Here is a 144,179-nt window from a genome sequence, read left to right on the forward strand (position 1 = left end):
TCCCTTGACACCCCTCTTCCTTTGATTGGGTGGATCCGATGTCGATTATATCTTCTTCGGATCCATTGATTGTGACCCTTGTGTCACCCTTACCCACTTTTTTCATTCTTCTCCTGTGGTGGCCAGTTTTGGAAATAGTCGCATCCGCTCGATCCCTTCCCTTGTCTCCTAATTGAGTTTGAGCTCTTGTTAGGACAGTGAGTGGTGTGATATTCCTAGATGTACAACACTAATGGTCCGGATGGTGGCTTGATTGTCAGTAGAAGTTGAGCCACTTGCATGGTATGGACGATCCTTGATCAAATGATCAATTCCACATTTAGTACAGGTGAGTATTGGCATGTCATTGGGCGAAGCCGCCACTTCTTGTGGCTGATGTGTTGGACCATATTCTTGTTTGGGCACTCGACGACTTGATGCAACCCTCCGCAGCCAAAGCATTGTAGTGGTCCTCTTCTCAGATTCGAGTTCATGTCCTTGCCCTTCCATTGTACCATGGTTTGAAACATAGGTGCTAGCGTGTTATTCTATAGGACATAATATTTCGGCGTAACCTCAGCCGTAACCTCAGTCGTTTCCTCATAGTACTCCCCCCCGCTAAGTTCTACTTCCCGCACCATGTCAACATCTTCTGATGGCTCTTCGATCAATACTTGATTGGTCTTAGCCTATGGTGCCAGAACGCCTGCATCCTAAATAGACATAGCAGAAGGCTGCATATGCAGAATGCTTGCAAACTAGGACAAGCTCAACCCCTGCAAGTAGAAGCACAAGATAAGCTCCCTGCACCCCATCTTATAAATTTTCCAGACACAAACTAGATGCAAGGATGCCTCAATTATTCGCAAAAGTGCATTACAGATGGACTTAAGGAGATCACTAAGTTGCAGGCTGTGGTCACGAAACAGGATGGGAGCATCCAGACCGTGAAGAGCCAGCAAGAGCCTCTCTAACAAAAGTTAATAAACAAAAGGAGGAGAGAAGTAAGCAAGATGGAAGAAACACACAATCAGATGCTGAAGCTCCAGAAAGAGGAAGAAGAAACGAAAGGGGAAATGGCAATACTAAAAGGAGCGCTAGCCAAGAACGAGGAGGCCAATAGGCAGCTAAAGGAGGAGATGGGCAAGATGTTAATCCCAATTTGGATTAACAAATATGCTCCTCCATTTGAGTACATTAATAAGTGTCATGCAAAGGCACTATAAAAGTTGTACATTATGAGATATTGGCCACCCAAGGCCCTAGTTAAGTAAGTTTTGGGTGCCCAAGTGTGAATAAGGGCCAATTGTATATAAAGTATTTTCTCATAATGAATGGACACAATCCCACATTGTGCTATGAGAGTTATTGCTTTTGTCTTGAGAGAGAGATTGAAAGAGAGCATTCTAACACTTGTGTCTTCTCTATACTTGTATGTTGTATGCTGGTATGGAGGAGAGAGAGAGTGATTGCCTTGTGTGGTGGTGTGAGTGACTCTATTTGGTGATAGCATAGAGGTGGAGCTTGGAGAATTGGAGCTTCTCAAATGAGCTTGGAGACCTCAAGGGACACAAGCTCAAAGCATTGGTAAGTGCCCTATGTGACAATTGTGTTCTATTGCTCTTTCCAAAGGTGAATGCATTGAGTTCTTTCTTGGAGGTGAGGTAGCCCATAGCATTTTTTGTGCCACTACTACCGGGGAAACACTTTTGTTTCTTCTATCCTCTTTGAGTTTCAGCTCCCATTACATAAGTTTCATCATTGCCTTTGTATTCTAGTAGTGTATTGTGTATGGAATTAATGGATAAGATTTGAGTGGAAGTGAAAAGTTGTGAGAAATTGGTTGTTTTTATGGTGTGGTTGTGTAGTGAAGTGGATTTGGAAGAAATCTCTACTGTTTTTTCTAGTCAATTATGATGTTTGTATCACCAGAATCGTTAACATGAACAAGCAGGGTGATATTTTGTTTTTCTTTTCTTGCAAAAATTTATAAAAATCATAAAAATAAGGAGCCATTGATTGTGTCTTGAACTCGTATTACATTCTTTATGCGTGGCACAATCATTTTGGAAGCATCTGGAGGATAGGTATTTTGAACCCAAACTCATCTTAGTTGACACAGGAATTTTCCACGTGAAACTGACCAGTTCACGACGTGAACTACTCTCTATAATCTCACACAGCGTGAAACGTTCCCAACATCATCGTGCAATTCATGGGATTACCTTGCTAAAAATAGGTAGCTTTATCTTGACACCTCTAACACCACGGGTTTGACAAAATTAAGAACCGTAAACTAGAAGAAAACGTTTCACAACGTGAACTGATTCAGAGCATTTCACAACGTGAAATGATTTCCTTTCACAGTGTGAACCATTTCCACTTCACGACGTGAACTATTTTTGCAATTTCACATCTTAACCAAATCTAGCTCACGAACTTGGTATTGTCAAATTAAGGTTAAGAAAGTTCTTGAGACCAGTAAAAATTATAACAAGGTAACATGGATTTCTGAGTCTGAAGCAAAAATTTTGAACATATAAAATTGTAAAAAATTGTTCACGATGTGAATGGTTTTCTGACTTTTCATGCCGTGAACTATTCTCTGCAATCTCACGGCCTCAGAGAACAAATCGACAATGTCTTACCAAAATTTAATTGGGGTGGCAAAATAGCTTATCAAATCATATTCACATGCACTTGAGGTCTGGAAAGCTCATCGGAGATGACCTCACTCCTGATGATGACGATAATGCATCAAATCACCTAGGATCTTCCTATCAAAAGAGTGTTGATTCAGGCCATCAATAAAGCACTCAATCGAGTGTCTTGAGGAATCTAACCACCGTCGAGACTAGTAGTGAAGAATCCAAGAAGAAGGGTTGCAATACTCTGGGTATGGGAAAGAGGAGAAACAACCCTCCCCTACCAGATTTAGTGGTACCATTGATATATCCCAGGGATTTTTTGGTTCTCCAAACCACCAACGATGAAGAGGTGCAATTCGTAGGCACGGGTCCATCAACCAGCATTAGACTTGGTCCAAGGTAAGAATTACCTATCTAATCTTCAAATTCTAGGCTGTCAAAACACTGGTACCCCCTAAATGAGAAGAGACATGCAAAGTGTAGCCAGGATAGGTCAAGTATTCTTCCCAACCTCAGAGGAAGTAGAATTAGATCTGAAAAGGATTGAAGTAGAACGATAGCTTACGAGAATTGAGCTTAAGGAAACAAGAGCTCGATACTCCAAGGACTAGGGCTGAACAAAAGGACATGAAAAGTGTGAACTTACTCTAATCACATGGCAAAGAGCCGAAAATAGTCATGGGTAGGAGTGAGGAAGAAATTCCAAACTTAGAGACAATTAATGAAGAGCCAAGAGAAGAGGAAGGGTTTGTAATCCTAGATGAAGGGGATAATCTACCAAGAGAAATGGGTGAAGTGGAAGACCGCCTATACACCAAGAAAGACATCAAGCAGATGATCAATAAACCCACGTTCTTACAAGACATGGAACTCTTAATTCTACAAAGGCGTACGGAGGCGACTAATGATGAGCCATTCCCGAATGAAGTGGACGGATCGCCCTATAGACTAGAAATGCCTAGAAGAGCCAATGTTGGAAGAGGACAAGGTCTAGGTAGGGGGCGAGTAGCTCCTCAAAGACCAAGGGAGGATCCAACCATAGGTCTTAATGCGGCCACAAGGACGGCTTTGTTGAATATGGCTGCGAAAATGGGCCGAGGAATGGTTAAGGAACTAGGCACTGCTCTATAATCCAAACCCTCCCAAATGAAGGCACACATCATTTCAAAGCTCATACAAAAATTCTCTGAGGATGGTGATTCGATTCAACATGTCGAGATCTTTGAGTCCACATGCAAAACCTGCGGGCCAGTAAGTGATGTAATCATGATTCATGCTTTCTCACTGATCCTAGAAGGAAAAGGGCATCAATGGTTCCAAACCCTCAAACCCGAAGATAAGATTAATTTCACGCAGCTCAGGAATGTGTTTGTGCCAAGCTTTGTTGAAGTGCCGACAGATGGAGTCCTGTGGCATAGATGCACAACATCAAACAAAAAGCAATGGAGTCAATGCGAGACTGTGTGTCTCGGCTCAAGCACTTGAATTCAAGGTGCAAACTGCAAGAGAGGCTAATTGATGAGTTATTTCCTTGCTTTCGAAGAGGATTCTAAGACCACAAGATGCATGATTATCGAGTATTAGCCCGATCGGCTACTTTGGATGCATGTTGTAAACTAGCAATTGAATATGAAGACAATATGCTGGAATTGCCACAACCAAAAGATGTCAAAATATCTTCAGCAGTAACAACTTCGCGAGTTTCGAGTCACCAAGAGATTGGAACTCAGAGCAAGCAAGTCGAAAACATGATTGTGGATGAACTCAGTAATGCAATACTGGAAAAATTGAAGACAAAGGATGGAAGAGAAGCATCTGGGCAAGGGCATGCCCATCTTTACCCTTGTAGAGAATTGGTGTGGTGCTCTATGTGCATATTGAATCACACTATCACCGAATGTCCACACTTAAGAGCAAGGCCATTAATCTATTGTGCGCATTGTGTAAAATTAGGGAATCATGACACCTCTATGTGTAGATATCCAAGGTTCCAAACCATGGCACAGTTGCCGGCACCTAGAGCTCCAATGGCCTTACCAGCACCACCTGTGCAAATCACTGCAGCTTTAGGATAGCCAAACTCTTCCTATTTACCTAGGCGGATGTTTTGGGTACATGACACTTCACCTCTGCCGCCACCTATTCTACCACCATAGCCACCACAGGCTAAAATCAACCAAGTACTGATTGAAGAGCCATCAGAAGATATGGATATGGTGCGTGAAGTAGAAATTAGTTGGTGAGTCCTATGAGGAAGCTGTGGAGATTGCACCAGAATTTTATGTCTTATAGAATAACACGCCAGTATGTGTGTTTCAAACCACGGTATAGTGGAAGGGTAAGGACATAAACACAAATATGAGGAGAGAACCACTACAATGTTTTGGTTATGGTGGACTGCATCGAATCGCTAAATGTTCGAACAAGAATGTGTTTCATACGCATCAACCTCAACAATTGGCTGCACCATCCAATGACATGCCAGTACTTACTTGTACTAAATGTGTGATTGATCATTTGATCAAAGATTGTCCATACCGCGCAAGTGGTTTTACTTCCACTCCTAACCAAGCCACCATCCGGACCATAAGCGTGCACCCTGGAAACATCACACCACACAATGTCTTGACATGAGCCCAAGCCCAATTGGGGGACAAAGGGAAGAACCCAGCAGACGCAACCACTCCCAGAACTAGCTAGAGAAGGAGGGTGAAAAAAGTGGGTAAGGGTGACACCAGAGTCACGATTCAAGATGGATCTGAAGAAGATACGATCGACACCGGATCCACTCAATCAAGAGAAGAGAGGGATCAAGCACTCAAACCAAATGAGCCTGACCAATGCAAGGGGAAAGACCATCAACTCTTAAGGGAGTCGGTGAATACCCAAATGCTGAAGAGGAGATAAGGAAGCTTGAAGAATCCAGGGCCCTAGTAGAAGAGTGTCACGACTTCATGAAGCCAACTAACCGGGTCAGGGATACAATGTATCCAAGAAATGAACCAACAAGGAAAAGGGAACTTCAAATCCAGAAGAGACGGAAGAGGGATCTCAAGGAAACACGTTGTCAAGAATGTTTGAGGAAGATGCGTAGGATGAGTCCATCCATTCATTCTCCCTAGGGATGGATACGAGACACAGACATGGAAGGAACTCTCAATTGCCAGAGAACCCATAGACATAGGCAGTCTCGCATGGTTGTATTGTCCACTTCTGTGCAAATGCCATTGGGACAACTGCTCGCAGCTCACCAACATTATGGGTAGATATAAAGGAATGGGTAAAGGGTGGACTAAGGCCGGTCGACACTACATAGGATGTTCAAACACCTGTAGCAGAAAAAACTTTAAAACACACAAGGGAAAGAACAACCAGAGTCATCAAAATATCGGTTAATCAATTGGGGTGTTATTACAAAAGCGATGACACTAATGTTACAATCCCAATTCATCATAACGAATACTAGACACTGGCTATCCCCTAGATAGTGGGGCGGGGGTTAGCATCATCACAAAACGATGTTGGGAAAATTGGGGAAAACCCAATCTGAAAAGATCAAATCTTATCGTTAAAATGGCAGACGGAACATCTTCAAGGCTCATTGGGCTTTTAGAGAATATGAGACTCAAACTCTTTACGTTTTGCTACCATCATAAATTTGTGGTAATGGAGACCCTTCATGAGGAAATCCAAATTGGTGCACGATTGGGCATTAAACCATGTGTATGTTTGTAGGGATTCACAAATTCTAACGATAGATCTGAGAACATGGAGAGCACACCCCATGGAAGGGCAACTGTTTGGTAATGATTTGGTCACAACTGAGCAAACCACATCCGTACAAATATGCTAGCCCACGGTGGAAATTTCCAAAGAGGAAGAGTAAACGGAAATGTATGCATCACTTCCTCCTCTGTATTTCAATGAAAATTGGATGCATGTGCTAGCCACCCCACCATAGATGTGATGAAACCCTGAGGAACCCAATATGTGGAATCTGGGACTGTTCCCACTACCTCTGTCTGTATGGTTAATTGGAAAACCATTAATGAGAAGAGGAAGTTTCTAGCATAGGAGGGACTGGCTCACAAGGCCATGCCAGTGCCCAACACCTTAGAAGACAGCGAAAGCAGAAGTGATATATATCACTCGACGAAATGCCTTGCTAATGAAGAAAACCCACGGATGCCCAGTGTCTGAGATACCTCAAAGCTACTAAGGTACACGACGAAATGCCTTGCTAATGAAGAAAACCCACGGATGCCCAGTGTCTGAGATACCTCAAAGCTACTAAGGTACACAACGAGTTTTCTAAGGATTGGGGTGAGGAATTGAGTAAGATATCCCTGGAAGGGAAACATAGGGAAGGAAGTCATTCTTCGAGAACCGAAAACGCCTAAGCTTACGAAAGTTGGGCACCGAAAACGAAACAAAGTTTTGGCAAAAGCTGAGCGAGAGGCCAGGAAAGTTATGGCTAAAACAAAAAGTGAGAATGAGGATAAACCAGACCTGCTTTTAGTAATAACAGACCATTTCAAAACCTACACAATTGAGACGAATGAAAGGTGGTCCCGACTGACGGGAAAAAGAGTAAAGGAAGATGGGTTGTCCACATCATATGATGGCCCCCAGCTGAAGTCGAGGCAATTGATATTGCAAAACCAGGGGAGGAAACCAAACTTGCTTATATCGCTAAGGACTTGACTCCAGTTTTGAAGAAAATGATCTTACTGCTCTCCTTAAAGAGTTTAAGGATTGTTTCGCCTGGAACTACAAAGAGATGAAGGGTGTACCACCTGAAGTGGTGCAACATACGATCCCAATCGTGGATGGATCAAGACCAACCAAGCAAAAATCATACCAGATGAATCCTAAATATGCGATAATTGTAAAGGAGAAAATCAATAAACTCATTGTTGTGGATTTCATCTACGAGATAGAACATGCGGATTGGTTGTCACCAATCATAATAGTGCCATTGAAGAAGAATGGAAAACTTAGGGTGATATATGTAGATCTCAAAAAGGTTAACGCATCTACTAGGAAGAACCATTACCCATTGCCTTATGTGTAGATCGCAAAAAGGTCAACGTAGCTACTAGAAAGAACCATTACCCATTGCCTTATACAGAACACATTTTGGAGAGAGAAGCTGGTGAAGAAGCTTATAGCTTCTTAGACGGATTTTCAGGTTACAATCAGGTGTCTATAACGGCTGAAGACCAGCATAAGATAACCTTCAATACAATGTGGGGGATGTTTGCTTACAAATTCATGCCTTTGAGTTGAAATGCAAGCAAATTGATGAGCTATGGTGGATCAAATGCAAGAATCAACATCATTAGCAAGTGATTAGATGATAATTAAGATGAGATTAGTGATCAATTAATTGATAGCTTAATGTAGGCATGGATACTCAAAAGCCAACAAATACTCATTAGGCCAATGCCTCAATTTAAAGTGTTTACATCCACAAGATGCCAAGCATCTAATCCCACTGATCTCTCCTTGATTTGTGCCACCTCCCCTGGTGGGGGGACACCTTTTGCTTGATTCTCTCCACATCTTCACTTTTCCCAGAATATCTTCACACATCCTAGATCTTCTCATGCTACCCTTTATTCTCTCCCAGTAGATTTCACTCACCTTTTCACTGCTACCCACTCATTTACAGACTCTCTTTTATAGCCTCTTGCTAAGGGCTTGTTCCCACACACACCCATTCACTTGTATATTTCAACACCTTCCCTTAAGTGAATAATCCTAGCACACCTAGACCCTATACTAAGTTTCCCTCTTACTTGGTAGCCCGCAAAACTAGTGCCTCAAGTCCCTAACTCATAGTCCTTGACACTCTCTCTCTATGTGTCCAAGGCTACTATAAGTGCCCGTGACCTTGACTAAAGTGCTCACACATACATCTACCACATGGCCTACATCATCAGTGGCTTAGAGGTGGTTTTACTTTGTTGGGGCAAGTTACATTGGGTTGTGGGGTTTCTCTCTCTTTCTCTCTCAGAAAAGATGATCTGACTCCACTTCCTTAGGAGTCTCCATGAAGTTTGCCGATGTCGATCCTTCTTCATTGGGTTTGTTATAGCAGTCTCTTGCCATGTGTCCTAGCTTCCCCACAGTTGTGGCAAGTGAAGGTCCTTCCTCCTCCCCTGCCTCTTCCTCGTCCTCGTCCTCGTCGTGAATCCTCCTCGGGTGTAGAATGCTTTTTCCTCTCCAGTTGTTGGGTCAACCCCTTTCTTCTCCTTGACCTTGGTCTCTAAGGTTGCCACAATGTTTTCATATTCTCCTTTGTCCACACTCTTCAGAAGCACTGCTAGTGCCTGATCATTCTCTACCTTCTTACCAATGGGGCTGCCAATTGTTGCTTAATGCTTTTGCATTTGTTCAAGTGTGTGATTAGAGGTTCATTTTCCTTCATATCAAGTTTGTAGAATTGCATTAGCAGATTTATCTTTGAATTTTTTGCTTGAGTGCCAAATAATTTATTGAGTTCATCCCATGCATCTTTAGCCCGTTGTATCCCTGTGATGTGGTGAATGATTTCATCAATTTTTAAACTGAGTCCAATGAGTCCTAATGCTTTCTCATTCTTGCTCTTCCACTCATTTTCCCCAATCACCTCTAGGCATTCATCTCTTCCCTCAACTAGCTCCCATAGATGTTTCCTCATGAGCAAATACACAGTCTTTGTTTGCCATGTATGAAACTGTTCCCCATTAAATTTAGCTATTTCTTGTGCCGTGCTCATGATGATGTGATCCAATTCAAGATTCAAGGGTAGAGACTAGCCTTTTACAACTCAAATCTAGTGTTAAATGATGATTACAACAGATTTATCAGCATAAATTTACTAAAAATTTACATAAAGCCAAGTGTAGCTGATCTGTACTGAATGGTTGGAGTATCAAACCATCTCTGAATCGCAATCTGAAGTGATAGGGATCTATATTAGATACCCAATGGTAAATTTGAACCCTCAATTGCATTATAATACATGTTGATTAGTGAAATAATCCCCTATTTTATGTACAAAAAATAATCCCCTGTTTTATGTACAAAAAATAGAGTTTGAATCTAATATAAACAAAAATCAAAAACTAGGTAAGAAGAAGACGAGACATAAGCGACAACGCTATCGAGCTAATGTACGAGCTAGAATAAACAAAGAGAGATCCACTACAGAATGGCTTAGTTATGTAGGAGCATATAATGCTCATCATGTGGGGTAGTCCGCAACCTCATGACATCAGCCAATTAGAAATCGAGGACCACTAGTGGAAGACGGCCAGTAGGCTAATCTGGTTGGGAAATTAGGTTTGTGTTAAATAGTTATTAAAATCTAGATAATATGCATTGTAATATTTGAACAATTTATTTTTTAGGTTTCAAAGGTTAGTCATCACTGCAGCCCAACAAGGGTCTTCAAAGGAGAGTTTTGGCTTGGATGCACTTCTGAAGCTGAAGTGAGAGTGCACTTACAACTTCTTCCATGGAAGCAGGTTCCCAGGTCAAGGGTCCTCAGATGAGAAGTGCTATGTTTTCAAGATGTCCACCATTGGACCTGCTTCAGGGTTGGATTTGGTGAATCGAATGTGACGGACTGGCTCTGGCTATCTACGACATGCATGGATACAGTACAACATCTCTTTCAACTTCTGTACTACTTTCCATTTTGACTTGTTGAAACCATATACAACTTTTTCATCAATAGTGTACACTCCTCGTATCACAAAAATTAAATAAATGTAAGCTAAACAACAACATGAAAAATGATCAACATATAAATTTTGACGTTATGATGCATGACTTGTTGAAACCATATATAACTTTTTCATCAATAGTGTACACTCCTTGCATCACAAAAATTAAGCATCTGTAAGCCGAACAAGAACACGAAAAACGATCAACATATAAACTCTAATGATATGATGAATGACTTGTTGAAACCATTACAACAAAAATTAAATAGATGTAACCCAAACAACAACATGAAAAACGATTAAAATACAAACTCTGAAGATATGATGCATTTGAAGAGAGTTAATATACAAAGGAACAAGAGAGAATTCCATAGCCAAATGATATGTTAACACGTAGATACATAGCACTGGATGCAACAATGGTTCTCAAGCATTTCCATTCCTGATTTATAGATGAGAACACTAGTTGTAAACTTTATTATAAGGTGTTATTAAGGCTTATAAGCCTCGGTGGCCAAGCCGCGAGCTGGTACATAGGCACAAAGCAAGGTACGTAGATTCGTCGCCCGCCAACTTTTTTTTCTCTTTTTGTTTTTGTTTTTCGAGCTAGGGTCAGAGACGAGCATGCTCGTCTCTGAGACTCGAAGCATGCTCATCTCACAAGATTTGGCCAATCGAATGACTTCGCATGGCTCAACGTATGTGGATGCTTCTTTTGTACGCTACCGAAGTAAACAGTAAATGGTATAATCCATATAAATATATTTTAAAAAACAAAAGCTGCAAAAATACATACAATTGTTTCCTTGATGATATACACTTTGACTCAGGCAAATAAAAAACGGGGGCTCTAAGGTTCATCTTATGGATGAGATTCTAGTTAAAACTAAGTTTTCATCATCATTTAACCGTATTGAACTAGTGGGTTGACCTGTCTTCTCAAACCTCCAAATTCAAATTCTATCTTCACTTGTTTGACAGGTCTTCTCAAACTTCCAAATTCAAATTATACTTCAGCCTCCTCCAACCTCCTCCTCCTCTTCTTTATTAGTTAGTCTTCTTAAACCTCCAAATTCAAATTCTACTTCAACCCTAAACCTCCTCCAACCTCCGCCTCCTCTTCTTGATTGAACTAATAGGTTGACCCCTTCTCAAACCTCCTCCAAATTCAAATTCTACTTCAACCTCCTCCAACCTCTGCATTCTCTTCTCGATTGAACTAATCGGTTGACACGTAGTTAGCACGGCTCCTAATTCAAATTCTACCCCACCCTCCTCTAACCTCCCCTCTTCCCAACCTCCTCTAACCTCCCCTCTTCCAAAACCTCCAAATTTATACCAATAACAATTTTTGTAATAATACATAATATATCTATTATATATAATATATATAGATATAGAGAAGCCGCAGCAACGCCTAAAGGCCACAGCCATGGATGAAAAGCAGGAAAATTGCCCCCGCCCCACCATAGCAACCTTGGACTTCACGGGGGTTTTGTTCTACGTTCTCTTGCTGCCATGGGTTCTTTCTCTGGCATCCAGTCTCAGCCATGGACGAGGCGATCTGTGGCCCATTCTCGCAGGCTTTGTTGTCTTCCAAGCCTGCAACTCTCTCATATATTTTCACTCACCTTCCCTTCTGCCTCGCCTCTCACTTTCTTCCCTCAACCTCTTCACCAACACTTCAGTTTCCCTCATCCATTCCTCCATCGTAGGCCTCTCAGGTAAGCTAACTCCATGCTTATGTGCGATCAATTAAAAAGTATTCCTGTCTAAAGTTATGGGATTAATCCAATGCTTAACTGGTTTAGCCTCTTTACATTATTGAGAGAGAGAGAGAGAGAGAGATAGAGAGAGAGATCTACAGAAGACCAAAGGGTCTATGAGACCAAAATTGTTACAATGTAACCGTGAAGTTACAGAATCATAGAAATAACATGATAAAAAACCCAATTAGAGCTGAGAGAAAAAACAACAGCCTTGAAAGGCCAGTGGTACAATGCTATAATGATACAATGTGAGGGGATCAAAGTGGCTACTTGACATCTATGACTGTATAGAGGCTTTGTTGTCTTCCAAGCCTGCAACTCTCATCTTCCCTTCTGCCTCGCCTCCCACTTTATCCCCTCAACCTCTTCACCAACACTTCAGTTTCCCTCATCCATTCCTCCATCGTTGGCCTCTCAGGTAAGCTAACTCCATGCTTATGTGCAATCCATTAAAAAGTATTCCTGTCTAAAATTATGGGATTAATATAATGCTTAACTGGTTTAGCCTCTTTACATTATTGAGAGAGAGAGAGAGAGAGAGAGAGAGAGAGAGAGAGAGAGAGAGACGTCCACAGAAGACCAAAGACCAAAATTATTACAATGTGTCCGTGAAGTGACAGAATCATAGAAATAACATGTAAAAAACACTATTAGAGCTGAGAGAAAAAACAACAGCCTTGTAAGTGCCAGTGGTACAATGCTATAATGATACAATGTGAGGGGATCAAAGTGGGTCCTTGACATCTATGACTGTATAGAGGCTTTTCCACTGCTGTCTACGCAAGACCCAATGGGTTTATAAGACCAAAACTGTTTCATATGTTCCATTTGTACACTGATCATAAACAAAACATGAAAACATAAAAAAAGAATAGGCCTGCATAGTGAGTACAATGAGCCAAGAGCGAGAGGAGAAAGTAAGAAAGTTGTATCAATGTCCTCAAAAGACCCAAAGGGTCAATGATACTAAATAATAGTATAGTAGCTCCATGAAAATACTGGTCCATGGAGAAAAAAAACTGAAAACTGAAAAGAAAACTACCTACCTATGGTGTGAAAACTAATACAGAATGCCATGTGGCTTATACATGGTGCCAGTATGTGAGAGGAGTACATGCCTCATCCAATAATAGTACCATTCTCCTCCATGACACAGCATAGAGCTGTGATGATGTCCACCGCATGTGGTGGGGATTCTATGTGTAGCCAAAGTCCAATTGGTAGGAGGAACGTTGGGGGGCCTAGCTCTCAGTTTGGAGACGCGTGGCTCTCAGAATGGATCATGCTCTTTCTTTAGTGACTCGGTGGCTGCATGGGGCTAAAGAGTCCCGCGATGTAGTATTTGGTCAATGGCTTGTGGGATCCTTGTAAATCTGTGGAGCTTGACTAGCATCCTCGTTATAGTAGGCTAGTGCAATCCAAAAGAAGTCAGTAATGGAAGTTTGAGAGGCATCGTGTGGACTCTAATTCCTAGGATGTTGTTTGAGCAAGGCCTCCTGTTGACGATGAAGCTCAAGCAAGTATAGACCTAGGTATCTCTAATCTACATATTGCATAACGTGTGAGAGAGGGTAGAATTGATCTTGGAAAAGCCAATCAAATCTCCAACGAATTTCATAGTAGGAAGGACATCTTTACATGTATGCTCCTCTTTCTCCACCTCTTTGGGGGAAAACACACCATCCACACTTTCCTTGCACAAAGGGGAAAGAGCATTGCTCTATCCACCTTTATTACCAAGGTCTGGTGTTGAGAGACACTTGTTATCTACACTCTTGGGAAGTCTCTGGTGTGAATAGGATCTATCTGCAGGCACTTTTTACCCTGATTGGGAGGCTTAGGTTTCATATATTGTACTTTGTACTTTCATTTCATTATCATCAAGTACAACTTTCTAGCACACTCTCTCTCACTCATTCACGTTTTCTGTTCGAGCCGTGTGTGCATGTGTCCAGAGCTTCCGCCATACCCAACATTGGTATCAGAGCCAGCTTAGTTGGTCGCCCTACTGCTCGTACACGGATCTACGCCGCCTGTTGCTGTCCGTACAGCAGCCCGTACAACTCTTGCAGCTTCTGCCAAGCACCGTTGAGCCGCCTTGCTGCCTGGTGTTGTCTTGCAGCTGCTGCCTAACAAAGAGTTGCGCCGCCTGCTCCACCCGCTGCTCCGCGGCTCGGCCTACACCAACAGACTTGTCTAGGTGCCAATTAACGAAGCCCCAAATCAATTTTTTGATTTGGGCATCTCTGCCTCCTCCGCCCTAGCAGTGCCCATCCGTCGATTGAGCTACTTGTTCTACCTACCGACGGCGGCGTCACCGTTGTAGAGCACATTTTTCAAAGTGATTTTTTTTTTCATTGTTTTTGCACAGGTGTATCATTTCTCGGGTCTCCCGAGCCGAAGAACGCTAGAATTGGAGCCCGTTTGGGCCACCAAAACCCTTCTGCAAATTTTTAGCTTTTCCAAAAACAGATTTGAAATGAGCCCTTGGTTGAATCCGGCATTCCTCATGCTCTTTTTTTGTGCACTCAACAACGACATACGACATTCCGACGCCCATCACTGGGGTTTTTTTGCTCATCACTGGGTTTTTTTTGGTCATCAAGTCTCTATTCAGATAACTTTTCTATCCCTACAAGGTCATTTCAATACACTTTTAGGTCCTTGTCATCAGTGAATCATTGGGCATCTCAGAAGGCTGCCTTTCACTATGGACATTGAGGGTTTGTAGTGCATTTTTTTTTGGGGTTTTTCGAGCCAGGGTCAGAGACGAGCAAGCTTGTTTTGAGACTCGAGCAGAGAAACACTTTTGTCATTAGCTTCGTCGTCTCTAGTCTCAGAGACGAATTCGCTACCCCGGAAGACCCATGAGTTGGGCACGACAGCGACCAAGTACTCCCAGAGGAGTCCAAGTACTGTGGGACTTGCCATTCAGCGCACCCACTAAAAACTCTGTATACCTGGCGGATTTTCGGATAGGAATTTCCCTACCCAAGTTGGGCGTCGGCTCGAATTTTCCTTGGGGAAGATTAGTTTGCTTTGAGTCATGGCTAATAATGATGTATTCGGGATGCTATCTGTTGAGGACAAGCTTGATGGGACTAACTATCCCATGTGGGCATATATGATAAAGCATGCACTGGTTGCAAAGAATTTATGGGTATATATATGTGGTGCTGAGTTAAGACTTGTTGGTCCTGCACCTAGCTTGTTAGGGGGGTCCACTCTTTTGGGACTAGTGAATCTGGTTCGAGTGGGAGTACACCGTGTAACGCCTTCTTTATCCTGAGTTTTGCGAGTCCTTAGCAATCCACTTTATCACTTCAAACTTTAAGAGAGGAGAGAGAGAGAGAGATTTGTACACCTTATTGGGTCCCAAATTACCCATTGAAGGGCCCCCTCCTATTGCTAGGAGTATTTACTTTATTTTTTTTTTTCGAGAAAAGATCCTTTCATTAGTTAAAAAAAAGGCTCGTTGGGCTACAAAAAACTCTCCTGCTCATAAGAAGGCAGAGCAGAGATCCTATGAAGGCAGCTAGGGAGACTCTCCCTAGGTGCAAAAAGGTACAAAGATCAGTATAAATAACTGAGAGCTATATCATACAATAGGAGGGGGGAAAAGCCAAACAGGTGGCCTGTAATGCTAGCGGGGGGTACGTGCGTGTAGTGTATAGAAGGGGCCGCTGTGCCAAGTGGTGTGGAAGGCCTGGCGCCGCAAGATCGCTGCATCTGAGTCGCCCCGGATGCGGTCATACTGTCCTCGCAGGGTGTGGATCAGCTCCTGCCAAATCCCCCGAACAGTCTCTCCTGGTGGCTCCAGTCTCCCCTCAAAGGCCTTGAAACACCGGGCTCTCCAGGTGAACCAGATGGTGAGGCTGCTGAGGAGCTCCTATCGTAAATCCCTCTCTTGTGTCTAGATGGCAGACGAGAAATCCGGTGAAGGAACAAGGTGAGGCTAGCCCCTAATGAATCTGATGGCCTGGCTGTTCTGCTCCGTCTCGTATCCCAGAGCAGGCCCTGACGATGTCGACCAAGCAGCGGCACCCCACGTATACATGCCCTCTGGAGAGAGGGAGGCCAAAATGCACAGCATCCTCAGCCAAATCTGCTGCGCCTATGGACAGTCCCATGGGCAGTGTCTCTGTGTCTCCAATGGGTGGCCGCATCGGACATAGGCCGCCGGAAGACCACTGTAGACAAGCCAGGTGCCAACTGCAGAGCCCCTGTGGGCATCCGGCCACTGAAAAGTCGAGATCCTGCGTGCCTGTCGACTAGCCCAGAGCCTGGCCCAAAAATCCTCCAGGAACTCCTGTGAGAGTCCCTGTAGCCGCCAATGCTCCGATGCGGCTGGAGAGACCATTCTCCTCGCAGTCAAAATATGCCTCCCCAACCGAACAGTGTACTGGAAAAAGGTAATCTCTGTGGCCTCGGGGGACGCATAAGGATCATGCCACTCGTACTCGCCAGGGTCCCACTGGAGCCGGGCCAAGGGACGCGCAGCATATGCCCAAATGCGCCAATAAGAGTCCACATCTGCAGGGTCTGGATCAATATGCCACTTTCGGCAAGCGGCAGCCACTACCCGTATCCTCTGAAAGATGCACTCTGCAACCAAAGGCGACTCTGCCTCCACTCTTTGAAGTCTGTCCTCATCTTGGATCTCATAGTAGAGGCATCTACCATCCTCAGTGCAAGCTCTGGCAGCAATCAGGATCTCCATCTGTGTAAAGGCTCCCATCCACCGTGGGGCCGCTGGCTCGAAAGGCGTGAACCACTCCTCAGTGAGTGCCTTCTGAATGTCATCTCTCATAATCAGCCCCCCTCTGAAGTGACTCAGCCTCTCCACCTGGACCTCCTCTGGGAGACTGCAGAAGGCCTGCCAGTCTCCAAAACTGCGTGCTAGGCCTGCCGCCAATGGTCCCCAGGCTAGACGAGGCCGAGAACCTAGCATATGACCTTGCTCAGTGCGTACCGCGGGGCTCCAGATGAGCGGCTGTCTGGCCTGCTCCTCATCACAAGTAGGTCTCTGAGAAAGCCCCGGTCTCACCAGCTCCCAAGCTCGCAGGATGCTCAAGGCAAATCTGTCCTCCCATCCTCTACTGAGGCCTGTCCTCCTCATCTCTATGAAGATTTATCGTATCTCTGGTGCCCAAGTGCCCCCTGTTGGAGGAGCCCTAGCCTGCAGTCGCTGAAAAAGAAACTCCTTCCAAGGCTCAGCGCCGCCTGGAAGCAGTCCCCGAACAATAAGCTTCCCCAATAAGGCTCTACTCTGATCAACTGGATCTATAATGCTCAAGCCCCCCTGGGCCAGTGGAAGAGTAATAACTGCCTAAGCAACCTTAGCTCGAGCTGGTTGACCGTCCCGCCCAGACCAAAGAAAGTTCTTGATCAGCCTCTGTACCTGGCTGATGCAAGAGCTCGAGAAGATCCAGCAAGACGTGATGTACCACATGGTCGCTAAAAGCATCTGGTTTGTCACCACCACCCTCCTAGCCAAGGATAGCCGAGCTGTACTCCAATACAAAAGCTTCTTCCGAATGCTCAAAAGAAGCGGGGCGATCTGCTGCTCAGGTGACAAATCAAGTCCAATCTGGCATCCCAAATACCGCACTGCTGTGCCAGGAGGAATCCATCTAAAACCCGGGTCTGGGCTCCATGCCGGAGTGGGAGCGCTATTGATCCAAAAGGCCACTGTCTTGCGCCAATTGATCAATGCTCCCGAAGTTGCACCAAAAACCTGTAGCGACTGCTCTGCCCTCTGAAGATTGGCCTCCTGGCCATGCAAAAATAATCCCGTGTCATCAGCAAACTCAAAATCGAGCAGGTCCTCACCCCGGACTGGGAGCTAGAGTCCTCTCAAACCAACCTCCTCTACTGTCAGATACATGCTCATAGCCTCAGCAAAGAAGAGAAAAAGAAACGGGGCAAGAGGGCACCCTTGACGGACTGATCTGGTCAACTCAAAACTCGGCCCCCGTCCTCCTGCCACCATCAGCACCTGGCTACGAGCTGTGGAATATAGAGCCGCCACCCCTCGAATCCAGACTGGCTCAAAACCCAGGCGAAGCATAGTGCCCTCTAGGAAACCCCAATCGACTCTATCGTATGCCTTCTCAAAATCGAGAAGCATAACGACCAGGTCCTCGCAGAGAAATCTAGCTCGGGCCGTCGCCTCCCAGAAGGTGAAAATGTTGTCAAGGATACTGCGCTCCTTGACGAATCCTGTCTGGGTAGCATGAATCAACGCCCCAAGGAAGGGCTGGATCCTCAAACTCAAGGCCTTGGCCAGGATCTTGTAGACAGTATTGAGGATCGTAATAGGTCTCCACTGCCGAATATCATCAGACACTCCCTCCCCCTTGGGGATAAGAAAGATCAAGCCCTCTGAAAAGCTCTGTGGCATCACCCCAGTGTCCAAAACATACTGAAAGCCCCTGCGGAGGCCTGGCCCCAAAATGTCCCAATAACGCATAAAAAAGGCAGGCGTCAATCCGTCCTCCCCAGGGCAACTATGGCGCGGAAGGACCCTCAAAGCCTCAACAAGCTCATCCTCTGAAAGAGGCTCACCCAAAACTGTGCGCATACGATCTGTGACCCTCCTCTCATCAGACTCCTCTGGATCTCCAAGAAGTGGCGGCTCCTCGACAGTGGATGCTGGAACATGCTCGTCAAAGACCACATCCCGGCTGACAACAATCTCATTCCTTTCTAGATCATACAACCTGTATTGTCACGTGCACACCATTCAGGTGTACAGTGACATGGCATCATTTTAGCATCATAGACATCATCAGGCATTTTATGGTCATTTAAAATGAATGTTTTCAGCATGTACCACATGGTATCAGTTGGATTCAGCATGGTAGCATCACATTAGCCATATAGACCAGCATTTAGGGCTTGTGGAGGCAGCCGACAGCCTGTTTACATCAGCCGACAATATGCTTACTTCAGCCGACCAGCATTTATACTATTTTATGGCATTAGATATTCAGTCGTGGGCATGTGCATCTGACCGACTGCAGCAACACTGACCGACCTGCATCAGTACCCGCCTATAAATGGAAACGCATCATCATATCTCAGATCATCAAGCGTTTTCAGCCTCTCATCTCAGCACATAGATCATCGCATCTCAGTCCAGCAGCATTCAGCAAGGTGGTCTCCAGTGTTTCTCCTCCAGGAAGCCTTGGGAGCAGCATATTCAGCAAACGCATCTATCTCCTCAGCGTTTCCTTCCCAGGTAACAGGAGAGCATCTGCGTTTCATCATCAGATCAGCATCGCATCTGTTCCAAAGCATCCCTTAAGCGTTTCCTTCCCAGGAGACAAGGGAAAGATAGTGGGACAACAGTATTTTCAGCATATCAGCATATTCAGCAGCATAGATCCATTTGGATCTCATTGTAACCGCATTCATCATCTAATATAGCTGCATTGCATTGACACATATTTGTCTATCTCTTAAACATCATTAAGTGCAGTTTAGTTGGACTAAGGTTGTGATTACTACGGTCGAAGACCTCACATGTGACATGTATCCCTTGGAAAGAGAGTTATACCCCACAAATACCAGCTTGCGGGACTTGGAGTCAAGCTTCCCCCTCTGCTGCTTCGGAACATGTACATACGCATCACTCCCAAAGACACGGAAGTGCGAGACATCGGGTTTCTTGCCAAAATATGCCTCAAATGGAGTCATATGGGGTACTGAAGTCGTCGGAGATCGGTTAATGATATGGACAGCCGTTGCCACAGCCTCACCCCAAAGTGGACGAGGAAGATCACGATGCTCCAGCATGGTCGTCGCCATCTCCACCATAGTCCTATTCTTTCGTTCAACAACTCCATTCTCCGAAGGCGATCCGGTATTGGCCAATTCCCTTTTGATGCCATGATCTGCACAAAACCTAAAAAATACAGTCGAGGAGAATTCACCTCCTTAATCAGCCCTGAGAGTCTCAACTTGATATCCAAACTCTTTCTCCACCATCACGTGCCAATCCTTGAACCGAGCAAAAGCCTGGTCCTTCTGGGAAAGAAAGTAGACCCACGTGAATCTGGTACAATCATCAACAAGCAGCATGAAATAGAGAGATCCTCCCAAAGATGGTATCTGCTGAGGTCCACACAAGTCAGTGTGAATCAACTCCAATGGTTTCGAAGCCCGCCTAGAAGCCTGCTTCGGAAAGGATTCCCTGTGCTGCTTACCACGTATGCAAGAACTGCAACGTCCTTGCCTACTACCAACATCTGGCAAGCCAACCACCATCTGGTCCCGGAAGGCGCGGCTCAAAGCATCCACATTTAAGTGGCCAAAACGAAAGTGCCACAAATCTCCGACCTGAGAGCCTGTCAATGAGGAGAGTGCAGAGAGCTTGTAGATGCCATTCTCCACACCGCCTTCCCAAACAATTTTGCCTGTCTCACGGTCCCTTAGAGCAACTGAATGCTCCTCAAATTCCACCCGAAAGCCAGTCTTGCATACCTCATGCACTGACAAAAGATGAAAACCCAGAGCAGGGACATAAAGAACACGGGAAGCATGCTTGCCCCCCTTGCCGTCGGGAATAATCTCCATCCGGTCCTCACTATGTATCGGAATAGTGGAGTTATCGCTTATAAAGATACGACCTGATTGCCGTTTCAGATCCAGGAAGAAGTCACGAGATGGAGTCATGTGCCTGGCCACTGTCGAGAATCCATTCCCGGGTATCCTTCGCGGTGAAGCCAAGTGCCTCCTCGCTCGAAGATGATGAAGCATCGGAGTCCACCATCTCTAAGTGCACAAATGCCGGAGTCTTTGCAGCTGAGGCTGAGGAATCAGCACTCTTCCCTGTCCGCTTAGGGCACTTCCTCGAGTAGTGGCCTTTCTCGCCACAATCATTACAAGCTCTTTCGGCCTTCAGCTTCTCTCGTTCTGGATCAGGCTTCTTCTCAGAAGACTTCTCCGGTGAAGCCTTCCCTTTGCTCTTGTTGTTGTTCCGGCCTTCCGACCGTTGGCCAGTTAAGGCCTCCGAACCTCCGCCGTGAGGAGGGTTCGTGAAACGTTCCTTCTGGTCCAAGACCATTGGCACAAGCTCCTCCCAAGTAATGGTGCTGAGCCTGCCACTCATGATCAACGAGGAGTAGAAAGCAGAATACTGACCAGGCAAGTGGGACAGCTAAGTGATGCCCATATCTTTAGATGATATCTCTTTCCCAGCTTGTAGGACTTCCTGCTGAAGGGCCTGCAGCTTGTTAATGTGTTCCCGCATCATCGAAGACTTTGCAGGATTCATAACCCGCATCTGCACTTCCAAGGAGATCCGCTTCATGGGTAATACCCTGTTATTAAAATCTGAAAACCTGCAAGTGGCTGTCCAGCACCTTAGCCCACCTTCCTCTTGCACCTTCTCTTCCCGTTCAGCCAAAAACAGTCCACCAATCAGCAGCCTATCGCTCCCCCTCTTGCTCAGAAAAACTCCCAAGATCTATCTCGAGCCTATGGCTTTGATACCATGTCAGAATATGCAGCGGAAATGATAACCAAACTTGGGTAGACAAGAGCAAGTAGACTGCAGAAAATAAACAGCACAAGAAACACAGAGAGATAGATGTGTAAACTCTTCTCTATACACAAGATCCCGAGAAAACTGAATGAATGAGTGGTGGGGGCAAGGGGCCTATATATACATCCCTGGGAGAGCAGTCGGCCAGCATAAAAGGTGCCCACGACTGCTGAAAATGGTCCCACGACTGCATAAATGCAGTCGGCCAGCAGATAAGTGCCCACGACTGAGAAAGTGCAGTCGGCCAGCAGTCCAGTAGCCCACGACTGAGAAACATGCAGTCGGCCAGCACTGGAGTGCTCCTGGCACCCTCTGGCAACCCTCCCCACCACTAGGAAAAATGGAAAAAAATAGGGAAAAATACGGGGAGTGTGGAAAAATGATAAAACACCTTATACTGGGCGGGCACACCCACAACAGAGGCCCTGGTGTGTAAATATAGACAGGAGATGACTTCTAACATAAACATCATGCCTCATTTTTGGCTAATAAAAAGACCGTTCCAATTTCTCGAGGGTACTGTTGATACCTCTCTGTCCTCCAACTAAGGAGTCATGGGCATCATGAAGAAGAGCTGCTCGCTTTTCCCGAATGAGACAGGCAATTCTTGTAGAACAACCAACCGTTCTACACTGAGTAATGGCCAGGCTGAGAATCGAGGGCCAAACTGGATTGAGTACCAAACTCAGGGGAATCTTCATACCAATCTTTTATGCTATCTAAGTCTTTCCCAGTGATTTCGAGAATGATAGACTCTTGCATGGTTTGGATGCTGGTCTTTCGACTAAGAGCATCTGCGATTGGGTCATGCTTACTAGGGATATACTCGATCATTCCTCCAAATTGTTGGAAGATCTGACTCCATCTAGCTTATCGATCACTCCACTGGGCACTTGGCATAGTCTGAAGCCACTTTAGTACTTGGTGGTCTGTTTTGACTGTGAAAACCTATCCATAAAGAAAAGGCTTCCAATGTTTGAGTGTTGTTATCACCCCCAAAAGCTCTTTGTCATAAACCGAATAATTCTTTTCGGCGACATCCAACTTTCGACTGTAGTAGGCCACGGGTCTATTGTCTTGTTAAAGAACTACACCTATGGCTACATTGCTGGCATCAATAATGATCTCAAAAGGTTCATCCCAAGATGCTAACTTCATAATAGGCGCTTTTGAGGTTGCTTTCTGGAGTGCACGGAATGTATCAAGTGCCTTGCCTGTGACTGTGACTTTTTGTCTACGAGTTTTTACCCCCTTGGGCAAGTCGGTGAGAGGTGTTGTAAGGTTGGAAAACTGGTGAACATGCATATTGTAGGCTTGGCAAAGACCTCTGAGAGGTCCAATTGAATCCTAGCGGAACCGATGATATAGCCCAAGTATTGAACCTTTGTACGCCGAAGATAGACTTTTTGGCGTTTATGTAGAGTCCATTATCTCGCAAAAGTTACAAGACTTTCTCCACATCTTTCTCATGCTGCTCTGCAGTGGCTGAGAATATAAGTATGTCATCAAGAAATATGAAAACACACCTACCAATTAGGATTGTAAAAATCTTGGAGATCATTTTATTGAAGGTTGTGGGTGCATTGGTAAGCCCAAAGGGCATGACTATGAACTCGTAGTGACCACGCTCGTTCGGAAAGCTATTTTTTGAATGTTAGCTTAAAAAATGTGGACCTGATGGTAACCACTCGAGGTCGATCTCAGTGAAAAATTTTGCACCGTCTAATGCTCCAAAATGTACTCAATTCTTGGCATAGGAAACTTATTCTTAATGGTGAGTTTGTTTAATGCCCTGTGGTTTACACAAAGGCATGCAGACTTGTCCTTCTTTTGGACAAATAGGATGGGTGAAGCAAATGGTGAGGAAGATGGCTGAATGAATCCGGCTCGGAGGAGCTCAGATAAGTGCTTTTCTAGCTCGCTCTCTAAAGTCTTGGAAAGTGTTAAATCTAACGTACTACCTTGCACACAAGAGGGAGAGAGAAGAGAAGAGAGACATGCAAGTGTCGAGTCCGGAGAGTTGCACTTAGCCAACCCTAATGAGGGTTAACTCCTCGATGTGAAGCTGCTAGGGACTCACTCCACCTCTACTTGTGTCACCCAAGTAGAGATTCAATGGCTAGGTAGAGAGCAAGGAGGGAGCTTGGAAAGCTCAACCTTCACTTCATGCCACATGTATGCAAGAGGGACTTGGTAGAGAGCAAAGAGAGTGGAGAGAAGGAGAGAGGTAAGAGCATCACCATCCCTACAAGCACACACCCATAATCAAGCACGCAAGCAAGCAAACACAAGCAAGCATACATCCACAAGCTCAAATGAGAGAGAAGAAAAGAAAAGAAAACTATATTAACGTCCTTTAGAGGCCACATCTGACCTATAGGACTAGTCAGATACATCCATGTGATTACATTCCACTTCGGGGGCAACAAAATGAAAATAGAGATAAAACTAAAAATAGTTCAAATTCCCTACATGACCGTAGGAGAATCCTAGATAACATGAAGGATTTCTCTAGCAGCTACTCTTCATTACTACCATGTTTGGTTGTCCTGAAATCTGCAATAACAGCTCTACCTCTACGGTAGACTGCCCATTTTCCTTGTTTCCTTGCTTCGTATACTTTATTGAGTTCTTGTTTCCTGTTTTTTAGTTGTGTGGGCTGTGAGTTCATCCGCCATCCACACCTTCGTTCCCTCAAGTGACCTTGTTTGCTTCATGACTTTAATTTTGTCTTTCATATCTGCGTACCTTAAAACCACATGTTTTCCTCTGATTGCCATTGAGGGATCTCCAATGTCGATGAAAGGGATAGCTCTGCATAGCTTTCTTTGTAGAATCTCGCATTCCGGGACATAAGTATCATTCGCAATCTCCTCGTCCTCCAATACCTCCACCTGTTCGCAATCCATTGCTGCTCGTTCTCTTCATTAATCTGTGATATTACTTCTTTAATGAGAATTTCTTTAGGCTGTGGATCAAGTAAATTTACCTGTGTGATTTCCTCCCTGTTTTCTTTTTCGTGTTGTTGTTCCTTAATCTGTTTCTCCAGGGTTGAAAGATGTTGTTTTGTCTGATGTAGTTCATTTGGCAAGGCTGAATTTGTTTGCTGAAGATGTTGAATCATGCTCAGGAGGTACCGCTCCCATGGTGATGGTTTTTCATTGGGTTTGGTAGGAGGGGAGGTAAGGGTTTCGGAGAAGGTTTTCTTGCTGGCCATGTCAAGCTGTTGGACTGTTTGAGAGGTTGCTCTTCACGAACCCCCACCCCCATGAGGTGCAAGCCCTTACCTGCTTGGAGGTGGGTTACAACCCTACCCTACAACTAAGGTGCGCAGGTGGGCAATAGGTGCACAGGTGCGTATGTGAGTAGTAGGAGAGATGGGCAACGGGAAAGAGTGAGAGAGAGAGGGAGAGTTATGTTGCTGCCTTGGAGGCCTGAGCAAGGGCGGGTGGGAGACAACGGCGGGTGGGGGAGAGAGAGAGAGAGAGAGAGAGAGAGAGAGGGTGGGGATACGGGGGCGCAGAGAGAAGCGAAGCGAAGAGATAGAAGGCGCACAGAGAGAGAGAGAGAGAGAGAGAGAGAGAGAGAGAGAGAGAGAGAGAGAGAGAAGAGGCAAAGCTCAAATGAGAGAAGGGTGGGTGGGAAAGGTGGAGGGGGAGAGAGAGAGAGAGGGCGGGTGGGGATACGGGGGCGCAGAGAGAGGCGAAGCAAAGAGATAGAAGGCGCAGAGAGAGAGAGAGAGAGAGAGAGGGAGGGTGGGGATACGGGGACGCAGAAATGAAATGAAATGATATATTAACGTCTTCAAAAGGCCAAAATGACCTATGAGACCAAAAAGGTTACAACAATTGGTGGATCTGATACAATGTCTGTGTAAGAAAAGCTAAAAACAACTAACTGAAACTGAAATAACCGTGAGGAAAACTATGGTACTAGGAGCTCCTAATGGATAACATCTGGGAGGAAAACTCTAGCAACAAAGGTAAGCATCATACACATCACTATCCAAAGATGTCTCTCATCGGTTGATGGCGGATATCCTCAATGTCCTCCATGGTGAGTACTCTGACTGGACGTCTCCCATGCCGTGCTAGTATGGTCCTGATCCTCTGTTGTAGTCTCCGCCGGTGTTGAGATGGGCCTCTCATCTTGGGGCGCCTGGACCGCCCCAGCTCTATAGCCCGATCAATCAGTGTACCTCTGTAGGTGTGCGCAGAGAGAAGCGAAGCGAAAAGATAGAAGGCGCAGAGAGAGAGAGAGAGAGAGAGAGAGAGAGAGAGAGAGAGAGAGAAGAGAAAAGCTCAAATGAGACTAATGGGATTGTCTCTTTTCATATTTCATAGATGTCATATATACAAGAGCTCATAGTTACAATGGCCGGCTACCCATTTACAACTGGGAGCCCAAAACTAGTGTTCCTAGCTCTATGTACAACTATTCCTCATGACCAGACCAGCATTACACAAGCCGTAAGCTCGGTTACAAAAGATGAGTACAATAAGCGTAGCCACACTTGCAAAAGTAATGTTAATCGGAGTGGTTAACATACCCCCCTCCCTAATGCAAGTCCGTCCTCGGAGCTGGCCGGATCTATCTGTAGTAGATCGCATATGTTCGGATGAAGTCGTGGTGTGAGGTTGGAGTAGGGGGGGCTCGATGGAAGACTCTGTAGTTGGTCGAGAATGTTGTCTCCATCATGTCTTCAAAAATTTGCAGTCTCTAGGTAAGCATCCACATCATGCGCTCATAATATCCAAAAATCTGCTTGAGCGTTGGCCCTTTGTTGATGTCGAAGGCCAAGCCCTATGCGTCTTCGTGGTAATGGTCCCAATGTGGAGAGGACTCCACGGCTGGGTCTGGGGCTTGATCATAGTGGTGGATGAACTCGTTGAAGCGCTTGATCATTGTATCTTCAGTATAGGGCTGCTGCACCGTCGGAGGAGCGAACCACGGAAAATTGAATTGCAGCTTCGAGTTCTTCTTCTGCTCCTCATGGAATAGATTCCACGTCCAGCGCCTTCTTATGGGTAGGTAGTTGGGGTTGATGCGGAGTGCTCGGGACGCCTTACAGTAGGTTTCCTAGATGAAGGGTTTGAGCAGAAAAGGGTGCCTCCAGGTCGGTTGCTCGCCCATGAGTTTGAACGTGATGGGGCGAGCAATGGCGGGTGGCCTATGGTATCCTCTGTGCGCTGTGGGTGGATGTTGTCGCCTCCATTGTCAATGTTTAGCCTCAAGGTATGGACGCAGGACGTTGATGTCCATGTGGTCTGTTTGTTAGAAGTCATCTCCTGTCTTTATCAGACACCAGGGCCTCTGTTGTGGGTGTGCCCACCCTTTGTAGGTGTTTTATCATTTTTCCTCACTCCTCGTATTTTTTCCCCATTTTCCCCTATTTTTCTAGGGTGTGGGAGGCAGTGTAGGACCTGTTGGCTGTACCAGATGCTGGCCGACTGGTCACAGGCAGTCCCAGTTGCTCTCTACTGTTGGCCGACTCCCCACGTGTGAGGGCTGACTCTGATATGCCGGCCGACTGATGTTTTTTCTAGTCGTGGGCATTTCATGTCCTGTCGGCTGTTCATCTACTGGCTGACTGCACTCATGGGGCCATATAAAATGGCCCCATGGCTCCCCACCTATTGTATCTTGTTTTCATTGCGGGATCTTGTGTATAGAGAACAGTTACATGTCTATCTCTCTCCTTCTCTTGTGCTGTCTATTTTCTGCACTCTACTTGCTCTTGTGATCTCAGATTTTGTTATCATCTCCGTTGTGTATTTTGACAGTTATGCGGGTGATGGATGTTGCTTGGAGCTGTCGACCGAGCAAGATAGCAATCGCCTGCTCGAACTCCATACGGTGGAGGGGGTCCTGCCAGTTGAGAGGGTTAAGTGGAGGGTTGACCTCCTTGCGCTCCGGTGGTGGTGGCGGCGGAATCTCGCCTTCTTGGAGGGTTGGGTGGGAGGGGGGTTGTGTCGGTGACGAGGGTGGAGGGGTTGTTGATGTGGAGGCTCTTGTGGCGAGGTGGGTTTGGTGAGGGGGACGGGATGTCATGGAATGGAGTGTGCATTCCCAACTGCAATGACAAGGAGGGTGGGGTTGGTGAGGGGGTGGTGTAGGAAACTGAATTGGGGGAGGAGAGGTTTGGGGAGGGAAGAGGGGTAGGGTGGATGCACTAGATGGGGGTGGGGGTGGTGGTGGTGGTGGTTGAGTGCTGGTGCTTGGGTGAGAGGAGCTAGGGGGTGGAGGGGGATGTGGGGAATATGAGGATGGTGGGGGTGGAGGTGGGAGGTCCCCGTGGCTGTGGTCGCCACCATCATGGCTGTCGGGGGCATGAGTATCTTCTGTTGAGTCAGCTGGTCCATGGGATCGGAAGAATGCTTCAACTGTTGCCGCTTCCTCGAAGGTGAATTCCAGTGGGAATGCGACATGGGAGTCGTCGAACTGGCAGATTCCTGCGGCTACCATGACCTCCATTTTCTCATGACATCTGTGGTAAAAAATCAGGAGGCCAGCCGTTGAATAAGGGGGAAGGGCGTCAGTGCGGAGGGAGATGTAGGCTTCATGGACGATGTGCCATCCCCTACCATGTAGATATTCCAAGGCATCGATCGTCCTATGGGAGGGGTAATGTAAAGCTTTTATAGCTTTATTAACATGATTAAGACTTAATTAATGAACATAAGACAAATATTGCAGGAAAAGACTGAGTTGTTTGCATTGAGACAGGGGCCTTTCTTAAATAGAGGCCGAAAGGGTACAAGTGAAGAGACACATCCCTGGGAAGGGGTGTGGCTCTTGAATCAATGGTTATGTCCTTTGGACTTAGGGTTGTGTCTTTTAATGAATAGACATGTCCTTTGGACTTAGGGGTATCTTTTAATGAATAGACATGTTCTTTGATAGTGACTCATGTGTAAGGGTGTGACCCTTCACAGGTGTCCTTTCAGTTAATAAGAGATTAAGGAGTAATTAAGGAGAGATTAAGAGAGTTAGTCACAATCGTGACATTCCCTCCCACTTAAAATAAGACTGCGGGCGAAGAAGAGATGGTTGTCTTTGAAAGAATTCCCGAAGAAGTTCTGGATATTCCTGTAAATCTTCATCACTTTGCCAAGTAGAGTCAGAATCATCAAGATCTCTCCATTCAACCAAAAATTCTGTAGTGAGCTTATGTTGTGTTTCTTTCTGTCTGACATCAAGAATTGTCTCTGGAATTAAGAGTATGTGTTCATCTTCAATTTCTGGAACATAATCCAAAATATCTAAAATTGGAAAATCAGCATCCACAAACTTCTTGAGCCAAGAAATATGGAAAGTTGGATGAATTCTACCCCAAGAAGGCGGTAACTCCAACTTATAACTGAGAGATGAGTTCTTCTTAATAATACGAAAGGGTCCATAATATCTTGGGCGAGTCTTTGGGAAGACTGATTTCACTGTCTTGTATCGATGAGAGGGGCAATATATAATAATACCAAGTCTTCTTCTTGAAATTCAATGTGACGACAACGCTTATTAGCTGTGCGCTGATATTGCTCTTGGACGTTGACCATCTTATCCTTAATCTATAATAGAATATCTTGCATTTCTTGAATGAGTTGGTCTGCTAAAGCCACTTTATGTTGAAGAACAAAGTTGGCAAGAACAAGGGGAGTATGGCCATAAGCTGCTTCAAAACGTGTCATTCCAATAGCTGAATGATAAGAATTATTATAAGTGAATTCCACCAAAGGTAAATATTCTTCCCATGAAGTTAATCGAGACTGAACATAATGACGCAACATTTCTTTCAGAATCTGATTATAAGTGAATTCCACCAAAGATAAATATTCTTCCCATGAAGCTAATCGAGACTGAACATAATGACGCAACATTTCTTTCAGAATCTGAGTAACTTGTTCTGTTTGTCCATCTGTCTGTGGATGATAAGCAGAGCTAAAGAGTAAATTTGTACCAAGAGACTTGAATATCGAAGTCTAAAAATATCTTGTAAACTTTGGATCTCGATCAGAAACTATAGATTTTGGCAATTCATGAAGTTTGAAGATATACTGTATGAATAATACTGCTATATCTGAAGCCTGGGCTGCTTTCTTGCACGGAATGAAATGTGCCATTTTAGAAAATCTGTCAACCACCACAAGAATCTGTGTATTGCCTTTAGAAGAACGTGACAATGAAGTGATAAAATCCAAACTAATACTTTCCCAGCGTTCATTGGGAACTGGAAGTGGTTGAAGAAGACTGGCTGAAACTTGTCTGCTAGCTTTCATACGTTGGCACGAGAGACATGCTGTAACAAACTTAATAACATCTTGCTTCATTTGAGGCCAATAGTATGTAGCTGTCAAAAGACGATATGTCTTGTTGATGCCTGGGTGTGCAGCATAAGTGACCTCGTGATGTTCTTTCACCAATACTCTTTGAACATGAGTATCATGAGGTACACAAATACGGTCTTGATAATATAATAAACCATCCACTATTGTATATGCTCCATAAATCTTCAAGTCGGAAGGAGTTGCATTCTGAGAATTGAGAATTCGAAATGCATTTCCAAAATCACTATCTTTTGAATAACGGTCCTTGAAACTTTGAGGTATATCCATTTCAACTGTAGAAATAGCCAAGACCGAAGCTGGCGGCATACGACTGAGGGCATCCGCAACCACATTGGTATAACCAAGAACATACTCAATTGTCATATGAAAATTGGCTAAGAATTCGACCTAATGCGCTTGCCTAGCATTCATAACTGGCTGCGTGAAAATGTATTTCAAAGAATGATGATCTGTTTTCGACACTGAATCCGCACCAAGGAGATAATGTTTCCATGCACGATAGGCATGAACAATAGCCAAAAATTCCTTCTCATATACCAGGTATCTTACTTGAATTGCAGAGTGTTTATGACTGTCAAACGCAATAGCACGTCCTTGTTGCATCAAGACGGCACCAGTGGCAATATCAGAAGCATCCGTGTAAACATCAAAGGGGAGAGTAGGGTCAGGAATAGCCATGACGGGAGTTGTTGTCAAAGCTGTCTTTAAATTTTTAAAAGCTTGTGTTGCGGCTTGAGTCCACTTGAATGCAAGAGTGGACTTAAGAAGTTCTGTGACACAGGAGCAGCTATTTCGGAAAATCGATGAACCTTTGTGTGATAGAAGTTGGCAAGTCCCAAGAAAGAACGAACATCATGGATGTTTGTGGGAGTTGGCCAATTGACAATAACCTGTATTTTCTTTGGATCCACGGAAATACCGTCTGCTGAAAAAACATGTCCAAGGTACTCCAAGGATGTCTTGAAGAATTCACTTTTGCCTGGATTAATATAAAGAGCATTGTCACGAAGCACCTGGAAAACGATCTTAAGATGTGGCTTGTGTTCTTCCATATTACGACCGAACACTAGGATGTCGTCAAGATAGATAATGACGAACTTGTCCAGAAAATGACGAAAAAGATAATTCATTAGACTCATAAATGTTGCAGGGCCATTAGTTAACCCGAATGGCATGACCAGGTACTCGTAATGACCATATTTTGTGCGAAAAGCTGTCTTATATTCATCACCTTCGCGAATGCGAATTTGATGATATCCAGACTTAAGATCAATTTTGGAGAAGACCTTTGCATGGAGCAATTGATCAAACAATTCATCAATGTGCGGAAGAGGATACTTATTCTTGATAGTCAACTTATTAAGGGCACGATAGTCGATGCAAAGGCGCATAGACTTATCCTTCTTTTTCACCAAAAGTACTGGAGCTCCAAAAGGGCTTTTGCTTGGTCGAATGTGTTTTTTCTCCAAAAGTTCAGTAAGTTGCTGCTGTATCTCTTGAGATTCCGTAAAAGAAACTCGATATGGAGCACGAGTAGGTGGAGCACTGCCAGGAAGGATATCAATAGCATGGTCGACTGGTCGCCGAGGTGGGAGAACCGTAGGAAGCTCCTGAGGAAAAAGATCCAAGTATGGAGCAAAGAAAGGTTGCCTAAGGTACATCACCTTTGTATCTATGTCCTCTGGAGGATCGTTGGTTGAATAGACCATTAAAAGTGCCGAGGAACAACCACTCTTGCGGACCTACCGTTTCACTTGAAGAGCTGAAAGGATTGGTGTAGAAGGTTGGTCTCTGATTTCTTCGAGTGCCACAAGCATATCATGTTGAGCAAATTGTATGGAATGGTTCCGGAAACTGATCAGGGGATCATATTGATACAACCATTCTTGACCAAGGATTATATCATAATGTGTCAAATTCATGACCTGGAAATCCAATTTGTCACGATAGTGCTGAATTCGAAAGGAGAGGTGTTTGGCAACGGTGCTACACAAGGATGTGCAACCATTGGTAAGCTCTACTTCATAAATAACAGCACTTTGAAAAGTCCGAATCTTCAATCTTTGAGTCAAGGTGATTCCCACAAAGTTATGAGAACACCCACTGTCAATGTGCACTTGAATAGGGTGACTGGAAATAGAACCGTGAAGAACCAAAACCTGAGTAGACCGTTGGGGCAACGGTGAAGAGGCAGCTTGTGCTGTGGCAGTAGCGGTAATCACTGAAGCATGTGCAATAGCATGGTGATTAACTGCACGCTTTCCTTTGTCAGCAACTAGGGGTTTCTCCTCGGAAGTGGAGGGTTCAGCATTAGAATTCGGTCGATGGGTTGGTCTTTTGGGGCACTCAAACCAATGATGAGGTCCATTACAAATTGTGCACAAGCCTGTCTTTTGTTGATCCTGTCCAGAAGGGACAGTGGAAGGACGAGGATTGCGAGATTGGTCACGTCCTTGGTCCTGTCCACGATCTGAACTACGTGGTTGTCGGAAGGATTGAGAACGTCGGGACGGAAAAGAGGACGATCCTTCTGATCGGTGAGGGTGTTGAGAATTATTCCATTGGGGATTAGGCCGGGAGGTAGAAGTGCCAGAAGATTCTCTGCGACTATCTCGGTTCATACGAGATCCATTGGCTTTCTGAAAAGCATCAGCTCGATCGGAAGAGGCCGAATTTCGAGAATTAATGTTTGCAACATGCTTGGCATATCGTATGGCATCAGCAAGATCAATAGGGTTATATTTCTGAACATCGGCACGCAGTGTGGGGTTAAGACCTTCAACGAAGACATGAAGTTCTTCTGCTGGGGACAAAGAATCAATCTCCAGAACCAGTTTGGTCCAAATGGCGTAAGCGAGTACTGGCTTGGAAATCCGCATTGGCAGGTATGAACTGCTTACGGAGGACCCGCTCGAATTTATCCCACGCTGTAGCCGATTTTCCGGCATGCTGTTGTCGTTGCCACCACAATAAAGCAATGCCTTTGAGGAGGGATACCGCAAAAATCACCTTTTTGGAATCAGAAAGGGTCATGGTTTCAAAGTATAACCGCAGTTTGTAGAGCCACTGGTCTAAGATGCGCTTATTGCGTTGACCACCATAAGAGTCAGGGGGTTTAATTTCCAATTTCTTTGTTTTAGTGGCTTGTAAAAGACGATAAAAGTCAGAAGAGGCTAACTCTATAGTGCTAGATCTTCTCAAGTGTTATGTGTCAGAGCACAAGCAACAATGGGAAAAGTATCTTCCTTTGGTGGAGTTTGCATATATAAGTACACTGTTCATACCTCGACAGGCAAGGCGTCTTTTGAGATTGTGGAAGGAGGGAAGAAGGTACTGTTAGAAGTCATCTCCTGTCTATATTTATACACCAGGGCCTCTGTTGTGGGTGTGCCAGCCCTGTATAAGGTGTTTTATCATTTTTCCTCACTCCTCGTATTTTTTCCTATTTTTTCCCATTTTTTCTAGTGGTGGGGAGGGATGCTAGAGGATGGCAGGAGCACTCTAGGGCTGGCCGACTGTCCCAACAGCAGTCCTGTGGCTGGCCGATTGCACACAGATGATGCGTAGGCTTCTGGACGGCTGGCCGACTGCATTCACACAGTCATGGGCATCTTTTCTGCTGGCGGACTGCATTCACACAGTCGTGGGCATCTTTTGTGCTGGCCGACTGCTCTCCCAGGGGCATATAAATAGGCCCCTTGCCCCCACCACTTCCTCATTCAGTTTTCTCGGGATCTTGTGTATAGAGAAGAGTTTACACACCTATCTCTCTGTGTTTCTTGTGCTGTTTATTTTTCTGCAGTCTACTTGCTCTTGTCTACCCAAGTTTGGTTATCATTTCCGCTGCATATTCTGACATGGTATCAGAGCCCTAGGCTTGAGATAGATCTTGGGAGTTTTTCTGAGCAAGAAGGGGAGTGTTAGGCTGCTGATTGGTGGACTGTTTTGGACTGTTTGGGAAGAGAAGGTGCAAGAGGAAGGCGGGCTAAGGTGATGGACAGCCACTTGCAGGTTTTCAGATTTTTTTTTTCCCACCCACCCACCCTTTCAGGTTACTCCCCGCGATGGCAGATTTACTAGAGATGGCTGAGAAGCACGTGAAGATTCCGACTCTCCCCACGTTCCCAGTGGATCGTCAGTTGGACGGGTCCAATTACGGCATCTGGAAGGTCATGATGGAGTCGGTGCTGGAGTCATATGACCTTGCTGATTTTATCATCATTGGAGTTCCACGGCCAGAAGCAGAGCAAGGGGAGTTACTATCGACGAGGAAGGACCGCGAGGCACAGGCACACGTGGGATCGTGTCAACGCCAGGGTCGGGTCATTTATTTTCCTCAACTGCACACCACAAGTGATCAATCATGTGAAGCACATGACGCTGGCGAGAGGCATATGGGAGCACTTGGCTTCTTTGTATAACAGGGTATCACCCATGAAACGGATCTCCTTGGAAGTGCAGATGCGGGTTATGAACCTTGCAAAGTCTTCGACGATGCGGGAACACATCAACAAGCTGCAGGCCCTTAGCAGGAAGTCCTACAAGCCGGGAAAGAGATATCATCTGAAGACATGGCCATCACTTTGCTGTCCCACTTGCCTGCTCAGTATTCTGCTTTCTATTCCTCGTTGATTACGAGTGGTAGGCTCAGCACCATAACCTGGGAGGAGCTTGTGCCAATGGTCTTGGACCAGGAGGAACGTTTCACGAACCCTCCTCACAGCGGAGGTTTGGAGGCCTTAACTGGCCAACGGTCGAAAGGCCGGAATAACAACAAGGGCAAAGGGAAGGCTTCACCGGAGAAGTCTTCTGAGAAGAAGCCTGATTCAGAACAAGAGAAGCTGAAGGTCGAAAGATCTTGTAATGATTGTGGCGAGAAAGGCCACTACTGGAGGAAGTGCCCTAAGCGGACATGGAAGAGTGCCGATTCCTTAGCCTCAGCTGCAAAGACTCCGGCATTTGTGCACTTAGAGATGGTGGACTCTAATGCTTCATCATCTTCGAGTGAGGAGGCAGTTGGCTTCACCGCGACGGATACCCGGGAATGGATTCTCGACAGTGGTGCTTCCAGGCACATGACTCCATTCCGTGACTTCTTTCTGGATCTGAAACGGCAGTCAGGTCGCATCTTTTTTGGCGATAACTCCACTATTCCGATACATAGTGAGGGCCGGATGGAGATTATTCCCGACGGCAAGGGGGGCATGAAGGCAAAAGGGATGTTAGGGTTAGGGTTTGGAGATGTTGCAAACAGGCGTGGAGAGCAACAGAGAGAGAACACGACTTTTTGTGTATTCAGCTCTGATAAAAAATGTGAAGTACAATAGCCACATAATAGTGACCTAAAGAGATGTGTTCACATGTCCGGCCACAGTATGTGCCGGGTGGACCAAAACACCTAGAAACTGAATATAAGTGAAACTAAGCTAAACTGGGGGAAAAAACCTCCACTAACGGAAGTAAAAAGTGCCCCGGTAATCTACTGATGATCACTAGCACTCCTCTGGGTGCATACACAGCATAAAACCCAACAAACACCCCTGGAGTGATATGTGATCACTGTACATCATCCACCAAAAGGAAACAAATTCAAAGCACTGCGAAATGCTTCGAATTTCGGACGTGGTAATGCCTTGGTGAAGATGTCTGCCACATTCTGATCTGTAGGACAGTAGATCAGACTGATATCTCCTGCCTGGAGTCTCTCCCGAACAAAATGATAGTGAATCTCAATGTGTTTCGTGCGGGCAGGATTCCTGGCCACAGCAATGGCACTCTGACTATCAGTATAGATAGGTGTAGGCTCCTCCACTGAAATATCCATATCAGTCATGAGACGACGCAGCCAAACACACTCAACAGTAGTAGTGTAGGCTGCTCTGTACTCTGCCTCACAAGACAAAGTGGCCACTGTGGTCTGTTTCTTGCTTAGCCAAGAAATGCATGAAGAGCCAAGAAAGAAACAATTTCCACTAGTGGAATGTCTTGTATCAAAATCACCAGCCCAATCTAAATCACTGTAAGCGTATAACTGCATGTCACCCCCCTCAGGATAAAGCAATCCAAGAGACAAGGTACCCTGCAAATAACGGAATACACGCTTCACAGCTTGCCAATGTGACAACCGCGGGCTGTGCATGAATCTGCTCAACTGAGAGACTGCATACTGAATATCTGGCCTTGTATTACACAAGTAAATAAGGCACCCAACAGCCTGAGCATATGTAGTGGCATCAAAGGAAATACTGTCATCTTGTAGTGACAGTTTCATCCCAGGCTCCATAGGAGTACTAATAGGCTTGCAATCCTGAAATTTAAACTTCTCCAGAAGTTTAACAACATACCGTGATTGCAACAACCCAATGCCTCTGTTATCCTGCACAAACTGTATGCCCAAATAGTAGCGTACAAGCCCCAAGTCAGACATGTCAAATGTCTGTTGCAGTATCTCTTTAAAAGCTGCAATTTTGTCATCATTTGATCCCATGAGCAAGAGATCATCCACATAAAGACTGATGACCAGCAGATCTGTCTCTTCTTTCTTTACATACAGAGTGGCTTCTGATGGACTGTTCACAAATCCCTGAGTGAGCAGGAAAGCATCTATTTTTGCATACCAAGCTCGTGGAGCTTGTTTCAAACCATACAAGGCCTTTTTCAGCCTGCATACTTTCCCCTCATGACCATGTTCTGCAAAACCCATGGGCTGAAATACATAAACTTCCTCCTCGAGGTCCCCATGTAGGAATGCAGTCTTTATGTCCAACTGGTGAACAACCCAACCACGATGTGCAGCCAATGCAATGACACACCTAAGTGTCGACATACGGGATGTAGGAGCAAATGTCTCCTCATAATCAATGCCCTTCTTCTGTGCATAGCCCTTTGCAACTAGACGGGCTTTGTACCTGTCTCAATGGATCCATCTGCATGTCTTTTCAACTTATAGACCCACTTAGTACCAATTGCTTTCTTGCCTTTGGGCAGATCAACCAAATCCCATGTTTGATTCCTTTTAATAGAATCAAGCTCATCCTGCATGGCTTTGTTCCAATGCACATTATCTCGTGCATCCACAAATGAATCAGGCTCTTCATCATCCTGTAAACTGGCTGCCATAACCAGATTCAAATCCATGATGTGTGCATGCTCATTGGTCCGTGTCTCCCTACGAGTATGACCAGCAAGAGGACCCTCTAAATGGCTGTCCTGTAATGTCCTCAAATACCATCTAGGTATGTGTCTGACCTATGGTGCCTCCTGCCCCATATTTGGTTCAGCTTCTGGCTCAATTTGCTGCTGAATTTCTGCACCACCTACATCATTTGCTGGCTGTCCTGTACCCTCATGAGTTGGATCACCAACTGTGGAATGAAACTCCATAGGTAGTAGACCTTCAAACACATCATTTTCAGCCTGATTTGCCTCATAACCAGCCATGGATATTTCTGATTTTTCATCAAAAATCACATCCCGACTAGTGAATATCTTCCTGGATAGTGGGTCATATAACCGGTAGCCCTTGCTCTCACGGCTATACCCAACAAAAATGCATTTTGTGGCTTTATCATCCAGCTTCCTCCTCAACTCTTTGGGTATGTGTGCATATGCAAGACACCCAAAGATACGAAAATGCGATACAGAAGGCTTGCGGCGATGCCAAGCCTCAAAAGGAGTAATGGAAACCAATGCCTTTGTGGGACATCGATTCAAAATATGACAAGCACACATGACAGCTTCCACCCAAAAGATATGTGGTAGCCTTTTTGCCTTTAGCATACATCTGGCCATCTCCATGAGTGACCGATTCTTCCTTTCTGCAACCCCATTCTGCTGTGGAGTGTAAGGAGTAGGATACTGATGTTTTATACCTCTACTCCCAAGAAAGGAATTCAGCATATGTGACATATATTCCCCCCCTCGGTCAGAACAGAGAGTCTTGACCTTGCATCTTGACTCTGTCTCAGCAAGTGCTACAAAGGCCAAAAATGCATCATATACCTGTGATTTCTGTGTCAAAGGATAGACCCAGCATATACGAGAGAAGTCATCAATAAATGTTGCAAAATAGAAGCAACCACCTAATGACTTCGTCTGCATGGGACCACAAAGATCACTGTGTATAAGCTGCAACTTTGCAGTTGCTCTTAGAGCTTGATCACGTGGGAAGGAAAACCTATGCATTTTTCCCAAAATACATCCTCCACAAATGTGATATGGAGGCTTCTCCATGAGAGGTAGATCTGTAAACATGTTATGTCGCTGCATAAGCATAAGACTACCAAAATTTACATGCCCCATGCGAGCATGCCACAACTCCGCATCAACCATAGCTAGAGTAAGAGTGAATGCATTATAAGCAGACTGATCCACTGGCTGAAATGCATCCAATTGATAAAGTCCATGACATAATGTACCAGTAAGCGTCAAGGTCAAGGCATTAGCTTTGTCTCTGACCATGCATTTATCATCATCAAAGTGGACTCGCATACCACAATGTGCTAAAGAAGAAATGGACAACAAATTCTTCTTTGTCCCTGGTACATATAAGGCATCTGCAAGGCGGAGAATGGAGCCATGAATGGCTGTGAGCTGAATCTCCCCAATGCCACGAACTGGATATGAAGCATTGTTGGCACACTGAACAGTTTTGCCAACAGGGGCAGGGCCAACATGACTAAACAAATCCCTGCGAGATGTGATATGCTTTGAGGCACCACTATAAAAACAGTAATCCCTGTCCTCAACAAAAGAAGCACTCTCTGGAGGAGCTTTAGAAGCATCATTAACATACATCCCAGCTTCCTTTGCCTTCTCTTTGGCAATCCTCTTCCTACATTCAGTGATGTAGTGACCTGGCTTCTTACAGTAATGACATTTGCCCTTCTTCTTGGGCTGTCCATCACCTTTCTTGGTATCCTGTGAAGAACCACCATCACCTGAATTCTGATTTGAACTCTTTGGCTGAGTTTTTCCTTTCCCCTTTTGACCTGTAGTAAATGCTTGTTCAGCATTTGTGTTCATATTCATATTCTTCCTCAATTGCTCTTCTTGTAGCAAGAGAGCAACAAGTTCCTGATACTTGAGGGGTTCAACAGCATTCCTCATGCTGAGGTTCAAAGATGTATGAAAAGCCAAGTAAGATCTTGGCAAAGAGTGCAAGATGGTGGACACAAGCTGTGTCTCAGGAATAATCTCATCCACATTGATGAGTTGCTCTCTCAAATCCTGCAGCTTGTTTAAGTGGCTAGACATATCATCTCCTTCATTCATTTTTTGATTTTCCAGCTCTCTTTTCAAAAATGAGATCCTAGCCTCATTACGAGCAGCATACATCTGCTCCAAAGTCACCCATGCATTCTGTGAAGAGCCAGTTGAACGAATATGAGGTATAATAGACCTCTGTACTGACAATGCAATGAGTGACAAAGCTTGTGCATCCCTGGCATCCCATGTCTTTTGAGCATTTGTTCTTTGAACAGGCAATGGCTGCCCTGGAGCCTGTACCTGTTGTCCTCATCCACGAGCACCCCCTTGGGGAGGAGTCTCTGGAGCCAATGGACCTGGACGTGGTTCATCACCACTAACAAAATCCCAAAGACCTTTTGCCACAAGCACATTTTTCAGCATAAAACTCCACAAGGAGTAGTTCGTGCCGTCCAATTTGTCTTCTTTAGACGAATACGTGAATACATCACTCTGCTGTTGATTTGTCATTATGCCTACGCACAATGTTGTACCTATGTATCAAAAAGCCCAATAGCAAGAACCCTGAAAACAACTGTACTCCACTAAATACAGTTCACCCAAATATGCCTGCACTCTCAATCCTCTGAATGTGCAGCTCAATGCACCAATGATTTAGTAGAGCAGCAAATGGCGTACACAATGCCAAAATGCCCCAAAAATGCCCAAATTTACTGCACCCAAAACTGTGCAAAAAACCTGTAGAGTTCTTTGCTAGAAAGTCTGCCTGTAGTGCCTGTAGATTTTCACAGAGAAAATAGTATTGCCCAAAAACAGAATTTTTAATGCTTACCACAGATTGATTGAGCAGATTGTGGTACTTATGCAGGTACAGTCCACCAGAAGAGCAAGTACAGTTGACTGTACTGTGTAGGTACAATCGACTTGTACTGTGCAGAGCTGAAGGCGACTGCAGGCAGATTCTGTGCCGGTACTGTGCAGGTACTGAAGGCGGCTCTGACAGGTACGGAAGCTGCACAGTATAGAGCAAGGCGACCAGGTACAGTATACGGGCAGGCAGGTATAGTATACGGTGCTGTAGCAGTCGACTGAATACAGTCGACAGTCGAGCAGTGCAGTACGAGGCCCTACGTTCGCTGACAGGTACAGTCGGCGCTGACTATACGGAGCAGGTACAGGTGTATGGAGCAGCTTCGGGCGCTGACTTGTGCAGTCGGCGTTGACAAGATGCAGTCGGCGCTGACTGTACGGGCTGTACAGAATGCACGACTCCTGCTGACGGCGGCGAACAGGTACGGCAGCTGCAGGCGAATAGGTACAGTCGGCAGCTGTACGGTTTCTGCAAACGGCGCACAGTGTACGGGTAGAGCAATAATGTACGGGTTGTACGGAGACAGAATGTGGCAGTGTACGTGCAGGGCAAGGGCAAGCCTTCAATGCTCTGATACCAAATGAAGGCAAAAGGGGTGTTAGGGTTAGGGTTTGGAGATGCTGCAAACAGGCGTGGAGAGCAACAGAGAGAGAACACGACTTTTTGTGTATTCAGCTGATAAAAAATGTGAAGTACAATAGCCACATAATAGTGACCTAAAGAGATGTGTTCACATGTCCGGCCATAAAATATGCCGGGTGGACCAAAACACCTATAAATTGAATATAAGTGAAACTAAGCTAAACTGGGGGAAAAAACCTCCACTAACTGAAGTAAAAAGTGTCCCAGTAATCTACTGATGATCACTAGCACTCCTCTGGGTGCATACACAGCATAAAACCCAACAGGGCAAGCATGCTTCCTGTGTTCTTTATGTCCCTGCTCTGGGTTTTCATCTTCTGTCAGTGCATGAGGTATGCAAGACTGGCTTTCGGGTGGAATTTGAGGAGCATTCAGTTGCTCTAAGGGACCGTGAGACTGGCCAGGTTGTTTGGGAAGGCGGTGTGGAGAATGGTATCTACAAGCTCTCTACACTCTCCTCATTGACAGGTTCTCAGGTCGGAGATTTGTGGCACTTTCGTTTTGGCCACTTAAATGTGGATGCTTTGAGGCGAGCTTTCCGGGACCAGATGGTGGTTGGCTTGCCAGATGTTGGTAGTAGGCAAGGGCGCCGCAGTTCTTGCATACGTGGTAAGCAGCACAGGGAATCCTTTCCGAAGCATGCTTCCAGGCGGGCTTCGAAACCATTGGAGTTGATTCACACTGACTTGTGTGGACCTCAGCAGATACCATCTTTGGGAGGATCTCTCTATTTCATGCTGCTTGTTGATGATTGAACCAGATTCACGTGGGTCTACTTTCTTTCCTAGAAGGACCAAGCTTTTGCTCGGTTCAAAGATTGGCACGTGATGGTGGAGAAAGAGTCTGGATTTCAGGTTAAGACTCTCAGGGCTGATAATGTCAGAATATGCAGCGGAAATGATAACCAAACTTGGGTAGACAAGAGCAAGTAGACTGCAGAAAATAAACAGCACAAGAAACACAGAGAGATAGGTGTGTAAACTCTTCTCTATACACAAGATCCCGAAAAAACTGAATGAGGAAGTGGTGGGGGCTGAGGGGCTATATATACATCCCAGAGAGGGCAGTCGGCCAGCAGAAAGAGTGCCCATGACTGAAGAAAAAGTCCCACGACTGCATAAATGCAGTCGGCCAGCATACAGATGCCCACGACTGATGAAATCCAGTCGGCCAGCAGCCCTGTAGCCCACGACTGATGAACATCCAGTCGGCCAGCACTGGAGTGCACCTGGCATCCTCTGGCAGCCCTCCCACCACTAGGAAAAATGGGAAAAAATAGGGAAAAAATACGGGGAGTGTGGAAAAATGATAAAACACCTCATAAGGGCGGGCACACCCACAACAAAGGCCCTGGTGTATACAAATAGACAGGAGATGACTTCTAACACCCCCTCTCAGCTCCTGGCTGTGAAACCAACCCAAGGGAGCTCGAGTGCCGCCTGAGTGTAGCCTGAGGTAGAGACTTTGTGAAGAGGTCCGTCGTATTGTCCTCCGTCGAACAATAAAGTAGCAAGATGTCACCCACCAAGATCTTCTCACGTACAAGTGATACTGTATCTCTATATGCTTGGTCCGGGCATGGAAAACCGGGTTCCGAGCAATAGCTATACAACTCTGGTTATCGCACTGGATGACTGTGGGCTCCCTCTGTGGAAACCCAATCTCGCCTAGCAGCCTCCGCAGCCATACAACCTCACAAGCAGCACCACAAGCAGTCCGATACTCTGCCTTTGTCGAAGAAAGGGCAATAGTAGGCTGCCTCTTGCTGCTCCAAGAAACTGCTCCTGAGCCGAGGGTAAAACTGTATCCTGAAGTAGATCTCCTCGTGTCTGGATCTCCTCCCCAATCTGAGTCACTCCAACCTTGGAGCTTGACTCCATTCCCTCCTGTGTAAAAGAGTCCCAGATCCTTCGTACTCTGCAGATACCGCAAGATCCGCAATCCTGCGTCCCAATGAGTCTTCAATGGCGTTTGCATAAAAGAGCTCAACAGCCCCACGGAGAAGCTCAAGTCCAATCTGGTGTTCAGCAACCAGATCAATGAACCAACCAACTTCCGGTAGTGCGAGGCATCAACTGGCTCACAAGGATCTGTAACGGTTAACTTTGAGTTCGGGTCCATCGGCGAAGTAATAGGCTTGCAGTTCTCCATCCCAAAGGCCTCAAGCAACTCATGAACATACCGCTGCTGAGAGACGAAAAACCCCCTCTGGGTCTGCCAGATCTCCAATCCCAAGAAGAAGTGGAGTAAGCCTAAGTCGGTCATCTCAAACTCCTTTGACAAGGCAGCCTTCGTCACTCCAATGTGCTCCACATGACCGCCGGTGAGAATGAGATCATCCACATAAAGGATGATGAGTGTGACCATGCCGCGTTCCCGAAAGAGATACAGGTTCGGATTGTTGGGTGTTGGACTCACACACTCACACACACAAACCTGCACATTAGGGTTAGGTGCAGGGTAGAGAAGCTCACACACAGAAATGAGAGAGAAAGAGAGAGAGAGCCAAAAGTGTGGTATCCACAAAATGCAAGTCAACCCTTGCATGTGTGCCACATCCATATAATATAGAACTACAAAATATTATATGTGTCCTTTCACACTTGATGTCCAAGGGGAAAAACCACATGGGAAAAAGTTCCCTTGGTTAAGCCCTGTTCACACATAGCACTACCATAAGTGAGCATATGCCTACAAATCCCCCCTTAGTGGAAGTGTGAACCTGTACAAGGTAGCAGATCACTCTCTGTATGAGAGTAAGCCCAAAGCTTTGCGAAAATCTTCAAACTTTTCTCGAGGTAAAGCCTTTGTGAATAGATCTGCAACATTATCCTGTGTAGGGCAATAAGATAAACTGATCTCCCCTGCATGTAGCCTCTCTCTGACATAGTGATAATGAATCTCTATGTGCTTGGTACGTGCATGAAATACTGGATTTCGTGCCACGGCCATAGCACTCTGGCTATCAGTGAGAATGGTGGTGGGTGTCTGCTGACACTCACGAAGATCAGCCAATAGTTTCCTCAACCATACACAATCTACTGTAGCTGTAAAGACTGCCCTGTACTCAGCCTCACAAGTAGATGTAGCAACAGTGGGTTGCTTTTTACTCAACCAAGATATGCATGAGCTGCCAAGAAAAAAACAATTCCCACTGGTGGATTGCCTGGTATCGTAATCACCAGCCCAATCTGAATCACTGTATGCATAAAGCTGCAAGCTGCCCCCCCTGGGATAGAACAAACCAAGATCCAGGGTACCCTTAAGATAACGAAAAATGCGTTTGACTGCTTGCCAATGCTTTGTGCCTGGGCTGTGCATGAATTTGCTCAACAAAGACACCCCAAAAGATATGTCTGGCCTCGTGTTACACAAGTAAATGAGGCATCCCACTGCCTGGCTATAAAGGCCAGCCTCAAAAGGCTCTCCAATATCATGCATAGTAAGCCGTACTCCTGGTTCTACCGGAGTAGAAATGGGCTTACATTCATCCATGTGAAACCTTTTTAGCAAACTTTTTATGTACTTAGTTTGTTGCATAACAATGCCATCATCTGTATGCATAAACTGTATGCCGAGATAGTAGTGTAAAGGCCCCAAATCCGATATTCTCTTCACATACAATGTATCGGCATCGGTTTTCTTCACATACAATGTGCTTTCAGCTGGACTATTCTCATAACCTTGGCTGGTTAGATGAGCATGTATCTTATCATACCAAGCTCTTGGAGCTTGCTTTAACCCATACAATGCTTTGTGCAACCTGCATACTTTATGTTCCTCACCAGGAACTACAAAACCAATGGGCTGATTTACATATACTTCCTCCTGTAAATCCCCATTTAAGAATGCAGTTTTGATATCCAATTGATGCACTTTCCATCCTTTATGAGCAGCCAATGCAATCACAGATCTTATTGTGGTCATTCTCGAAGTAGGAGCAAAAGTTTCTTCATAATCTATTCCCTTTTTCTGGGAGTAGCCTTTAGCCACAAGTCTTGCTTTGTACCTGTCAATAGTACCATCAGACTTTCTTTTGACTTTGTACACCCACTTTGTGCCAATTACATGCTTGCCTTTAGGCAATTCCACAAGATGCCATGTATTATTCTTCATGATAGAAGAAATTTCAGCTTGCATAGCTTGCAACCAATGCTCATTTTCATGTGCTTCTTCATAAGAAGAAGGCTCTTCTGAATCAAAGAGACCACCCATTGCGAATGCAGACTCCCCACGATGTACATTCAAGGCATGGTTGGAACTAGCCCTTGTTCTACCTGTGAGTGGAGCTGCAAGTTTGCTTTCTTGCAAAGTTTTCAGCAACCATCTTGGCACTGACTTGGCTGTGTCTATGGCTGTTTGCTCTTCCCTGACAAGATCTTCCACTTCTTCCATAGAAGGGGGCTGAATGGCCGGCTGGTCCACATGTTCTACATGTGGATTTTCTTGTGTAGGGGCTGGCTGATCTGAATCCCCCCTAATTGCAATGGGTAAAAGTCCATCAAACATGTCCTGTATGCCTGTATCATTGCTTTTATACAAGCTGACCATGGGCTGTTCCGAATTTTCAGCAAATACCACATCTCTACTCACAAAAATCCTTCGTGTAGTTGGATTATAAAGACGGTATCCTTTGCTTTCATTGCTGTAGCCCACAAAAATGCATTTAATTGCTTTGTCATCAAGCTTTGTTCGGAGTTGTTCTGGCACATGTGCATATGCCAAACACCCAAATGTACGCATATAATCCACTGTTGGCTTTCGGCTATACCAAGCCTCAAATGGTGTTATGGTTTTCAAAGCTTTTGTTGGACACCTGTTCAACACATGAGTTGCACACATTATAGCTTCCATCCAGAATTTGTGAGGCAACTTTTGTGCTTTCACCATGCATCTTGCCATCTCCATGAGAGATCTATTTTTCCTCTCAGCTACACCATTCTGCTGCGGTGTATAAGGCACAGTACATTGGTGTTTGATGCCCTTTTGAAGCATATAATCCTTGAATGCATTTGACATGTATTCTCCACCTCTATCTGAGCGAAGTGTTTGGACTTTACATGCACACATATTTTCAGCCATTGCTACAAAGTGTCGAAAGCATGTAAACACATCTTCTTTTGCTTTCAAAGGGTAAGCCCAAGCAAACCTGGAGTAGTCATCAATGAATGTGACAAAGTAAAGATGCCCCCCTATGGATGGTGTCCGCATTGGACCACATACATCACTATGTATGAGCTGTAATTTATTTTCAGCTCTAAGAGCTCCATCTTTGGGGAATGGTTTTCGTTGCATCTTTCCCAAAATACACCCCTCACATACATGTCTCGGTGGAGACTCAAGAGGCGGCATATTATCAACCATATGATGCTTCTGCAAAAGCATCAAACTCTGAAAATTTACATGCCCAAAACGAGCATGCCATAGCTCTGCATCATGCATAGCAGGAGTGTGGGCAGCCACTGTATTTGCATCATAAGTGCGCTTGTCATAGCTGTCCAGCTTATACAAGCCTTTGTATCGTGTTCCAGAAGTGACTATTTCATAACCCTTTGATGGGTCTTTTACCAAACACTTCCCATCTTCAAATTCAACCTTTAAACCTTGGTCGTTTATGGCTGAGACGGAGAGCAGATTTTTCTTTATCCCTGGAACATACAATACATTTTTCATACATATATTGGCACCATTGGCTGCAATAAGTATGACATTACCAATTCCCTTTACTGGATATGTGGTATGATCTGCACATGATACAGTGCGGCCATTTGAAGCATAAACCAAGTGCTGAAATACATCTTTGCATGAAGTGATGTGGCTCGAAGCACCACTATCAAAATACCATGATGCATTCTGTCTGTCAGATGCAATGCAAGACATATCAGTGTCTGAAGCACCTGGTGTGTCACTAGTGCATGTGACCAAAAAAGTGTACTCTTCCTGGATTACATTAGCTGATTGCTGTGCTTTGTCATCCGAAGAGTCTGCTACTGCATTGCCTGCTTCTTTCTTTTTCTCTTTTGCAATCCTTTTTCTACATTCACTGATGTAGTGTCCAGGCTTATGGCAGTAGTGACATTTGCCCTTCTTTTTGGGCTTGTTTGCATCCCCTTTGTCAGACTTTTCACCACTAGAAGAGGGCTGTCCATGACCAGCCTTGCTAGACTGTTGTCCCCCATGCTTAAAGCTCTTTGCTTTACCCTTATCCTTGGCTGTAAATGCCTTTTCTCCACCACGGTTGCTCGATATGTTTGCTCTTGTTTGCTCTTCCTGCAAGAGTAAACCCACGAGCTCTTCAAAAGTGACGGGATCACCACCTCCTCTCATCGAGAGGTTGAGAGAGGTGTGAAAGCCCAAGTAGGAAGGCGGTAAAGAATGAAGAGTGTTGGTGACCATCTGTCTGTCTGGGATAACCTCATCAATGTTGAGCGATTGTTCCTGCAAATCTTTCACTTTGGTGAGATGATCTGCCATGGAGTCACCCTCATCCATAGAAAGAAGTTCCAATTGCCTCTTCAAGTAGGCAACTCTTGCCTCGTTGCGTACCTGATACATTGCTTCCAATGTGTCCCATGCAAGCTTCGATGTCTTGCACGAACGAGTGTGCGGAATAATAGTCCTTTTCACTGAAAGGGCTATCAATGACATGGCCTGTGCATCTCTAGAGTCCCATCTCTTCTGCTCTTGTGTGGGAGCAGGATCTGCATCAGGAGCTCTTTGAGCACCTCCCCTTTGAGGCGTGGCTGGCTGAATGGTATGTGGGCGTGTGTCATCACCACACACGATGCCCCAAAGCCCTTTGGCTACCAGCAAATTACGGATCATAAAACTCCAGAGGGAGTAGTTAGATCCATCCAGCTTGTCCTCCTGGGTGAGCACACCAAATACATCTGTAGCATTCTGTGCCATGTCAACAAAGTATAACTGCAAGCAAACCAAGCACCAATGTGCACTGCCAGGCAACCAAATGTCCTGTGCAAATGTATGCCTGCAAACCAAAGCAAGTGTAAACCTGCACCAAATTGTCCAATTACACTCAATGTGTATACATACGCGACAAATCGCAGCTGTAATGTCCAATTACATGCTCCAATCAGAAAATCCCCAATTTTTATGCACTCCAATCGCTTCAATGTGCATCTAATTTGCCAATTTCCTCAAAAGCCCCAAATTTCTGCAAATGTATGAGCTTCAATTTGCCAATTTTGACCTCAATTTTGAAAACCCCCAAATTTCTGCAAATAAGAGAGGTTCAATTTGCTGATTTTGACCTCAATTTCAAAAATCCCCAAATTGCAGGCAAAGCAAAATGCCCAATTTTTTCAATTTGTCCTGAAATTGATAAATTCCCCAAATTTCTTGAATCCTGCACCACCTGCAAATTCAAATCTTCCTGGCAAACCCTATTTTGTTTACTGAAACACAGGTACCTGGGCAGCAATGTTGCGCAGCCGGGGAGATGTTGCAGGTGGAGATTCAAGGCTGCTGCGTGTATCTGTAGCCGGATGGAGACTGTGGAGGGAGTTGTTGGCAGGCAGACTCTTCTGTCGACGGGTAGCAGCCAGGTGGAAGCGAGGCGAATGGCAGGTGAAGGCGTTGGAGTCGGACAAGAGGAGGCCAGCGGTGGAGTCAGGCGGGCGTTGAAGACGGAGTCACTTGCAATGAGCTAGGCGAAGGCGGCGAACAAAGACCAGGCAGTCGTGGGTAGCGCTGGGAGCGAACAGAGTTGATGATGCGCTGGCGTCGAACAAAGGCCACGAGATAGCGCGCACGGAGGCCGGAGCAAACGGCGAGTACTGGGTAGACGGGCTAACGAGAGACCAGCACTGGAGTCGCTAGCGAACGCGACTGGCCTGTAACGGGCGACGGTGAGGTGAGGACGGCAGGAGCGACGGAGCGCAGGGCGCTGCTGGGCACGGTGGTGTCGGACGCGCTGGCTCGAACGGAGCAGATACGACCACCTGCCTCTGGCCGACGGTCGGTAACGGAACAGGTACGACCACCTGCCTCTGGCCGCCCAGATGCGTGACGGAGTTGGGCGGCGCTGGTGGTGGGTCGCCGGCTGCAGGGCGGTGCCGCCCGCGAGGCTGGGCGGAGGTGGTGGGCTCCCCACTAGTGCCGCCCGAAACTGGTGGCTGGACGGAGGAGCTCCGACGGACGGAAACACAGCGGCGACGGAATCCGACGGACGGAAAAACGCAGGCGACGGAATTTTGCAGCCTGCGGACGGAATTTCGCAGAAATTTTTCCAGCAGCAGATTTCCCAGCTCCCAGCTCCCAGCTCTGATACCAAATGTTGGGTGTTGGACTCACACACTCACACACACAAACCTGCACATTAGGGTTAGGTGCAGGGTAGAGAAGCTCACACACAGAAATGAGAGAGAGAGAGAGAGAGAGCCAAAAGTGTGGTATCCACAAAATGCAAGTCAACCCTTGCATTTGTGCCACATCCATATAATATAGAACTACAAAATATTATATGTGTCCTTTCACACTTGATGTCCAAGGGGAAAAACCACATGGGAAAAAGTGCCCTTGGTTAAGCCCTGTTCACACATAGCACTACCATAAGTGAGCATATGCCTACACGGATCTGCAACCGATCTCTGAAATCCAGTCCGAATAAAGAAGGAATCAATCTTCTGATTCCAAGCCCTGGGAGCCTGCTTAAGACCATACAAGGCCTTACGTAACCTGTAAACCATCCCTTCCGATCCTGGAACAATAAAGCCTGGAGGCTGCTCAACGTACACCTCCTCCTGCAGGTCACCATTAAGGAACGCAGATTTTACATCCATCTGATACACGGGCCACCTCTGAGAAGAAGCAAGGGCAAGAACGGTCCGAATCGTGGTCATCCGCGCTGTCGGTGCAAAGGTATCCTCGTAGTTGATCCCTGGCCGCTGAGCATAACCTTTAGCCGCAAGCCTGGCTTTGTGTTTGTCCACCGACCCATTAGACGCGTATTTGGTCTTAAAGACCCATTTGACACCAATGACTGACCGCTTCGACGGCCTCGGTACCAACTCCCAAGTGTTGTTCTTCTCGATGGCATCAAGTTCCACCTGCATGGCTTTCCTCCAAGTATCCTGTGAAAGAGCTTCCTTTACGGAAGTGGGCTCTTTATTCCGCATGATACGAGACATCAAGGCATAGTTCACCTGAAGAAGCTCCGCCGTTTTGCTTTTATCTCGGACTCGATGTGATCTTCGAGGGCCGTCCTTTCTGGTCCACTCGGAGGGTAGCTCCGTGGCACCTGACTCCCGAAGGGTGTCTAACAACCACCTAGGTACTCGAACAGATCGTGGAGCCTCTTGTGGTCGCGGGGGCTCAACTCCAGTTGCGGGCTCAACCTCCTGTGATGACTGAGGTGGATCAACTGGAGTAGTAGACTGGGAATCATCATCAGACTTCTCTGGATCTCCAAGAAGTGGCGGCTCCTCGACAGTGGATGCTGGAACATGCTCGTCAAAGACCACATCCCGGCTGACAACAATCTCATTCCTCTTTGGATCATACAACCTGTATCCCTTGGAAAGAGAGTTATACCCCACAAATACCAGCTTGCGGGACTTGAGGTCAAGCTTGTAGAAAATATGAAAGCAAGAGCAAAACTAGAAATGAAACAAAAAACAAATGAAAGACAAAGAGTTACCTTGAGATGAGTGTAGACAAGACACAAGATTGATGCTTTCATTGATGTGACACCCACAATATATAGGTGAGAAGTACAAGATTGAGTAGACTGACTTATGGGATAAATGTAGAGGTGCCACATGGCACTAGACTCAAGACATAAAGACTCAACTGAAACTAGACTAGAGAAATAGTACACCTAGTGTGCACTTATTTCCAACACCCTCCTTAATAAGTGGACACTAGGAGGAAGACAAAAGGACAAGACTAGAAGACAGACATAAAGACTGATAGACTGAGAGACAAGACATGAGAGACAAAAGATCCTGAGACACCCCTCCTCAAGTGATATCCTCATATGGGTCCACAAGGATAGGGACAAGATGGATCTAAAACAAGACACAGTCAGATTGATAGACAGATAGATAGACAACAGATAGACAGACAGACAAGACTAGATAGACAGAAGACTGACTGTAGACAAACAGATGGACCTTGAAGACATCCCCTCCTCAAGGGCAATCTCTGCCTCTTGGTAGGGACAAGAGAGAGGTCAAAAAGCATAATGAGTAAGACACTAGAACCCCTTGACCTACATCATCGGTGGTCAAAGTGGTAGACAAGAAAGGTGAAGTAATCAGAAAGCCCATTCCTCATCATGTGAGGAATGAACAGCAAGATCTGCTGATGTAGATGCTGCAGCAACATGGGCTGAGGTAGATGCAGGGGCTGATGTAGAGGTTTTAGAGTAGCAGTCCTTCTCCCGGTGATTATCACGGCCACAAATGGTGCATGGATGAGCCTTGAAGCAATCCTTCTCCATATGATTAGTTTTCCCACAATGGGTGCAAGGCTTTCTTACTTTAGAACCTCCTTTCTTTGCTAAAAAAGCAGTGTCAGTTACCTTTTGTTGTTTTGTTCTTTCCTCTTCTTGGAGAGCATTGATGATACCTTCAAGAGTAGGATTATTGTGATACTTGAAGGTATTGACAAGAGTAGCATAGGTTTCAGGTAAGCTTTTGAGAAGCACAGCAATAGCAATATCTTCGGAGATGGGGGACTTCACTGAAGCAAGCTGAACCATAAGACTGCGAAAATAATTGACATGAGAGGCTATAGTAGCTCCCTCCTGCATATATAGATCAAAGAATGAGATCATAAGTGCAATCTTAGAGTTTTTAGAACGAGGTCCAAAAAGGGTATCCAAAGTGATCCATGCTCGAGAAGCAGACTGTATGTCGGAGATGTGATGAATGTAATCATCGCCAAGACCGAGCAGGATGATAGCATAGGCTTTGTCATTCTTGGCAGTGGGAGCATAAGTGATAACTTGCTCAATGTCTGAATCTTCGGGAGCAGCATGGTGAACAACGTCCCAAAGACCTTCTTTCATAAGATGGCACTTGATTTTGATTTGCCAAGTATGAAAGTTGGAGCCATTGAATTTGTCGATAGACATGAGAGAATGAGTAGAAGAGGCCATGTGGGAAAGTCTTACCTCTTGCTAAAATGCAAGGGCAGTGTCTATTCCCTTACAAGATTGCAGAAATGAATGAAAAAGAGATCCAAACTGTTTTTAGAAGCCGGCTCTCTCACCACTTGTCAAGGCCATAGCATGTGACAGCCCATCGAAGCATGAGGAACTAGCAGTTTGCAGATATGAGAAAAGGACTGACCAGCAAACTGAAGGAGACAATGTAGCATGTACCTTGTAGATTCTTCAAGAGGAAGCGATGGCAGAACTGAACTGCCTTTAGATGATGCGTAGCCTGTAGATGAAGAAACACCGCCTCTAGTAGATAGACGTAGGCTGCTGCTCTGCAGAGGTGTAATACAGCTCCTGTGAATAAGCAGTACAAGTGCTGCTCATCCAGAGAGGGAGGCCGACAGTAGCTACAGGTATGGAGTGATGCGCAGCCTGTAGAGGGTGAAGCGCAGGCAGCAGCAACTGTAAACAGGCCAACGCAGGCAGCAAAAACTGGCGCAAAAAATGGCGGGCAGATTCCTGAGTGGAATGGCGCAGATCTGGGGCAGGAAATAGGCGGCCAGAACTTGAGCACGATGGAGAGGATAATGAGCGACGAGGCAAGGTAGAAGAGAATCAAGGCAGCATCAAGCTGGAAATGAACTAGGAAAGGCTGGCTCTGATACCATGTAGAAAATATGAAAGCAAGAGCAAAACTAGAAATGAAACAAAAAAACAAATGAAAGACAAAGAGTTACCTTGAGATGAGTGTAGACAAGACACAAGATTGATGCTTTCATTGATGTGACACCCACAATATATAGGTGAGAAGTACAAGATTGAGTAGACTGACTTATGGGATAAATGTAGAGGTGCCACATGGCACTAGACTCAAGACATAAAGACTCAACTGAAACTAGACTAGAGAAATAGTACACCTAGTGTGCACTTATTTCCAACAAAGCTTCCCCCTCTGCTTCTTCGGAATATGTACATATGCGTCACTCCCAAAGACACGGAAGTGCGAGACATCGGGTTTCCTGCCAAAATATGCCTCAAATGGAGTCATATGGGGTATAGAAGTCATCGGAGAGCGGTTAATGGTATGGACAGCCGTTGCCACAGCCTCACCCCAAAGTGGACGAGGAAGATCACGATGCTCCAGCATGGTCCTCGCCATCTCCACCACAGTCCTGTTCTTACGTTCAACAACTCCATTCTCCGAAGGCGATCCCATATTGGCCAATTCCCTCTTGATGCCATGATCTGCACAAAACCGGAATTGATCTCCTTTGTCAGCCCTGAGAGTCTTGACCTGAAATCCAGACTCTTTCTCCACCATCACGTGCCAATCCTTGAACCGAGCAAAAGCCTGGTCCTTCTGGGAAAGAAAGTAGACCCACGTGAATCTGGTACAATCATCAACAAGCAGCATGAAGTAGAGAGATCCTCCCAAGGATGGTATCTGCTGTGGTCCACACAAGTCAGTGTGAATAAACTCCAATGGTTTCGAAGCCCGCCTGGAAGCCTGCTTTGGAAAGGATTCCCTGTGCTGCTTACCACGTATGCAAGAACTGCAGCGTCCTTGCCTATTACTAACATCTGGCAAGCCAACCACCATCTGGTCCCGGAAGGCGCGCCGCAAAGCATCCACATTTAAGTGGCCAAAACGAAAGTGCCACAAATCTCCGACTTGAGAGCCTGTCAATGAGGAGAGTGCAGAGAGCTTGTAGATGCCATTCTCCACACCGCCTTCCCAAACAACTTTGTCTGTCTCGCGGTCCCTTAGAGCAACTGAATGCTCCTCAAATTCCACCCGAAAGCCAGTCTTGCATACCCATGCACTGACAGAAGATGAAAACCCAGAGCAGGGACATAAAGAACACGGGAAGCATGCTTGCCCCCCTTGCCGTCGGGAATAATCTCCATCCGGCCCTCACTATGTATCGGAATAGTGGAGTTATCGCCAATAAAGATACGACTTGACTGCCGTTTAAGATCCAGAAAGAAGTCACGGGATGGAGTCATGTGCCTGGAAGCACCACTGTCGAGAATCCATTCCCGGGTATCCTTCGCGGTGAAGCCAACTGCCTCCTCGCTCGAAGATGATGAAGCATCGGAGTCCACCATCTCTAAGTGCACAAATGCCGGAGTCTTCGCAGCTGAGGCTGAGGAATCAGCACTCTTCCCTGTCCGCTTAGGGCACTTCCTCCAGTAGTGGCCTTTCTCGCCACAATCATTACAAGATCTTTCGGCCTTCAGCTTCTCTCGTTCTGGATCAGGCTTCTTCTCAGAAGACTTCTCTGGTGAAGCCTTGCCTTTGCCCTTGTTGGTATTACGGCCTTTCGACCGTTGGCCAGTTAAGGTCTCCGAACCTCCGCCATGAGGAGGGTTCGTGAAACGTTCCTCCTGGTCCAAGACCATTGGCACAAGCTCCTCCCAAGTAATGGTGCTGAGCCTGCCACTCGTGATCAACGAGGAATAGAAAGCAGAATACTGACTAGGCAAGTGGGAAAGTAAAGTGATGGCCATATCTTCGGATGATATCTCTTTCCCAGCTTGAAGGACTTCTTGCTGAAGGGCCTGCAGCTTGTTGATGTGTTCCCGCATCGTCGAAGACTTTGCAGGGTTCATAACCCACATCTGCACTTCCAAGGATATCCGTTTCATGGGTGACACCCTGTTATACAAAGAAGCCAAGTGCTCCCATATGCCTCTCGCCAGCGTCATGTGCTTCACATGGTTGATTACTTGTGGTGTGCAATTGAGGAAAATAAACGACCGGACCTTGGCGTTGACATGATCCCACATGTGTGCCTGTGCCTCTCGGTCCTTCCTCGTCGATAATAACTCCCCTTCCTCAGCTTCCGGCCGTGGCACCCCTATGATAATAAAATCAGCAAGGTCATATGACTCCAGAACCAACTCCATCATGACCTTCCAGATGCCGTAATTGGACCCGTCCAATTGACGATCCATTGGGAACGTGGGGAGAGTCGGAATCTTCACGTGCTTCTCAGCCATCTCTAGTAAATCTGCCATCGCGGAGAAAGGGTGGGTGGGTGGGTGGGGAAAAAAATCTGAAAATCTGCAAGTGGCTGTCCAGCACCTTTGCCCGCCTTCCTCGCCTAATGCTCCCCCTCTTGCTCAGAAAACGCCCAAGATCTGTCTAGAGCCTATGGCTCTGATACCATGTCAGAATATGCAGCGGAAATGATAACCAAACTTGGGTAGACGAGCAAGTAGACTGCAGAAAATAAACAGCACAAGAAACACAGAGAGAGAGGTGTGTAAACTCTTCTCTATACACAAGATCTCGGAAAAACTGAATGAGGAAGTGGTGGGGGCTGAGGAGCTATATATACATCCCAGAGAGGGCAGTCGGCCAGCAGAAAGAGTGCCCACGACTGAAGAAAAAGTCCCACGACTGCATAAATGCAGTCGGCCAGCATACAGATGCCCACGACTGATGAAATCCAGTTGGCCAGCAGCCCTGTAGCCCACGACTGATGAACATCCAGTCGGCCAGCACTGGAGTGCACCTGGCATCCTCTGGCAGCCCTCCCACCACTAGGAAAAATGGGAAAAAATACGGGGAGTGTGGAAAAATGATAAAACACCTCATAAGGGCGGGCACACCCACAACAAAGGCCCTGGTGTATACAAATAGACAGGAGATGACTTCTAACAGATAAAGGAGGTGAATTCTCCTCGACTGTATTTTTCAGATTTTGTGCAGATCATGGCATCAAAAGGGAACTGGCCAATACTGGATCGCCTTCGGAGAATGGAGTTGTTGAACGCAAGAACAGGACTGTGGTGGAGATGGCGAGGACCATGCTGGAGCGTCGTGATCTTCCTCGTCCACTTTGGGGTGAGGCTGTGGCAACGGTTGTCCATACCATCAACCGATCTCCGACGACTTCAGTACCCCATATGACTCCATTTGAGGCATACTTTGGCAGGAAACCTGATGTCTCGCACTTTCGTGTCTTTGGGAGTGACGCGTATGTACATATTCCGAAGAAGCAGAGGGGGAAGCTTGACTCCAAGTCCCGCAAGCTTGTATTTGTGGAGTATAACTCTCTTTCCAAGGGATATAGGTTGTATGATCCAGACAGGAACGAGATTGTTGTCAGCCGAGATGCGGTCTTTGATGAGCATGTTCGAGTTTCCACTGTCGAGGAGCCGCCACTTCTTGGAGATCCAGAGGAGTCTGATGATGATTCCCAGACTATCATTCCAGTTGATCCACCTCAGTCATCACAGGAGGTTGAACCCGCAGCTGCAGTAGAGCCCCCGCGACCACAAGAGGCTCCACGATTTGTTCGAGTACCTAGGTGGTTGTTGGACACCCTTCGGGAGTCAGGTGTCACGGAGCTACCCTCCGAGTGGACCACAAAGGACGGTCCTCGAAGATCACATCGAGTCCGAGATAAAAGCAACACAGCGGAGCTTCTTCAGGTGAACTATGCTTTGATGTCTCGTATGATGCGGGATAAAGAGCCCACTTCCGTAAAGGAAGCCCTTTCACAGGATACTTGGAGGAAAGCCATGCAGGTGGAACTTGATGCCATCGAGAAGAACAACACTTGGGAGTTGGTACCGAGGCCGTCGAAGCGGTCAGTCATTGGTGTCAAATGGGTCTTTAAGACCAAATATGCGTCTGATGGGTCGGTGGACAAACACAAAGCCAGGCTTGTGGCTAAAGGTTGTGCTCAGCGGCCAGGCATCGACTACGAGGATACCTTTGCACCGACAGCGCGGATGTCCACGATTCGGACCGTTCTTGCCCTTAGAGGTGGCCCGTGTATCAAATGGATGTAAAATCTGCGTTCCTTAATGGTGACCTGCAGGAGGAGGTGTACGTTGAGCAGCCTCCAGGCTTTATTGTTCCAGGATCTGAAGGGATGGTTTACAGGTTACGTAAGGCCTTGTATGGTCTTAAGCAGGCTCCCAGGGCTTGGAATGAGAAGATTGATTCCTTCTTTATTCGGACAGGATTTCAGAGATTGGTTGCAGATCCGAACCTGTATCTCTTTCGGGAACGCGGCATGGTCACACTTATCATCCTTTATGTGGATGATCTCATTCTCACCGGCGGTCATGTGGAGCACATTGGAGTGACGAAGGCTGCCTTGTCAAAGGAGTTTGAGATGACCGACTTAGGCTTACTCCACTTCTTTTTGGGATTGGAGATCTGGCAGATCCAGAGGGGGTTTTTCGTCTCTCAGCAGCGGTATGTTCATGAGCTTGAGGCCTTTGGGATGGAGAACTGCAAGCCTATTACTTCGCCAATGGACCCGAACACAAAGTTAACCGTTACTGATCCTTGTGAGCCAGTTGATGCCTCGCAGTACAGGAAGTTGGTTGGTTCATTGATCTGGTTGCTGAACACCAAATTGGACTTGAGCTTCTCCGTGGGGCTGTTGAGCTCTTTTATGCAGACGCCATTGAAGTCTCATTGGGACGCAGGATTGCGGATCTTGCGGTATCTGTAGAGTACGAAGGATGTGGGACTCTTTTACACAGGAGGGAATGGAGTCAGGCTCCAAGGGTGGAGTGACTCAGATTGGGGAGGAGATCCAGACACGAGGAGATCTACTTCAGGATACAGTTTTACCCTCGGCTCAGGAGCAATTTCTTGGAGCAGCAAGAGGCAGCCAACTATTGCCCTTTCTTCGACAAAGGCAGAGTATCCGGCTGCTTGTGGTGCTGCTTGTGAGGTTGTATGGCTGCGGAGGCTGCTAGGCGAGATTGGGTTTCCATAGAGGGAGCCCACAGTCATCCAGTGCGATAAGCAGAGTTGTATAGCTATTGCTCGGAACCCGGTTTTCCATGCCCGGACCAAGCATATAGAGATATAGTATCACTTTGTACGTGAGAAGATCTTGGCTTGTGACATCTTGCTACTTTATTGTTCGACGGAGGACAATGCGGCGGACCTCTTCACGAAGTCTCTACCTCAGGCTACGCTCAGGCGGCACTCCAGATCCCTTGGGTTGGTTTCACAGCCAGGAGCTGAGAGGGGGTGTTAGAGGTCATCTTCTGTCTATATTTATACACCAGGGCCTCTGTTGTGGGTGTGCCCGCCCTGTATAAGGTGTTTTATCATTTTTCCTCACTCCTCGTATTTTTCTCTATTTTTTCCCATTTTTTCTAGTGGTGGGGAGGGATGCCAGAGGTTGGCAGGAGCACTCCAGGGCTGGCCGACTGTCCCAACAGCAGTCCTGTGGCTGGCCGACTGCACACAGATGATGCGTAGGCTTCTGGACTGCTGGCCGATTGCATTCACACAATCGTGGGCATCTTTTGTGCTGGCCGACTGCTCTCCCAGGGGCATATAAATAGGCCCCTTGCCCCCACCACTTCCTCATTCAGTTTTCTCGGGATCTTGTGTATAGAGAAGAGTTTACACACCTATCTCTCAGTGTTTCTTGTGCTGTTTATTTTCTGCAGTCTACTTGCTCTTGTCTACTCTTTGAAAAGATAATAATATCATCAAAGAAAGTCCCTATGAACTTGCAGTGAGGTCTAAACATTTTGTTCATCATTCTATTGAAAGTGGTGGGAGAATTTGTAAAACCAAATGGCACCACCAAATATTCATATAGTCCAAATGAGGTTTCTGAAAGCTGTTTTGTGCACATCTTGACTCTTGAGATACCACTCTAATCTGATGGTAGCTACTCTTAAGATCAATGTGATTGAAACAAGCAGCTTCCTCAAGTTTGTCAAGAATATCATCGATTCTAGAAATTGAAAACTTGTTCTTGATGGTAATCTGGTTAAGGACCCTGTATTTAAAACACATTCTGTATGTCCCATCCTTTTTCTGCAAAACTAGAGAACAATAAGGCTAAGAACTTGGCCTTATCAACCTCTTTTCAAGCGAATCATTCACTTGAGTCATAATTTCTTCCTGTTGGGTAGCACTCACTCTATAAGGAGGTTGGTTAGGAGGAGAGCTACTAGGGATTATGTCAATACAATGATTCTCTGGCCTCTCTGGGGGTAACTGTCCAGGTAGGGAGTCAACAAAACAATCAACATAATCACTTAAGAAATCAATCTTATCTTGATCTATGGGATTTACAGCATCATGCTCAACATTAGCACGTACAAAGACCAAGTAAGAATAAGCTGATATCTTTATTGCTTTAGAAATAGAAATTTGGCTTACAATGGGTATGGTACTCCTAGCAGTACCTGCATCAATACAAACTTCCCTACACCTATGAGTAAACTAACTTTCTTCGCTTTGTGCCATAGTCATAGGAAACAGCTATTTCTGTCCCTAGAAATGCATTTCTCTGTTTCAGGACTCCATCCGTTCCCATGGCCGTTTCTCGTTTCCCAAGTGATCTTGTCACAAGAAATGGTTGTTTCCATCTCTAAAAACTTGTTTCCACGTTTCCGTTTCTCGAAATTTTCCGTTCTCGTTTCCCGTTTCTGGTGACTATGCTTTGTGCAAAATCTTGGGATTGAGACGACAATGCCATGGCATCCCAAGTATCACATCACATCCCGTAAGTGGTGCTACGAGGAAGTCTTCATGATCCAAATATCCCTGAATCTGTATGCGAAGGTTCTCGATGATGGGAGTGACCTTGACTTCCTTGCCCTCAAAGACAGCATTTGCATGAAAGTCCATGCCCAATTCCTTGGGATTTAGCTCAAGAGCAGCAACCATCTGAATGGATATAAAGCTATCTGTAGAGGCATTATAAAAAAGGAATAAAGCTGTTTGATTCTTTAGCTTGTCCCAAGCTTTGCATAAAATTTTGCTCTTTGGCTCATGTGCAGTATTACCTTGTACATCGGGTATAACATTCACGCTCGGTTTTGCATCCTGCACAGTATTCTTTTTGGGATATTCTGGGGGCATTGGGATTTCATGTGATCCTTGCTCCCACATAAGAAACACTTCCCCTCTCATGCAATAAAAAATGTGCTATCTGGACAGCTTAGGATCATCCTTTTTATCCCATGGCTTCTTTTGCGAGTCTCCTTTTACATCCTTGGACTCATTGGGCATAAACTTAGGTGGCTGTCCACCCTTTTTCTGCTCATTTCCAGCTCTGAATTTTTCCCTTATATGAGCTGAATTCTTGTCTTTTTGATGCTCCCTTGTCATGTAGCTCCTTAGAAATAGTAGCTGAATATATGAGCTCCTGTAAAGTGTTGTGGGGATATACACTGCAAGACTCTTCTGAATGATTCTTTGCAGCCGTGACTCAAACTTTCTTTTCTTCTCGTCCTCACTATTCGTCATGAAAGGTGTGACCTTGAGAAGAATCTGCCAAAACTTTGAGACATAGGAGGAAACGGACTTGCCTTCACCCTATGTTAGCCAATTCCATTCCTTTCGTACATCGTTTTCGAAGTGAGGAGGAAGGAACTGATCGTAGAATTGCTTTTTGAAAGCCCTCCATGTATGAGCAGCTGTCCTATCCAAGAGCTTTGCCATCCACCAATCACATGTAGTCTCTTTAAGATGCATATTGTCACGTGCACACTCATCAGGTGTACAGGTGGGATGGCATCATTAAGCATCCATAAACCTTAAGCAAAACATTCAAGCATTAATCCAAATATTATCTAGACATTCACATCATGAGCATCAGTGTTTGGGGCTTGTATAGCACCAACAGCAGTTACCAAGCATCTAGAGCATACATCTCATCAAGTCGGGGATGTTTGGACCAGCCGACAGCAGTCCTCTTTAGCTGACAACAGTCTTCATCAGCCGACAGCATTTTAGGCATGGTTTAAAGCATTTATGTAGTTGTGAGCAGTTAGGGATCTGGCCGACAGTAGCAAGGCTGGCCGACCAGGATCATCTCAGCATATAAATAGTAGCGCATCAGATTCAGTCCAACATCTCCCTCATCTCATCATCGCTTGGTGGTCTTCAGCCCAAGACCCTAAGAGGGTGAGGAGTTCAGCATCCCGCATTCAGTATTCAGCATACAACCAGCATATTTAGCAGACTCACCACCTAGTTCATCATCTCCTACCTCCTACATAGAGGGAAGCCGGCATCGAAGGGTGGACCTCAGCATTGGAGCAAGGAACAATCATTCTCCATGAACATTCAGCGTATCTCTCTCATTCTGAGAAGGATATTCAGCATAGATCTATTCATAGATCTCATTTGTAACCATTGCATATAATATAGCTGCATTGCATTGCATTGGCTCTATTTGTCTTCTCTCTTAAGCATCATTAAGTGAAGTTTTAGTTAGCCTAAGGTTGTGACTACTACGATCAATCCCTCTTGAATTGCCTTATGAAAGCAAGTGCCTTGGTGGTATCCAACTTTCCATTATAGCTCTTGAATTTGATGTCCTTGTCCCTTGACTCGAATTGCCTTATGAAAGCAAGTGCCTTGGTGGTATCCAACTTTCCATTATAGCTCTTGAATTTGATGTCCTTGTCCCTTGACTTGAACTCTTTGGCCTTCTCGTTGTGATGAGCATCCTGACGCTCTAAAACATCATCCTCTTCGTCATGTCTACGATAGCGACGGTGCCCAGGTCTAGGGCTGATTTCCCATGCAACACCCTCCACTCTGGATGGAACTCTGGGAGCAGCGACAGACGTAGAAGGTAGAGATATCACCGACAGTGCAAGATCTTCTGCATCTCTCATATGGGCGACTAGCAGCAGTTCACAAGTGCGATGGTCTCTGATCAATAGAGGATGTCTCTCCCACAAATCGGCCAGCACTTCCCTACCTTTGGAGTCTGGATGCCCTGACCAGCAGCTTCTTAGGGCTGTAAACAGTCGGCCAACATCAAAAACAGCCACTAGATGAAGTCCACCAGCCTTGGCCACACCCCTGGTTGAATTCCGTTGTGGTAGGTAGTGGTAGATGGCTGTAGCAAGTTGTAGAACCAGTCGACCAGCTCCTCCCATGCAACAGAAAGTAGATGCCTATCCAAAACTGGAGTTATCCCCCCGTAATAGGGTTCCACCCCCATAATAGAGTTCCACTGCTGAAAATGTCCAGGGCTTATGATCCTTCCGGAACCTTTCCAGAACATAATTACATAAGATCTCCAGGATAGCTAGTCCAAGGGAATCACATCATGTCGGGCTCCGTGAGCCATACATGTACACCAGGTCAGGCCCTACAAGCCACACATGTACTATCATGTCAGGCTCCATGAGGCATACATGTACTGTCATGTCAGGCTCCATATGCCATACAGACACAGCATGTCAGGTTCCACCAGCCATACATGTATGTCATGTTAGGCTCCATATGCCACACATGATTAGTAGAAAACAGAAGCTGAGGAAGTCTGTGACAGTAGCTTATTTCTAGGACAATTTAGTCTTAGATCTTAAGCGGTGGTTTCTACCACCCCATTACCTTGAGCAACTCAAAGTTGAGTTCAAGGGGGCACGTCAAAACGTGTAACCGGTGCCGTAGTATGCCAATAAAATTTCAAATTTATGTTTGCAATTGGGCACTTTTGATAAGGACAAGAAAGGGCAGTTCCTGTATGGCCTTGACACACAAATCCAGTGGGAAGTGCATGTGTTTCGGCCACCCACCTTTGAGGATGACTCTCGCTTGCACAGAGTGCTCAGATAAAGTACAATGGAGGAAAGCCCAATACTTCTACTTCCCAGGCTTCCACTCCCAAGCCACCCATCACGGGGAGAAAAGGCCAGAACCAGACGGGGTCTTCCTTAGGATAGAGCATGGGAACCTCTGGGTGGGGACTCTAGAGAGAGAGCCCGCACCAGAGAGTCAGTGATGATCATCTCTACCGGCTTCATGAAACGATGGATCAAACAGTGGACTGAACTAGCCGGTTGCCTCCGCTTTGGGTTAGGTGCAGCCGGAGGGCGACAGGAATGCTCCAGAGAGGTGGAAAAAGGGGGGGGGGGATGAAGGGTAATGGGCACAAGGTTGTTAGAGGCGTTAGCGGCGTTTGGTACAAGGCGGGTATGGTACGTGCCTTGAAAGACTCGTATTTTTTAGAGACGTTAGAGGCGTATATTATATATATATATATATATATATATATATATATAGAGAGAGAGAGAGAGAGAGAGAGAGAGAGAGAGAGAGAGAGAGAGAGAGAGACTAGAGTGTGTATGTATGAGCCTTGAGGGAGGGAGAAATGAAATGTTATATTAAACGTCTGCAAAAGGCCAAAATGACCTATGAGACCAAAATAGTCCATCATCATCATCTGGATACATCATCAAGATTCAAGGGTACAAAGTAAAATGAAATGAACCGGTAGAGTATAGAGAGCTCCAAAAGTGGGTATAAACAACATCATCATCTTAGTGTGTTTGAAGGTTGAAGTTTGAACTTTGGGTCTTGAGAAAGGCTTAAGGGAGGGAGGGAGAGAATGAGAGAGAGAGAGAGAGAGTGTGTGTGAGAGGGGCTGCCTTGGGCCCTTAAAGTCCCTTGTCAATTTGAAACCAGCAACAATTTTTTTTTTTGTGGATGCCTTGATCAGGCAGTCGTACGCCTCGAACGCCTCTAATCGTTAGAGGTGCGCCTCGTAACAACTATGAATGGGCAAGAGCTAAGAAGGGGGGCTAGCGGGGGACGGGCTCGCCTGGGTGGGGGGAGGCAGGGGCTACGATGTCGGGCCCGCCGAAGGCTTTGAAGGGTCAGAGAGCCTCACAGGAACTTGAATGCCTCGAGGGGGGGGTCACGAGACGAGGCAACGATCTCTAGATGGGGGGGCATCAGTGTTGGGGGCTATTGAGATAAATCATCGTAAACAATTCTCTGATGCAACCGTGTCGTGTGTCTTGCCAGCATGGTGTACCTGGCGGTGCCGCTCTGCTTTGGAAGTCTGTTGGTGGTTTCGGCTTGGGCTTTAGTGGTCTACCACTCTCTTGCACCAGGATCGACTAAGGCTCCACTCCCTTGCGGAGGATCTGATTTGGGAATCGGAGGGGGACCGCCCTCTTGGACTGATAGCGAGGACAAGATCTAATGAGGTGTCCCATATGTTGGCAAAATAGGGTGACGGGTCCCCCCGGAGGCATTGCCTCCGAGAGGCTATGCAGATATGAAGGGATGGAATCCTAGCCGTTCGAGCAAGAATCAAAGTGGCGGTTGGGGGAGATTCCATCACTCTCCCGATAGCACCACCAATCACTGGAGGAGAGGAAGGTATTCCTTCTTGAGACCAAGAAAGTAGACTATCATTGGAAAGCTTGTGGTGCTAGCCAAAGGGTCGGACATTGGGTCGAAGCCATTCTACCACCTCCTCGCAAAGAATGCCTGGGCCGTACGCAGTGCAACGAGGCTCAACTGCATGGCTTTGTCTGAAGCTGCAAGCGAATTGAACTCATTGTGATAGTAGCCACACCCCAAGGGATGAATATCAATGATCTTTCCAGGCGCGCCAAGAAGGCTTGCTTGTAATAGCTATCCGTGCGCTGGGCGGCTACCCACAATCTTGCATACCAAGGTGGAGGCCTCCAAAGATGCGACTGTCAAAGCGAGGAGCTGGAGAACCGCTTCTGGAAAAGAGAGGCAAGGGATGGCGGCCTTGGTCAGGGATGACGGAGTGGCTGCCATGGAGTCCTCCCGGGGTTTCAAAGACCAGAAGTTGCCAAAATGGAAACTTCCTGAATGCAAATAACCTGCGGTGAAGAATTGTCGAGGGAGGGGGGCGAGAGGAGCAAGGCAAGGCAAAGGGGATTTTACACGAGGGAAAAGGAGGTGACACAGAGGCTGGAGAAGGACTCGAAGGATGGAGGAGGCGACATAGAGGTGGGAGAAGGCGGACAAAAGGAAGAAGGGAATCAACGAAGGCAGCTGGGCGAAAAGGAGGCATGTGCACACAGGAGAGGGGGGAAAGCAAGGGCGCACAGGTGGCAGAGGGGTGGAAACAGGGAGGGCAGGAGGGCTGACGGTGAGGCGCACAGGAGCAGGGCGGTCAGTGGCAGAAAGCAGCGCCAAGGGGGGTAGTGTGCAGGAGAGGGGGAAGGTGGGAGAGGGCGAAGGCGGGCGGAACAGGGGGGAGAGGAGTGCAGGCCCGCTGATGGGGGGGCTCATGCCTACACCTCTTTTATTTGGTTTCTCTAGGAGAGAAGGTTTCTATCTGACACATCCTAGTTTTGAGCTTAGCTTGTAGACCCATTTGATTAGGTTGGCTGAATCTTTTCCAAAATAGAAATTGGCTGAAAATTTTCTGTCCAAACCTGCTCAGAATAGCAATGTCAGGTGGCTTGGATGGAATCTGACATTGAAGCAGCAATGATCAGCACACACATGAAATGAGAGTTGGGTTGAGAAACTTTACACAAGACACCCTCAATGGGATCCCAAGGCCCCCTCCTCCTTTGCTATCAGCTTTGATTATTGATCATTAAAGCAGAAAAGAGACTTCTATTAAGTAAAATAAAATCATACAAAGGGAGATCTCAAGCATGCTTGTTTTTAAATGCAAGGTGGGTGATTCTAGATGGATAAAGTTTAAGTTGATATAATCTAAGAACTTTGTTTTGATGCCGAATAAGTTTATCTTTCCTGAGTTTTTTTGATATCGTTCATGCAGTGGCAGGAATATTATTATGGGAGTGGAGCCAAAAAGGGTTGCCTTCAATGTACAAGCATGAAGAACTTTTCTTTGGGGTTTGGCCAGGGGCTCAGGTTATTTTATGCTTTTCAGCGGGTTACTTTGTGTACGACCAGGTGGACATGCTTCGCAGGCATTTGTACAATCCATGGGCTCCGTCACTTCTTGTACATCATGCAGTCCTACTTGTGTGCTTTACTATGGCTCTTTACCGCAAAGTCACGATAAATTACTTGATTCTCACATTGGTTTGTGAGGTGGGTAAAAGCCATGAAAATCACATTGATAAAAAAAACAAAATGCATGGGGTTTGTTAACACGAGTCTCACTTTTTTTGCAGCTACATTCAATATTCTTGCATTTGAGGCGGGTGCTTCGAATGGCCGGCCTTCGGGAAGAACAAAGCTGGTTAGTTATGATTGAATGGAGCCTCAATTGGTTCACTTTCTTCACCTCGAGAATTGCTATGCACATTTTTATCACTATCAAGTTGCTTCTTGATGTCTCCAAATTTCCGTCTGGAATAGAATGGCCATTTGCCATAACAGGAATGATAGGGCTAAATATTCTAAATGCTATTCTTGGCCTGGACTTGTTCAAAGCTTTCAAAAAGGAAAGTTGTGTTTGGCAAAAGCACAAGAAGTTCACCTAAGAGCAGCTCATCTCTTCTCGAGACTTGAGAATTGCTTGTGGCTTGATTCATTTATGTACTGTAGTATCTAAGAGATGGATTTTGAATCATATGCTTCCTAAATGGTTCTTTGTTGGTTGTTTCATCCTCCTTACTCCACGAATGTAAGCTGTCTTATGGCAACCTACGGGCCACACTGCAGGGGCTTGTATGTAAATTATTGGAATGGCCTGCCGGGTTGACACAGCTGAAGGGAGTTGTTGCAAGAGTTTTGCATCCCCATAACAATCAGTTGTAGCAGATGCCAACGCTCGCTCATCCTTGATGGCTTTCTGAACCTTTGAGGCATTGAAGCTAGGTGTACATGATTTCTTGAGGATTTCCAGGCCTATGCAATGTGAGTAAAGCTATATTGTGGGTGACCTCAACCATACGAATTACAGTCACCCTCTTAATTAGTATGTATGAAGGACATGGGCTTTAGTGTACGGTAATGGGCTGAAGACATGCGCGCCACCTAAATATATAAGCTTCAGGATGGTTAAGAGGGCTGATTGAATATTTGAGCAGCAAGATGGGCTCCATCATCCTAGGGTATTGATCATCACATTAATCAACTCATGTTGCATCCAAGTAGCCCTCTTATAAGACCGCCATATGTTTATCCCACATTTACTTGTGTGGTTGGTGGATGCTGAATGAGTGTTGAAACTTGAGAATAGGTGGAATTTTGGGTAATCCTTCGTGTATTTCTATGGTACTGCTGATCTTATCAACCAGTCCATGACCATTTCAAGTCTTTAAGATGGAAAGAGATCCATATCAATGACCTTTATCTTGCAAAGATGGGACAAGATTTTTGAGATTGTGCTAGGGCTGCTAGTTGCAAGAGGGTCTCATTAGAGCCAATCTGAATGATAACACATGAAATGTGCATGACATTTGGGAAGAGTTGTATTAATATATGTGTCTCATGTGTATTAGCTATATGCCTAACTTTGCTCTCTTCTATTATACATTAATGTGAACATTCTTACCCAAGGCTTCCCAATAGTGATCTTTATTTGTTGTGTCACGTGTGCATGGTGCAATGTCAAATTCCTTCAATTCAAAATTCAAATCTATTTCAATAATAAGCCTTCAATTATTGTACTCTGGTCCCTCTGATCATTGTATTATCTCCCCACCCCCCCCCCCCCCCCCCCCCCCCAACCAAAAAAAAGCTAATTAAAAGAGACTTCTGCGTGGCTGATCACAACCCTCTGAAGAGGTAAAGAAACCAGAGAAAAGATGTGTGTGCTTGTTTTGGGGGGGGGGGGGGGGGGGGGTTGGGTTCTCTCCATGGCCGGTCGCTCTTGGAGGGTTACATCCTTGGGGGAGGAGGGAAAAGCCACATTGGGGGCCTGTAATGCGAGAATAGACTGCCATCCTCCTAGGTGAGAAAGAGACCTGGGCTCCAAGTGTTACAACCCTTACATGTGGCAACACGTGGGACGCGTACACACTGATACGCGGGATTTACACGCTAGTAATGCGTGGGAAAACCAATGGTGGCATACTATTGCACATCATCGCTTATAATAATGTGTGAACGGGTAACGCTTGTGGGTGACGGTTGTAGGCCAAAGACCTAGTGACTAGCAGGGACACAGGCCGCGTGAGTGTGGTGTGTGGCCGATAAGGTACACACTGGACGCTTGAGGTCACTGGTATATATAATGGTTGGGTGGCTAAATATAGTATGCCAAGCTAGGTTTGTTTGAGCTATTTTTGAGTCCTTCGCTCTCACATTTTTTGCATGGGGCTAGAATCAGAGAGCTAGGGCAGCTTGCATGGAAGCTTGACATTTGGTATCAGAGCTACGGGTTTTCTTCTTGGCTATGGAGGAAGCTTTGCTGCGTATTTGATCTTGCAAGAAGCGTGGAGATCGCTGCAGCCATCCATCCATTCGTCTCGTTTTCGGTCGTCGTCGGATTTCCGTCAACGTTGGGATTTCCATCGTGCTGCAGCCGTTTGTTGGCTGTTTTCATTCGTCTCTGTCAACACTGCTGTTGTTGCTACCGTTGCTGTGGTGATGTTGATTGTCACCTCCAAGGTGTGGTGGCTAGGCCACACCTTGGTGTGGTCCTTGTGCTACTTCACACAGCGAAGTCACTCCTTCGCTCTTTCGACCTTGCCGCGTAGTAGCTATTGTTGTCGCCGTCATCGTTGTCAAGAGAGGAAAAAAAGCCACTCTTTCTTTACACAAGGCTTATAAAAAAAAATCAAAGCTCTAAGGTTCTTTATTTCAAAGGTTCTAAGGGGCAGTTCCTGCGCGTTGTATCTCGGGCAAAATTTCTCCTTCCATGCGAGGTCATGGTCAAACTGGAAAATTGAGCAACTATGTCGTAGTCGTCATCCTCCTTGAGGAACTCCTTCTTGAAGACTTCTTCAAACTGCGCCCAGGTTGTCGGTTTAGGTCCGAGTTCTTTCCACTAGAGCAAAGCCTTGCCCGAGAGGAAACCTGCTGCTAACTAAATCTTTTTGTCATCGCCATATGGATGAAATTGGAAGTGGACCTGCCACTTATGTAGCCACGTGTCCACAATCTCCTTGGTACATTGCTTTTGCTTGCCCCCAAACTGCTCCGGAGTGATGTTGGAGCCTAAAGTAGATGCGAAGGTATCCATGCCCAAGAGAGTAGACAGAGTAGTGGTCAATAAAGAGATGGAATTCTGCAAAGTCTGCCTTTGCATAGTGACCTGTGCCTGATGCTCCGCGAAAGAAGCCTCGATAGTAACTTTAAACTCAAGAGAATCAGATTTAGTCATGAAATCTTTGAAAAGATCGCCGTCGGCGGCCTCGAGAGTGGGAAGGTCTTCGTGTTTGGTAGCGGGCTCCATATTTGATTCTTGGGTCGACATCCCAGAAGATGGAGGCAAAGAGAACCGAAAGCTGAGAGATAACCTGCGCACAAAGGGGGTTCGGGTAGCGCTAAAGAGAGCTGGCGGCCAAAGGAAGAGAGAAAACAAGAAGGTGCTTCTAACCCGAGAGGGTGCAAGAGAACTCCATGAGAAGCTTGTGCTGAAAACGAGAAGCCCATGCTGTTTTTTGGAAAAAAAAAGGCATCCAAGCTGAGGTATTTTAAACCATGCAGTTTTTAAAAAAAAAAAAACCCGCCACTTTGGCTGCTTGTTAAAAAAAAATGGCTATGCGAGTTGCGTTTTTTTTAAATAAAAAAGGATGGGGTTGCCGAAAAAAAAACACACATGAGGGCCTTCAACGCTAAAAAGAACGTGGAGTTCTAAAAAAACGGAAAGGCTGAAAAAAGCGCTGCACCCGGGCTGCCCGCCACCTGCGAGCAGCAGCAAAAGATTCTCGGTTTTCTCTCTCTCACGGACAGCCGACAAGGCTTCCTTCACTTGCCTTCCCCCACGTGCCAACAAGCAAAGCTGTCCCTTACTACCCACTTCTTGACCACAACACTATCTTCTCTTCCGCCACGATGCGTACAAGAAAAAACACGCTACAATCTGAAAAAACAGGAGTGCAACCGAACTCATACCTCTTCTTGACCTCTTTCTTTTCCTACCTACCAACTTGCTCGCTCTCCGAGGGATGCTTTGATACCACTGTCAAAACTCCCAGGGTCACCTCGTAGGGCAAAACCTGCAACAAGACCCAAAACCTGCAAAACAAAGCCATAAGTCGTGAAGGGGGTGCATGCTTGACTCACCACCCAACCATGACAGCTGTGGGCCAAGCCCACAAGACTTGGTTGTCCCCATCGAGCCATGAGCTGAGCTAATTAACAAGATACACCGACTAGTCTCTACCCCATGAGCTACCCTCGCGGGTATCAAGAGTGCTGCCAGCCTCGGTTGCATGAAGCAGGTACACGTCTGCACTAGATCCAGGCTCTTGGCCGCAGAGCTCTCGCATAGGCTAACTAATTGACTGACTGACTGACCCTGGCCACCCTTTTATAGGCTCTTGGCTGGTCACCAGGCATCCACACATGGGTGCCCGCCTGTCAGTCCATCCCTAGCCCAGCTCGCCAATCTGCGTGCCTAGCTCCAATCTACCGCAAGCCTTGAAGCTAGTCTTGTGTGCGCGTTGCACACAGTAGATATACACTGTGCACATGATAGTAGGAAGGCTGTAAGCCTACGCAACATGATCATGAGTCACCTTGCAAGTGTTGCAAGTGCTCCGAGTTTGCTTGGAGGGTGTGGATGATATCAGTGTAGATGAATCCAATGATCTCTCACGGGGGATGATCATACCCCTCTATGGCCTCATCAGCATGCCTTCCAGATGTACCAAGCGGCAATATTGCGGACGAGCTCCCACCTTTAATTCATGGTAGTCGGTGGGATCACTGGGACATGGGCAGTGATGGTGGCGGTGATCCAGAGATTAAGTGAGTATGAGGGTGTAACTCTCGTTACCCGCTATTGTGAGCTAGATGTCCACTGCTGAACTCCTGCGGAGAAAAAGGAAGATCTTCTACAGACGAAAATTGCTCCACAGTCTTGAAGACAATGATGGTTAGGGTTAGGGTTTACACAGGTTCAAGCAAGTGTGGAAAACCAGAGAGAGGAGTACACGACTTCCAATATGCTTCAATGAAAAAAATCAAGTACAATAGCCACATGATAGTGACCCTTAAGGATAAGTGTTCACATGTCCGGCCATAAATGTGCCGGGTGGACCAAAACACTTATAAACTGCATATAAGTGAAACTGAACTAAACTGGGGGAAAAACCTCCACTAACTGAAGTAAAAAGTGCCCCAGTAACCTACTGATGATCACTAGCACTCCTCTGGGTGCATACACAGCATAAAACCCAACAAACCCCCTTGGAGTGATATGTGATCACTGTACATCATCCACCAAAAGGAAACAAATTCAAAGCATTGCGGAATGCTTCAAATTTCGGACGTGGTAATGCCTTGGTGAAGATGTCTGCCACATTCTGATCTGTAGGACAGTAGATCAGACTGATATCTCCTGCCTGGAGTCTCTCCCGAACAAAATGATAGTGAATCTCAATGTGTTTCGTGCGAGCATGAAACACAGGATTCCTGGCCACAGCAATGGCACTCTGACTATCAGTATAGATAGGTGTAGGCTCCTCCACTGAAATATCCATATCAGTCATAAGACGACGCAGCCAAACACACTCAACAGTAGTAGTGTAGGCTGCTCTGTACTCTGCCTCACAAGACGAAGTGGCCACTGTGGTCTGTTTCTTGCTTAGCCAAGAAATGCATGAAGCGCCAAGGAAGAAACAATTTCCACTAGTGGAATGTCTGGTATCAAAGTCACCAGCCCAATCTGAATCACTGTAAGCATGTAACTGCATGTCACCCCCCTCAGGATAAAGCAAACCAAGAGACGAGGTACCCTGCAAATAACGGAATACACGCTTCACAGCTTGCCAATGTGACAACCGTGGGCTGTGCATGAATCTGCTCAACTGAGAGACTGCATACTGAATATCTGGCCTTGTATTACACAAGTAAATGAGGCACCCAACAGCCTGAGCATATGTAGTGGCATCAAAGGAAACACTGTCATCTTGTAGTGACAGTTTCATCCCAGGCTCCATAGGAGTACTAATAGGCTTGCAATCCTGAAATTTAAACTTCTCCAGAAGTTTAGCAACATAACGTGATTGCAACAACCCAATGCCTCTGTTATCCTGCACAAACTGTATGCCCAAATAGTAATGTACAAGTCCCAAGTCAGACATGTCAAATGTCTGTTGCAGTATCTCCTTAAAAGCTGCAATTTTGTCATCATTTCATCCCATGAGCAAGAGATCATCCACATAAAGACTGATGACCAGCAGATCTGTCTCTTCTTTCTTCACATACAAAGTGGCCTCTGATGGACTGTTCACAAATCCCTGAGTGAGTAGAAAAGCATCTATTTTTGCATACCAAGCTCGTGGAGCTTGTTTCAAACCATACAAGGCCTTTTTCAGCCTGCATACTTTCCCCTCATGACCATGTTCTGCAAATCCCATGGGCTGAAATACATAAACTTCCTCCTCGAGGTCCCCATGTAGGAATGCAGTCTTTATGTCCAACTGGTGAACAACCCAACCACGATGTGCAGCCAATGCAATGACACACCTAAGTGTCGACATACGGGATGTAGGAGCAAATGTCTCCTCATAATCAATGCCCTTCTTCTGTGCATAGCCCTTTGCAACTAGACGGGCTTTGTACCTTTCAATGGATCCATCTGCATGTCTTTTCAACTTATAGACCCATTTAGTACCAATGGCTTTCTTGCCTTTGGGCAGATCAACCAAATCCCATGTTTGATTCTTTTTAATAGAATCAATTTCATCCTGCATGGCTTTGTTCCAATGCACATTATCTCGTGCATCCACAAATGAATCAGGCTCATCATCATCCTGTAAACTGGCTGCCATAACCAGATTCAAATCCATGATGTGTGCATGCTCATTGGTCCTTGTCTCCCTACGAGTACGACCAGCAAGAGGACCCTCTAAATGGCTGTCCTGTAATGTCCTCAAATACCATCTAGGTATATGTCTGACCTGTGGTGCCTGTTGTTCCATATTTGGTTCAGCTTCTGGCTCATTTGGCTGCTGAATTTTTGCACCACCTACATCATTTGCTGGCTGTCCAGTACCCTCATGAGTTGGATCACCAACTGTGGAATGAAACTCCATGGGTAGTAGACCTTCAAACACATCATTTTCAGCCTGATTTGCCTCATAACCAGCCATGGATATTTCTGATTTTTCATCAAAAATCACATCCCGACTGATGAATATCTTCTTGGATAGTGGGTCATATAACCTGTAGCCCTTGCTCTCACGGCTATACCCAACAAAAATGCATTTTGTGGCTTTATCATCAAGCTTCCTCCTCAACTCTTTGGGTATGTGTGCATATGCAAGACACCCAAAGATTCGAAAATGCGATACAGAAGGCTTGCGGCCATGCCAAGCCTCAAAAGGAGTAATAGAAACCAATGCCTTTGTGGGACATCGATTCAAAATATGACAAGCACACATTACTGCTTCCACCCAAAAGATATGTGGTAGTCTTTTTGCCTTTAGCATACATCTAGCCATCTCCATGAGTGACCGATTTTTCCTTTCTGCAACCCCATTCTGCTGTGGAGTGTAAGGAGTAGTATACTGATGTTTTATACCTCTACTCCCAAGAAAGGAATTCAGCACATGTGACATATATTCCCCCCCTCGGTCAGAACGGAGAGTCTTCACCTTGCATCCTGACTCTTGTCTCAGCAAGTGCTACAAAGTCCAAAAATGCATCATATACCTGTGATTTCTGTGTCAAAGGATACACCCAGCATATACGAGAGAAGTCATCAATAAATGTTGCAAAATAAAAGCAACCACCTAATGACTTCGTCTGCATGGGACCACAAAGATCACTGTGTATAAGTTGCAACTTTGCAGTTGCTCTTAGAGCCTGATCACGTGGGAAGGAAAACCTGTGCATTTTTCCCAAAATACATCCTTCACAAATGTGATCTGGAGGTTTCTCCATGAGAGGTAGATCTGTAAACATATTATGCCGCTGCATAAGCATAAGACTACCAAAATTTACATGCCCCATGCGAGCATGCCATAACTCCGCATCAACCATAGCTGGAGTAAGAGTGAATGCATGATAAGCAGACTGATCCACTGGCTGAAATGCATCCAACTCATAAAGTCCATGACATAATGTACCAGTAAGCATCAAGGTCAAGGCATTTGCTTTGTCTCTGACCATGCATTTATCATCATCAAAGTAGACCTGCATTCCACAATGTGCTAAAGAAGCAATGGACAACAAATTCTTCTTTATCCCTGGTACATATAAGGCATCTGTAAGGCGGAGAATGGAGCCATCAATGGCTGTAAGCTGAATCTCCCCAATGCCACAAACTGGATATGAAGCATTGTTGGCACACTGAACAGTTTTGCCAACAGGGGCAGGGCCAACATGACTAAACAAATCCCTGCGAGATGTGATATGCTTTGAGGCACCACTATCAAAATACCAAGTACATGCATGCTCTGTCAAACTGAGTGCCTGTGAAGACCAAGAGGCATCATAGCTGCATGTATAAAAACAGTAATCCCTGTCCTCAACAAAAGAAGCAGTCTCTGGAGGAGCTTTAGAAGTATCATTAACTGACATCCCAGCTTCCTTTGCCTTCTCTTTGGCAATCCTCTTCCTACATTCCGTGATGTAGTGACCTGGCTTCTTACAGTAATGACATTTGCCCTTCTTCTTGGGCTTTCCATCACCTTTCTTGGTATCGTGTGAAGAACCACCAACCTGAATTTTGGTTTGCACTCTTTGGCTGAGTTTTTCCTTTCCCCTTTTGACCTGTAGTAAATGCTTGTTCAGCATTTGTGTTCATATTCATATTCTTCCTCATTTGCTCCTCTTGTAGTAAGAGAGCAACAAGTTCCTGATACTTGAGGGGTTCAACAGCATTCCTCATGCTGAGGTTCAAAGAGGTATGGAAAGCCAAGTAAGATCTTGGCAAAGAGTGCAAGATGGTGGACACAAGCTGTGTCTCAGGAATAATCTCATCCACATTGATGAGTTGCTCTCTCAAATCCTGCAGCTTGTTTAAGTGGCTAGACATGTCATCTCCTTCATTCATTTTCTGATTTTCAAGCTCTCTTTTCAAAAATGAGATCCTAGCCTCATTACGAGCAGCATACATCTGCTCCAAAGTCACCCATGCATTCTGTGAAGAGCCAGCTGAACGAATATGAGGTATAATGGACCTCTGAACTGACAATGCAATGAGTGACAAAGCTTGTGCATCCCTGGCATCCCATGTCTTTTGAGCATTTGTTCTCTGAACAGGCAATGGCTGTCCTGGAGCCTGTACCTGTTGTCCTCGTCCACGAGCACCCCCTTGGGGAGGAGTCTCTGGAGCCAATGGACCTGGACGTGGTTCATCACCACTAACAAAATCCCAAAGACCTTTTGCCACAAGCACATTTTTCAGCATAAAACTCCACAAGGAGTAGTTCGTGCCATCCAATTTGTCTTCCTTAGACAAATATGTGAATACATCACTTTGCTGTTGATTTGCCATTATGCTTTACGCACAATGTTGTACCTGTTTACCAAAAAACCCAATAGCAGAAACCCTGATAACAACTGTACTCCACTGAATACAGTTCACCCAAATCTGCCTGCACTCTCAATCCTCTGAATGTGCAGCTCAATGCACCAATGATTGAATAGAGCAGCAAATGGCGTACACAACGCCAAAATGCCCCAAAATTGCCCAAATTTGCTGCACCCAAACTGTGCAAAAAATCTGTATATTTTCTTGCTAGAAAATCTGCCTGTTGTGCCTGTATATTTTCACAGAGAAAATAAAAATGCCCAATATTCAAAATTTGTAATGCTTACCACAGTGTGGATGACTTGATTGTTATACTGTGCAGGTACAGTTTACTGTACGGAGCAGACTGCAGGTACAGTTGAAGTACGGCGGATGTACTTGTACTGAACAGTGAAAATAGGTACTCTGCAGGTTGGTACAGTACGGGTACAGAAACAGTCGAGTATTGACAGGTACTGGTCAGGTACGGAATACTGTGAGCAGATGTGTACAGAGGACTGTACGGGGCAGGGCGACCACAGTACCGTACTGACAAAGTCGACCAGAGCTGTGCAGGTACAGTCGGCGCTGTCTTGTACAGTTGGCGCAGGCAGGTGACAGTCGGCGCTTACAGGCGTATGGCTGCGCAGGTGACAGTCGGCGCTTACGGTGGCTGGTACACGTACGCTGAATAGCGCTGACGGGGGCTGCAGGCGGCGTCTTGCAGGTGGCGCACAGGTACACGGGCTGAAGGCGGCGCTCTACAGTAGTTGTAGGCGACGACTTGCAGTACCCGACTGAAGGCGACCAGTTACGGGCAGCAGGCGCAGAGGTTACCTGACGGCGTACAGGTGATGTAGGTGGCTGCGCTTGACTGTACGGGCTGGTACAGCTACTGAAGGCGATGCAGGCAGCGCAGGCTGAATGTACGTATGCTGTACGGGCAGATGCAGCAAAGGCTTGGCAGTGTACGGGCAGGGCTGTGTAGAGCTTCAATGCTCTGATACCAATTGAAGACAATGATGGTTAGGGTTAGGGTTTACACAGGTTCAAGCAAGTGTGGAAAACCAGAGAGAGGAGTACACGACTTCCAATATGCTTCAATGAAAAAAATCAAGTACAATAGCCACATGATAGTGACCCTTAAGGATAAGTGTTCACATGTCCGGCCATAAATGTGCCGGGTGGACCAAAACACTTATAAACTGCATATAAGTGAAACTGAACTAAACTGAACTAAACTGGGGGAAAAAACCTCCACTAACTGAAGTAAAAAGTGCCCCAGTAACCTACTGATGATCACTAGCACTCCTCTGGGTGCATACACAGCATAAAACCCAACAAGTCTCTTCATGAAATCGGAGGGGATGTGGGAAGAAATTCTGTCGGTTTTTCAATGTCGGGGTGGATGGTGTGCCCTCAATCCCATGAAGCTGAATTTCTTCCCAATTGGATGGAGCAGGAGAAGAAATGATAGTCCGGGTGTTTTGGGGTCATGGTATCCCTCCAGTGCCACTCTCTCAGATTCCATTGTACTCAGATGGGGGAACGGTTCTCCCAAAGCTAGAGACGCCTAGGAAAGATCATCTACGACCTCAAGGGGCAGGGGTCGATGTGACAAACCCCTACTATTTGGACCTTCCGGAGGAGAGAGTTGCAATCCTCCTCAGAAGCTGGGCATGCAGGCTGTTATCGGTTGACTTGAAAGCCAGTGAGAGGTCTTCTCTGACGCCAAGGATCAAGATGGGGAGGTCATGCGAGAGAAGATCACAACCCAGATTGGGGATTGGGAAAGGCAATCGTGGTTTACCGCTCTCCCAGGATGATGAGTGAATGTTGAGGATGATTTCTCGCATCCCCACTTCGGCAAGGTAATCTGTCTATTGGGGTGCCCCGGGGGTGGGGTGGGTGGGTGGGTGGTAAGGAGCCTAGAGATTGTGCTGGTCCAGATCCAAGGTGGCCCAGGGATGGGGGTGCGAAAGCCAAATGAGGAGACGTTTGAAGGTGTTCCAATTCAAAGGTTGCTGCAAGCACTCTGTGCCCAAGCTATTACATAGTAATGTACCACATGGTGGCCAAAAGAACCTGGTTGGTCATTATAACCCATCCTGCCAGGGAAAGACAAGCCAATGCAGAAGCTGTTGATGAATGTTCACGAGGTCCATCTAACACCCGAGGTATCGCACTGAGGTGCCCTTTGGGCTGAAAGGCTCTAGTCTCCAAGTTGGGAGGTTCCTATCCCCATGCCATAGGTTGCATCAATTGACTCTTGCTCGAGAGGGGATGCAAAAATCATCAATTGCAATCGCGAAGCGCTGAAGGTTCCCCTTCGTTCAGGAGAGGTATGTTGCCTGTGATCCACAAACTCAAGACTCCAGACGCTTCTCCATGTTGCAGATGGGTAGTCTGAGGCCCTGTAAACCTGTATCTTGCACCGCTAGGTAATTAATTGCTCATCACCTCCGGCACAAACAGAGGGGCCAAAGGAAAACCTTGGCAAATTGTATGGGAAATGGAGAAGCGTTGGCCCCATGCGCCTTGAATGAGAACCTGGTTTTGGGCAGACAAGTAAAGAACTGACACTCTCCTCACCCGAGAGGCTGAAAATCCCATGCGGACTGTAGTGTCCTCTAGGAAAGGTAGCGCTAGCTGATCTCTAGCCAATTTTCGCTCTCCTTATGGTTCAGGTGTGTAAGTCCATCTTTAAGGATACCCACTGGCCATGACCTTGCTGAAGGCCGTCCTTCAAGAGCTCCCTATGTTCCTGGAAGGAGGTCATTCTCACCCCAGGCATAACCTGCGAGGAAGGGCATGGAGAGCTTTCTCCAGTTCTTCGTTTGAGAATGCGGACTCTAGGAAGAAGGAGGGATAATGGCCACTGGTGTGCTGTCAGACGCGTTGTCAAGCTCTATCTCTCCAGGGAGAATCTGGATGGACTGCGCGGAGCGATTGGGTAGAAGCCTGAAGGATCCAGACGCTGAGGTTGGAGGTACCTACAGATGCCTCAGTGTGGAAGAATCTGAAGAGGTGAGCCTCCATCGCCTCGGCTGCTTAGGCAGGAAAATATTAAAGTTTTGTGAATTTTGTGCAGTGTAAAAGGTGATTATCTACCTAATTACACGTGAGCTTGTTAGCTCATTAAGTATTCTAAGTCTTTGCTCACGTCGTGAGCAACTCTAGATGCACATGCCACTTTTTCCAAAGAGCAAAAATGATGTTTCTTGCACGTGGGTTTTTTAGGGTAGGGAAGGTGTCTACTAGGGGTGACTAAGACCTAATATAACTACTGAATTAAATAAAAAACACACGTAATGATCTACCAAATTTATGGATTTTGATGGTTTTTGGGGGCATGAAGAAAAAAATTTAATCCATTATTTATAGTGTAATTAAAAAGGATAAATTTTTAAAGGAGTACTTGTTACATTAATAATCGATGTCTTAAAGGAGTACGTATTATGTTAATAATCGATGTTTAAAGGAGGACTTGTTATGTTAATAATAGATGCCTTAAAAGGAGTACTTGTTATGTTAATAAAATTTTAAAGGAGCACTTTTTAATTTGAATAATTAAGCTCTTGCATTACTTCCTACCAAGAAGATGTTTCTTGATAGTTTTTTCTCTCATCTACATGATAAGGAGATTCTCCTTCCAACTTTCCACCCACTTATTACTCTTAGAAACTGCTCCATTAGACTCCTCCTTAGCTATGCTTTCAGCACATGAAGTTTGTTACGTATTTCAGAGTTGTGTGTGTAGCCATGTGTGTATTGCCCTCAAAGGGTTACATGTTTGTATGTATGCGTGTGTAACCTTCTTATTCATGTATATGTGTGTGTGAACACACTCTTATAATTGGATAAGATAAGTGTATGACATGTATCATATGCTCATGTGTGTGATTTATGTGAGTCAAAAAATAAGGTTTGCAACCTATAAAAGTATGTACTTGGTGTACTTCATCGTATCAATCAATCCAATCAATATTGAGTAGTGCAATCATCTCTCTCTAGAGTATTGAGTTTCTCTCTCTAAGCTTTCTCTCTACTACACACTCTTAGCTATGGATACCTTTGATCCACCATAGCTCTTAGCTTTACGTCTACCGCTACACCATGTTTAACATGGTATCAGAGGTGGCCATTTCGATATTGCATTGTTCAAAGAGCTAAGAATAGGAAATGTGATCAAACTAAAAGCTCAAAATATGGATGGGTCACTTCTTGTGATAACATAACCATCACTTTATAGTTATGAATGCAAGGTGGTCTAAGTTTCATGTAAGATTATCTTCTCTTTCAAAAACTTATGGTGAATTCGTTTTCTTTCGAACTCTACTATTGGTTGAGAAATTATTATCATGCTTGTGTGAGGAAGAGCTCTTTTGTTGCTATGCACCAGTTTTGTTGATGATACTTGAATCGAGTTTGTATCATGAAACACTCCTTGTGTAGCTACCTAATATGTCGACTTCGCTTCTGAGTCACCTACGCATCCCATAACCAACGAATCAATGTCAACTCAATTACCCAATCAAGACGTTGTTGTGGGCCTGGTGCTTTTTGTGCAATTGGCCACCTCCACCTTTGCTATGAAAACACAACCATTAGATGCAACGTGACTACACGGAAAACCTCTAGTTGCTGATCGGCTCTTCGTTTAAATCTCGTCGGGGAGAAGTAGAAAGGCATGTGCCTAAGTTTTGATTGTGGAGGAGAATACATGTCAAAAAAAACTCCGCTTTTTGAGAACTTGCATGATTACTAGATAGCTCATGTTGGTACACCCCTTTGTAAAATGGGTTTTTCAAGGGGGAGAATGGGCACATTGTAGACGTGGGTAGAGCCACAATGAATGAGAGCTCATCATTTTTGGGACAAATCCATGCAAATGGAGGTGTACATAATGAATAGAATACCCATTATCACAGTTGTGGTGCATGATATGACACTCGAGGAGAAGTTCATAGGCTATAAACCAGATGTGGGTCACTTGAAAGTGTTTGGATGTGTTGCATATGTGCATATTCTAGATGGAAATATGTCATAGCTGATGAAAAATATGTGTTCATTGGTTATTCTTTAGATCGTAAAGGGAATAATCCACTCACTAAGAAACTACACATTAGTAGGGGTGTTATTTTGATGAGGTGAATGGATAGTATTCAAAAGATGACAAATTTGGGGTTGATTTGGACGGTGGTGTGGATGGTCATAAATCCACACATAGGTACATTGTATACCATAATGTTTTAGTGATTTGAGTTCTTGAGGAATAGAAACACCCCAATTAAGGAATTGAACCCTCAATGGTTGAGATTAACACTTTAATTCTTTGTTTGTAGGAAATTTTTTGTTATGAAATAGAGAGTAGATTGATGATTTGAGTGGGCTAGATGACAAATCAAGATATAAGAGTTGATATGAACATGGAATAATGAGAGAGAAACAATCTTGATAGCTTTAGTTACATCGGAGCCCATCTTTAGAAAACAGAGAATGCTAAAAATTTCTCTTGATTTGTGTTGTTTTTGGATGCTTGAGGTGAGCTTATATGTCTATGATCTCCTTGCTCTGGTGGGCTTGTGGGTTGCACAAATCTTTAGTAGAATCCCTTAATTCACTTGATTTGAGCTGATTTGAGTGAATGGGTAGAAGAGTGAACAACTAAACTTTCAAAGTGATTTAAGGCTTAATGACGTTTATGAGTTGGGCATCCTAGAGTGCATAGATGGCTAAGGGATGTGGTGGTAGGCTTTGATACCAACTTTGAAATTAATAGGAAGGATAGTAATGGATTAGGTTCATTATTTTGGCATAATATAAGTAGAGAAAAACTAATTAGCACTAATGAGAAGATAATGACAATGCTAGAGAGAGTGGATAAAACACACAATTTCCATTACATGGGGGGCCTTTAATTAGGCTGAGGTACATCATAAGTAGCCCATGGCTTCGCTTAATCTTGACCTAAACATGTCCTAATCATCTCTCTTGATTCTAGGTCCACCTCCCCTTGAATTGGGGCCAATTCAATGTTGTTTGGAGACTTTTGTGCACATCAAATGTGCACTTATTGTAGTCGCCTTCTACCTAGGAATCTACTATGCTTGTTGAGAACACCTTTTTAGGTGTACATTGCTTCCTAACATTTACAAACATCATAACCTTAGGAAGCCTATCTCTACGATGCATACTCCTCCTCATTTCCAAGTACCCTTCATCACTTATTTTCTAACAAGTGGGAGGTGGAGATATTCATGGGAGAAACTAGAGTTTCTTATGAGTATCTATAAAGAGATGTACAACCCTTGTATAATCTTTCTGTGTAAGATATCTTGGTGATATAATAGAGCTTTAAGCTTACTTTATAGAATACTTATGTCAAGCCTCATTTATGCTTATCTCACTTGCGTTTATGCATGCTTATTCCATTTACTCTATGTTGATGATTAGTATTGATATAAGTAGGATCTCTATGTTGATTAGCATTATTCTATACTTTGTTCTTCTTGGTGGGTGGGAGAAGTACTCTATCAAGCCATAGCATGTGTGACTTGAGCAGAGCATTCCATTTCAATTTTTGAGGGAGGAGAAAAAATGAGTGTGTGAAGAGGAGTGAAATGAGAGTGTGGAGAAAGAAGAAGAGTGTGAAGAAGAAAACACAACCAAGCTCTTCTTACATTAATCAAGAGAAGAGAGGAATCTATGAATTTTGTGTAGGGAAGGAAGAGTGAAGAGAATGATTGGAGAGTGTGAGTTTAAGCTGATTTGTGGACTTGAATCAAACATACATTCATTGAATCTCAATGAGAAGCAACCTCTATGTGAATGATGGCAAGTGGTGTGAGCTATTACAAGCTTGAAACATAGCTTATCCAATTTAAAAACCAACTCAAATACTCTATAGTTGAGTAATTGAAACATAGCTTATTCAATTTAAAAACCAACTCAAACACTCTATAATTGAAACATAGCTTATCCAATTTAAAAACCAACTCAAATACTCTATAATTGAGTTGCCGACTTTGTGAGTGAAGAAGCCTCCTTTGGTTCTGAACTAACAAGTTTTAACCAACAAAGCTGTGTGATTTGTGGCTCATTAAGATTCTTGCTAAACTCTGCCTCTCTGAGTTATTGATCTTTGTGCATCATTCTAACTAGCATTGGAAGCTCATTGGAGCTTATGGTTGTAAGAAGAACTTGTTGGAAAGATTATGTACTAAAGGAATGGTTTTTCACGTCGATGTGAAAAACATAATAACTTCTAATAAAGGAAAGATTTAAGACTAAAATCACTAGATAATATCGAAGGACATTAGTGTTCATCAATATAAACCTCCAAAATCATCAAATGCCATCAAAGGACATAAGTGTGCATTAATATAAACCTCTAAAACAAAATTCAGAAGTTCATAGTTTTTCACGTCGTGGAAGCCCTTTTCACACTTGTGAAAAACCACATAAGACCAAGTCTATTTTTGGATCTTTGGAGTATAGTGCATACTTCCTATATTAAGAATCAAAATTTGCAAGGTAGAGTTTTCATCGTTGAAAAACCAGGTAGTGAAAATCTATTGTTTTTCACAATCATGAAAAACTGCTTAGTTTTTCATACTCGTTGAAAAACTCATTTCAATGGAAAAGAAAAAGTTAATAAATCGTTGAACGAGTGTGGTGAGTGAAATTCGGCATATTCAAACCAATTGTTATGCATTTAAAAATCTTGGAGAGTGATTGGTGTAGTGCATGTGAACAATCCATTTTTCTCTCATCATCAAGTTTCGTCACTCACAACAAGCACCCAATTGAGTGTGTTATCCAAGAGAGGGTAGAAGCAATAGTAGCACGGAATCCATGGAGAACGCTCCAAGAATTGAGGAGCAAGTGGATGAGAGGAATTTTTTTCTCCCACAAGATCTTATAGTCTTTTGGACTATGCCAAAGGATTATTTGGGTTATGACCATAGCTTGAACAATAAGTTCAATCATGAAGAACACTTTCTAGTACCTTTGAAAAACCACATTTCACTTCTTGCATTAAAAGAGATGATGAAAGTGCTCTTAGGACTAGAGAATCATTATTTCGTACTATCACTAGGGGCATTCGGGCTCCAAATGGGCTCTTTTGGAGCCCATTAAAAAAATAAGACTAGCCAATGAGAGCGTTTGGATTTTAGATCCATGTAACATGGATCTTTTCTGTCAGTGGTCTCCACAATTTTGAGCTCAAGAAAAGATGAATAAAATGTATTGGCATAAAACTTAAAAAATAGAAGAATGTCAGGCCTGAATATCACCTACCAAAACGTATATCAGAAGGAATATTAGGAAAAGAGGCCAGATTGATTGAAAACTAGTTTGATTGATACCTTCTCCACAATTCGAACTTAGTTCTCTTCATTTTTTCCCTCTTTTATAACGTCACTTAGTTCCGTCATATCCGCTTTATCTCTTCTTCTTCTTCTCTCAGTCTCATTTTTCTTCGATCTTAATAGTCTGGTAAACTTTGTTAATCTATGTTTGCTAATGATGTAATCTGGGAAAACTTGAAGGGTTATTTGTCAATTCGACTATAAGGAAAACGGAGTGCGAGGTTCACAACATTTCTTAAAGTTCTATTTTTGTTATTTAGATTGTTGAGCCCATTGAAATGATAATAATTTTTTGTTCTCTCTTTGTAGATAAGATCTAGGAGAAAACACGTGTATCATTGAAAGTGTTGAACTTTTCAACAGGAAGGATGCTGATGGCAGTTGGATCCCTCAGCGGTTCAGAAAGTCATACTGGATTATGATGTGACCCAACACTTGAGAAGCATTCAAGGTAAAATGAAAAGACATTGGTGATCCTAACAAGCATTGGAAAGGTAGGATCTTAGAGTCCAAGCAGGCGGCCAAATGGTGCTTGTGCAGCATTCTTATATGCACGTGGACATAATGCTACATCACCACGATGAAAATACAAGATTTAAGACAAACAATAAGATTCAATAAGTAGTCTTTGTTTTTTGTGTTCAATACCTAATTGTTGTGCTATATAGCTAAGCATTAAAATTTTCTTGAAGATTTATATCCATCAAATGTGGAGGAGTGGCAGAATATGGAGTGTATCAATGGAAGAATCAATGTCTTATTATGTATAGAGATAGGCACATTGCTATATGATAACCTATCCAACCATTTAGTAGCACATGGAATCTTCTTTTATAATTTCATGTATCTTTTGGCTAATGCAAAAACGATAATGTTGGTAGACTGGAGTCTATCCCACTACCACCATTATCTAATCAAGAATGGGTTTATTCTTGCATAAACATCATTGCAGCATAATACAAGAATAAGATAAGAACAGATATGCATGCATCAATGAAACCATTAACAGTTTCTAAGGACGTTCATCTGAGTTGGTTTATACCATTTAGTGCCTTTGCACAGACGTTTGCATCATGTGAGCGTATCAAGAAAATAAAGTTAACATATGAAGCGAGGTCCCTTGATAATGATTGGATGAACTAGTTTTTGGGGGAGGGATGAGATGTACAGAAGACCTTTGTAAGAAGATGCCATTGAATGCAAAGTAACAATGTTAGATGTTATATTCAGGTGAAATTAGAACATAAACTTTGTTCGTATTTGTAGCAAATTATGTTATGGTGACAGTCGTATTTTTAGCATTAGCTATTTCTATGACCATGTATTTAATTAGGAGACAAACATTATGCATGCGATATTGTTACAGAAGATGGCGATTGTGGAGAGTTGTTTGGCAAAGCTTGGATCAAGACATGCATGATTGAACTCACTCTTGCATCACCTAGATGTTATAATCTAATCACAAGGCCGAGTCTCGTTAGCGGTCAATCTAAAAAGCCATTGGCCAATTGGCCTTTGTTAGACAAGAGATCCAATTGATGTGTAGTGATGCACCGAGGGATTTCTATTTTAAATTAGATGGTAGGAGAATCGGAAGTAGGAGTGAAGCTTCCAAAACCTGCTCTGTTTGTATCAAACCACATATCCTAGAGGTTGTGGAATCCCCTTGAGATTGTAACCTTTCCATCTATAATAAAATTGTAAGAGTTATCTTTGCTCTGTATGTTGCTGTATAAATGTTACTTCTTTCTTCTTTTTGCATCTTTTTCTTTCTATTTGCTTTAATGGCAACCACACGTCCTAGGCATCCATGCTCCTCTATCTTGAAAATGTCTAGATTTCAACATTAAGCCATAAAAGTCTATTACTTACATACATTACTTTGAATTCTACATAAAGGTACCGTGGGGAGAACGAAGCAAGTTTTCTTGGTGCTATGAACTATATCATAGAGATCATTAATACAACATGGAGATACAAAAATGCCTTGTTAACATCCTACATGAAAACCTTTTGTACATGCCGAGAGAAGTTAATATAAAGATCAATGTCTTCTTACATTGTCAATTATATTGAATTTACTTATTACATCATAGATGTGTTCTTAATATGTGAATTCTAGTTAACTAGGCTTATGTAGAATACTATTATTGGGTAGGGGAAGCTTGCTCTATAGGGGAGAGTAAGCTTGCCCTATAGGGGAAGCTTGCTCTATAGGGGAGAGTAAGCTTGCTCTTGTTGTTGTTGGGAAGAGTCATAGGCATGATCTTGTTATGCCTTACCGCGTCGAGGGGATGGCGAATCTCCAAGGTGGATCCACTCCCTGGTCGGTTGGTGTTTGTAGATACTGCCATGGTGGTGGCATTGGTCTTGGCCATTGTGGAGGGGGAACAAACGCAAATGGCACATTAGGCTCTCATTGCCCAATATTGTTGATTAGATTTTGAATTGTTGTGGCCCTCAATAGTCATACATCCAAATCCATATATTTTGCTAATTGTAGATTCTACACATACGAAAAATTACATAGGTGTTATCAGTCAATGTATATGCTTACATTTTCTAAGGGTAGTCTCAACATTAAGTGCAATAACATGGTGTTGTAGCACACTCTCCACCCATAGCTAAAGCCATCATGTTGTTTGGTGGGACTCTGCGTCTAATGATCGTCGTTGCCTCTAAAATCTCCTCCTAGGTAAGGGCCTCGATACTAGCTATTAACTTTCTAATAGATCTTCACACCATTTTTCAATTGTCAATACTCTCTCTCTCTCTCTCTCTCTCTCTCTCTCTCTCTCAATAATATAAAAAAATGATTGTGTGGACTTAATGCCTCACATTGCCATGAAATTCTACAATTAAATTGGCAAGATAACATCGCTTCGACTCAGTATCTATATCAATCAAATTCTAGTGTGCACTACAAAAGTCAATAAACAGTATAAGACAATAAATGTAGTATCTATGTCAAAATATCAAAATTATAATTTAGGTCACATGACACTTAATTTTCATGGTAAGCCATTACAAAGATTTGGGCTTTGTCCAAAACTACATGCCTAAACCATGTACATATATCCATGTAGGAAACCTCCTATAAAACCAGAAGCAAGGATATAAGAGAAACCAAAATATATACCCTGCGCTGAGCTTCCCATGGGTGACTTGATAAAACTAGGCGGTATAGATAATTCACATCGCATTACTTTGAGAAAGCATAACACTTTAAATTAAAGTTTAGGACATGGACATAGCAAACCTTAAAATAGCCTGCATAAATCTGTTGTTGACTTCCTTGTGCATTCTGAATAAGATATCAATCTCCTCCATGTCAAAAGGGAAGGTGGTGGTGTAATTAATTTCGGCTTCATCTAGTTGCCAACTTGAAAAAAATATAGGATAGTCCAATGTGTGCTCCCCTAGCTGTGCTAGGACATATCTAATCGCAAAATTAGAGGCATCAATGTGTACATGAAAGATGAGATCCCAGTTAAGTGTTTATGTGTACATGAAAGATGAGATCCCAGTTAAGTGTTTACAAGATTGGAGCTTAATTGTTCCCAAGATTGGAGCACTAGCCAAGGCTTGCTTCAGCACGTCATAAGCTTGTTGACACTCGGTTTATATAAATACAATCAATAGCTTGTAAAAAGGATGAGCTATTCGTGTATAGAAAAGAATAAACCAACGGTAGTAGTCGACATAGCCCATGAATCTGTGGACTCCCTTGCAGTTTGGTGGTGGGTGTAATTCCAAGATGACCTTGATTTTTCTCTCATCAGTGGAAATTCCATTTTTGGACACTATATGCCCAATAATAACTACGTGTTTCGCTCAAAACTGGCATTTGTAAGGATTTAAGGATATATAACAAGATCTACACCTTTCAAACATGCTCCTTAGGCACGTTAGGTGCTCTTTCCAAGATGAATGAATGTACAAATCAAGCTGAATCATCAACTATGAAAGTGTTCAAATCGTTAAACTGCTTGTAGTGGCTCCAGAAATCAGACAAACACTTATAAAAAATTAGCTTTTCTGTTCCGAGAACTTTTGCGTTGTCTTCCTATCTTTGACAATGCTGCTGGGACAAAATCTGGCCTGCTAATTTGGCTTTAGACTCTAGAAATACTACCCTTAGTAGCTTGCTTACATTCCATGACCTCGCACAACTCCATATAAACATAGTGAAGTTCTCCATGCACCATAGCAAAAATGACGAATGGCATAACTTTGTAAGCATATATACCATTCTCAGTTTACAAAGGTTTTTTTGGCTTCGTCCTCAGGTGCGATTGGAATTTGATTATAGCCTGAGTATTCATCCAAGAAGCTATAAGACTCCCTACTCGCAACTCGTTCGAGCACATGTTCTGAATATGGCAAGAGGTAGTGATCCCTGCTGTGTGGTGGCAGTAGGAATCACTGCTTGTTTGAGGACATGTTCTGAATATGGCAAGGGGTAGTGATCACTGCGCGTGGCATCATTCACTTTCTTGAGATTAACACACTACATTTTCATTCTTCTTGGGCACAACCACAATGGGTGAGACCCATTCAGAGTGTTTAATCTCATAGATGATTCCACACTTAATGAGTTTATCGATCTCTTCCTTAACAATGCTTGCATATTTGGGATTCATTGGCAAGTTCAGCCTCCTCAATCTTATTTCAGTCCTTGGCTATGCAGATAGGCTTAGGATCTTCTCCTGGTTTAGCCAAGTCTACTTCCTTGACCTTTGCAGGCCCCTCATAGACTCCTCCACTCTCACTTGTGGGGTTACATTTGGCATTATCAAACACTAACTTGCGTTCCCCTATGGTGTATGACTTGTAATACTCAGGTGCTGGGTGCAAATCAAGTTCATTTTACTTTTTTTCATTAGTTGCTTTAGTTGCAATCTTAGCCTCTCGTTCCTTCTGTGCGAGTTTAGGATTTTGTTTCCTTCTAGTTGAGCGACTTGGTTTTGGTTCATCAGAGACCTCCACCTTAGCTATATCAATTGAGGGTGGTCTACAATACTTGACCTTTTGTAACTCCTCTCCCCCATCATCTATAAACTTTTGATGTAAGTCAATTGCACCCACGTACAAGAGCCATTGGGAAGTAGTAGTTATTTCTTGCTGCAGCCTTTTATGATGATTCACTGCATAGTATTTACGTCTTCGCCATATTTGGAGATGCTACTTAGCATCTACTAACTTCATTCCTTTCTTCAGATTGGGAATCTGTATCAGAATCGGAGCTACTCCTTGTAGTTTCTTTGGATGTTCTGGGCTCTATCTTTCTTGTTGTGATTGAGGAGTTGGCATCGCTTTTAGTCTCTGTTTCAGACCCCTCACCACTATTGGTGTTGAGCTTGAGTCATCACGTGGACACAAGGTCACTATATAACCAATCCCCTCAATGTTAGAAGGTAGAGCAAGAATCATTTATCGTAGAGGCATGACCTTAGGGAGCTCCTCACCATCAGGCGTAACCCATGTAGATCCTCTAGCTCCCCAATTTAGACCATCTTCAAGCTCAATAGCTTGTTTTTTAGCATCTTTGTAGGGTGGGTCCTCCCTACACATTGGTCTCTTCTTCTCTGCTGCAAGTATAGCAGTATTGCAATGGGACTGGATAAGTGGTGGTGTTTGAATGGTTTTCAAAAATTCCTCCACTACTCATAGGATGTACGCAGCTTGTCACAAGATCAACCTTAATGATGGAATCATCGAATTGGAGGTAGACATGGTTCTTAGACCACTCATGTACCATATTTTCTTCTCTCATGAATGGGTATTCTAAGATCAGTTCGTATGATTCTTGTTGTTTGGAAAAGTCCATAACAATGAAGGTATGCTTAACCCGATGTTTGAGAACCTTGATCTTTAAATCTCATAGCATCCCAATAGGTTTGGCGAATAGTAATCTTGACAATGATGTCTGAGACTTCTAGATGTGGCTTGGACATCTTCTCACAGCATTTCTTAGTGATTATATTGACTCCCGCACCACCATTAAGGACTCCCATCACTATGATACCCTTGGCCATAATTGGTAGTAGTGTGTTAGACTCATCACCTTCAAAGTATTGTCCCAATTTGTTAAGTGGAATTTCAACCATAGATTTGATATTTTCTTCTTTCACTGGGACTATTGATTCGGGTACAACTTGAGGTGTCTCCATTGTATGTTGGGGACATGCCTTATGCATGTCAATAAATGGTGGTAATCCAACATAGAGTTCCCCATTAAGGAGAGCTCTCATTGCTTTAACCAATTGAGGATCTCCACTCAATCGGGTGGTTATAGTTGTATTGGTTTGTGAGGCCATAAAGTCTAACAATTTGGAGATATTTAGTGGTGCATTCATGACTTCCTTTCCATAAATAGGTGTTAATGAGATTGGAAAATCTATCTCCGAGATGGGTTCAGGGTTTCTATATGGTAGTTGTCCCTCAGTCTCTTTCATGACACTCGGCACATCTAGAAGTTTGTGAATCTCAGTAGGAGGAGTTAAGATACTAGGGTGTAGAGTATCTGAAAGTATCACTTGCTTGGGTCTTGGTTTAAGCTTCTCTTGTGTTTTTTTAACTAAATCACTAAATTCTTCGCATTGCTCAATCTCCTTCTAGGGGTTAGGATAACAGCCAAGTTTTGTCATGTGTGATCTAGTTTTAGGAATCGCATGTTCTCGTGGGGTATCCTTTCCCATGCTCTTAGTTTTGGAGGCTATTTCCCTACCCTGTTTAGAATCAACCCTTCTGTCTATTAACCTATGGTGGCGGACATTGAGATGTATTACTTTTTAAGTCATATAATTATTTTACGTATTCTGAGTCATGGGCCGGGCTTGTCGGCACCACATGTAAAGGGTAAAGGGATTGGGTGATTGCCGATGAGAGGCGCACCTTGAATTTCATCAGGATAAGGGTTAGGATCAGCCAGGCGTCCATGTGTGAACGGCCAGGTCACATATAAAAGTCAAATATAACCTAAAACCTCTCATTCAGTAAGTGTTGGAATACAAGGAGTGCTCTTGCTTCATCTTCTCCATCTCTGTCTCCAGCGTGTGTGTGTGTGTGTGTGTGTGTGAGAGAGAGAGAGAGAGAGAGAGAGAGAGAGAGAGAGAGAGAGAGAGAGAGAGTGTAGTGATCGAGCATTGCATGGCAGCTCGACTGCGGTGAGGCGACAGAGCGGTGAGGGCGGCTTCTTCTTCATCGCGGCACGAGAATCCTTCACGAGCGACAGCGATCTGAGCAGTGAGTGACACACAATTGCTTCCTGTTTTGAGCTTGCTGGTTTCCTGGTTGTGTGCTTGTAGCCATTCGTGGCTCGCACACGATGCTTGGCAAGTCCCCAGCTCCGACACGTGCGGCAAAAGCACACATTTTTGGTGCCGCTGCCGGGGAATTGCCCTGCACCAAGCTCCAGATGTGGCTCGGGCTGTGGCTTGAAGTCGATTTTATCCTGCAGAAAAGGCAAAGAGAGGCGTGTTTGTGTATTTGCTGTTCTTCAATTTTTTTCTGTTCTGTTGTCTTCATTTTCTGCACATTCCAATTCTGTGTGTTAGAGCAGTAAGTTAGTAAGTTAGCTAGGGCTATTTTTCTCGAAAAATTATTTTAAGTTTTTTTTAAAAAAAGAGGGTTAAAAAAAGAAAAAAAAGAATTTTTTTTAAAAAAAATTAAAAAAACAATTAAATCAATCCAACCCGCGTGGAAAGAATTTTTTTTTGAAAAAAAAAGTGAAAAAGAAAAAACCCCCAATTGACCCCGACCCCGATCTCGGTCCTTTGATATATATATATATATATATAGGAGAGTGAGCCTCCATAGCTTTCTCTCAAGTGAAAGCTTAAGGGGAGTGAAGCTCTCTATATAGTCTACCCCCCAAGGAGTGGAGTGGGCATGTGGGACAAAGCCTTCACCTTTCCCCCCACAGGCACAAATAGAGTGTTCTGAGGGCCACGGGAGCTCCGGATAGGCGAACAGTGTGCTGCTATAAAACATGCTAGGACAACTTGAACGATACGCTCATCTCTTGAGCTATCACATGCCTTAGTCCAGTTTCAACCATAATTAAGGGGGTAAAAATGGGTTGAAAACAAGAAAATACCAAGTAAAAAAACGGGGTGCGAAACACCTGAGAAACCACTTATGCGGGCTTCAAGGGTAGTTACCAATGCCCGTAGGATACCCATGTCACATGCATCTATGCTCTGGTCAGGTGCTAGAGTCTTAGCAACTAGAAAGCATTTTAGTTTACGCAGGCTCACACCATCCCTCCACGTTAGCATCTTGGCCGTCAGTTGGAACCCAAGGAAGTACAACCCAAGATCCACGAATAACGGCTAGTGACTCGTCCTCTGACTCTAAAGTCATGGAAGGGCGAAAGGGCATCCTACCCAGAACTCTGAGGAAGCAAGCCAAAACGTGCCAGTTTGGGCCCCACAACAACCCGGATCTAGCATGTTTAGTTGTCTAATAGAGACTTTTATCAGAGCTACGCGCTCTGAATCTGCGATAAGTGAAGTAAACGAAGGAGGTGGGGAAGTAGATTTGCCATTCACATCTCATGTAGACCTTGCCCTCCCAAAGAGTGTCCATGTGGATATTCTTCCCACTTCATTTAATGAAGGCCCTAGTGAGCTACCACCTTCTGATGCTCTTCCTAAAGTAGAGGCCCCTAGAAATACCACAACAAGTGACATTGTGTCCACTTTGAGAGAACCTTTTAGCACGCCAAGTTTGGATGGGATATTTCTCAATGAAAATTGGGAATATGACCTACACACGGAGACTCTGACTGACCTATACATGGGTTACACATACCATGTAGGTTGGTTAGAAGTCATACGATCTACATCTACTAGTGCCACCAATCTAGATGAACAACAACAAATGATATGTGAAGTTATCCATAGAATTATCCAATTCGAGAGGCAGAATAGGGGAGTGAACCTAGTTTCAACTGGCCCTATGAGATTTTTGGATACGGGCAAGGCTAAACAACCAACCCTGTTGCAATTGGAGACTCCCTCAGTGAGGAGTCCCGTAGATCCTTCGTATGTTGTTTTGCCTGGAGTCTCAATGCAGGTTGAGCCCATGAGCAGTAACTTTAGCTTTCCAACTTTGGCTCAACTTTCCACCATTAGGGAATCCACAATGCCTACTCCGATGATGGCATAACGGAAAGTGCACTCGTTACCACTGTAGTTAGTACAACACCGCTACCTAGTGGTACAGTACCTACAACAGTGCTTGTGTACCAGTGCATATCGACCATATGTACCTATCGCTACTCATGCTCATGTAGCTCCTACGCCTCCTGTTATGCCAATGGCGTATGCTCCGTGAATGCCTTATCAAAACCCTTATCCAAGTGGAGCTATGCCTAGTCACATATCATATCCTGCGTCAGCTACATACATACAAGACCAATGCCAACTCCTGTCAAAACCAGGTCATCCCAGAAGTGCCTCCACCAGTTATGCCTGATCACTTAGGTGATCTAGCAGCGTTTGCTCAAACAATTGGACGATCTATTACGGAAAACATGCATGGCATACCTGAGAGAGAGCCTAGAAGCAAGGCGGTACAAGTTGCCAAGCTCACTCAGAACTTCAATGGTTTACGAAGATGTTAGGAAGCACATTGAAGTTTTTGAACACGTGTGTGATTCCTTGGAAGAGCACAATGAGCTACACATAAGTGTAAAGACTTAGGCTTAACCTTGAGTGGAAAAGCCGAAGATTGGTATCGAACCGTTAAGGGTTGAAGAGCGTACTCACTATCCCACTCTCAAGAGATTGTTCTTGAAATAATACATACGTGAGGGTGTGCTTTGGGGTGTAGCATCTCAACTCCAAAAAGCTGAACGCGAGGAAGGAGAGTCAGTGAGAGACTTTATTAGTCGACTAAAGCATCTAAATTCTAGTTGTATTCCCAATGAGCGCTTCAATAACAACCAACTTCTTGATAGATTCATCTGAGGATTGTACCACGAGGACATATACAATGGCCTAGTCATTAGAGGTCTTACGACGTGGAAAGCAGTCACTGCCAATGCAATCTAGTTAGAAGACAACTTGATGATTGCAGGTAAAAAGGTGTCTTTGGAGACAAAGTCCGTTAGTTCACAAGTATCTGGGCATGAGCCAATGACTGTAAAACCTATTGCCAAGGAGCCCAAGATATCCGAAATGTCTATATAGCTGACCTTTCTAAGGCTCTCCAAGAATACTTTAGGGGTAATCGAGATCCTCAAAATAGCCATATGTACCCAAGAAGAGAGCAACAATGGTGTTAGGTTTGCTTAGGACCACATAGCACGAGTGAATGTCCCACCTTCAGAGTTAAATTCAATGGGACTTGCAATACATGTGGTAAGTATGGCCATCAATCTAAGGATTGCCTACTAGTACTTAAGCGAATGTTAGCAAATCAGGCACCACTAGCCTGGTCAAACACACCTCCAGTATCCGCACTGATGCGTGCACCACGTGTCGAGCAACCGTCTCACAACACATAGTTCCAAGGAACCCAAATTTAGTCCAGTCTGTGCCATTAGTAGAGGACCAAGCTAAAATAGCTTTTATAACAGAGTTTGGAGTGTTTGCCTTTCGCGTCATGGCCTTTGGCTTAACCAATGCACCTGCAACATTCCAACGATTGATAAACACAGCCTTTAAGGAATATCTAAGGGACTTTATTGTGAAGCCTTCTTAGATGATCTTTGTGTTCATTCCTCTTGGGAGGGACGAGCACTTGATGTGTTTACGAAAAGTATTTGAAAGGTGTAGATTATATCGCTTCTCATTGAATCCTTTTAAATGCCAATTCTGGGTTAAACATGGAGTTATTCTAGAGCATATAGTGTCGAAAAATGGGATTTCCACTGACGAAAGTAAAATCAAGGTCATTCTGGAATTGTCCCCACCCACCAACTATAAGGGAGTCCAACGCTTTATGGGCCATGTTGGTTATTATCGAAGGTTTATTTTATTCTTCGTTGAGATAGCTCGACCATTGTATAAGCTTCTCATCGAGTTTATTTGGACCGAAGATTGTGACCATGCATATGAGTTATTAAAGAAGGCCCTGGCGAGTGCTCCAATCTTGCGAATGCCTAACTGGGATTTAATCTTCCATGTGCATATTGATGCATCAAACTTTGCTATTGGTGGGTGTGTACTAACTCAATCTGGAGAATATAAACTAGACTACCCCATTAGCTTTGCCAGTTGTTCCAGTTGAACGATGTTGAAATGAACTACACCACTACAGAGCGAGAAGGGTTGGCAATGATATATGCAGCAGTAAAGAAATTTTGTTATTACCTTCTTGCCACCAAGTTTGTTTTCTATGTGGATCATCAAGCATTGTTGTGTCTGGTGAACAAACCATTCTCCACAGGAAGAATCACACGATGGTTGTTGATTCTTCTTGAGTTTGATTTCACTGTTGTTGTGAGACCTGGCAAAAAATATGTCATGGTTGATCATTTGTCTCGCATACCTAATGGTGAAGCTCCTACGAGAGTTGATGATGAATTACCTGACACTTCCTTGCTCATGGTGGAGACAATGCCTGAATGGACTGAGAAGATTGTTAACTTCTTAGTTAATGCTTTTCCACCCAAAGAGCTTCGTAAAGATCTACCTCGAAAGCTGATCAAGGAATGCGAACCCTATTGCCTAATGGCCATGACTCTTTATAAAAGAGAAAAGGATGACGTTCTTAGGCGTTGTGCTGGCATTCACCTGCAGTCCGGAGGGCTCTGAGCACCGACCTTACTCGAGCACCGCAGAGGAGACTCACCATGCCGTGAGAGGATGAGTATCTATACATTTTGCAAGAGGCACATATGGGCGTAGCCGGTGGTCACTTTTCAGGAGACTTAACTGCGTGACAGATATTGCAATCAGGGTGTTGGTGGCCCACTATGTTCCAAGATGCATCACTTTTTGTGTGATGAATGCCAACGCTACAAGAACCCAGCATAAAGATCAGATGCCCCTACATCCAATTAAAGTAAACCAACCATTTGAAAAGTGGGGTTTAGACTTTGTAGGTCCAATTAGCCCAGCGGCCCGTAACACACAATATTGCTATATTATTGTGGCCACCACCACTGACTATGTGACCAAATGGGCTGAAGCGAAAGCAACACGTAAGGCAGATGCGAGGACAACAGCCAAGTTCCTCTTTGAAAATATAATCACATGCTTCGATTGTCCTTTTGAACTTGTGAGCGACAATGGTACGCATTTTATAAATGAAGTGATTAAGGAGCTCACAACAAATTTCATGATATCCCATTATAAATCTACTCCTTATTATCCGCAAGCGAATGGCCAAGCCGAGAGTACCAACAAGACCTTAATCTCTATTTTAACAAAGACAGTTGAGGCTCATCGCACGGATTGGGATCTAAAGCTTACGTCAGCTTTATGGGCCTATCGTACTGCGTACAAAGTGGCTATTAATTGCACACCATTCAAGATGGTATATGGCCAAAAATCAGTCATGCCGTGGGAATTAGTAGTGTGAATCTTTGGGTAGGTCCCCAGAATGTATGCTATAAAGAGAAAATATTACTTAGCCTATATCACATATGGATTGGGATCAAGGATCACAAGATGCTAGGTAAATATGGCAAAATGGAGGTTTTTCAAATTTAAAAGATTGAGAATTCTATGAGTTCTACTATTGCAGGATGATGCCAAGCCATCTTCAAAGAGAGCAAGGCTTCATGCACTAGAGGATGCTAGTCGACAGGATCAAGAGTAGTAGTAGACTTTCATCTCTTGCAAAAAATTAGTTTTTTAATGTAATACAATGACACTGCTGAAGTAAAACTACTAATCATGGATCATGGAGTATGAGTAGGGGCTTTTTGATTTGGCTGTATTGTTATATCCTTAACTCTTGAATCTTGTATGTCTGAAAGTATCCATGGGAGGTGGTGAATATAGTGAAGCATAAATTGAAACCAATTAAAATTTCAAGTACTGATTTAATTTTTGTGAAGCTTATTGAAGAATCAAATTTTCAATATCCAAAGCATTAAGCCCCATTAATTCAATGTGTTCTATTGGCATCGACTTGTTTCTCCTCTATCCTAACTGCAACCCTTATATACCACCACACGAGTAATTGCCTCAATGCATTGACTTCATGGATTCCACCGCCATGCAAGGTGGCCTTCTAAAACCCACAACGAGCTTGCCAATGTGAGTGCTCCATGCCTCGGGTCAACCATGTAGCTAAGCTTCCCTGTTTTACAAGAAGGGACCATGAGCCTCAAAAATGCGATGGAATGAAAAAGACAACATATGCACATTGGTTATTTTCAATAAGAATCAGTGAACAACATGAGAGTATACAAAATTGGAGATCTTACTATATAATGTGTTATGCTACTTGTCTATGCTTTCACCATGTACTTGTAAAACATGGTCATAGTCTCTTTAAATTTCGAGAAAATTTGGACTCAAATTGGGCCCTTTAAGGATTGCTACACATTCTCTCTCTACAAAAATAGACTCATGTTGAAATTTTTATTACAAATCAACTCAGAAGTGAGCAGAGTTTGGTGACATTTGGATTCTACCTTTTCAATGATATATAGCATGATGGAAAATTTTACATTTTCAAGAAGTCCCCAAAATGTGGTGATGATGTGGCACATTACATGCCATATCATCACTAAATTTGGGACTTCTTGAATATGCAAAATTGCCCATCATGCTATATATCATTGGAAAGGTCTTGAATAGTAAATCCCAATTGTCCAAACTCTGCTCACTTTTGAGTTGATTTGCAAAACAAGAATTTCACCATGAGCCCATTTTTGTAGAGATAGAATGTGTAGTAATCCTCAAAGGGCCCAATTTGAGTTCAAATTTTCCCTAATGGTCGTTGGCATCTTCTTCATTGAATGTCATTTTTTATAGAAGTGTAGCAACCTTATCATTTGAATGTAATCCATACATTAACCTTTGTAATTCTAGTCTCGCCATTATTACTATGATGTGGCACAACCATGTGTAACTTCCTCCATGCCTCATACTTCCATGGTTGAAGAACTAATAAATGGCCTTTATTGTTCTTTGGTGTTGATAAAAATTTTCTAGCCTTGGCTTCACCAATTCTTGGTTTGCACGGCACATTTCCACTTGCACTTGACCTCTTCTTGTCTTTTTTTATTTCCACTTTTCCTTTGTGTAGACCCACGCATGAAAGAACCTCCTCCACTCTCTTACACACTGCTTGGGCCTCTGACGTCGGTTGAATCTTATATGCAAAACATATATATTCATAAACCAAAATTTTCACAATTCTATAGATGGCATGTAGTGTACAAGGATGAAGTCGTGTTAAAGGAATGTCAAGTATAGGGTTCCATGCCTTTTTTCCATTCTTACCCTTTTTCCTTGAGCACATGCAATACAAACAAGCAAAAATCTGCATTTGCAACATTTGAGACACCAAACATGCACTTTAGTGTCTTCAGATCACTTGCAAGATGCCATTCACTGAGTAGTCTCCAAAACCATCCATATGTAGAATTTCACTTGCTTTTTAATGTTGAACTACAATAGGAATCTCTGTTAGATTGAAAAACATATTTAGGATCTCATGATCCTCTTTTGGAACCTCAAATACTACAAGTCACCAAATTTCATTTTTAAATTAAACACTGAAGTACTGAGGATCACCTGGCTTTATGGAAGGATCCAATGCCCTGTTCATCAATGTAAAACTTACTCTTTCTATCTTTGGATTCTTTAAAATTTCACTCTCATCAAGTTTTAGTACAAATTTTTGTGTGCCACCACATCCTTTATAGACATATCATATGACTTCACCATTGCAACTTATAATTTGCGTACATCTAAGATAGAATTGTTATTTAGATCAGATCGAAGTTCACTTCTTTAGTAAAATTCTTGAATACATGCGTGTGAACTATATATTAAGGCTCACCACCCAATTAAGGACATTGTTATTCAATTGTTGCCTTGCTTTTCTAACACTAAAAGGGCATGGCAACGGAGTTACTCTTTTGTTTTGCAACACAAGACTGAAAACCTACATCCATTTATTTGTAGATTATTGCATAAGATTCTCTTCTTAAACTAACTTTATCATAAATACCTTGAGCTTTAGTTGTAGTAAATACATTCTTCACATCTTGCAATCGTGCATGCACGAGATCATCACTAATTGCTCTGAACTTTGAATGAGAAAGTGTAGACTTCACCATCTATCTTGACAAGAATTGTGAGAGTGCTTCATTTATCTTTTTTAAGGTTCTTCAACTTATCAGTCTCTCGACATGTGTACGATGTTTATAGTTTCTACTATTTTTTTACAATTCAGTAAGTGGTCATTGTTCCCTTACTCGTTCACGTGCATCCAAATTAGAGGTGGGCCCATGTTTGTTTATTGAATGTCTTCTCTAATACCAAGTCTTCTAATTTGCTATTTTTGGCCTCTAGATCCTTTGCTAAACAAAAAAAAATATTTGGGATAGATTGGGATATTATCCCCAGTCTGTCCCATTATGTGTATGAAACCTATTATGTGTATAACATACATATCTATTAGAGGACTTAAAAAACATATCTATTATGTGTATAGTCTATGCATGCATAGAGATTTATGCATAAACTTATGCATTGAGATTTAATGCATAAGCTAAAAAATTACGTAAAGCTTAAACGCATTGAGATTTAATACATAAGCTTAGAGATACATAAAAATTTATGCATAAACTTAAAGTTTTATGCATGCATTAGCTCTATGCTTTATGCATAAGCTTTTAGATGAAGCTCGAGCATAATATTTATGCACTAAGCTTGGGCATAGAGCCTCATGCATAGAGCCTTAATGCATAAGGCTCATACAATATAGAGCCTCATACAAAGATCATTAATGCATAAGCCTCAAGTACTATAAGCCTCATGCATAGAGCCTTAATGCATAAGGCATATGCATGCATAGAGCCTTAATGCATAAGGCTCATACATGCATAAAGACTTATGCATAAGGGTCATATACATGCATAAGCCTCATGCATGCATAAGGCCTAGATGTAAAACACATGCAAGAGAAATAATCCCCGGTACACCACCCGAAGGTGCAAAAATAACAAAGAGTAAGATCAAGAGGCTTACCTCTTATGCTTGTGTGTACGCGGTTGATTTTCTTGGAGAAGAAACCCTAAAACTAGCCCCACAAAAAGCAAAGTTATGAATTAAGCTTTATGCATAAGGTCATGCATAAAGCTTAATGAAGCTTATGCATAAAGTTTTATGCATAAGATGTATGCATAATGCTTTATGCAGAGAGCCTTATGCATAAATCCTTATGTATTAAAATTTATGCATAGAGCTTAATGTATAAGACTCATGCATAGACTGTAATTCATAGAGCTCATACATAGAGCTTAATGCATAGACTCTAATTCATAAAGTTCATGTGCATAGAGCTTAATGTATAAGGCTCATACATAGAGTCCCAAATGTTGAAGCCTCATGCATAGAGCGATATGCATTAAGCTTTATGCATGCAGCCTCATGCGTAGAGCTTCATGCATAAGGTTCATGCACAGAGTCTCATGCATGAAGCCTCATGCATAGAGCCTTATGAATTAAGTTTTATTCATAGAGCTCATGTATAGAGTCTCATGCATGAAGCCTCATGCATATAGGTCATGCATAGAGCTTAATACATAAGGCTCATACATAGAGCTTATGTATAGAGCTTAATACATAAGGCTCATGCATAGAGCCTTTATGCATAGAGAGTCATACATACGGCTCATGCATAAGCCTCATAACACTGTTGCGGACAAAATAGGTAATATTTTCTAAAACCGAGAAACATTTGACATCTTTCAAAGATTCTATCCAAAAAGTTCAGTTTTTTTACGTCTTTTTAAAAAGTGGTCTATGTATACGTACAACACTACCAAAAAACGATAATATTTTGGGAACTTTATACATTTCTTTTACAAAAATTGACATGAAAAAAAAGACTTCGTTTTGCTTACTTTTTAAGATTATAATTGAAAATCTAACAATAAGTTTTTAAAAAACATGCCAAAATAGAGACAATGTTTATTATTTCCATCTTTAATCCATTTAAAAAATGATACAACTATAAAAAGAAGCTATTTTCTAAACATATATAGCTTATGGTATAGTTATGGTTCCTCATAATCATTGCTATACCATCACTAAAAAAATGCTTGTCTAGGTAACCATGTAACCTTTGTATCATATATAATATCGCTACATAGTAGATGCCAAAAATTCATGATAGTAGAAGAGCTAGATGAGATAATCCATGATGGCCTGTAATTCTTTGATTTAATCTAGATTTGCAAGGCTCCATTGATTTGGAAAACCATAAGTTAATTGATTTGTCAATCCTGATTTTTGTTCTATAATTCATCTTTAAAGCTGAAGAACTATAAGCAAATACACATGGTGGGACCATCTATGTAGAGTAGGGGGGTGCATGTGAGCCTGAACTCTACCATGCCTATGTGTAGTAATATGCTCTCCAGCATCATAGGGGACCTTGAATCTATCGTCATCTCGTGTGAAAGCTCCAAGCTCTTCTCTACCACCATTCCAAAAGCCCTAACTTTTCTCTCGTTTTTCTTTGTACACAGACAATGTCACGAAAGATTACATCTCTCAGTATCCTTCGCATGTCCTCCAAATAATTATAACCTGAGTTCATTATACACTATCCTTAGACATACCATCTCTCAATATCCTTCACATGTACTTTAAATAATTATAACTAGAGCTCATTCCTACACTACTCTTAGATATACCATCACCACCTACATTCATGATAATGGCTATCTGGGTCAAACAGCAAGATATGCATATTATGAATTTTTATCGCCACCACATATGCACATGATGTAGGTTACAATTTCTTCCCGCCACCCTTATCCATATTGCATAATAAGAATTTCCTTCATGAAAATAAATGCCTATGTGGGTCAAAATTTACACCCATAGGCTATATGATGTCTGCCTCTAAAATTGTCCCACCAAAAAAATATTTCAATTTTCTACTCTTTGAACATGCTTAGGTTAACTCAAAGCCTCCATATTTACCATCTTCTACATATATATATGAATAGAAGTCTACCTTTGCACACCTATAAGTTGACCTCTTTAAACTCTTAGCATTGGTTGTCGCCCACTATCTGCTTATAAATAATAGAGCAAATAATTATGTCATGCAAATTGTCAAGGTAAGTATATACTAAAGGCTTTGCAATTTGGGTCTAGAAATAGACTCAAGGATGTAGAATTTTTCATAAATTATGGAGCTTATGTTGTTATGTATTCTAATATTTTTTGAGTGCTTGTCAAATAATGTGCATATTTATGCATAGTGGTTGAATTTTTCCCAAGAAAGTCTATTAAAAAAGTGTCTTACATTCATGAAATTTATAAAATAAATTTTTATTTGAAAAAGATTGATATTTCTTTAAGTTATGTAGACTCCTATATCATTTTGTAAGTCAAGTTTATTTTTATGTCACAAACAACAATAGTTTATAAATCTACGAAGGTCACACATGTTCTCAATCTTGAAAAAAATAGCAAAATTCATGTAATTTTTAAATTTATACATGGAATTCTAGATGTGTTTTCAAAAAACTATGTTTTAAAGCCATTTTTGAGATTTCACACATTTTGGGAGGGAATCTTTTTAGGTAACCCTCGTCAGTTACCTATTTTTCTCGCAACAGTGTTTCATGCATAAGGTCTCATGCGTGCATAAGGCCTAGAGACAAAACATATGCAAGAAAAATAATCCCCAACACCCGAAGGTACAAAAATAACAAAGAGCAAGGTCAAGAGGCTTACCTCTTATGCTTGTGATGAGAGAGAAGGGCTTGTATGTTGTTTGGAGAATAAACCCTAAACCTAGCCACAAAAACATTAAGATAAGAATTTTATTTATTTATTAAAAAGCTACTAATACAACTACTTAAGCATTCAAGAGAGCAAACAAGCATACAAACGAGCAAGGTGAAGGGGCTTACCTCTTATGCTTGTGAGAAGGGCTTGTACGTGGTTGATCTTCTTTGGAGAAGAAACCCTAAACCTAGCCACAAAAAAGCATTAAGATAAGAAAAGTTTATATTTATACAAAACTATTAATATAACAAGTTAAGCACTCAAAAGAGCATACAAGAGAAACAACTGATAAGTCTCAAATCCTAGATTAGGCATAAGCTTAAAGCATGCATTAAGCCTAGCCTTATACATAGAGCTCTATTAATGCTTTAAGCTCTATGTATGAAGCTTTATGCGCGCATAAGCTTTATGTACTAAGCTAAACCTAAATCCGCTACCCAAGGGTGGAATAAACATAGAGATTGCATTAACAAATACAAAAAAAAAAAGAGGGCTTACCTCTTTATTGTCAAGCCGAAGAGGAGAGGATTAGTGCAAGACCTACAGAATATCAAATTAAGAAAAGTGATTAGTAACACATCTAATGAACTCTACCCAAAAAAACAAGAGACATAGAAAAGACCAACACATATTAAGCATGCTCACAAAAAGGAGAAGGCGAAGAAGATAAAAGAAGGTTAGTACTTTAAACTTTAACCCTAATCTCATTATGTACTCTTTTAATTATTAGGATTAAGCATAAGAGAAGAATACCTTCATTAGGTCACACCATATCCATGTAGTGTGATGAATAGAGAAAGTGGAAGAGAAAGATGAAGAGGAAGGAAGTATAAATCCATGGGGTGAAGGTAGATTGATGGAGTAGGTGGAGCTGGTGTGCAGTCCTTTAAAGAAAGGAGTAGAGGAAATATTTTTTGGGGGAAAAGAAATGCATCGGCAATACCGCACGGGTTTGAAAAGTTATTTATCCAGCATTGTTGGCTTATAGCATTGCTTATATATAAACAATGCCCAGTGATGCCTATAGCGACACGGTTATATAGCGGTGCTTATTGATGGGTTTACTATAGAAGCCCAAGATCTAGCCCAAAGGATTAAAGGAGGGTATATTGCCTTTAAAGGGAATTTTAGAAGACACTTGGGGGGCTGGGAGATAGGTACACAATCGGACATTGTATTGCCAAATCTTAACATTTTGAAAGAATTGATCGACCAACTGTACACAAAGGAAGACATCAATAACCTTTGTTAGACTGAGAGTTTCTCGCACACATGCAAATAACGTTAACACAAAATCATCTAAGAGTCTAAGAATTCCCATCAAGGAAGTCCAAGAACCAATACAACACACACCTATTATGCCTAACTAGGGGACACCTCCATATGTGTACCCTAGATAGGGGAAAAGAAGGAGTAAGGGGGTGTTTAATCCGATATCCAATAAGACAACCTGATCAAAAACCAAACACAACTGTTTTTCTAGTACCAACCATGCCAATGGCCACCATAACTACCCTAGTTGATCTATTGAAATTGTTGGGGTTGCATAAGGAATTAGCAATGCTTGAAACTCTGCACATGGCCAAGTGACTAATTAAGAACCATGGTAGTATAGAGATATCGAGCTCATGGAAAAATATAATGGATCTTGTTCAATTCATGTAAGGGTTCGAGAAATGATGTGTGAAGAGTTTAGAAATTGAAATTGCCCCACCAAGGTACATGCATTGAATCTATGCTTAGTGGGAAAGGACCCATAAGAGCGAGACGGAGGTGATCAATGTTCGACTTCAAAACTAAACGCAAGGGGTTCACCACGATGGGATGGTAGTCTACATTTACACAACACCAAATACATCACTTTGATACCCATGATAAAGGTGAATTTCAAAAAAGTTCTAAAGATAGATTTCATCTATGGATTATCTAGGAAAGGCACTAGGTGGATATTGTAACGATATAACTTTACATGATAGAGAAAACCTCGAGGACACTATAAGGGATTACACCTTACATATGAAAACCCTAAATTCACAATGTGAGGACTCGGAGGAGCTTAATGACGCAATATTTCCTCATGAGATTAAAGAGAAACACTTTACACAACATGATCTTAGTCTCAAAGTTTATTTTGTTCAATGTTTCAAAGAAGTAATCCGGTTAGACAATAATAACATGGATGATAATCATGAAATAAATCTTTCTTCTCTAAACTAGTAGAACCAAAGGCTAAAGAGAAGCTGATCTCTCAAATGACGATCACAAAATTCTACATAGCCTTGCTTGGAAAATTTAGAAATAAACTCAAACAAGGGGATGAACTTAATCAAACACCACCACTAAAACCCTTTTAATTACATAATTCTATACAAACTTTCTTGAAAATTTTGGTAAGAAACTCTAAAAAGGGGATGAACACCACCACTAGCACCCTTTTAACTAATGGACCAAATGCGATGTATACATTACAAGAAATATCACCCAAACCCACATTGTCTATACCCTAAGCTAGTAAATCTATATTGTGATCATTGTAAAATTTTGGGTTATAACACATCAAAGTATGCAACTATACAAATGTCACCTCCTCAAATCCAAGAAACCCGAGGTTGCACACATGAAGTTTCCTTGCCCTAAACCGAAACAATCTAAGGGGTAGAAACTACTAAAAGGAAGAATTTACACAAACATTACAATGCTTCTATTATCATGGAACATATAAGGTGGCAGACTGCCCTATGTGGAGTACTTCAATATCTATAGTACTCGACAACTTACGACCCCTATATGTGAACGATGTGCCATCAATCACATGTTCATATAGACTACTAGAGGAGAGCTACTTTATTGTAAGCTACCTTCTAGTACTCAACACTCAATATCTTAAGTGTGTAGAATAGAAAGTTGTCCATGGTACCACTAATTGTGCTTAACCACTTGTAATCCAAGGTGTGAGAAAAAGCTAAAAGAATGCAAAAAATGACTTTACACAACAATGGGTGGAGGGAGAATGTTAACCGAAAAATAAATCACATACTCCAAACCTAAAAGAACTAAAGAAACACAAACTGATGAGGGAAAGACTGACTAACAAGAAAGAATCATCAGCGATCTTCCTTCTAAGAAGATAGCTCGCTGAAGCTCCCGCCATCCCCCTGCTCGCGCTGCCTGCATGCCATTCACCCTCTCGTTCTCTCCCTCCCGCCTGCCCTTGTTTATGCGCCCCCCATCAGCCTTGCTCTCCTGCGCTGAAGCGCCCACTTCTCCTCGCCTTCGCCCCCCCCCATTTCAGCGCCCCCTTCTCCTCGCCTTTGCGCCCCCCCACTTCAGCGCCCCGTCCCCCCCCCTTTGCCTCTTTCCCCCATGCCCCTCTTTCACGCTACTTCCGCCCCCCTCCCCCTAGGGTTTGCTTCGCCGCCTTTCCCTTCCCTCCCCCGTTTTTTTTTTAAAAATCCTTCCGCCTTCTTCCCTCCGCCCTCCGTGTGCAGCTCGACTTCCTGTAGGTCTCTCCGCATTCGCTCCGCCTTCGCCATAGCTTCAGACTTTGATGGAGGCTCCTCCCGTCCCACCTCAGAGGGACTCTTCCGCAGTCCCCTCGCTTGCCCTTGAGGATACCCCCATCAGGCTTTCTCTTTCGCCAGAAGAGGAAGCGAGCCTCGCCGTAGAGGTGGAACGCCTCCAGGCACATTCCACCATCTGCCGTATAGTCGGCACTCGCCCCAGCAGAGGGGAGATTCGGGATCTTCTTCAGGCCCGTCACCTACTTGCAGATGTGGGAAGATCCTAGACGTTCAGCTACTAGGCCGTGGACACTATCAGATCAAGTTCGAGACAGCCCAGAGCGTGGCCCAGGTCCTTGCCATGAGCCCCCTCGACATCAGGCATTCTTCAGACCTTGGCAGCATGACTTTGACCCAGCAGCAGGTAGCGGCCGAGCAGGGAGAGCGCCTTTTCCATGTTACAGTTTGCTTCCCTGGACTCTCTCGCGAGTACCTGCCGCTCCTCTCGAGGCTAGGAGCACTAGTGGGATCGGTGCTCAAAGATTGGCTCCACAGCAGCTTCAGTGGTGGCTAGAGCAGCAGGACTACCTTCAGTCAGAGTTTTGGTTTCTGACATCTTCTCCCTTCCGAAGGTCATTCAGCTACCTAGGATAGGGGGGGATGGATTGATCAGAGAGTGGAGTTCTCGGGGCTCCCGAACCAGTGCTTTATTTGTAGGTAGGTCGGCCACTTGGCCAAGGCCTGCCCTCGCAGGAGACCCCGACCTTCACCACCACAGCAGCAGGCCCCTGATGGCCTGCCCACAGACGCGGCTCGACAGGCAGCCTCCCTGGGACACCTGCTCAGCCCACAGGGACCTCAGAGTGGTAGCCTGGGCAGGGGGTGCTGTCGAGGGAGACAGTCACAATAGCATGCCCAGAGACTGATGCAGCAGCAGCCACAGTCTCAGCACCACTGGGTTCCCCGTGAGGAACAGCTTTTCTCCCCTCCAGGAGGAGACCCTAGCGCCGACTGAGGACCAGGAGATGCCAGCACCCCCTCCTTCACCCCCACCCCCTCCTCCCCCGCCGTTCTCCCCTCCCGCCTTGCTTCCACCTTTGCCTCTTCCCGTCCTCGCTCCGGTTTTGGCAGCGGCTCCTTCTCCCCCCCTCCTCCCCCCCGCCCGCCTCAGCTCCCCGGGAGGCCCTGGCAATCTTCACGGATATCATCTATCCGTAGTCGGCTGAGTCGTCTAAGCACTAGACAGTGCTCGGAGGCTTTTGATTACTCCTTCACTCGGCTTTTTGGAGCAGAGGGCCCCCATGAGCCAGCACCCATCAGAGTGCATGAAGTGATACCTCTGGCCCGCGGGGGAGGAGGCACTTGATTCAGCAGTGGCCTTCTCTTTCCCTCTCTGTGGCCCAGGCGATCGGGAGTGGACTCTGGAGCTCGCTCTTAGTACCTTGAAGACTCAAGCAGTTGAGTTTTCTCACCATGTGAGCGATCTGGAGGTGACAGATCTGATAGGCCGACTATGGGAGTTGGCTCATTTTTTCTTGGATCCCGGGAGTGTGGACACCTCAGGGATTTGTCATTTGGTTATTCGCATAGTGGCAGACTTAGCGCGCGACCCTGGATATGTATGCATTCACGAGGTTGCTTTGGCTAATGAGCGGGAGGCAGTCACCATGGGACACAGCCCCACTGGCGCCTGATCCGTGATTCTTGCAGCACACCGGGTAGGCAGATTTGTAGCCACTCGGATGGGGACTAGTCTCCATCTAAGCCGCTAGCGAAGGCCCGCCGTACGGCTGAGAGCATCCACATCACAGCAGGTCATCCATGAGGATCATCTCATGGAATATACAGGGCCTTGGGCGGAGTACATTATATACGTTATCGTGGTTGCTTGAGGCAAGAGCTTCAGAGATGCCTGGTTGGGGGTAGCATTGATATTTTGATGATGCAGGAGCACCACTTGGGTGAGAGCAGGATCCGGAGATATGGTTTGGTGATGCCTGGTAGATGGGACACCTTTTGGTCTGCAGGGTTTGGCCCTTTGGGTGGGCAGGGAGGAGTATGTATGGTCATTGCAGATGTATGACAGCAGGCCATTGTGGATCGTGGGATCATTGTGCTTGGTAGAGCACAGTATGTCATTCTGAGGACGCATGATGAGGTCTTTGGCGTGTTCAATGTCTATGCGCCCAACCATGCTAGTGCCAGAGCAAAGTTCTGGACCCAGGTTACGGATGCATTGCTAGAGGTCGCACATTGGTGTGTCGGGGGAGACTTCAACATGCTTGAGGACCCGCCGGCCGATAGGGTGGGAGGCAGTCATGTTATAGTGCACGGCACGGAGCTTGCAGCTTGGGAGCGATTTTGCATGTCACTGAGGGTCACTGATGCATGTTAGCATGGGGCCTTCTCCCGCTCTCAGGACAGTCTTAGTTTCTCTCGGTCGGATCGCCGACAGGGAGGGACTAATCTATCATGGATTGATCGCTTCTATGTGGGCGACTAGTTAGGGGAGCGAGGGGGCTCCGTTGGCATTCTCGCTCTGGCACCTCTTTTTCAGACCATGCGCCAGTTATTTTGACACCTGAGGAGAGGACACGGGAGACCAGCTTGCAGTTGAGAATCCCAGAGAGGGTTCTTACAGATCCTAGTCTCGCTGAGGACATTGAGAGGATATGGCATGATAGTCAGAGCTCTGACCAAGATGCAGCAGGCCAGTGTGCCCAGGGCTCATGGAGCTTAGCTCTTTTCTGCACGTAGTAGCCTTGACACGGCTGAGAGAGACTCGCGAGCGGGAGCATCGGCTGAGACGTAGCCTTGCTTCTCTTCAGCACCTCTCCAGGAGCAGCAGCCCTGCATGTGAGTGGGTGGCGTCCCAGCTTAGCCAGGCACGCCAGGAGGTTAGAGAGACAGAGGAGCAGAGACATGAGTTTTACTATCGTCGCCAGGCCTCTCAGTGGATGCAGCTTGGTGATACAGTGACTGGGGAGTTTTTTGAGATTACTGGACCCCACCATGCTCGAGCAGGAGTTCGCTAGCTTGGGAGGTCGGACGGATCGGTAGCTACTGAGCCCAAGGAGATCAGAGCCATTGCTACTGAGTTCTATAGAGACCTGCTTTCAAAAATGGAGCCAGCCACACTGAGGCTCGGGATGCTTGCAGACAGGCTGTGTGGGCCCATGTGTAGAGGAGGGTCACAGATCGTATGCGTACAGTTCTGGGAGGGCCTCTTTCAGAGGTTGAGCTTGCTGAGGCCTTGAGGGTCCTTCCGCGTCATAGTTACCCAGGAGAGGACGGATTGACGCCTGCCTTTTTTATGCGCTATTGGACCTTTTGGGGCTAGGCCTCTGCAGGGGCTTCCAGTATGTTTTGGACACTGGGGTGATGCCACAGAGCTTTTCAGAGGGCTTGATCTTTCTTATCCCCAAGGGGGAGGGAGTATCAGATGATATTCAGCACTGGAGACCTATTACGATCCTCAATAATGTCTACAAGGTCTTAGCAAAGGCCTTGAGTTTGAGGATCCAGCCCTTCCTGGGGGAGTTGATTCATGCTACCCAAACAGGATTCGTCAAGGAGGGTAGTATCCTTGACAACATCTTCAACTTGTGGGAGGCGACGGCCCGAGCTAGATTTCTTGGAGAGGACTTGGTCGTGATGCTTCTCGATTTTGAGAAGGCATACGATAGAGTCGATTGGGGATTCTTAGAGGGCACTATGCTTCGCCTGGGCTTTGAGCCAGGTTGGATTCGAGGGGTGGCGGCTCTGTATTCCACAGCTCGAAGCCAGGTGCTGATTGCAGGAGGACGGGAGCCGAGTTTTGAGCTGACCAGATCAGTCCGTCTAGGGGTGTCCTCTCGCCCCGTTTCTTTTTCTCTTCTTTGCTGGGGCTATGAGCATGTATCTGACGGCAGAGGAGGTTGGTTTGAGAGGACTCCAGCTCCCAGTCCGGGGGGAGGACCTGCTCGATGCTGAGTTTGCTGATGACACGGGCTTATTTTTGCATGGCCACGAGGCCAATCTTCATCGGGCAAAGCAGTCGCTTCAGGTTTTTAGTGCAGCTTTGGGAGCATTGATCAATTGGTGCAAGACAGTGGCCTTTTGGATCAGTAGCGCTCCCGCTCCGGCATGGAGCCTAGACCCGAGATTTAGATGGATTCCTCCTGGCACAACAATGCGATATTTGGGATGCCAGATTGGACTAGATTTGTCACCTGAGCAGTAGATCGCCCCGCTTCTTCTGAGCATTCAGAAGAAGCTTTTGTATTGGAGTACAGCTCGGCTATCCTTGGCGGGGAGGGTAGTGGTGGCAAATTAGGTGCTTTTAGCGACCATGTGATATATTACGTCCTGCTGGATCTTCTCGAGCTCTTGCATCAGCCAGGTACAGAGGCTGATCAGGAACTTTCTTTGGTCTGGGCGCGATGGTCAGCCAGCCCGGGCAAAGGTTGCTTGGGCAATCATTACACTTCCCACTGGCCCGGGAGGCTTGGGCATTATAGATCCAGTTGATCAGAGTAGAGCCTTATTGGGGAAGCTTATTGTTCGGGGGCTGCTTCCAGGCGCTGAGCCTTGGAAAGAGCTTCTATTGCAGTGGCTGTAGGCTCGGGCTCCCCCAGCAGGGGGCACTTGGGCACCAGAGATACGATGGATCTTCATAGAGATGAGGAGAACAAGCCTCAGTAGAGTATGGGAGGACAGATTTGCCTTGAGTATCCTGAGTGCTTGGGAGTTGCTGAGATCGGGGCTCTCTCAGAGACCTCCTACTTGTGTTGAGGAGCGGGCCAGACAGCTGCTCATCTGGAGCCTAGCGGTTCGTATAGAGCAGGGTCATATGCTGGGTTCTCAGCCTCGTCTAGCCTGGGGACCATTGGCGGCAGGCCCAGCACGTAGTTTTGGAGATTGGCAGGCCTTTTGTAGCCTCCCAGAGGAGATCCAGGTGGAGAGGCTGAGTCACTTCACAGGGGGGTTGATTATGAGGGATGACATTCAGGCGGCACTCACAGAGGAGTGGTTCATGCCTCTCGAGCTAGTGGCCCCACGGTGGATGGGAGCCTTTACACAGATGGAGATCCTGATTGCTGTCCGAGCTTGTACTAAGGATGGCAGATGCCTCTACTATGAGATCCAAGATGAGGGCAGACTTCAGAGAGTGGAGGTGGAGTCGCCTTTGGTTGCAGAGTGCATCTTTTAGAGGATACAGGTAGTGGCCGCCGCTTCTCGGAAGTGGCATATTGACCTAAACCCTGTGATGTGCTCCCTGATTGGCACATATGGGCATATGCAGCGCACCCCTTGGCCCGTGGGACCCTGGTGAGTACGAGTGGCATGATCCTTATGCATCCCCTGAGGCCACGGAGATCACCTTTTTCCAGTATACTGTTCGGTTGGGGTGACATATTTTGACGGCGAGGAGGATGGTCTCTCCAGCTACATCGGGGCACTGGCGGCTCTACAGGGACTCTCACAGGAGTTCTTGGAGGATTTTTGGACCCGGCTCTGGGCTAGTCGACAAGCGCGTAGGATCTCGACTTTCCAGTGGTGGCTGGTCGCCCACAGGGGCTCAGCAGTTGGCACCTGGCTTGTCTACGGCGGTCTTCCGGCGGCCTGTGTCCGATGTGCGGCCACCCTCTAGAGACACAAAGACATTGCCTTTGGGACTGCCCTCAGGTGCAGCAGATTTGGCTGCGGATGCTGCGCATTCTAGTCCCCCTCTCTCCAGAGGGTATGTATACGTGGGGAGCCGCTGCTTGGTCGACTTCGTCGTCAGGGCCTGCTATGGGCTATGAGACAGAGCAGGACAGCTAGGCCATCAGATTCATTAAGGGCCAGCCTCGCCTTGTTCCTTCACCGGGGATTTCTCGTCCGCTCTAGCACAGGAGAGGGATTTACGATGGAAGCTCCTCAGCAGCCTCACCATCTGGTTCACCTGGAGGGCCCGGTGTTTCAGGGGCTTTGAGGGGAGACTGGAGCCACCAGCAGAGACTGTTCGGGGGATTTGGCAGGAGTTGATCCACACCCTGCGAGGACAGTATGACCGCATCCGGGGCGACTCGGATGAGGCGATCTTGCGGCACCAGGCTTTTCACACCACTTGGCGCAGCGGCCCCTTCTACACCCTGCACGCGGGGTCCCCCCGTTGGCATTACAGGCCACCTGTTTGGCTCTTCCCCCTCCTATTGTATGATATAGCCCCTCAATTTTTTGTACTGTTACTTGTACTTTTCAGCACCTAGGGAGAGTGCCTTGTTTTGTTCTCTGCTCTGCTTTCTTATGAGCGGGAGAGGATCTTTTGTAGCCCTACGGGCGTTTTTATATAACTAATGAAAGGATCTTTTTTCGAGAAAAAAAAACACAAACTGATGAGGCTAAGGCACCTTATGAAAAGAGGCATTTAAAAGACCTAACTCTGAAAGAGGTAAAGGCTACACATGATGTTGAAGCACTCACCTCAAAAGCTACCCATAATACTATAAAACCCACACATTTGGAATACTTGTTATTACAAGTGTTTAAAATAAAGTCTGCTCTCATCACATGAAACACTTGTTACAAGTGTTCAAAAGAAATTCTGTTCTTGTCACATGAATAAGAACAGTCTGTTCTCATCACATGGATAAGAACAATGAGAATCTAATGATATAAGCATGATCAGAAGATGGAACAATGCCCAATATCTCACTTAGTTCCCTTAACAATCTAATCCAAGCACTAAAACCTAACCATCACACCACCCAAGAACCACAACAAGCAAGCTTAAGAAACCATGCTTAGGATTGTTGAATATTTGACTAGATCACTTTTTGATTGAACCACACATAATGTCATATCCATAAAAGCAACCCAAACACAAAAAGAATAGGAATATCGATTTCCCTTTTAAGTGGAAGAGGTATTATTTACTGAGACTAATACTTTAAAATATGGGAAAGAGGTAAACAATACGGATGAGGATTTCTATGGATCCATTGAAAGATCTAGAAAATCTAAAGGTGTTGCGAAAACTCATTAATAGATCCATATATCCACTTTTACCCTACAAAGATGATGATGGACTATCCATCTTTGCACCCCTACAATTTAAACACGTAGTATCATGACCTAAAAACTACATAGAAGTGTATTATATTCTAATTGCACACATGAAAGCTCTAGGGATTCAGAAGTCTCAGTAAGGAGATGGTGAGTGGACCTACAATGCCATTGTACAACTAGGCACCACATTAAGCACCCTTGACAAAGTTGAGAGCCAAAGTGAGGGTAATTAAGCTTTTAGACCTTATCTTTATGAGTAAACTAGGGAATGAAGATTCGATACTTATGTCTAAAAGCAAATGGGAAATTGAAAATGCAGCAAAAATCGAAGCTAAAATTATATCATGCATGATTTCGTTTGAGGAGTCTATCAAAGTTTGGCTAGATTTCCTAGTAGGAAAAAATATTGAGAATGGACATAAGTAGTGATTAGTTCTAAAGCAAGTCATAACATCGTATTCGAGAAAAATTGGCAGTATCTTTGGGATGACCCACAATCAACCCTAGACATATTTTTGTGCTAGGTGCTACTAGGGGACATTGAAATTGAGGGCTATTTCACTATTCTTATTGAGGAGATAAGCATATAATGTTAGTTCTCATCATGACCCACAATCAATCCTAGACATATTACTGTGCTAGGTGCTATTGAGGACATTGGAGATAAACACATAATGTGAGTTCCAGGCTACTCCGCATGACCTTAATAAGGAAATTATCTGAGGTGGCAATTGTCTAAGTGAGTCTTAATATTCTATTGACGAGTTAATGCAAATTATCACCTTAAAACACTGATTACATTCACATTGCTCTTACTAGAAGAGGAGTTGTGTTGTGATAGATATGTGACCTTCACAACCTGAACACCACATGGAGGTTGAATCTCTAATACTTGAACTTCACCCCATGATCTAAATATTTCTTGAATAGAGGTTAGAATTGAAATGTCTAGGCAATCAATATGATACAAGCTCAACTTTACCCATGGCATGAACATAATCTCATTCATGACCTTGGAACTTTGGTACTTGTTGATATGCTGACCTCTACTACTACAAGCTCATCCTGAGTGGACTTCCTTCATAATGGACATGAACATGCCATGTTTAGGGTTCTTTAAACAAATAACCTTTATGCAAACTAACCTCTTGAATTGTAAGGGATGTGAATGGATTATTTCTGCACAAGCTCAAGTATGTGTCACTTTCAATACATTCATCTTGAACATTGACAACACAAAGTTAGTGGTATAATTTTATGACAAGGAAGAACCACCAACAATCAATGTCCTCTATGATGCTCAATACAAAATGTGTAAGAGGATACAACATGTCGTGTGTACAAGAGAACACTCACAAGAAGAGGATCTTTCACAACACCAAACTTTAAAAACTCAAATTTCACAAATTTAATCAATATATAGAAGAATAATGGATTACTAAAATGATATAATATATGGAAAAGCCCCACACCCATGTTCCCTTATGTGAAAGGAGCGTTGATTGGCTAATCTGGAACACTACTAAGATGGAGGTTAAATACTAGTGGAAGCTAAGGAGTAAACTCATAGTGATGATTAATGAATTGTGTGGAGAAGGGGCTAGCCATGTCTATATAGGCATGATAGCCATGACATGACCTCCCCACGTAATCATCCATAGTCATAGTCAGTACCACCATCATATGTGGTGTAGACTCAACACCCATAAAATGTACTAGCAACTTGGTGGCAGTTACCCCACTCCCACGGCCATCCGGTCTCATCTTGGGCCCTGTAATGTCAGGATAAAGAGTAAAGTCTATGTAGTCCATATGTGGGGACTGTTATATGAGATAACAATCATGTGTAACATGCAGCGTCTCTGGCAATATACCAAATCTCTAAACCGAGAACCCTCTTCGACTAGCATCACCAAAAAAGGAGAACCCCTCTTTGACTAACCTCACCAAAGGAGAAAAATGCTTTCTATTACCAAAACTTCATCATCGAGAACCCCTCTTAGAAACATTCCTGAGGTGTCGAGGACAATACCGAAGGTCATCACTGCACCTGACAAAGGAGAACCCCACCTTCGGCTAAATTCACCAAAGGAGAACCCCTCTTCGACTAACGTTGCCAAAGGAGAAAAATGTTTTCTATTACCAAAACTTCATCATCGACAACCCACCTCTTAGTAAGGAGTCGAGGACAACATCAAAGGCCATCACTGCACACCTGACAAAGGTGAATCCATTGACGCAAACTTAACATCATTGATAACCCTTATGTTGAAGACCAAAGCCTCATCATCATGTTGCCCAACCACACAAAGATTGGTGCTTCTCATACTCATGCCAAAAAGGCTACCAAACCTTTAGATTAACCAAAGAAGGTGATTCCACTATAAAAATTATTGTCTAGATATCTACAAAGTATAAAAAAAGATGGGTGAAAAAATAGTTAAGGCTACTATGAGGGTGACAATCCAATTTAGCTACCTCACCAACCTAAGACACCACCAACTCTTCCATATAAACCCTCAAGAGGTCCTCCACCACAACCTCTAGCACACTCAAATGTTGTGGGTTCGAAAGAACTTGTTGCAAGCTTAGGGATACTATGAAGAAGGTAATGTTGAAGTGTGTATTCAAGATCCCCTAAGATTGCACAAAGGAAGAATCTCAATAATGACAACACAAACTCCTCAAGTGCCAAAAGGTTAAAAGGCCTTCATGCTCAAAGCAAGAGCAAGCAGACCACAAGTACTCTCCCTAAAAAAATGGAGGAACCACAGGAACGTGCCTGAATTCAACTCAACAAGGCAACATGTTACTTTTCGTACTATAATAAAGGCAAACTCCAAACTTCAACATCCTTGCCTATCCCATCCATAAATTACATGCATAATATATATTAACTCGCTCTTTGAGCCAATTGAAGACGCTTAGCAATAGAAATAGCAACATAAATAATAATCCACTCTCTCAAAAAGCGGGTAGCCATAGGAACATAACTTAGGTGTGTATATAAGAACCCATCAAAGTGTCCATCATACTTTGATACATTGGATGTAAAAGAACTTGAAGGGTACAAAGGCTGAATTGGAGAATCTACACCAACATCTTCTCTTTAATTTAAGAAGGACTTTCATTTATCATTGGGAATAATCATGCTGCATTTAGGAGGCTAATCCCCAATATTGGGCAAGTTCAAGTATTGATTTGGTTAATAGAATGTGGCCCAGGAGAGAGCAATGTGTGCATTTTGATCATGTGCACCACTATGTGAAAGGGTGGTCACATCAACAATGGGAGCCCACGAGTATGATCCTTTCATTAGGGAACTTCTTCTAATTGCAAGATGTGAGTTTAAATGCAACCATAAAGATGCACAAGTGGAATGCTAAATGCACAGATGTTGAAGAATGAATATCTAATATGAATGAGATGATTTTTGTTAAATGGGGAAAAAAATCAATTAATGATTTTGCTTGTCATTTATTGAGTACAAAGAGAACATCCACGTGGGCGCCGTGATTATTGCGTTTGCATCTCGACGTGGCGTGGTCAACGCTAGTAGTGGTGGGGAGGAGCTTGTGGGGGCGGTGGGGGATGTGGTTTGCAAAAGGCGGGTGCAAAGGCCAAAGGTCCTGCGGTGTAGAGGACCTTGTTAGGGAGTGTTTTCTGCAGGCGAAGCGGGGATCCGGATTTGCCAGAGTTGATGTCGGTGGGCGTGCTGCACTTGCTGTTGGAGGAAGACCCCAAATATACCTTGCAGTCTTTTAGGGCTGCGAACTGCTTGAAGTCGAAACTGGGGAAGCGTATGAGAAAGTAGCCATGAGAGTCCGTCACCGCTGTTGCATACACAAACTTCTTGTCGTAGAGAACTGCTTCGCACGCGAGCTTCACCGTGGCTCCTGCAACAACAGTATATCCATGGTTAGTATCCATGCCTGCAGCTAACGTTCAGGAAAATTGCGCTAGCTTAATCTGTCTACTTACCTGGTAGAGGCTTCCCGTATGAGAGATAGCTTGTTCCCACATACTTGCAGCCTTGGCACAAGACCAGCCCTTGCACTGCAAGCGCGATGCTTGGAGACTTGTAAGCGGGTGGAGTGTGGTCGTCTCCTTTGGGCGAGTAAGGTGGCGGCGCGTGCGAGTAAGGGGGTGGCGCGTGCGAGTAGGGTGGCGGCTCGTGCGAGTAGGGTGGTGGCGCGTGCGAGTAAGGGGGTGGCTCGTGCGAGTAAGGGGGTGGGTTGTGGTCGTCTCCTTTGTGCGAGTAAGGCGGTGGCTCGTGCGCGTAGGGTGGAGGCTCCTGCGAGTAGGGTGGTGGCTCGTGCGAGTAAGGTGGCTCATATTTTCCCTTATGCGGCTTGTTTTTGTCTCCCTTTGGCTTTCCGTTGTGCCCGTACCCTCTTGGCTTCCCATTGTCCCCTTTACCTTTGTGCCCATAACCTTCATACTGATCCTGTTCCGCCATAGCCAGCTCGCAAGCCAAGCCGCACAGAAGCACAAATGCCAGCACACGCCTAAACGTAAGAGTACCCATGGTTAGATATAATAAGACTGCTAGAACATAAGCCGTGAATTAGATCGAGCGGCACTGCAAGTCCTTTTATATCCATGCAAGCTCAAACGTGAGAAATAAAAATGGGGGGGAGGGGAAACGCGCCTTGCACGTCTATCCCAATCAGCCGCTGACTTTGCCCAAATAACCTTAACGTCTATGGTAGCGCCTCCCTACTACGTGAAAGGGTATCCTTAATGGGACTTTTCTTCATAACACGGTGTGTTCAAAGTCCCACACCTTTTGTTTTGCCACGGAGTAGAAAGAAACGAGAGTTCACTTGTTAAGGTGTGTGGTTGATATATATCCGAGGTTATGGGTTCAAACCCTACTAGCTACCCCGAATGATGTTCTCTTGTAATGTTGCTTGCCGCGCAGGTGTGTGTGGGGTGTGTTGTTTGTAAAAGGGCATCCAGGGCCTTGAGAGTCCTCCTTTGACATATACTCCCTCCGGTCCCTTGTGTAAGGCATTGTGCATTGATGCTTTATGTCTGTTTCAACCATCTATACATGAAACTCCTTTGACATATACTCCCTCCGGCCCCTTGATCTATATGAAGGGTGCCAATTTTACATGTAGACACAATTTCAGCCATAGAAACAAAGTGTTTGAAGCATGTAAAAATTTTTAACTTTGCTTTCAACAACTCATACATCCAAGCACGCATGGAGTATTCATCAATAAAAGTCAGAAAGTACAGATATCCCCTGATCGATGGTGTCCTCATAGGACCACATATATCCCTATGTATAAGTGATGTATGTGGTCCTATAATGAGGACATATATGTGGTCCTCATAGGACCACATATATCACCATATATAAGCTATAATTTTTGGACATCCATTACTGATCCATCTTTTGAGAATGATTCTCGTTGTATCTTGTCCAAAATGTAAACCTCACATACATGTTTGATAGGGGTCTCAAGCTTTGGCAAGTTTGACACTATCTTTTACACTTTAAGGTATAACAAACCGTAAAAATTCAAGTGACCAAAGCAGGCATGTCATGGCTCTGCATCACTCATAGCACATGTGGTAGCTCTACTAAACAAGCAATATATTCTAATCTCTCATATTTGTCCAATATGTAAAGCCCATGGCTTAGAGTAATAGATACAACAATAATGTCTTCTCTATCACTTCGGTTTAGCTTATAGTCATCCTAAAAGAAGTCTTTATCTTTACATTTTTTATTGGCAACAAATGTGTGACCTCCCACATGCATACTAGTTTGTTTTTACCAAGATTTGTCTTCTTGCAAGAGCACTTCAACCAACTCATCAAGCATAAGGGCATTGGGGTTATTGTTCTCATCACGTGAGCCGAAGTGTAGATATGAAACCCTGGTATGAATCCAGTAAAGCTACAAGAAAAGTAGACAGCAATGAACTATCTAGATAGGCTCATCAATACATGCAAGCTCCTTCGTGAGATCTATAATCCTTGTGAAGAACTCATCCATTAAATCTCCCTCGTTCATATGCTCAGACTCTAATTTCTTGCACAAAGTAGACCACTCATGCCTTGTTATGCACTTGCACAACAAGCGCATCCCATGGTTACTTAGAAGTTTTACATGAATAAATATAAGGAATAATGCTTCTCTTCATCGAGAGTGCCACCAATGCATGTGCCTATATATCACTACCCTCCCACTTGCTTTTCTTGTTGTGGGAGTTGAATGCAACAGTTACATTTGAACTAGTGTTACCATCCAAAGTACTTGCACTATCATGTGCTGGCAAGATAGGGTGTGTCCCAAAATGCCAATGATGACATTCTAAAGTCCTTTGATACACAATACATGATGCATTTTATATGACCATAATGGATAGTTGGTCATGTCAAGCTTATCCTCAGCAGAAAGCATCCCAAATACATTACTTCCTGCCATTTTAAGCTAACAAGTAATAAATCTCTGACACAAAATGCAAATATCCCAACCACCTACTAAGATGGCCAGTAGATCACTGATGATGGAGCAAACCTACAAAGTGTATGGAAAATTATAGAGTGTAGAGTGTGGAAATATTAGTGAGAATGCAGAAATTGATGTCATAATGCTCTTTAAGCTATTGAAGATGAGCTCAAAATTGATGTCACAATGCTCTTTATGCAATGTCAAAGATGACAATGACCATGTCTGCACACCAAATGTTGTTGTAGTAGTGCAGAAAACCCAAAATCAACAAAGATCGTTCAAATTAACTCTCCCTCGGGATGTCTACAAAAACATTATAGCATGTGAACAAGCCATGAAATGAACCCAAAATGCTCCAAAACGTGCAAAAAAATCTATTAACTTTGTTAACCATTAACTTTGTTAACATAGTTAACTTCATACTATACAATATATCTTCTCCACCTAAGAGGATATCTCAATATGAGACAATTAGAAGAGAAGCTTAAGGAGAAGATGAAAGGGGGTGAGAGCCAAGAGAACATGCTTTGATACTAATTGTTGGAGTGGAGATCAAAGTAGCAACACACACATAGATGCAACAAGCAAGAAGAGATACATGGAAGCATAATACTCAAAGTAGATTGATCAAAGTAGCAACACACACATAGATGCAACAAGCAAGAAGAGATACATGGAAGCATAATACTCAAAGTAGATTGATCAGAATGAGTGAAGTACAATGATAACACCTTCTTATTTTTCAACTTAAAAGGGACTAATGTTTGGAGCAGCTATAACATTGTTTGAGTAAGTAAATTTTCAATTCTATATAAGGTTTATATCCCTAGAGTTCATTTCTGGGTTAAATGTTTATGGTGAGACATGCTTACATGTTTGTTAGTTCTTGGTTAAAAGACAATCTCTGAGCAATCTCTTTAATTTTAAAAAAAAAAACAATAACAAGAGTGATGACCTAAATGCAACTCTTCTCATTGTATATGGAATACGATTCCATCCATTTCAATGGTCCTGGATATATATTTGGGTGGCTCTTTCAAGGCTTTGTCATGCTCTCCAACTCTCAAGAATTATAGCATTACTACGAGTTATTCAATTCCATCATGTTCTACGTCCATGGGGTTAGTAGATGCACATTGGAAGGTAAGCTTGTGTGAGGCTTAATACATTCCTTAATTTTCCCTTGGTGCCTAAGTGCCCAAGGTTTGGTATTCTTTGTGATTTCAATGGCCATAATAGGATGTCAATAGGTCTTTAGAAGATCTCCCTCCACGGTTTTTGGAAAGGCGCAAAATTAACGACTCACCTTAGACACACTTTTATCAATTTGCCTTGTATCATGTTTCCCACCATATAAGTTTTGGGGCAAGGATGTCAACGGACACGAGTAGAACGTGATGGAGTTGTGGAGTAGTCGTGGGCGCCCATGATGTTTGTGCCACTCAACACCATGATGGCGCTTACCGAGCTCCCAATCACTTTCACTGTATATTTCTCTTCTCTCCTATATATACTCTCTACACAGTTGGCCTTCTACCAACATTAGATTGTCATGGAATACTCAGTTAGGTCTAGAATGGTTCAGCTGCTAGCTTTTGTTGTTCTGTGGGGGCTTGCCTCTCAGCGAGCATTAGCACACGGGCATTATGCTGTGGGTCACCCGATCCATAAGACCCCATACAAGAGAGGCGATAACAAATACAAGCCTGTGTACAAGAGTATTGCCCTAGCAGTGGAAGGAGTTGTGCAGTGCCAAAGCTGCCGGTACGTGGGAACCCACTCTCTAAAAGACGCGAAACCATTGGCAGGTAAGGGCTAGGGCTCCATTAATTAATTGCTGGTTAAAAGCCATTGATTATATAGTAGAGATTAATACGAGAGAAAGCTTGTGTTATAACCATAGTGCATGGGTGTGGGTGTATTATTTTGCAGGATCCAAGGTGCAGCTTGCTTGCAGAGACTGGCGATACAAGACGTTCGTCTACGACACGGCCATTACAGACGCTCATGGGTATTTTCTACTTCGCGTGCCCAACTTCAACTTCGTGAAGCATGAGCCCCTCAAGAGCTGCAAGGTCTTCCTTGTGTCTTCTTCCGACAAGGACTGCAGCACTCGCACGGACACCAACTCCGGCAAGTGGGGTGCTTTCCTTCACAAGCAGAAGGCATACGCTGATGAAATCCTCTACTCTGTTGGGCCATTTGCTTTTGCGCCAGCCCCTTGCAAGAAATCGCCTCCTATTTACAAGCCCCCTGTCTACCAGTCTCCCCCACCTGTCTACAAGTCCCCACCACCACCAGCACCCCCCCCTTCCTACAAGTCTCCCTCACCTGTCTACAAGTCCCCACCACCCCCTCCTTCCTACAAGTCCCCACACTACTAGACCCCCCCCCCCCCCCCCCCCCCCCCCCCCCCTCCTTTCCTACAAGTCCCCACACTACTAGTCTCCCCCACTGGCCCCACAAGTCCCCCACCCCCACCCCCACCCCCTCCCTTCAAAAATAATCCCACCCCTAAACTCATTGCCTAAACCCATAGCCTACCACATACAATGATCTATCTCGTGCACAAAGTGCCAACCATTATCATATTTTAGGGGCTTCACCAGAGTTGCCAAAGTTCCCCTCCAATAAAAACTTTTGTAATCTCTTGAGTAACAAGTGCCTTATTTTTTTCATACTACATTTCACATGAATCGATTATCTTATTCTATCGTTTTCTACTATTTTAGAACCCAATCAAGATAGTAGTGCCGCTTTTATGTTGATAATAAATGGACAAAGCTTGGAGAAGGGCCCATATTTGATGGCTTTAACCAGTGGAAAAACGTACCTAAAGTCGAGGGGCAAGTATGTGAGTCACCCTTAGGAGAAGCTAATGCAAGAAAAACAAGGTGCAAAGACCCCATTAAATAGGAATAGATATTATGAAATGGATTTGTGTCTCAAGCAAGAAAAGAATAGGAATTTATTGTGGCTTTAGGGTTTAAATTTTGTTTTAAGTGTTTAGAAATCGCTAGATATTAAAAAATACATGATAAATTAATTGAAAAACATGACAATCAAGCAAGGTGCAGCTTAGAACTTAAAATTTTAGTTACTTAAAGAAGAAGAAGGTAGAGAACCCGAAAATTACATGAGAATAACAAGAGTTTTAAGTGATAATGAATGTGAGTGTGTTTTATACGAGCATGAAACACATGATTTTGAGTAATGGCCATGTAACTCTGGCTATCACATTGCATCTTTGTAGGCTACTTTAGGCTACTTCTACACCACTCCCATATCATGTAGAATCCTCCTCAGCCACAATGCCTCACACATGGTGCAAAGCATGTAGCTTTGTACCCATCCCTCTATTGATGAGAGTGTAATAGTGGCCTGTTTCTTATTACTGATCAAAGAAATACATCCTAGAATAAGAGAAAAATAATACCATCTTACTAAATGCCTGATGTACAAATCACCCGCCTAATCCAAGTCAAAAAAGCCACTCAAGATCTTGCCTACAGCATAGATGATGTCGTACTTCTCATGAGTATGGCATCCAAGGTACTCATCGCGAGTATGACATCCAAGGTACTTCTCGTGACTAACTTGGATGATGTATCATAACATCCATATACTTGCTTTTCAATGATTCTCTTGAGGCTTGATGGAGAATTGATTATTATACAATAAGATAAGACTACCAATAAGGTCTCATTCATAAGGTCTAAAGTGTCTTCGATGGGGACAACTTCATATCAACCTCAATTGGGGTATGAACTACCTTCCATTCGATCATGCCAAATGCCTTGAGTATCTCACTTGTAAATTTAGCACTCCCTCTATGTTATTTCTCCATGCCCATATTCTTCATTATACTCTTCTGTTTGTAGCTCTTTGTATTAGTTGTTGTTGCTCTTCTTCTTAACTACCTCACAAAACTAGGTCTACTCTTGTGCACAAAGGACCTTCCACTTGTCCTCTTTGATCTCGAGGGTGTTAAGGTTTATGGGCCACATGCAATATGGATTGGCTATGGTTAAGGCCCCTTGGGCAAGGTGGGCATCTCGTGTGCCTCTAGAGGGACGTGTTGGGAGAAACTTATGTGGGTGGTCGATGAGGATGCAAGCATATGTACTATCCATCTTGCAAGCTAATAGTCTTCAAGTATATTGAGTTCCTAACTTGTAATCTTATCAATCTAGTAATCAGTTAGATTTATTGTAATGGAAGCCAGTTAGCTCACAAGAATGTGAGTTTTCTAACAAGAGAGGTGTAAGCTTATTGGCTTGCAAGCTTGTAGGATTTTTGGACTTGCAAGATAGATAGTTAGCCATAATCATGCAAGATAGATAGTTAGTCCATAATCATGCAATTTTGCAAGCACATAAGCTCATAAGTTTTCAAGATAAGAAGCATACAAGTTAATTAGTTTGGAAGTCTACAAGATGGGATCTCCACGAGCTGATTTAGATTGGAAGTCTAAAAGCTGGAAAATCCTTAAGCTTACAAGCCAAGAAGTTTAGAAGACCATACGCTTGCAAGTCAGGACGCCTACTAGTCAGTTATTAGTGAGGAAGTTTACAAGACACAAAGTCCACAAGCATACAAGTCAAGTAGTTGGGAAGTCAACTAGTTGGGAAGTCAACTAGTCAGGAAGTTTACACGACACAAAGTCCACAAGCATACAAGCCAAGTAGTTGGGAAGTCAACTAGTCAGGAAGTTCATAAGCATACAAGTTAATTAGTCAATAATTTCCTCAAAGCCAAGAAGCCCACACACTCACAATCCTTATAACCGGCTCATAAGTTTGCATGACCATAACCTCACAAGCTGAGAAGAGAGGGCAACATGATTATTTGGAAAGTCTGCAAGCCCGAAGTTTGCAAGCAAGCAATCTGGTTAGTAAAAAAGTTTGAAAGCTATAAAAGCCATAAACTAGGAAGCCCATGCATATGAGAGTACTATGCATATGCTCTCTTGTGCATGCATGAGAGAGATCTAATGTATGCATGGATGAGAGAGATCTAATGTATGTATATAAAAATAGCTAGATTCCTTACATCTAAGATTTCTTATGCATGTAATATTGACCTTTCATGCATGCTCTTCTCCATGCATTAGAATGTGTGCACATATTACCTCTCTATGGAAGATGCTTCTCCACTTGTGGATATGAAGGACTATAGGAAGTTGGTAGGGATCTTGATGTCCTTTTTTTGCACTTGTAATATAATGCTTGCCATTTTTTTGCACTTGGTATCCTTAGCAAGTTCTAGAATTGGCCTCAAGAGAACCACTACAAGGTAGGGTATCACTTACACACTTACACATTGTGTGATACCTTGACTAGATTTTGCAGTTCAGGTTGGGTAGGAGATTAAGATAGTTAAAAATCTACTTTTGGCCACTGTTTTTCATTGGGTCTGGAATTACACCTTGGGAGAAGTAGTCTACACTGGAATTAATTTGTATTCTACAAATACAACCTACTTTGCTTCATGTGAAGTATTCTGGTTTTGAGAAGGATTTTAGGAGATATGGGTGTTGCTCAAAAGAGAGTGACATGTTGCTGTGTGACAATGAGAATTGCATGGCAATTTCTAAGAACTCAGTGTTTCATGGTCACACTAAAGCTCATTGAGGTATAATATCATTATGTGCACGACCTTATCACAGATGGAGAGCTACCCGCATGATAGGTAATTATGTAGATACTTTCGTAAGGTCTCTTGGGAGAGATTTGTTGGAGCACCATCTTTTAACTCAGTGTTGGACCAGAGAGTTGGACCAGAGAGGTAGGTCACCTTTGGTTGGATATTATAGGGGAAAGGGGTTGTCTGAAAAGAATTTGCTTAATGCGTCACCCTTGTGTTTTCAATTACTATAGTTGATGTATGTGCTCTATTTTATAAGGTCCCCCATTGTGTGAGCACCTAGGCACCTGCTAGCTCCCATGGTAATGTGGTTAGATATGGCACTTTGTCAATTAGGATACAGTGGATGTATAGTTGTGCTTGGTACTCTTCCAAGATGCATGGTTGTGTGGGCTATGTGGCTTTATTTGTGAGCACTAAACCAAAAAACTAAGGAATCTTTGGATTCTACTTGGCACTTTCCCAAGTAGGATGCATGGTTGTGCTTAGTACTCTGCCAAGTAAGGTACATGGTTGTGTGGGATATGTGGCTTTATTTGTGAGCATTAGTGGTGGACAACAAATCGAGGACACACTATTCTTGGGCTACCAAGCCCATTCAAGGGTTCATACGGTCTTGACTTTGGGGCTCATTATAGTCTAATATGGTCCTAGTCGGATGATATAGTTGGTTGGTCATATTTGACCAAGTCATAGGTTAGTCAACATGAATGAACTATTTCCATGCCAAGCTTGGGCACTATCTATAGTCTATTTGGTAGAGCTATGCAAAGAAAGACACCTAAGATTTGATACCATATAATAATATAGCACAATGGAGAGATAGATAACAAAACAAAGTACAATAGACAATGCAATAAAGAGAGAATTTAAAAATTTTGAGACAGATACAATGTGATGGTGATGCATGTGCTCTCAAGTAGAGCTTAGATGGCAATCTAGACAGACTTTGGAGGAAGTACTAAGTGTACAGGGTGTGGATAGTCACAAGCATTGGATGCCTTAGCTCCCACTCACGGATCAAGAATGTGGCCAACTTTCCACTATCCAATAATGAACTTAAGTATCCTAGAGAATATTTCAAGAATATTCTCCATACCATCGGCCCCAAGCTATACTTGCACCCCTAACCATCCCCCAACTGTCAATGGTCACAACAATAACAACCCCATCAGTGTCTCTAAGATGGGGTTCCTACCAAAGACACATGCACCAATGGCTTCCCCACATAATGTGGCCCTTTACAAATGTGCACCAAACATAGATGTGAGATACATGCTAAGAGGTGGGCATTGAGTGTCTTCCTCGCAAGCCCAAACCCACAAACACAATTACTTGATCACAAGCTCAAGCCAAGAAGGATAACAAACCTTTAGCTCCACAAAATAAGGTAACTCTATTTCCAAGAAGATCATTGTTGAGATATCTACAAAGCATCAAGAAATGGGTGAAAAATCAAAAACTAGTAGCTCAAGGCTACTATAAGGGTTGTAACTCAATTTTGCTACCTTGCCCACTTAGGCCATGCACTCAACAAAAATCTTAGAAGTCTAGAAGTAAGGGGACCCTGCCAACTCTTCTAAGAAACCCACAAAATCTTGATAATAAACTCCTCTCTACAAACTCAAATTTTGTGTTGCATTAGGTATATTATAAAGGTAATGTTAAAGTGTGAATTCAAAAGAAATCCACAAGAATCCCTAAGCTTTCACACATGAAGAAACCTTAATAACAAAAGCACTAGTCCCCAATCTATAAAGTTCAAAAAAGACGATTGTCTATGTGCACGCTTACTAAATGCGTAAGGGCATTATAATGGAAGATCCATCATATGCTTGCCTAAAGAAATCAAAGATATAAAAACCTCACTAGCAACCTCAGAAGAAGCACACCAAACTTGCAATTGATGTGGAAGCTAAGGAAGAAGAAATTAGACCATAAGAACCCTCTCCACAAAGTGAAGAAGTCTAGCAATCCAAATAAGGACAAAGCAACATGTAACCTCACTTGCTGGATCAACATGTGAAGTGGTACCATTCATAGCTTCAACATCCTCATATACTACTTTAACAACATCGATATGTGAGGACATAATGGTAGGATTCAAAATTTTCATTAAACCCATTTGGGAGTCAACACCATAAATTGTAGAAGCTTGCACGGTGGCAAACATAAGAACTTACTCTCTCCGCACCAAGGGTAGACACAAGAACCTATTACCTCACACAACGAGGTAAAAATAACACCATGGAAGCAACACCATGTGAGAACACCATGGGAGCTGCAAGAACTACTTGAACAAGGTATAATTCCACAAGAAGCTCCCACACGTAAGAGTTGATCAAAGTCTGTAATCCATAAAGCTCCTAAATCATTGATAGCCACCCACATCAATGGGTAAATTATTATCATTATTCATTCAATTGATTACTACTATAGAAGTTTCTTCATAAGTAGACATGGGCATTTACTCACTCATGTTAGAATTAGGGTTTAGAGAGACCAAGGTGGAAAAAAGTGGTGATGAATAATGGTGACCCATATTCATTGCTAATAAATTTGATTTATAACATTTAGTGGTACTAGCACAAGATGTGGACACACATAAAGAGAAATATTGAGAATGAGCCAAGAACCACAAATGTAAGAGAGTGTGTGCGCTTTTACCGCACAGGTCGTAGCTGGGGACTTGCCAGACACCGTATGCGAGCCACAGTTGGCTACAAGCATACAACCAGGGAAGGAAGCTCAAAACAGAATGCAAAAAGGTGTGTCACTCACCGCTTAACTGCCGCCTTGAAGGATTCCCGTGTCGCAGCCGTGAAGGAGGAGCCGCCGTCGCCGCTCTACCGCCTCTCCGCCGCCGTGCCGCTACACAGTGCTCGATCACTCTCTCTCTCTCTCTCTCTCACACACACACACGCAGGAGAAGGAAACCAAAGAGATAAGGCAAGAGCACTCTTGTATTCACAACACATGAGAATGAGGATTTTAGGGTTACATTTGACTCATATAGGTGACTTGGCCGTTCACACTTGGGCGCCCATACATGGCCGGCCGACCCTAACCCTTATCCTACTGATATCCAAGGTGCGCCTCTCATCGGCGATCACCCAATCCCTTCATCCTTAACATATGGTGCCGACAAGCCCGGCCCATGACTCAGAATATTTAAATTAATGACGTAAAATATAGTACGTCGCCATGTCCGCCATGGGTTAACATGCCCCCCTTCCTGATGTAGATTCCGTCCTCGGAAGCTATGGTATGGTAAGCTCGAGAGGGTGTTGTGGTAGACCGTCTGCAAAACAGGGAAGTAGAGTGAAGGTATGCTGGAATTCAAAAGATATAAAGTGTATAAATTCAAGCATGTGAGACCACAATGGATGTTGCTATGAGAACTTAGTTTAAGGGTCACATGAGTGAGCTAGTGTAGCAAATTAATAGGAGTTTAAAATTATTGAAAGGAATTCAAGAGTAAGCAAGGTGTCAAAGGTTAATCAAGGTTTATAACTGGCCTAAGTCAAGGTAAATAACCAAGCTTAATAAATAAACAGATGACCACACTGTGTCTACTCTAAGAACAAGTTAATACCACGAGTCTAGGGACACAAGAAACATTAGAGTTACAGGAGCTTTTTGCCTTCTTTTTTTTTTTTTTTTTAAATTAATGCACGTGACAATTTTTACACACAATGGCGACCTTCCTAAGGCAAAACTAACATCGATCCTGGTACCATGTTTAACACAAGGCATTATCCAGGAATCTATTAGCTTACTTTAGGCAAGGCTACCCCCTACCAACCAAGGCATCGGTCTGGAGTAGAATACTCCTCGCCTACCAAGTATCAATAAGGCGATAGGCCAACATTAAAGCACATCATAGACTTGTATTGCCATTATTGTAGGCTTCCTTTTTTTTTTTTTTTTTAAAGTTTCTTTTGATCTTCGCTCCTGAACTAAAATGTGTTCTTACATCCTTTCGACAAGGGGTAAAAGCTATGTCCTAGAGGTCAACACACACACAGCCAGGTGTTCAAACATTAAGATGGTTTGACCCTAGACCTAAGACAATTGTATTCCAAGGTTAACTAAAGACGTCATGCTGCCTAGGAATATTTCCAATAAAGTTAAGCTCATTAATGATTTACACTAGCATGCAAGCAACTTCAAAAACTAAGTAGTACATTGACAATTTCCATGTGGTCATGCCTTATAGTTTATGAAATTAATTGAACAGAAAAAACGGAAGAGAGTGGGTATGGAAGAATTACACCTGTAATTGGAGATCTCCTTGATTTGACGAGACAGCTTGCAATTTGATGTAGATATATTTTGATGAACGTTGCGGCAGTCTCTGGACTTGGAAGCGAACCCACCTCAAACTTTTTAACCTGTACAATCAACTAACAAGCACTATACCTCGAGAGGCACATCAGTGTGAAAATTTCAAGACTCGTTTAAAGAATCTAAACTAGAAAAAACTTGAAAACACTAACCTACCTACCAGTCACCACACTACTACTGAGGATACGGTAAGAGGATGTTGTAGAGTCCTGGCTCTAGCCCTAAGGCTAAGCCTCTATCCGCATCATCCAAATAAATAAAATCAACCTCAGTAGTGCCATGAGTTTCATCCGTCCATTCATCATTGTCAGATATTTCCTTTTCATTTTCCCATCCACATAGACTCATCAAGAATGTAACCATGCGAGGATAGTCATCTTGTGGAAAAGGAAAGCATTGGGCTATCGGGGATATGTCCTCTACGGAGTAGGGGTCAGTCATGGTTAATAGGCGAATTAGCCATTCTAATTCCTCAACATTTTCCTCTCTGGCTAATACATCTATATGATCCCATTCAGTTTCAATTACAGGATAGCACATGTGAAATATCTGAGAAAGGTACAGATGATACCTCTCATCAAAGGCGGGAGTGGATGAAGTGTATGATGATCGTGCATCTGCCATATCTGCAAACACAGATATAGCATCAGTAGGTTTGTGAGACAGGTCAATCTAGTTCTTGATTGTATACGGATATCTCTGCTCTTAACGGGCTCTTGCTCTTTTTACTATTTTTTTATTTTCTTTTCTTTGTTTTTTTTTAAATAAAATAAAATAAAATATATGAAGCTATATATATACATCCCCTTGAATTTGGCAATTACATGGTCAGGGGAGAAGGTTAAGGAGGAAGCATTAGAATGTCGAGCGTGAGTACATGCTCCCCCTTTCCTTGGGTAGATCATATTATTTGTAATGATGTTGCAGCCTCTTGGAACCAATTTGTCCAGCGGGTCATAGGTTGTGATGTGGGCAGATAGCTTTTTATGACCCTTGTGGCCACATCCAATTGTAGAGATGGTAGTGTACGCTCCCATTGACGAATGGAGGAAATGGTTTCCAACGATACTATTACAAGGGGAGACGTAGACTCATCGGTTTTTTGTTGGGTGTTGGCAAGAGTAGGTGTAAAGCATGTAGAAACTTCTATATCAGCGTGTGCCTGGCATGAGGAGCTAGAAGCTTCATGTGGCTCCCCCCTTCCTGAGCTAGGTGGTAATGATCGATATCGTTTGGGAATCCAAACTAACTCTGGAAGAAGTGGTGCGGAGCACTCTGTTACCTTTCCCTTACCACGGTCTTGAATTGTCATTGGGGTGGCAACAATTGGTTTGCAAGGTTTTACAGGTGATGTAGAGGGATTCAGCTTATGTTTAGGGACCCAAATCTGGTCATTTCCCTCGTAGTACCCTTGGGCTACTAATAATTTTTTAGGGATCCATCGCGATGTTACATTGACCTTTTTCGGGTGGGTAGCTGCTTTCCTTTTACGAGGCTTCTTGGTAGCTGAAGGAGATTGAGCAGGGGAAGTAGCTGTTAACGAAGCTTTGGGGACCCATTTGTATGTACTCTTTGGCATAGTAAGCGAAGCTTTAGGGACCACCTTGCCTGTTTCCACTCTTGGCGTTGAAGCGTTAGAGGGGTGGCCAACAATCGAAGATGGTTTTGCCACTGGACTTTGTGATTTTTTGTTATCTAATATTTGAGTGGATGACTTAGGTGCGGGATTTTGAGCGGTCAGACCTAGTGTTGGTTCTTGCGTTGTGACTTGTCTGGTTGCCCAATCGATATTGCACTTGGTGGCCATCATCCATTTGCGCCCTAAGATTACAGTCCCTTCCATGGTGCCAGCAAGCATAACAAAAAAGCTTTGAATTATGGTTCCCTTGTCATAAGCAACCGGAGTGTGCAGAATTCCTGAGACAGGGGTTTTCTTCTTGTTGATTCCTTGGACTTGGATAGAACTCTTGGTTAAAGGTGGTTTTCCCAGTTGACACCACACGCCATATGATAGCAAATTGTGTTGAGCTTCTGTATCCAATAATGCATTATACAGTACCTCCCCGTAAGGACTCTGTAACTCAATTGGGTATCTTAGAGGTGGGTCAGATTCCAGTGCATCCTCCTCTGCTTCCTCGAAAAATACTTGCGTAATTCCCAAGTTGGCTTCTCGTTGTCTCCTAGCACGCTGTTGACGTTCTTTGGCTTCGACTCTTACTTGTATCTTTTTAAGCTCAGCTTGTTCTTTAGCTGCCTTCTTTTGATGGATTGCATGTAACTCCTCCTGGCTCAGGGAGTCATAGTATCGTTTGAATTTACTCCCATTAAGGAATCCAATGGTTTCAACTCCGTCGAGAGTCTCCACTCTGATGGTACCTTGCGGGGTGATTTCACATACTCTATATGGTCCCTTACCAGCATATTTGAGCTTCTTCTTTTCATTTCGCACTCCATACATCAGGACTTTATCCCCCACCTTGATGTCCTTGTCCTTTAGATGGCGATCAAACCCTTTTTTCCTTCTATCCTTCTCCACAAGGGCATTGTATACAGCCAATTGTCTTTCTTCGTTTAGCCGCTCAAGGATATACAGACGCTCTGCTAAAGGATTACCATCCCATCCCTCTTGAGTAGCAACACGAAGACTAGGAATGACAAATTCCCACGGCATGACTGCTTCTTGGCCATATACCATTTTGAATGGTGTGCAATTAATAGCCACTTTGTACGCAGTACGATAGGCCCATAAAGCTGTCGTAAGCTTTAGATCCCAATCCGTGCGATGAGCTTCAACTGTCTTTGTCAAAATAGAGATTAAAGTCTTGTTGGTACTCTCGGCTTGGCCATTCGCTTGCGGATAGTAAGGAGTAGATTTATGATGGGATATCATGAAATTTGTTGTGAGCTCCTTAATCACTTCATTTATAAAATGCGTACCATTGTCGCTCACAAGTTCAAAAGGACAACCGAATCGTGTGATTATATTTTCAAAGAGGAACTTGGCTGTTGTCCTCGCATCTGCCTTACGTGTCGCTTTTGCTTCAGCCCATTTGGTCATATAGTCAGTGGCCACAATAATATAGCGAGATTGTGTGTTTCGGGCCGCTGGACTAATTGGACCTACAAAGTCTAAACCCCACTTTTCAAATGGCTGGTTTACTTTGATCGGATGTAGGGGCATCTGATCTTTCCTCTGGGGTTTCTTGTATCGTTGGCATTCATCGCAACCCTTCACAAAGAGTGATGCGTCTTGAAACATAGTGGGCCACCAATACCCTGATTGTAAGATCTTTCGCGCAGTTAAGTCTCCTGAGAAGTGACCACCGGCTACGCCCATATGTGCCTCTTGTAAAATGTATAGATACTCATCCTCTCGAGCACAACGCCTAAGAACGTCATCCTTTCCTCTTTTATAAAGAGTCCCAGCTATCAGGCAATAGGGTTCACATTCTTTGATTAGCTTTCGAGCTAGATCTTTACGAAGCTCCTTGGGTGGAAAGCCATTAACCAAAAAGTTAACAATCTTCTCACTCCATTCAGGCATTGTCTCCACCATGAACAGGGAAGTGTCCGGTAAGTCATCATCAACCCCTGTAGGAGCCTCACCATTGGGTATGCGAGACAAATGATCAGCCATAACATGTTTCTTGCCAGGTCTCACAACAACCGTGAAATCAAACTCAAGAAGAATCAATAGCCATCGTGTGATTCTTCCTGTGGAGCATGGTTTGTTTACCAGATACAACAATGCTTGATGATCCACATAGAAAACAAACTTGGTGGCAAGGAGGTAATAACGAAATTTCCTTACTGCATATATCATTGCCAACCCTTCTCGCTCCGTAGTGGTGTAGTTCATCTCAGCATCGTTCAACTGGCGACTGGCAAAGCTAATGGGGTAGTCTAGCTTGTGTTCTCCAGGTTGAGTTAACACACACCCAATAGCAAAGTTTGATGCATCAATATGCACATGGAAGAGTAAATCCCAGTTAGGCATTCTCAAGATTGGAGCACTCGCCAAGGCCTTCTTTAATAGCTCATAGGCACGGTCACATTCTTCGGTCCAGATAAACTCGATGAGAAGCTTATACAGTGGTCGAGCTATCTCGGCGAAGAATAGAATAAACCTTCGATAATAACCAACGTGACCCATAAAGCGTTGGACTCCCTTGTAGTTGGTGGGTGGGGGTAATTCCAGAATGACCTTGATTTTACTCTCGTCCGTGGAAATCCCATTTTTGGACACTATATGCCCTAAGATAACTCCGTGTTTAACCCAGAATTGGCATTTGAAAGGATTCAAGGAGATGCGATATAATCTACACCTTTCAAATATTTTTCGTAAACACATCAAGTGCTCGTCCCAAGAGGAATGAACACAAAGATCATCTAAGAAAGCTTCACAGAAGTCCCTTAGATATTCCTTAAAGGCCGTGTTTATCAATCGTTGGAATGTTGCAGGTGCATTGGTCAAGCCAAAAGCCATGACGCGAAAGGCAAACACTCCAAACTCCGTGATAAATGCTGTTTTAGCTTGGTCCTCGACTGCAATTGTGATCTGATTGTAACCCGAGTACCCATCTAAAAAGCTATATGCCTCCTTGCCTGCTACTCTTTCAAGCACATGTTCAGAATATGGCAAGGGGTAATGATCCCTTCTGGTGGATGCATTAACCTTTTTGAGATCAACGCACACTCTGAGTTTCCCATTCTTCTTTGGCACGATGACTATCGGAGAAACCCATTCTGAGTGCTCAATTGGGTATATGAATCCACATTTTACCAGCTTTTCAATTTCCTCTTGTACAATCTTTGCGTACTTAGGATTCATTGGGTAGGGACGTTGCTGGACTGGTTTAGCGGTACTTATCATTGGAATCGTGTGTTGCACCACCGAGGGTGGAACACCCTTCATATCATGATATGTCCAAGCAAATATGTCCTTGAATTCTTTAAGAAGCTTCGTAAGTGCAGCTTCTTCCGCCTTGGTGAGGTCTTGAGCAATAAAAACTGGTTTAGACTCCTCACCCGGATCTGCTAAGTCTATCTCCTTAACTACCGCAGGGCCATCGTAGACACCGCTACTCCCATTGGTAGGCGTTCGTTGGGCTTTTGTGTAGACTACTTTACGTTCCCCTGTGGTGAATGATTTGAAATGCTCGGGTGCGGGGTGTAAGTCTACTGGTTCTTGTTGTGCCAGACTTTTTTCTTTCAATTCCGCTTCCTTTTGTTGTTGAGCCAACTCTTGGTTTTGCCGCCTTCTTGCAGTACGACTTAGTTTCGGCTTCTCTTCGATTTCTAATTGGGCGACGTCATGAGGCTGCGGAATACACCACATGATACTTTGGAGGTAGTGTCCCCAATTATCCGCTATCTTCCGATGAGCATCAATGGCTCCTACATAACTAAGCCATTCTGCAGTGGATCTTTCCTTGTTTATTGCAGTGCGTACATTAGCTCGATAGCGTTGGCGCTTATGTCTCGTTTTCTTCTTACCAAGTTTTTGATTTTTGTTTCTATCAGATTCAGATTCACTTGGTCGATCTTCACTTTCGGATGAACTACAGGAGGTCACTGTCCTAGGCCTTGAGCACCTTGCTTCCACATTTGGGTGAATATTTGATTCATTTTTCCCATTAGGCTCAGGGTCAGTTCCTTCTTGAGATTCATACTCAGAGTTGCATTGGTCAGAGTCTTCGCTACTTTCAGTGTCGGTGGAGTTTGCCACGTTCTCGCCATCAGGAGTCATGTGCATAACACCTATCATGTTTATTGGCACTAACGGTGGCATATCTTGCCCCTCACGTGTTACCCAACTTGTGCCTCTATTTCCCCATGTGTCTATGGTTGCCGCTAGGTGTACCCAATCCACGTTATCCGACTCAGTCATACCCGGTAGGACATCCATATAAGGAGAATCTTTCCCATCATCAGTCTCTTTTTTGCATGTATAGCAATACCTTAATGGGGCAGAATGAACAGTGGTATCCGATCGATTATCGATGATAACTTTGCTTCCTAAAGGATGTGCACGACCATTCTCAAGATCAACTCGAATGACAGAGTCCTGGAATTGTAGGTAGACATGGTTTTTCGACCAGTCATGCACCATTTGTGCTTCCCTCATGAAAGGACGTCCTAAGATCATTTGATATGACATAGGATGCTTGGAGAAATCCATTACAATGAAGGTATGTTTTACCTTGTATCCCAGGACCTTGATTTTGAGGTCCCTTAACATTCCAATAGGTTTAGCTATGGTTCCGTTTGCCATCTTAACCACTATGTTTGTGACTTCGAGGTGAGGTCTTCCCATGGATTCCCAACAGTTTTTAGTCACAATGCTCACTCCAGCACCACCATCAAGGATTCCCTTTAGAGTTAATCCCTTGGTAGTAATGGGGAGGGTGGCATTAGATTCATCCCCTTCAAAGTACTGTCCCAACTTGTTAACAGGTATTTCAACGACCGAATCTTCATCTAAGTTGGGTTGTAGATCCCAATGTTCCCCTTCATCTTGAAGCGTGTCGGGTCTATCCATATTTGCAAATTGTGGTAACCCCGCCTTTAGTTCTCCATTGAGAAATGCCCGAAGAGCTAAGAATAGCTCAGGATCTCCGTATAATTTGGATATGATCGTGGTTCTGATCTCAGAGGACATGAAATCCATTAGCTTAGACACATTCAATGGTACTTTTCGAGACATCGCCCCTTGACTAGGGACTGGTGAAGATGGAATCACTTCCTCTTCAATGGGGTCAGGCAGTCCCTCACTAAACATTCTTTCCAGCAAGAAGGGTGTTTGCCCACTTCCGGATGTCCTATCCTCGCTTTCTTCCCGAATGATACTAGGTATAGCTAACGGTTTATGGGTCCGGTGAGGCTGAACTTGCATAGGAAACACTGTGTCTGGAATTTTGATTTTTCTCGGGTTTGGCTCTAGTTCTCTTTGTGTTTCTTCCACCAAACCCCTTAAGTGTTGCACTTGTTCAATCTCCTCAACTGGGTTTGGGTAAGTTCCAATCTTTTTCTCAAGGGTTTTTGGTCCACGTGGCTTGTCTTGAGGAGTCTTAGTCAGTTTGGGTGGTCGAGAGGGCATTGACTGACTTGGTTGTGGGGCCGAGGAAGTTTCCTTCTGTCTCCCCTTATTTATGCTTGATTCTCCTTCATTGAGCTCCCGAGTGGGTTCCTCCCTTAAGGTAGTGGCTTTGGTCCCCATGGTTTCTATGGAGTCGGAATCATCTTCAGGATCATTCATATACACGGGGTCGTCTCCTGTCCCTATGTTAGTCTTTGAACTGGGCTTGGAGCTCGTGGCATTAAGCGATCTCTTTCGTCGTGTTTTCTTTTTCTTTGCCTGAGCGATTGATGCAGTATCCCTCTCTTCAAGAATGTAGTTTTGATTTTGAAGCATTGACCGTGTAACTACATTCGCAGGTACAACTGGTGTGGTTCCTCGTGCTTGGTTGGTGACCTCAACCAAATTCAATGGCGTAATCTTGGGTGCATTAGGATTATGTGGACATTGAGCGATCAAATGATCTATGCCACAACGATTACATGTAAGTACTGGCATTCCCGATGTGCTCCCTTGATTTGGTTGCATTTGAGTAGCGATCTTCTGTAGCCTATTAGGGCACTCCGCTACACGATGCGGTCCACCACAATCGTAACATTGAAGAGGTGGTCTCCTCGCCATGGTATTAAGGTTTTGCCCTCTTGTGGCAAGAGCAGCCGCTTGATATACAGGCTTGACTTGCCCGAAATGATCCTCCATGTAGTACTGGGGAATCATTTCAAACGTATCAATCCCGTATGGAGCAGTGGGGTCTATCTCCTCTTCATAATCCCCACATGCACTATGTGACTCACAACCCATCTGGTTTACTGGGGTAATCCTTGGATGTGGAGGTTGTGGTCCTAGCACTGGCGGTGGTAATGGCACAGACTGGACTACATTCGGATTCCTTGGAACTATGTGCTGTGATGGTTGCTCGATAGGTTGTGCAGGCATTAGCGCGGGTACTTGAGGTGTGTTTGACCAAGCTAGTGGTGCCTAGTTTGCCAACATTCGCTTAAGTGTTAGGCAATCTTTAGATTGATGGCCATACTTACCACATGCATTGCAATTCCCATTGAATTTGACTCTAAATGTGGGACATTCACTCGTGCTATGTGGTCCTAAGCACACCGAACACCATTGTTGCTCTCTTCTTGGGTACATATGGCTATTCTGAGGAGCTCGATTACCCCTAAAGTATTCTTGGAGAGCCTTAGTAAGGTCGGTCACAGACATTTCAGATATCTTGGGCTCCTTGGCAATTGGTTTTACCGTCATTGGCTCGTGCCCAGATACTTGCGAACTAACGGATTTTGTTTCTGAAGACACCTTTTTACCTGCAATCATCAAGTTGTCTTCTAACTGGATTGCATTGGCAGTGACTGCTTCCCACGTTGTAAGACCTCTAATGACTAGGCCATTGTAAATGTCCTCGTGGCGCAATCCTCGGATGAATCTATCGAGGAGTTGGTTGTTATTGAAGCGTTCATCGAGAGTGCAGCGAGAATTTAGATGCTTCAATCGACTTATAAAGTCTCTCACTGACTCCCCTTCCTCGCGCTCAGCTTTTTGGAGTTGAGATGCTACCCCCCCAAAGCACACCCTCACGTATGTATTCTTTCAAGAACAATCTCTTGAGAGTGGGGTAGTGAGTGCGCTCTTCAACCCTTAAGGTTCAATACCAATCTCCGGCCTTCCCACTCAAGGTTAAGCCTAAGGCTTTACACTTGTGCAGCTCATTGTGCTCTTCCAAGGAATCACACACGTGTTCAAAGACTTCAATGTGCTTCCTAACATCCTCGTTACCACTGAAGTTTTGAGTGAGCTTAGCCACTTGTACTGCCTTGCTTCTAGGTTCTCTCTCAGGCATGCCCCACATGTTTTCTGCAATGGATCGTCCGATCGTCTGAGCAAATGCTGCGAGATCACCTAAGTGAGCAGGCATAGTTGGTGGAGGCACTTCTGGGATAGCCTGGCTCATAGGAGTTGGCGTTGGTCTGAGTAGGTTGGCAAATGACGTAGGATATGATATGTGGCTAGGCCTAGCTCCTCTTGGATAATGGTTATGATAAGGTGGTCGTGGAGCATACGCCATTGGCATACTAAGAGGCGTAGGAGCTACCTGAGCATGAGTAGCGATAGGTACATAGGGTCGATAGGCACTGGCACGCACTGTTGCAGGTACTGTTCCACTAGGTAGTGGTGTCGTACTAACTACAGCGGTAACAGGTGCACTTTCAGCTCTGCTCATCATTGGGGTAGGCATTGCGGATTCCCTAATGGAAAGTTGAGCCAAGGTTGGAAAGCTAAAGTTACTACTCGTGGGCTCAACCTGCATTGAGACTCCAGGTGAAACAACATACGAAGGGTCTATGGGACTCACCGAGGGAGTCTCCAATTGTGATAGGGTTGGTTGTTTGGCCTTGCCCGTATCCAAAAACCTCATAGGGCCAGTGGAAACTAGGTCCACTCCCCTATTTTGCCTCTCAATTTGGATAATTCTATGAATCACCTCACATATCATGTGTTGTTGCTCCTCTAGATTAGTGGCGCTAGATGTAGATCGTAGGACTTCTAACCAACCTACATGGTATGTGTAACCCGTGTATAGGTCCGTTAGAGTCTCTGTGTGTAGATCATATTCCCAATTTTCATTGAGAAATATCCCATCTAGACTTGGTGTGCCAAATGGTTCTCTTGAAGTGGACGCAATGTCACTTCTTATGGATTGGCTTCTAGGGACCTCTACTTTAGGAAGAGCATCGGAATGTGGTAGCTCAGTAGGGCCCTCAATAAATGAAGTGGGTAGAATATCCACATGGACACTCTTTGGGAGGGTAGGGTCTACATAAGATGTGAATGGCAAATCTACTACCCCTCCCTCCTCATTTACTTCGCTTGTCGCATGCTCAGAGCGTGTAGCTCTACTAAAGGTCTCTATTAGACGACTAAACATGCTAGATCCGGGTTGTGGGGCCCACACTGGCATGTTTTGGCTTGTCTCCTCAAGATTCTTGGTAGGGTGTCCTTCCATGGCTTCTGAGTCAGAAGATGAGTCACTATCCACTATTCGTGGATCTTGGGTTGCACTCCCTTGGGTTCCAGCCGAAGGCCAAGATGCCAACGTGGAGGGATGGTGTGAGCCTGCGTAGACTGAAACGCTTTCTAGTGGTTCAGGCTCTAGCACCCGACCAGAACGTAGATGCATGTGACGTGGGTACCCTACGTGCGTTGGTAACTACCCTTGAAACTCACACAAGTGGTTTCTTAGGTGTTTCGCACCCCGTTTTTACTTGTTTTTGTGTTGTTTTTAACCCGTTTTTGACCCCCTTACTTACGGTCGAACTTGGACTAGGGCGTGTGATAGCTCGAAACGAGCGTATCATTTAAAGGGTCCTAGTGTGCTTTACAGCACCGTGTTCGCCTATCTAGAGCTCCTGTAATCCTCAAAATAGTCCGTTTCCTTTGGGGGGAAAGGGCAAAAGCCTATTTGCTTGTGGAGGAAAGGGTGAGGGCTTTATCCCACATGCTCACTTTACTCCTTGGGGAGTGGGCTACATATAGGGCACGACTTCCCATAAGCTCTCACTTGAGAGAAAGCTATGGAGGCTCACTCTCCTATATATATATATCAAAAGACCGAGACCGGGACCGGGGCCGGGGTCGGGGTCGTGGGTCGTGGGTCAATTGGGGTTCTTTCTTTTCAAAATTTTTTTCTCCAATTAGAAAATCTTTCCTCTCCACATGTTTGGTTCTTTCTTTGAAAATAAAATTTAATTTTTTCTTTTTTATTTTTTATAATTTTTTTATTTTTTATTTTCTGTTTTTTTTTGTGAGAAGTTTTCTAGGGTTTCCTTAGGGTTCAGCCTTGGCCGCGGTGCAGTTCTGGGGATTCAGAAATCCCTCTCACACGCGGAAACCAGATAACAGAATGCACGCCCACACGCGGAGCGGAAAAATAACAAAAAGAAACAGAAATGCAGAAGACAACTTGCAGAAACAGAGATTGAAAACCACAGAAACACCACAACAGCAACACAGACGCCTTTCCTACAGTAGTGTAAATTAAACTTCACGCAGCAGCAGCCGAGCTGCAAACTGGAGCTTGGTGCAGGGCAACTCCCCGGCAGCGGCGCCAAAAATGTGCGCTTTTACCGCACAGGTCGTAGCTGGGGACTTGCCAGACACCGTATGCCAGCCACAGTTGGCTACAAGCATACAACCAGGGAAGGAAGCTCAAAACAGAATGCAAAAAGGTGTGTCACTCACCGCTTAACTGCCGCCTTGAAGGATTCCCGTGTCGCAGCCGTGAAGGAGGAGCCGCCGTTGCCGCTCTACCGCCTCTCCGCCGCCGTCGTGCCGCTACACAGTGCTCGATCACTCTCTCTCTCTCTCTCTCTCTCTCACACACACACACGCAGGAGAAGGAAACCAAAGAGATAAGGCAAGAGCACTCTTGTATTCACAACACATGAGAATGAGGATTTTAGGGTTACATTTGACTCATATAGGTGACTTGGCCGTTCACACTTGGGCGCCCATACATGGCCGGCCGACCCTAACCCTTATCCTACTGATATCCAAGGTGCGCCTCTCATCGGCGATCACCCAATCCCTTCATCCTTAACATATGGTGCCGACAAGCCCGGCCCATGACTCAGAATATTTAAATTAATGACGTAAAATATAGTACGTCGCCATGTCCGCCATGGGTTAACAGAGTGTTTTCTCCATAAGCTGAGATCTTTTTATATACATTAGGAATTTTTTGGACCCAAACTTAGGACCTCTTGGATTAACTTTTGATTAGGAATGGACCAATAGGAAAGGACTAGGTGCACATTTTTGACTTCTTTGACCCTAGGGGGCCTAGGCTTTGGTTTGCTAATGGGACCTAATTACTACTCTTGTCCCCCTACCTCCTGGGCCTAAACTTAGAGGTCCCCGACCTAGAATCACGCAAATTAAAAACCCTCAAAATTGAAAATTTTTAATTTTTTTCCAAAAGTGTGTTTTCCCTCTCAAACTTCCCCCTAACATACTCTAGGTTTGGAAAGCTCATTTTGAACCTCTTTCTTCCTCTTTTAAGCTCTCCATTGCTGTGTAAAAACTCCATACCTCTCAAGCTCTCCCTCCTTCTCAAGCTCCCTCTCGCTCTTTCTTCCTTTTCTAAGCTCTCCATTGCTGCAAAAACTCCATCCCTCTTAAGCTCTCCCTCCTTCTCAAGCTCCCTCCCTCTATCAATATCCCTCTCTCTCTCTCTCTCTCTCAAGCTCCCTCCCTCTCCATTGCTGCAGAAAGCCTATCCCTATTTAGTTTACTCTAGGTTCAAGAAGCCTATTCTCAAACTCTAACCCTCTTTTAAGCTTTCCATTGCTGCACTAAAAACCCTGAACTTTCTCTCCTCTCCACTCTTGTGTTGTAAAACAAGCTTTTCTTTTCCCTTCTTCTCTTTTCTTATCACCATGGCCTCTTCCAGTAATGTGAGAAGACCTAGGAAGAAGGTGGGAAGAGCTTGTGCTGCATAACACAAGAGATGAGAATGGAGTTTGGGCTCTAACAAGATTCAGGGTTGGGGCTTGGGTCTACATGCAGCCAAGCTCTAAGGGACCACATCGAGTGCGTCAACTGGGGAATATGCTACATCATTGGAAGGGGCGGCTACAAGGCTTCAAGCACACTAAGAAGGAAGGACTGATTGCCATAGTGCAACATGTGTCTACCCTTGGAGACCTGTACATTCAAGGCCAACAACCAAGGTTTCCTTCAAATTGTCAGTGTAATATAAACACAGCTTTAACAACATGCTTATATTGGATTTTTTATTTTAAATTTTTTTATGATTCTCCATTTTCTTATATCTCTATCAGTAGATATTTTCCTCTCTAACTATGTTGAGGAACAACCACTCCAAAGCCTCACTGGAGTTTTCTATGCTATGCATGCATCCATTGGAGAGGCAATGTTTGTATCTCAAAGTCCAACAAGTGATCTTGTACAGAACAATATCTTTTTCGTTTCTCACTCATATTTTGTAGATAAAAAACTAGGTTTATTTGGCAAGCTAGAAGAGATCCCCAACCCCCCTCTTAACAATCCCGAATGGCCCAAACCTGATGCTTGGACCATCTTATGCTTAAAGTTTAAGATTTTAAGTGATATCAAGACATCACTCAAGTTTTCAAAGACATCTAGGTCAGTAGGGCTAAATTGGTTTTATCCTTTACATGTTTTTGTGCACATGTTCAATTCCATCCTAATGCACCATACAAAAACAATGTATAATTGTAAGGAGGTATGGTCTGACCTCATTCAAGGATTACTAGGAGAGGGTTGGGAGGTTAATGAGGGGTCACATCAAGGTGATGTGTACAAGTGCAATGTAGTAGATTCTAGAGTGTCTTTCAGGTTCTTGAAGGCACGCTCTATTTTGTACATACGTCTGCACTACCAAAGATGGATGCAAAAGCACGGGACATGGATCCCACTTCAAGCCTCAGAAGAAGAAATTGTGCCTATTGAGGTAGCTGTGATGATGAAAAATGGATGGATTGAGTGAGGGGCAGCAAGCAAGCATTGGAGCCTAGAAGACCTACGTCAACACTTTAGCATCATGGGCTTTGAAAATGTGGAAGAGTCAACTTTCAAGTTGATGAGAAGAAAGGTATATCTGATTCCACTACATGTCTAGAATTAACTCTTACACTTTTTGGTTACTGTGCCACTTTCTATATTTTTACAGATTGGGAAGCATAAGGAGGGGATAACCATGGTCTCAGAATTATGGCAAATGGGGGACCTTGAATTTTCAGCAGTAAGGTGAAGAGCTTGAAGATGAACTGGGTATATGGGAAAATAGCCTCTGTTCTGATGCACGTGAGGGGAAAGAGTTTCAGGATGATCGAGGTGAAGGCAATGATGAGCTTTCAAGTCAACAAGGAGATGGAGATCAACATGAAGTAAATGTCACAAGAGAGGCAAAAGATGAAGACATTATAACAATTTTAGATTAGATGACATGCTTGTAATTTTGTAGCAAGCTCTTTTTTAACCAATCTTTAATTGAAATCTTAATATTTTTGCAAACTCTGATTCTTTTGTCTAGTGTGAAAAGGTTGGGGAAGGGCAATTTAGAAACTAGGTTTCTCTCGTGGCTTGCCACTTTTGCATTCCTCATTAGCGAGATGAGGATTTAGATGAGGTAGAGATGCCTGCATTGCAATTGGCAGGGTATTTAGGAGGTAGAGATGCCTGCATTGCAATTGGTAGGGTATTTAGGAGGTAGAGATGCCTGCATTGCAATTGGCAGGGTATTTGAGGGATGACAAGGAAGTGAAGGCACTAGGTACGAGTGCTGATGTGGAAGAGCAACTTGCATTTGAGCACTTTCTAGAGGGTGCACAATATGCAAAACTGAACAACCCACTATAGTAGAAGATGCGGAGCCATCTTCCCCACACGAGGAGAGCAAGGTGCTGCCAGAGCTTGAGATCAATCTCTTGAGCACCATTGTGGTGGAACATTGTGGTGGAAGGTGAAGAATACTTATTTCTTCATGACCTTGAAAAGGCAGCTGGCTTGAGAATGGATGAATGCTTGGGCATTATATGCATGCGATGTGAGGTGGACCTTGATACGTCCAACCTCGGTCC

The 144,179-nt window shown here is 44.2% G+C and overlaps 3 protein-coding genes across 6 annotated transcripts; 2 read left to right on the forward strand and 1 right to left on the reverse strand.

The window, feature by feature from the left end:
- The first annotated feature begins 11,747 nt into the window (after window positions 1-11,747).
- LOC147625941 (uncharacterized) lies at window positions 11,748-83,967 on the forward strand. 4 transcript variants are annotated; one of them, XM_086817474.1, is made up of 4 exons: window positions 11,748-12,066; window positions 65,378-65,655; window positions 65,739-65,806; window positions 83,884-83,967. In XM_086817474.1, the coding sequence occupies exons 1-4, from the start codon at window positions 11,775-11,777 to the stop codon at window positions 83,945-83,947; spliced, it is 702 nt and encodes a 233-aa protein (XP_086673600.1). In that variant the 5' UTR covers window positions 11,748-11,774; the 3' UTR covers window positions 83,948-83,967. The 4 variants fall into 4 exon arrangements, with proteins under 4 accessions (XP_086673600.1, XP_086673599.1, XP_086673601.1 ...); XM_086817473.1 differs by lacking the exon at window positions 83,884-83,967 and adding an exon at window positions 66,199-66,889; XM_086817475.1 differs by lacking the exon at window positions 83,884-83,967 and adding an exon at window positions 66,232-66,889.
- A 32,394-nt stretch (window positions 83,968-116,361) lies between these two features.
- Window positions 116,362-117,557, reverse strand: LOC147625942 (uncharacterized). Its single transcript, XM_086817876.1, has 2 exons — window positions 116,984-117,557; window positions 116,362-116,898 (listed from the first exon to the last, which is right to left on the reverse strand). The coding sequence occupies exons 1-2, from the start codon at window positions 117,528-117,530 to the stop codon at window positions 116,555-116,557; spliced, it is 891 nt and encodes a 296-aa protein (XP_086674002.1). The 5' UTR covers window positions 117,531-117,557; the 3' UTR covers window positions 116,362-116,554.
- Window positions 117,558-121,015: 3,458 nt separating this feature from the next.
- LOC147625943 (non-classical arabinogalactan protein 30-like) lies at window positions 121,016-121,866 on the forward strand. Its single transcript, XM_086817877.1, has 2 exons — window positions 121,016-121,282; window positions 121,407-121,866. The coding sequence occupies exons 1-2, from the start codon at window positions 121,027-121,029 to the stop codon at window positions 121,856-121,858; spliced, it is 708 nt and encodes a 235-aa protein (XP_086674003.1). The 5' UTR covers window positions 121,016-121,026; the 3' UTR covers window positions 121,859-121,866.
- Window positions 121,867-144,179: the final 22,313 nt, after the last annotated feature.

The sequence above is a fragment of the Cibotium barometz genome, chromosome 23 (assembly GCF_041138505.1).
Source record: "Cibotium barometz isolate CiBa-2024 chromosome 23, ASM4113850v1, whole genome shotgun sequence".
Classification (NCBI taxonomy): domain Eukaryota; kingdom Viridiplantae; phylum Streptophyta; class Polypodiopsida; order Cyatheales; family Cibotiaceae; genus Cibotium; species Cibotium barometz.

Excerpts from the sequence above, each read along its gene's own strand:
- LOC147625941 (XM_086817472.1), top strand. The coding sequence starts at position 11,775 with ATGGATGAAAAGCAGGAAAATTGCCCCCGCCCCACCATAGCAACCTTG. Across the intron at positions 12,067-65,377 it reads CTCCATCGTAGGCCTCTCAG|TGGCAGGAATATTATTATGG; the intron begins GTAAGCTAACTC and ends TCGTTCATGCAG. Across the intron at positions 65,656-65,738 it reads TTCTCACATTGGTTTGTGAG|CTACATTCAATATTCTTGCA; the intron begins GTGGGTAAAAGC and ends CTTTTTTTGCAG.
- LOC147625942 (XM_086817876.1), bottom strand. The coding sequence starts at position 117,530 with ATGGGTACTCTTACGTTTAGGCGTGTGCTGGCATTTGTGCTTCTGTGC. Across the intron at positions 116,899-116,983 it reads ATACGGGAAGCCTCTACCAG|GAGCCACGGTGAAGCTCGCG; the intron begins GTAAGTAGACAG and ends CTGTTGTTGCAG.
- LOC147625943 (XM_086817877.1), top strand. The coding sequence starts at position 121,027 with ATGGAATACTCAGTTAGGTCTAGAATGGTTCAGCTGCTAGCTTTTGTT. Across the intron at positions 121,283-121,406 it reads AGACGCGAAACCATTGGCAG|GATCCAAGGTGCAGCTTGCT; the intron begins GTAAGGGCTAGG and ends ATTATTTTGCAG.